The 121896-nt window shown below is 44.0% G+C and overlaps 1 protein-coding gene and 1 non-coding gene across 3 annotated transcripts; one reads left to right on the plus strand and one right to left on the minus strand.

Annotated features, from left to right (window-relative positions):
- The first annotated feature begins 67195 nt into the window (after nt 1-67195).
- LOC121276608 (retinol dehydrogenase 12-like) lies at nt 67196-115898 on the plus strand. 2 transcript variants are annotated; one of them, XM_041185225.1, is made up of 8 exons: nt 74622-74754; nt 79546-79652; nt 81777-81966; nt 92334-92489; nt 94391-94495; nt 96197-96406; nt 111810-112002; nt 114601-115898. In XM_041185225.1, the coding sequence occupies exons 3-8, from the start codon at nt 81903-81905 to the stop codon at nt 114701-114703; spliced, it is 831 nt and encodes a 276-aa protein (XP_041041159.1). In that variant the 5' UTR covers nt 74622-74754; nt 79546-79652; nt 81777-81902; the 3' UTR covers nt 114704-115898. The 2 variants fall into 2 exon arrangements, with proteins under 2 accessions (XP_041041158.1, XP_041041159.1); XM_041185224.1 differs by lacking the exons at nt 74622-74754; nt 81777-81966 and adding an exon at nt 67196-67374.
- Nucleotides 102843-102915, minus strand: trnaf-gaa. The gene has a single exon. It is a non-coding gene; the product is annotated as a tRNA-Phe (tRNA).
- Nucleotides 115899-121896: the final 5998 nt, after the last annotated feature.

A 121896-nucleotide genomic window follows, 5' to 3' on the forward strand; every position in this document is an offset into this window, starting at 1 on the left:
GAAGTTCTGGAGAAGTGCACTATTTTGGTGCAGAGCATGACTGTGGATCTCAGGCTTGTTGGTAGCTGCTGTCAGATGAGAATTGGAGCTAAATCCTTGAAGGAAAGGAACTGAAGTTCTACCTGAGGAAGTTCAGAGCTTTGAAAGGCATTGTGGCTATAACTGATGTCATATATGCTGAGTGGACTGCCCAATGCATGCATAAGATTTAACTTTGTTGCATCTGCTAGTTAACTTGTAATTTGTAATGACCATGATTTGTCAGTTAGTTTATGTTTAGTTTATGTTGATTTTGGTTTTGACTGTTAAAAGTAAAAATTATAAAAAAAAGAAATTTTGTCTATTAGTTTATCGCAGGAGCCATTCAATAAAATTGTTTTATTTTTGGTTTGTTGGCCCCCAACAGGGATCAGATTACTATGTTAGCTGTCGTAATCAACCCCTGTTGGCTGCATGGTGCAAAGCTGCTGGTCGTCACAGTGAATGGCTCCTTTGAAGATCATTTACACTGGACATCTTTTTCGGTCTGGATACAGAATGATGACAGTTGAACCAAGAACTCAATACCACTGTCTTAACTTCTAGGGATGTGTTTGCACTGCAAATAAGTGTCACTACTAAGTGGTTTCCCATGAAATTCTAGTATATGGTGAATGACGAGCTGGGACTGAAGCTAATATTTTTTAAAGCTATCTAGAATTCACTAGTGTTCAGAAATTGCAGCTGATACTGCTTTCACTCTAAAAGTTCCTTTTTTAACAGTTGAGAGAAGAGCTCAGATCATGGGCAGAATTTTGCCCTTGGCTAGGGTGCTTGGCGGGGCAGACGGGGGTGAATGGGAAACCTACCGCTACCCACAATTGGCACCACACCACAATTTCACACTGGTGGGCCAATTAAGGCCCGCCCAGCGTAAAATGTGAGCGACAGCGCTGAGCACTGCCAATGCCGGGCGTGTGGGGATGGAGGAGGGGGTGGTGCGGGGAAGTGCGAGCTGGCCGAGTGTGAACTTCGCGCATGCTTGTGAGTGAGTGCTGTATAATCTCCCTGAGGCAGCTCCGTGCCTCAGGGAGATGAAGAGATATTTTAAAAATGTTTAAATAAAAATGAAATGCAACATGTCCCCTCATGTGACTCCATCACATGAGCAGGGACATGTAAATAATGAAAGATTAAAGTTTTCATTTTATTTCTATTTGCTTTTGGAAACCTCATCCTTCCCGTGGATGAAGCTTCCAATAAAAAGGCAGGCTTTTCGCTTGCCCGCCAGCCATTTGGTTGGATGGGCAGCCAAAGTTTGATTTAATTAGTTGCTTAATGGCCTTAACAGGGCTTTTAATTGCTGGCAGGCACCCTGCCGACTCCAGCACAGGCCTGCTGATCGAACTATCGCACAACTGCGCATTGACGTCTGCATGCTTGGCTGACGTCAACACACGTCATTTCACGCTCGAGCGGGTCGAGCACGTGCCCGCCTGCTGAGCAACAATCTCTGCCCCATGAGCACAACCACACACATGTAGAGTTCTCCCTTGGAGAATTAGACCTCCAGTCAGGCAGTATAGACAGGGTATTGCTAAATGCATACTGCCATAGTGCAGCTTTTGGTTTCAGTCTTGCATCATTCACCCAAACATGTTTATATGTCCATGTGAAGTTAACCAAAATAACAGTATTTCTACAAAGAACTCAAAAAAGATTTCAGTTTAATTCTTTGGTGATACCTTTATTCTTGGTATCTCTCGGCAGGACAATGTCACCAACTCAAAGGTCCTGAAGCATGCTAGTTCCATCAGCAAACACTCATTGCTAAGTCAATGACATCTGTGCTGGCTTGGCCACATTCATTGGATGGATGGTGGCTATAAACCCAAAGAATTTCTATATGCTGAATTGGCCACTGGGTCACAACATCTTGGGCATCCATACCTCTGCTTCAAGGACAAATGAAGATGGAGAACACTGGGAGACAGTCGCTGATGGTCATGACCTCTGGAGGCTGTTTGGAAGGGCATTGAAAGAGTCTAGCAAAAATGAAAAGCTGCTGGCTGAGAAGAGAGGCCAGAGGAAACAGATGCCAGTGAATTGTGCACCTTCTCAGCCCACTGCCTCCCTCTACAGCAAATGCAGTAGAGACTGCCATGCCCAGAGTGAGGTCCCTGAGCCACACCAGGTGATAATTAACACAGAGATAAAAACAAAAAAACTGCGGATGCTGGAAATCCAAAACAAATCAGAATTACCTGGAAAAACTCAGCAGGTCTGGCAGCATCAACGGAGAAGAAAAGAGTTGACGTTTCGAGTCCTCATGGCCCTTCGACAGAACTTGAGTTCGAGTCCAAGAAAGAGTTGAAATATAAGCTGATTTAAGGTGTGTGGGGGGGGGGTGCGGAGAGAGAGAGAGAGAAGTAGAGGGGGTTGGTGTGGTTGTAGGGACAAACAAGCAGTGATAGAAGCAAAAACAAAAACAGAAGGGTCATGAGGACTCGAAACGTCAACTCTTTTCTTCTCCGCTGATGCTGCCAGACCTGCTGAGTTTTTCCAGGTAATTCTGTTTTTGTTTTTGTTTTGGATTTCCAGCATCCGCAGTTTTTTTGTTTTTATCTCAGTGATAGAAGCAGATCATCAAAAGATGTCAACAACAATAGAACAAAAGAACACATAGGTGTTAAAGTTGGTGATATTATCTAAACGAATGTGCTAATTAAGAATGGATGGTAGGGCACTCAAGGTATAGCTCTAGTGGGGGTGGGGAGAGCATAAAAGATTTTAAAATATTTAAAAATAATGGAAATAGGTGGGAAAAGAAAAATCTATATAATTTAATGGAAAAAAAAAGGAAGGGGGAAACAGAAAGGGGGTGGGGATGGGGGAGGGAGCTCAAGACCTAAAGTTGTTGAATTCAATATTCAGTCCGGAAGGCTGTAAAGTGCCTAGTTGGAAGATGAGGTGTTGTTCCTCCAGTTTGCGTTGGGCTTCACTGGAACAATGCAGCAAGCCAAGGACAGACATGTGGGCAAGAGACCAGGGTGGAGTGTTAAAATGGCAAGCGACAGGGAGATTTGGGTCATTCTTGCGGACAGACTGCAGGTGTTCTGCAAAACGGTCGACCAGTTTACGTTTGGTCTCTCCAATGTAGAGGAGACCACATTGGGAGCAACGAATGCAGTAGACTAAGTTGGGGGAAATGCAAGTGAAATGCTGCTTCACTTGAAAGGAGTGTTTGGGCCCTTGGACGGTGAAGAGAGAGGAAGTGAAGGGGCAGGTATTGCATCTTTTGCGTGGGCATGGGGTGGTGCCATAGGAGGGGGTTGAGGATTAGGGGGTGATGGAGGAGTGGACCAGGGTGTCCCGGAGGGAGCGATCCCTACGGAATGCCGATAGGGGGGGTGAAGGGAAGATGTGTTTGGTGGTGGCATCGTGCTGGAGTTGGCGGAAATGGCGGAGGATGATCCTTTGAATGCGGAGGCTGGTGGGGTGATAAGTGAGGACAAGGGGGACCCTATCATGTTTCTGGGAGGGAGGAGAAGGCGTGAGGGCGGATGCGTGGGAGATGGGCCGGACATGGTTGAGGGCCCTGTCAACGACCATGGGTGGAAAACCTCGGTTAAGGGAGGACATGTTAGAGGAACTGTTTTTGAAGGTAGCATCATCGGAACAGATGCGACGGAGGCGAAGGAACTGAGAGAATGGGATGGAGTCCTTACAGGTGTTGACATCTTTTGATGATCTGCTTCTCTCACTGCTTGTTTGTCCCTACAACCACACCAACCCCATCCACTTCTCTCTCTCTCTCTCTCTCCGCCCCCCACACACACCTTAAACCAGCTTATATTTCAACTCTTTCTTGGACTCGAACTCAAGTTCTGTCGAAGGGTCATGAGGACTCAAAACGTCAACTCTTTTCTTCTCCGCCGATGCTGCCAGACCTGCTGAGTTTTTCCAGGTAATTCTGTTTTTGATAATTAACACAGAGTTGAGCACTGTGGCCCAAGCCATTGTCTTATGAGAAGAAAAGCTGGCAGTGTGTGTGATGCCTTTATTGATGCCACTTGAATGGTTTTACAAATATATTAAGTAAATTATAACACATTATGGAAAGACAGCCTAGATTACTGACACAAAATAAAGGTTACACAAAATCTTCTTGAAAAGAGTCTTCATGATAAGTCATCAATTATTAAAAGTTAACTTAATTACTATACATCAATCCTCAGATCTTTTTTCTGAACATCAGTGTGGGAATGAGAAAGAATGTAAAGTCAGTTTTCCCTTTTAACATGGAAGATATGATTGTAAAGACATCTAATTATCACTTGCATTGCTCCAGTTGCCTTTATGTTATGAATATTCATTTGGTTGCATTTGAAAGTCAGCATTTTGGGCTGAAGGGAATAGCTTCAGAGACCAAGAACTAAGCAGTTTTTATTGCTGAATAAATGAGGAAGGTCACAAGCAAAGTGTCTTAGTTTGATGTTCATTTGGATTAATAAGTGTTAGTAGTGGTGAGTTAGATGACCCTTGTCCGGACATAACTAATGGGCCTGCAATGTATCACAGAGCTGTTTGGTAAAGATGAGATTATGTATTTTTTATTAAATATTGACAGACAGTTAATAGTTCTCATATTTCAAGTCTCTTCCATAGTTTCCTATCTTCTGTCCTGTAAACATCTGTGATTCTAGAACTCTATTGTAAAACAATTGCTGTTTGCAGCAGTTCAAGAAAGGCCTACCACCTCCTCAGGGCAGCTAGGCTTGGCAAAAATTGTGGCCTTTCCAATGTCGTCCACATCCTGAGGACAAATAAACAAATATAAAGTTACAATCTGGTTAATCTTAGAACATCTATTAATCTCACAATCGATAAATTTACAATTTTAAAAATGCAGGAAGAATAAATGGAGGTAGATTCTGACTTAATGCAATAGTATAAAATGGATGACAATGAATCAACATCTCTCCTGATTTGATTCCCAGTGACTTGTTTTATGCTTTTGCACAAAGTCAAAATTACCCCCCTGTGTCTTTTGGGTTTAATCCATGTTGTTGGCCTGTCTATCCCTGGCCCAAAAATTACCTTAATTGTTACTTTCGTCCCCTTCACCAAAGGATAGCCATTGTCCTCAAAAATACTTACAAGGATGTCACCAGAAATGTGACATTATACACATCAGCAGAAGATAAACAGGTTAGGTCCCTTTTCTCATGAAAGGAGAGCTGAGCTACATAGGTCCTTAAATAGGTTTTGACGGAGTAGACACAGAGATTGTTTCCATTTGTGGGGAAGGGCAAAACTAGAGGCCATCAAAATGAGAGTCACCAAAAAATCAAATAGGGAATTCAAAAGAAATTTCTTTACTCAGGGAATGGCAAGAATGTGGAATCCCTACCATAGGGAGTGGTTGGAGTGAATAGTATAGATATATTTCTCTGCAGGTGAGGCTAGAAGGGCTGTAAAGGAGAAGTAAATTAAGGGTTAAGCTGATAGAATTAGATGAGGAAGGATGTGCAGAGGCTCGAGTGGAAAATAAACCCTGGCCTCGCCTGGTTGGGCCAAATGGCCTGTCTCTGTGCTGTATATTCTATACATTTCTATGATACTATTATTTTCTGGAATGGAATCAGCCATGTGCTGTAGACAGAAGTTTCCAAGGTCTAACAACAACCCACAAACTCAAATTCCTGACCGTAGCAAATGGCATGAGGTCTGCTCACGCAGAAAAAGTAATAGTCTCATCATAAGTTATTCAACCATGGCCTTTAACCCACTTCCACCCGAGACTCCATACTGACGGTGGCTGAAATAATGACAACAAAAACGCAATGTGTACTTTTACCACAAAAAGCTGCTCCAAGGTGCTTCCCATATGTCCTATCAGTACAGTTGAACACTGAGCCAATAAGGAGATGAGGAAGGGTGATGGAAAGTTTGGTCAAAGAGGTGGGTTTTGAGGAAGATCCAGAAGGATGAGAGGGAGGTGAGGAGATATAAGGAGGAAATTTAGGCATGGCACTGAAACTGCTGAAGGCTAATAGTGCAGTGAAGATAAGAGAGTGCTCCAGCATCATAAATACCAGTCAACAGTCAATTCGATTCACTCCACATGATATCAAGAAACAACTGAAAGCACTGCACACTGCAAAAGCCATAATCCCTGACAACATTCAACAATAATACTGAAGACTTGTGCTCTAGAATTTGCTGTGCTCCTAGCCAAGCTGTTCCAGTACAATTACAATACTGGCATCTACCTGGCTATCTGGAAAAATTGCCCAGGTATGCCCTGTCCACAAAGAGCATGGCAAATCCAACCCAGCCGATTATCGCTCAATCAGTCATCAGTGAAATGATGGAAGGGATCATCGACAGTGCTATCAAACGGCACTTACACAGCAATAACCTGCTCATTGATGCTCAGTTTGGGTTCCACTAGGATCACTTGGTGCCTAACTTCATTACAGCCTTGGTCCAAACATGGACAAAAGAGCTGAACCCAAGTAACCTATTCTTCCTATCACATTTATCTGTGTTGAACTTCATTTGCCAAATATTTGCCCATTCTGCAAGGTTATTAATGTTCTCTTGTATTGACAATCCCCACAATTTGGTGTCATCTGTGAATTTTGCAATTGTGTTTTTGATTCCAAGGTCCAAATCATTAATGTAAATTGTGAACTGCAGTGTTCTCAACACTGATCCTTGTGGAGCATCACTTCCCACCTTCTGCCATTCTGAACAACTACTCTTTACTCCCACTCTCTGCTCCCTGTCTTGAAATCAGTGAGCTATCCATTCTGTCACTTGTTCCTGGCCTCAATATTCTCTCACCTTATTCATTGGTCAGTTATGGGTCAACTTATTGAAGGCCTTTTGAAAATCCAGATAAATTACATCTACTGAAATACCATAGTCTACTCTCTCTGTTATGTCCTCAAAAAAATCAATAAGGATGGTCAAGCAAGATTTTCCCTTTTGAAATCCATATTAACTGTTCATTATTATATTTCTCATTTCCAGATGTTCTTACACTCTCTTTTAGTTAGGAATCAATTTTATTCCCTACTACTGATGCCAAGCTGGTTGGCTTTAAATCCCTGGGCATCTTCTGTCCCCCTTCATAAGTATAGGAATTGCATTAGCTACCTATCAGGCCTCTAGCGCTACACCTTTTTCTAACTATTTACTAAATATGAGTAGTAATGCCTCTGCTATCTCTGCTCTACTTTTTTTTAAATACATGGATGCAATCCATCTGGACTAAGGGGTTTTATCATCTGAGTTTGTTTTGTTTATTCAATACATATCCTTTTTTTATTTTAAATGCATTTATCTAATTTCTCATCTTACCCTTCAATGTCATGTTTGCATTTTCTATCTCCCTTGTAAATAGCAAAGCCAAGTAATTATTTAATACTTCTCTCATCTCTCTATCATTGCCTGTGGTATTATCCTGTCTATCCAAGAATTTTTTAATTCTCATCGCAGCCTTTTTTTTGATGTACCTGTAAAATGTTTTACTATTTTGTTTTATGCTCTCTGATAATTTAATTTCATAGTTCCGCTTTGCCTTCCTAATATTTTTTTAACTTCACTCCTAGTATTGCCTTTTATCCTGTACTCCTCTGATACCTATGTACTTGATTCTCTTTCCTAACCTTCAATTGTTCCCTCATGTCTTTATTCATCCATGGCATCTCACTAGTGTTTAGTTTGTTCTTTCCTTTTACTGGAATATATTTTTCCTGCACTCTGTTGAATACCATTTTAAATGCTTACCATTGTTGTTCCACATTGTTGTTTATCAATATAGTGTTATGATCCCAGCTAAGGTTACTACTGGACAAGTCTGATCCCAAGGTGGAACCTGGTTTCATCGACCCTAACTTTTACTTTTTCGTTTAGATACATGGAGAGTGGTTCCTTAACAGAGTCACAGGAGTCAACTGATGAACTTCTAACAAAATAATAAAACATTTATTAAACAAAAAAAGATGAACTATGTTACAATACTCCTTCACCCACAACCATACCTTTACAGATATATACCGATTTGTAAGGGTAACACAAGCTACAAAAGCTATCTTATACTCTAATGTTCACAGTAAGTACATAGCTCATGCAAACCAATAGGCAACCTGTGGTCAGACACACCACACTCTGAAACAAAGTGACAGATGCCACCCCAAGCAGATACTAGGGTCTCTCATCAACTCCCTAGATGCTTGTCACACCATGAACCAACTGGTCTCACTGAACTCCATTTTCACATGAGGATTTCCAAGCTCCACTCTCAAAAAACTCACTTTGGAATCTTCTCCTAAACAATGCTTTCTCTTAGATGCCTTCCACAAGGGTCCATCTCCAGGGCTTTGAACTCTCCTTCTGATGTTTCTCTGTCCTGGATCTGCTGGAGTGCATTCAAACTTCCACACACTCTCTTCACTGACTCAGCTGTGCGAACAGAACACCATGCTTTACTTGCCCATAGTAAAGAGTTATGAACCTTCAGTTGTCTCCTTGGACCTTCTAGCTTCTCCCAACTTTTAATTCCACAGAACAGAGCCTTTTTCAGATTCATGTCCTTTGATTAGACTGTCCTGTTGGGACCTTTCCTGTTCCAGTCTCCTGGATTTGGGATTTTTTTCTTTAGTTTCTTTTGGGAAACCTGCTTCCTCTGCAGTTCCCTCTCCTGCCCAGATTCCCCTGGCAACTGGCTTCAGCTTCAGTTTGGGACTTGCTATCTGTCCCTCTGCTAGACTGCTTCTGCTGGCAACTGCTTCTAACTGAACTCAACCTGCTTTTCTTTTTGTTTTCTCTGTGTGTGTGTTGGGCCTCCATTTCTGGACCCCTGTTGCTGGGCAACAGCACAGTTTTTTCTCTTCTTTGTTGGCTTTAACTCTCTTTCAAGAGTCGTAAAAATCTCATTAGAAATGCAGGTACACAAACAGAGCTTTAACCCTGCTGTCTCCACTCAAAAATGAAACTCGGTCCCAGGTGTCACCTCTTAACCCACAAATAGAAAAAATATATACATTGAACTTAAACTTAAAGGTATATCTTAGTCCTAACACATACAAACGCAAATATAACTTACTTGGGCGGTAGCATAATGGCATCATCACTAGACTAGTAATATAGAGACCCAGGGTAATATTCTAGGGACCAGGGCTCAAATCCCACCACAGCAGATGGTGGAATTTGAATTCAATTTTAAAAAATCTGGCATTAAAAGTCTGATGATGACCATGAAACCATTGTTAATTATCATAAAAACCCATCTGGTTCACTAATGCCGTTTAGAGAAGGAAATCTGGTCTGGCTACATGTGCCTCCAGACCCACAGCAATGTGGTGACTCTCATAATGCCCTCTGAATTAGGGATGGGCAATAAATGCTGGCCTGGCCAGTGATGCCCATGACCCATGAACAAATAAAAAAATAACAATAGTTGCACATTCCCAAGTTCTATTCTCAGCCTCTCAAAATCAGTTTTTCTCCAATCTATCAACTTGGTTTTCATCTTTCTTTATTATCATCTTAAAGCATGTTATATTATGGTCACTATTTTTAAAAATCCATTCATGGGATGTGAGTATCATTGGCCAGGCCAGCATCTATTACCCATCCCTAGTTTAGAGGGCATTGCTGTGGGTCTAGTGTCACATGTAGGCCAGACCAGGTAAGGATGGCAAATTTCCTTTCTTAAAGGGCATTAGTGAGCCAGATGGGTTTTTACAACAATCAACAATGGTTTCATGGTCATCATTAGACTTTTAATTCCAGATTGTTATTGAATTCAAATTCCACCATCTGCCATCGCAGGATTTGATCTCTGGGTTACTAGCCCAGTGACAATACCACTACGCCATCACCTCCCCCTGGATATTCCCCCAGCTTTACTTCTCTTATCTAGTCTGCTTCATTCCCCATTACTAGGCCCAATGGTGAATCTTCCACTGTTGGGCTTTTTACAAATTGGATTAGAAAGGAGTCCTGTACACATTGTAGAAACTCTATTCCCTTATCCCTTTACCTCTTCTGTCCAATTAATATCAGGATAATTGAAATCTCCCATGATTATTATTCTATGTTTTTTACTCAATTCCCTAATTTGTCTGAATATTTCCTCCTCCACCTACTTACCAATATTAGTTGATCTGTAGATTGCACCTATCAGTATGATGGATCCCGTTGACTCGCACTGTAAACTTCTGCCCAGGCATGCTGCATAGTATTTTTCTGGCGAGGAAAGCCAAAAGATTGAAATCATTCTCACATTCAACTCCATTCATGTATCAGATGTGAGATTTGCATCCTCTGCATCTCTATCATTTTCCCCTTGTTGCATCATTTCTTTGGACCTCTACATTTTTGCTGCCGGTCATTTCTTTTTGCCCTCCATGTTCAGCCTTTAAATGGTCACTTCCATTAAACAACTATTGTAGCAATGCTCAAAGCCTGATAAAATTCCCCTCCATATTTCCCCATCACACTAACAAGTGTCAGTTCTAGTCAGATTCCATGCTAGGAACTCACTATACAGAAAAAATTAAACAGTCCTGACAAGTTTCAGTATGGGTTGGCTCAGCCAACCATCAACTATTCCAGCTACTCGGGAATTGTTCACAGAAATATTACCCACTTAAAGAGAAAGAATAGATATTAAGAGCAGTTCATTATTATTTTTAATCATTGCTTGTCATGACAACTTTATAGGTAAGTGACAGGATGATCATTCTAAAACATTGATATTTCTATGGGCAAATTGCATTTGTGTGCTTCAGATGACTTAATTGCATTACCTATTTATAAATGAATTATAAAAACTTCTAAAGCAGCTTCATCAACTTGCAATCTGTTTTAAAATGTTGACTGTATAATATACAAATCTATACATTCAAATGGCATTGGATTCTACGGGGAGAACAGGTTATCTGCCCCCTTCAATCTAAAAGTCAACTGGCACCTCGCCGACGTGAAATCCAGCTACTCCGCAGCAATATTATGCTGGGGGCAGCCTTAATTAGTGCAGAGTGGGACTTCCACCCCTCAGCGACAGGAAGCCCTGCCCTAGAGAGCTGCTGGCCAATCAGATTGAGGGCCAGATCTTTAATCCCAGCAGTGCCAGAAGAGAGGAGTGGCCACTGCTGAGACCAGTCCCCAAGAAGAAGTGAAGTTGTCTCCTGGACTTCAGGTAAATCTGGGGATTTTGGGCAGGCACAGCTAAGGGACCCCAGTGAGGGGTGAGGGGAGTAGGGGTTCGGTTTAGGGAGGCTGGAGGGGTAGGGACAAAGGCAGGTACCAGCTTGGGGGATTGCACTCCCCATGTGGGCACGGGGGTGTGGGGCCTCCCAAAGGAGGTGTGTCCTGTCCTGCCTGACAGTAGCCCATGGTGTCAAAGCTGCCAGGCTGCCCACCTTGCTTTTCTTTTTGCCCACAGACTAAAAAAATTGCAGCAGAGTGGAATGAGACCCCTAAGTTGCAGTTAATTGTCCACTTAAGAATTTCAATAGACCTTTGGACAGACGGGCTACCTGATCCATACCCACCCAATGGGGGACAGGTCAGGGGTGGGTGGGAAGGCAGTGGGCCAGCCACCTGTTTTATTTTGTGTGCCCCCCTTGCTTTCAAATATAGTGGTGGAGGAGCTGTGAAATTCTTCCCATGGTTTCTCTACTTCAATCATCTGGGGTCAGTTGTGAAAGAACGCACATTATATGGTGCTACCTAATTTTATCAAATTTCCCTGCTCTCGCTCTAAATGTTTACATAGCATATCAATGGATTTCCTCAAAACAAGATCTTTAAAAATTTTAGGATGCAGGATACATGATTTATTAAAACTTGACATATTCCATTATACTTTGACATGCGACATTAAAACTTGATCTATTTCATTATAACTTTGATTTTACTTCATTAAAATCTTGACATGCTCCATTAGAATTTTGATTTTCTTTATTATACTCACAGAATTGCTTTGAATGTACAAACCTGAACAGGCCACTCAACCAAACCAATCCCACACCTCTCTTCATTTAGCTATATCAACATACCTGTTCCTTCCGCCCTCCTATGTTTATCTAGCTGCACCTTAAACGCATCCATGCTGTTTGTCTCAACCTGTCCTGGTGTTAATATTTTTTTCTTCATTCATGGCATGTAGACTTCGCTGGCTGGGCCAGAATTTACTGCCCATCCATAATTGCCTTTGAGAAGGGGGTGGTGAGCTGCCTTCTTGAACCATTCAAGTCCACATGTTGTAGGAAAACCCACAGTGCTATTAGGGAGGGAGTTCCAGGATTTTGACCCAGTGACAATAAAGGATCGGCGATATACTTCCAAGTCAGGATAGTGGGTGGCTTGGAAAGGAATTTCCAGGTGGTGGTGTTCCAATGCAGCTGTTGCCCTCACCCTTCTAGATCGTAGAGGACATGGGTTTGGAAGGTGCTGTCAAAGGAGCCTTGGTGAATGGCCGCAGTGCATCTTGTAGAAGGTACACACTGCTGTCAGTGTGCATCAGTGGTGGAGGGAATGGATGTCAGAGGTGGTGGATGGGGTGTGAATCAAGTAGGCTGCTTTGTGCTGAATGGTCTAAACCTGTTGAATGCTGTTGAAGCTGCAGAATTGGAGAGTATTCTATCACACTCCTGACTTGTGCCTTTTAGATGGTGGACAGGCTTTGGGAGTCAGGAGGTGGGTTAGTCACCACAGAATTCCCAGCCTCAGATCTACTCTAGTAGCCACAGTATTTATATGGCTGGTCCTGTTCAGTTCCTGGTCAATGGTAACCTCCAGGATCACGGAATCACAGAATTTTAACAGCACAAAAGAAGGCTATTCAGCCCATCATGCCTGCACCGGCTCTCCAAACGAGCATTATGACTTAAGCCATTGCCCTGCCTTTTCCCTGTACCCCTACATATTGTCCCGGATTTTCATGGGTGAGGTGGCGCCCCAGCCAGAAGTCCATTGACTTGAGGCGGGACCAGAAGATCATGTTGGCGTTGGAGTTGGTGGGGGGGGGGGGGGGGGGTGGGATTGTGGAAAATCCTGCCCATTGTTTCTATTCAAAGAATCATCTAATGCCCTCTTGAATGCCTCAATTGAAGCTGCCTCCACCACACTTCCATGCAGTGCATTCCAGACCCAAACCACTCGTTGTGTGAAAAAGTTTTTTCTCACGTCACATTTACTTCTTTTGCAAATGACTTTAAATCTGTGCCCTTTCGTTCTTGATCCTTTTACGAGCAGGAACAGCTTCTCCTATTCTACTCTGTCCAGCCCCCTCATAATTTTGAACATCTCTATCAAATCTCCTCTTAGCCTTCTTTTCCCTAAAGGGAACAGTCCCAACCTCTCTAATCTATCTTCATAACTGAAGTTTCTCATCCTTGGAACCATTCTGGTAAGCCTCTTCTGCACTCTCTCCAATGGTGTTCACATCCTTCCTATAATGTGACACCCAGAACTATACACAATACACCAGCTGACGTCTAACGAGTGTCTTATATAAATTCAGGATAACCTACTTGCTCTTGTACTCTATGCCCCTATTAATAAACCCCAGGATATTATATATTTTATTAACTGCTCTGTCCACCTGTTCTGCCACCTTCAATGATTTATGCACATATACACTCAGGTCTTTCTGCTCTTCACGCCCTTCAAAATTTCACCCCTTATTTTATATTGCCTGTCCAAGTTCTTCCTACCAAAATGCATCACCTCACACTTCTGTGCAGTGAACCTGCCACCTATCTGCCCAATCCACCAACTTGTCTATATCCTTTTGAAGTTCTACACTGTCTTCCTCGCAGTTCACAACACTCCCAAGCTTTCTTTCATGCACAAACTTTGAAATTGTCCCCTGCACACTACAATCTAGGTCATTAGTATATATCAGGAAAAGCAATGGTCCCATTACCGACCCCTGGGGAACTCCACTACAAACCTTCCTCCAGCCTGAAAAATATTGACCATTACTCTCTGCTTCCTATTTTTCAGCTGATTTTGTATCCACATTGCTATTGCCCCTTTTATTCCGTGAGCATGAGGATGTTGATTGTGGAAATTCAGCGATGGTTATACCATTGAATGTCAAGGGGCAATGGTTAGATTTTCTCTTGTTGGAGATGGTCATTGCCTGGCACTTGTGTGGCACAAATGTTACTCGCCATTTATCAGCCCAAGCCTGAATAATATCCAGGTCTTGCTGCATATGGACACAACTGCTTCCATGTCTGAGGAGTAATAATAAATGGTGCTGAACATTTTGCAATCATCCGCGAGCATCCCTACTTCTGACCTTATGATGGAGAGAAGATCATTGATGAAGCATCTGTAGGTGCTTTGGCCTAGGACACTACCCTGAGGTGCTCCTGCAGCAATGCCCCAGGACTGAGATGGTTGACCTACAACAACCACAACCATCTTCCTTCCTGCTAGGTATGTCTCCAACCAGTGGAGAGCTTTCCCTCTGATTCCCATTGACTCCAGTTGTGCTAGGGCTCCTTGATGCCACACTCTGTCAAATGTTGCCTTGATATCAAGGGCAGTCACTCCTATCTCATCCCTTAAGTCCAGCTCTTTTGTCCATGTTTGGACCAAGGCTGTAATGAGGCCAGGAGCTGAGTGGCCCTGGCTGAACCCAAACTGGACATTGCTGAGTGAAAGCCACTTGATAGCACTGTTGATGACACCTTCTATCACTTATGCTGATGATCAAGAGTAGACTGATGGGGTGGTAATTGGCCTGGTTGGATTTGCCCTGGCATATCTGAGCAATTTTCCACATTGCCAGGTAAATGCCAATGTTTTAGCCATACTGGAACAGCTACGGAATGATTTTCACGTTCCATCCAGACATCTCATTTCCCGATTGGATTTACTGGTGACTATCTTATATTAATGGCCTCTAGTTTTGTTAGTCCATGATAAGCAACATCTTCACTATGTCTACTCTATAAAAACCTTTCATAATCTTAAAGACCTCCATATATCTTTTTTTCTAGAGAAAGCAGCCCATCTCCCCGCATAACTTCTCAGATCTGTATTAATAGCTGTTCAAAACAGAGGACCCATGGGGCACTGTGAGCCATCAGTGGCAGCAGAATTGTGTCCCACCATAATTGACCTGCATATCCTTCACTCTGCTAGTACCATTAATTCAGGGATTCCAATCTGGTTCAATGAGGAGCGTAAGACAGCATCCACATGCAGCACCAGGCACACTTAAAAATGAGATGCCAACCCAGTGAAGCTCAGCCCAGGACTATATGCATGCTACAAACAGAAGCAACATGCTATATACAGAATTAAACAATTGCACAACCAATAGATCAGGTCAAAGCCCTGTTGTCTACCTGAAATAGTCATGAATTGTGGTGGACAATTAAACAGCAAATAGGAAGAGGAAGTTTTGTGAACATCTCCACCTTTAATGATAACAGAAATACCTGGAAAAATCAGCAGGTCTGGCAGCATCGGCGGAGAAGAGCAAAGTTGACATTTCGAGTCCTCATGATCCTTCAACAGAACAAAGCAGAAATAGGAAAGGGGTAAAATATAAGCTGGTTTAAGTGGAGGGAAAGAAGGGGGTGGGGTTGTTGGGACAAGCAAGCAGTGAAAGGATCAGATAACCAAAAGATGTCACAGACAAAAGAACAAAGAGGTGTTGAAGGTGGTGATATTATCTAAAAGAATGTGCTAATTAAGAATGGAGAGCAGGACAAGCAAGGTAGCTCTAGCTGGAGGAGTGGACCAGGGTGTCACGGAGGGAACGATCCCTATGGAATGCCTTTTTTTACCACTCCTCCATCACCCCCTACTCCTCAACCCCCACCTACGGCACCTCCCCATGCAAACACAAAATATGCAACACCTGCCCCTTCACTTCCTCTCGCCTCACCGTCCAAGAGCCCAAACACTCCTTTCAAGTGAAGCAGCATTTCACTTGCACTTCCCTCAATTTAGTCTAATGCATTGGTTGCTCCCAATGCAGTTTCCTCTACATTGGAGAGACCAAACGCAGACTGGGTGACTGCTTTGCAGAACACCTTTGGTCTGTCTGCAAGCATGACTCAGACCTCCCTGTCGCTTCAATTTCAACACTCCACCCTGCTCTCATGCCCACATGTCCATCCTTGGCCTGCTGCATTGTTCCAGTGAAGCTCAACGCAAACTGGAGGAACAGCACCTTATCTTCCGACTAGGCACTTTACAGACTTCCGGACTGAATACTGAGTTCAATAATTTTAGATCATGAACTCACTCCTCCATCCCCACCCCCTTTCCTATCCCCCTTTTTTCCCCAATAATTTATATTGATTTTTCTTTTCCCACCTATTTCCATTATTTTTAAATATATTTCCATCCATTGTTTTATCTCTACATTTTAGCCTATTTCGATCCCTTCCCTTCACCCCACCCCACTCCACCCCACCCCACTAGTGCTAGCTGTACCTTGCTTGTCCTGCTTTCTACCCTTAATTAGCACATTCCTTAGATAATATCACCACCTTCAACGCCTCTTTGTCCTTTTTTCTGTGACATCTTTTGGCTATCTCCACCTATCACTGGCCCTCTATCCAGCTCTACCTGTCCAACCCCCCACTCCCCCACCACTAACCCCCCCCACCCGCCCCTTTAAACCAGCTTATATTTCACCTCTTTTCTATTTTTCCTTAGTTCTGTTGAAGAATCATATGGACTCGAAACATTAACTGTGTTCCTCTCCGCAGATGCTGCCAGACCTGCTGAGTTTTTCCAGTTATTTTTATTTTTATTTTTATCCTTAACCCCTACTCTCTGACTTCAATTTCATAGGCATCTTGTTAATTGTCTCTTCTACTTGTCCCTTGGTTCAGCATACTCTGACCTTAATCATGAGTCTACTATGTGGTGTCTTATTGAAGGCCTTTTGAAAATCCAAATATATTATATGTGCTTCATTACCTTTATCTACTCTTTCTCTTTCGTCTTCAAATAATTCAATATGGTTGCTTATAAATGACCTTCTCTTTTGAAATCAGTGCTGACCACGATTTATTACATTGTCTGGTTTCTAGATGTTTTCCTATTACATCCGTAATTAAGATTGCCAATATTTTGCAGCCAGTAATGTTAATGGTCTATAGTTCCTTGGAATTTTTCTATCTCCCTTTTTAAATAGAGGAATCATATTCACTGTCCACCAGTCCTCTGGTGCTATTCCCTTTTCTAATGACATTTCATATATATGCAATTGTGGTTGTGCTATCTCGTCCCAATTTTGATTTATTTCATTAGAACTTTGACTTGCTCCATTCAAATTTTAATGTATTCTATTACAAATTATAAATGATAATCTTCACACTCCATTGTAATTTCAACACTTCCAATATAACTTTTGATATATTCCACTGCAATTTCATTATAGCTAACACAGGGCTCTAATTATACAGAATCTGACCTCTGGTGAGGTGTGCGAGTTTAAGAAGGCATATCAAAAACTTGTCACTGAGTAAATCATAGTGAGCTTAGTGTTGGAAGTGGTCAGTGAGCTTTGTACACTTTTCCTTAAGAAGTAATAGATTTGTATAGGAAGTAAGGAATCATTATTTTACTGGGAGGTTGGTTAAGTTTTGGAACAGCTTACTAAGAGAGGATTAGTGACAAGTGGTCTTCAATGTGAAACTGAACAAGTATCTTGAACAGAAATATTTTATTCAATGATTCATTGCTACTGCTACCAAATTAAGGCAAACTAGCTGGTCCTATGGGCTCCAAAATTGTTTGGTTTCTGATCTGACGACTTACCCCAGGATTGTGCCTGCCAGGGACCTACAGTATTGATTGATGCCACTGGAGTATGCAGGAACAGAGGGAGGGTTGTATTATTTGAAAACCCATGTTACGCATCTCAGATGCCTGCAGACCTGCAGAATCGAGAAGGTTTCATGACTGTTGCTGTCTGAGGGAGGAAGAGGGGTGAGGGGGGCTTACAAAACCACAGGTTTCACTGCTCCTCCCACAATTGCAAAGGAAGAATGAGTACTGGCTACACTGTCTTCCTCCAGCAGCACTCCTCTAGATGTCAGCCACAACTCAGTGTTAGCACTATCACAGAAGGTTGTGAGCAGAAGTCATATTCCAGATACATGATCATGCAATCTAGGCTTATATTTCAATGCAGTATTCAAAGAGTACTGTCAGTGATGCCATCTTTTGGATGCAATGTTAAACTGAGCCTGATCTCTTAAGTGATCATAATAAAACCACGGTGTATTTTACCCTGGCGTTCTCATCAACATTTATCCCTTAACCATCACAAAATCACAGAATCACAGTGCAGAAGAGGCCCTTCGGCCCATTGAGTCTGCACCGACACATGAGAAACACCTGACCTACCTACCTAATCCCATTTACCAGCACTTGGCCCATAGCCTTGAATGTTATGACGTGCCATCAGCACTAAACAAAACAGAGCCTGTTGTGTGAAAGTTGGCCACCTCATATTTTTTTCCAGCCCAGATTTGTACTGCACTCCATAGATTTTGCTGATGTCTTTTGCAACAAAGTCACTAAGTTGCCTGAAATAGCTCCTCATAATATGTCATTAGACCACTCGTGTATTCCAGGCCTTCATTCTCATTCACATTGACCTCATCATTTGTTTCATAATATCATTCAGAACCAGATTCAGCTTCTACATTTAGTAACAACACACAACTGTTTCTCTCTGCCTCCTCTAACGTCCAAAAGCTGCCTCTATGCTCTCCAACTGATATTAACATTAAAATATCAATAATCCAAAATTTATATTCTTTTTGGCTCCTGTCAGAGCATGTACAGATCTGGCCTTGACTTCATCAACCTCCTGAGGTGCTTTCTTACTAAAAGTCAGAAGTTTTAGACCTAAATCTGTGACTGATTTTTGAACTAAAGTTTTGCCTTGCTGGGCTTGGAGTTTTGAGAGAGTCGATAAAGGCCCTCAGTGTGGAGAAAGTGGGCAAGTTGATGGATCAGATTGAACAGTTTTGTGAAACGCAGAATGACACTTGCTGTTGAAATACATGATGCATTGGGAGGTGTGGACACAGACAAATTGGAAACTGAGCTAAATGCTCTCCTGGAAAACACAGAGGAGGAAACCCTTTCTGCTCCTGAGCTTGCCAACAGGACCGCTCCCTGGATTTCCCAGTTTGAAGCTGCCTGCAGCTGAGGTCACCAACTTTGAAAATCTCAGCCTCACTAGAACTTGAACAGTAATGACTGAGATGCGGTATGCACTGAGCAAATTGTGCAGATCTTGAATTTTCTCTCATCTTTTGGGAAGTTGAGGAGAAAGTAGCACAGTCACTGTTGCGGCCAATTGCACTTAAATATATTTTTGTCAAAATCACTTTCCTCCATTTCTGCAACATTGCACCAATCTGGCTCAATCTCCTTCTTTCTGCCATTCATTTTATTGAGTTCCTCATTCATACCATTATCACTTCAAATCTTGATTTCCATAACAGTTTCTTAGCTGGCTGCTCATCTTAATCCCTTCACAGCCTCACCCATAACACAATCTCAAACTCCCATCATTCCATCCCTTCCTCATGCCACTGACATCCTGTGCCCCTTGCCAGCTGTCTCCCTGCTTCAGAAACCTTCTCAAAGCCCTTCCCTTACTGTAATTGCTGATCATAGCCCCTTTCTTGCAAGTATCTTGAAGCAGGTAAAAATAGTTCCTAATTTTCATACTTAAGAAGTTACAGACCAAGATGCTTCTTTTGGAATATGACAATGTTTAGCCTGCTGAAACATTGTACATTAATAACGACTGGGAATGAAAACATTTTTTTAAACCAATATGTTCCATACTAGGATGAACAGTAACATAAAAATTACTGGCTACTACTCACAAGACCCAGTGCCTAATGGCACATTTGTTAAACTGATTTTATGCAATTGATATCTATTTGTTATGATATTCTGGCTGAGTGACACAGATGGGAGTTAAAGCTGCAAGATGTGTGAGAAAAACATTACCATGACAGACTGGAGCATATCGGAAAATCCCTTAATGGCAACAGATGTGTCAGCATTGTTTTTACCCATAGTGTGATTATCGTTTAAATTAGATCAATAATTAAGCTGGAATTTCACATAATCTATCTGACATATTTCCATTTTTAAATCCTGTAAAAAGTTCCAGTGATCTTTTCAATGTTAATTGTGCCCAAACCCATGATACATCTTATAATGTTTGCCCTGTCACATACTTATCAGGAATTTTCCAGTAAAGTGACGCTGGAAAACTTTGAGAACTGCTTACAGTTGCAGGGTCTGGCCAATAGGTGACACTATGGAACAATTTTCTAATCTGTCTATTCCATAGAATCAAGAATCATGGATGATACAATAGAAAAGGATGCCATTCAGCCCATTGTATCTGTGGCATCTCTTTAGTAGACCTACCCAATTAGTCTGACATTACTCCTCTTTATGCATAGCCCTGTAAATGTTTTCCCATCAAGTATTTATCTGCTGTATAATGCTGTGTGTGCCTGCATGCCATCGCCGTGTAAAGGTGCTCAGCAGAGCAAAAGTTAACATGGGACTGGAGAATAGCACCACCCACAGTATGATGCATAGAGTCACATGATAATATCTAGGCAAAACACTCTGGAACCAGCCTGCAACACCATGCATTACAGTAATCTGGGACAGAATTTTACGCCTCGTAAAATTGAGCGAGATGACTTCGGGCGAGCGTCTTGGGGTCATCCCACATGCGTGCAATCTTCAGGCTGGCGGGCCTGTGCGGGTGTTGGAGCCACACCCACCAATAATTAAAGGGCCACATAAGGCCATTAAAACGCCAATTGACCCTGATTTTATGTTGCCCGTTCGATTTCACGCTCATCGCACGGGCATAACAGGCAGCCCACTTTTTGCAAAACCTCATCCAAGGGCGGGATAAAAAGGTCAGTAGCATTGCCAGTGTGAGTAGTGAGGAGTTTTGGAGATAGTTTGCAGCTGGTTGCTTATTTGAACATGACAGCTTCATCTCTGTTCTGAGTTTCATTCTTAGCATTTCCAGTCTTTATTTCAGGACTCATTGGTGTCTCCAAGGCCCCCGGAGGATTTGGGCCATGTGGACCCTTCCAGGTATCAGACAGTTTTCCTTACCCTGGTAATGGGGATTGTGGTCTCTGCTGGAGACACTTCCTCTGAGGAGAAAGGGAGGGGCAGAAGGGAGAGGAGGCCAGCTTTCTCAATGCAGCTTTCAGGGGAGCGACCTGTGGGAGGAGAGGCAGAGGTTTACAGGCAGCGATGCAGCTATCTGAATATGTCCAAGGTGCAATGCCGAAGGAGGCTTCGCCTCTGCAGGGAGACAGTGACCTCCATCTGTCATATGTTTGGGACTGAGATCACCTCCAACTGTATGGGTGGACACCCTATGCCAGTGGCTCTGAAGGTCACAGTGGCCCTCAACTTCTATGCCTCCAACTCTTTCCAGAGCTCAGTGAAGGATCTTTGTGGAGTCTCCCAATCAGATGTCCATAGTTGCGTCAAGCTGGTGACAGAAGCGGTAATGGCATTTATTCATTTCCATTCGGACGAGGCCAACCAGGCTCAGCGAGCATGAGGCTTCATGGCCATTTCTGGCTTCTCCCGTGTGCAGGGTGCAATAAAGTGCACACATGTGGGCATCAAGATGCCAGTAGGTCAGCCGGGTGCCTTTGTCAACAGGAAGGGCTTCCACTCCATGAACTTGCAGATAGTGTGTGATCACAGGATGCAGATTCTGCAAGTCTGTGCAAGGTACCTTGGCCATTCCCATGCCACTTATGTCCTTAGACACTGCCAAGTGTGAAAGCTCTTCAGTGCTCCAGTCCAATTGGATGGATGGCTGCTGGGTGACAAGGGCCATCTGTTGAAAAAGCGGCTTATTACACCTCTCTGCCACCCAAGAACAGAGGTCGAACAGCATTATAATAGGAGCCATGCCACCACAAGGGCGGTGATAGAGATGACCATAGGTCTTCTGAAGATGTGCTTCCGATGCGTGGACCATTCAGGAGGAGCACCACAATAGCCCCCATAGCGGATTTCGCTGATAGTGGTTGCATGCTGAGCTCTCCACAACTGGCACTGGCGGGGAGGACCCACTGGAGGAAGAAGATCTTGAGGCAGCTCCACAGAGGATAAATCCAGTAGTGAATCAGAAGAGGAGCACAGTGTGGAGAACGCTGAGGGCATGGAGGCAGACCTCTGTATCCTCTGTATCCTTCAGGCAGGCAGGGACACCAGGGATGCCTTGATCCAACGCTCCTTCACCTAGGCTGCCAAAGATCTGCTTCCACCTCATGCCAGGGCTGCCGCCTCCATCCCGGGTATCTGAAATGACCCTTTCATTTGAACCCAAAGTCCACTCAGCTCCTGTGCAATAAAGTTTAGAGCCACTCAACGTCCAGCATTACATACTGGCGTATCGTGTACTAAACAAAAAGTTGAAGAACATTCCTGTCGTTATGATAAAAGCAAAATTTATATAATTATCACACTCAAAACAAATGAACATTACCAGCTCTGGTATTAATGCCCACAGCAGTAAACAAATAAACAAAATATTACAGAACAGATGATCACCTGTGACCAGTCCCTTTTGTGTTCATGGAAACTTAAACTTATGTTTATGAATGCTGCGCCTTGGTGCCCCCTACCCTACCTTGCTGGCAGCAGTATTGGAGGTAGCCTGCTGACCCTGCTGTCTTGTTGGCCTTGATGGCCTTGGCAGTCGTCCTCTGACCAGTGCAGCCTGTGTTGATACCACCTAATGGGCGACTCCAGAGGCTCATCATCTGCCTTTGACTCAGCATCGTCCTGGTCTCCAGCAGTCCTCCAACAGCTGGTGCCCTGGACACTTGGCCTCCGGTTGCTTCTCAAGCGAGTGTGAAGTACCTTCACCGCTGTGTTCCGACATTCTAGCCACTGATTTAACTTCCACTAAGGCGCTGGTATATGCGCTGGTTCCTGGTTCAGAGAGCGGATGCGTTGCAGGTGCATCTGAAGCCCAGCAGTCCTCTGGCATCAGGTGTGGCTCTTCAAGGTCTTGCAAACAAGTGCCTACTGGTGAATCTAAGGGAGAACAATAACATGTCATTAGTTTAAGTCATCACACTGTCACTGTGTATGCCTGGTACCCTGGTGAGACAATGGGAATCTGCATCATGCTGCTATCTTCTTTCAATGTTCAATGGGGACTCCAGTTTTGAGGCTCCCATCAATGAAGAGACTACACAAGAATGTTTGTACAGTCCGAAACTCTCACGTCTGAGCACTGCACTCTTACCTTCATCAGAGACCCCTGCCTCTCCATGGCCAACTGAACGATGCGGGTGGTGCTTTCCAGCTTCAGGGTGTCCAGTTCAAATCTCATCAATATTAGGAGGTTGGGTGGGTCTCCACCTCTCCTTGACCTCTCTATGTTGTTATGGCTCCTCTTCTCCTGAAAGGACAGAGGAGCATTGATTAGTCCACTCTCTACCTGCAGCGCCATTACAGCCTGGTTAACCTCACCTGAGGAACACCTCGCAGGGTACATTCAAGTCATGGCCCTCAAGCTGCAAGGCACTCAGTCCGAGCAGCCAGGACTCATTCCCTTGGCCAGCTCCAGCGTCACTGATAGTTCACGCTCAGACTCTAACACCCCTGAGCTCCATGGGGGGGAGGGGTTTGGGGGCAGCCAGCCCTTAACACTTCTCCAAACTGATCCATGCCAACACGGTACTCACCCTTGCCAAGTGCAGCAGGTTGTTGAAAGTTTTGAGGCACTGCACCCTTGTGCACTGCACATAATTGTGCCTTCTGCCCAGGGCTGCCACCTCCTCCAAAGCTTTTTCTGTCTGCTGCGGCTGCCTCCTCCTGCCATCCCTGGGAACAAGGGTGTCCTGCCTGACACCCACCTCCTCCAGGAGGACTGTCAGGCACTCGTCCAAAAAATGGGGTGCCAAGTGCTCACCTGACCTGCCCTCCCACCTGATGTCTCCGGTCACTGTTGAGCCATAGCTCCAGTCTCCAGACCACTGAATATGATTGTTCACTGGCAGCCTTCAGGGAGCTGCCTCTGGCATTTTTCAACCGCCTGCCGGGTTGCCACTGTATCCAGTGGCTGACAGATCCCAAACCCCGCCCGGCCCTTCCTGACCATTGGAAAGACGTGTTTCACGCTGGGCAGGCCTTATTGGCCAGCCAGTATGAAATCATGGTCGTGGGCCGATTGCGGTCGGGGGCCTGTTTCCCAACTGCTCCCAGGCCTGCTGCTTGCGCATGCCCAACAAGGGTAAAATTCAGGCCCTGGGATCTGTGCATAGTTAAAGATTAAAATTAAATGGTTCATATTTAAACATACAAGTCTCAAGACATCACAATTGAGACACCACAGTGATGGCACCATAACACATCATGTTCTCAGTGGTGATAATACATTACCCAATTCTCTTCTGAATGTTACTTTTGAACCTGCTTCCACCACCATTTCAAGCAGTGCATTCCAGTTCCCAACAACTCACTGCGCAAAACATTTTTCCCTCATGTTGCCTTCAGTTCTTTTGGCAATCACCTTAAATCCATTTCCTCTGGCTACCCACCCATTTTCGTTAGAAACAATCCCTGCTTATATATTCTATCAAAGCTGTTCATGATTTTGACCACCTCTATCAAATTCCTTCTTAACATTCTCTACTCGAAGGAGAACGATCTCATCTTCTCTAAGGTCTCCACATAATTGCACCTCTCGTGTCATTTACTTCCTTTAGAAGCTGATCTATCTTTTAACATTAGGTAATTTTAACTTTAATTTTGTACTATTTAATTTTATTTCTTTCCTGCAGACAATGGTTCACCCCCTATTGTAGCAGAGTATAAGACTCCTGATCAGTGTTTCTCCACCTCTCCTTCCTGCCTTGTTAGCCAACTACCAACTTACCTGCTCAGGACTTATCAGTTCCCTCAATTGCATCCTTTTAAAAAGGTCAAACCACAGTGGTTAGCTGATGGTTCCATTCAGCTGCTCTTTACTCCCTGCCACCTTTGTCCTGCCAACCTTGTCTCAGTTGGTAGCACTATCACCTCTGAGTCAGCAGGTTGTGGATTCAAGTCCACTCCAAACAGCACAAAAATATAGGCTGACATATCAGTGCAGAGCTTGGAGAAGATTGTGACTTCCAATGTGGACTCTGCACTGCTGCCCCGCCAAAATAATCAGCTCTTGCTTTCATGTAAACTGTAAGTCACCAGGTGAAAACCCAACTATAGGTCTAACTGCATCCACTGAAGCGTATGTATCTGAACTTGTCCATGCTAAGTATAATAAACTTGATGTGCCGGACAGGTTTCTCACTTGAAACAGATAATTTTATTACAGAGTTAATCTTTAGCTATTTACAGATCCCAGGTTACTGTAATGCATAGTATTGCTACCTTCATGCAGAAGCTACATGCTTGAACCAGGTCCACGACTAGAAAACTCTGCTCCTAGGATTACCCGCACTTAGGGCTGATTTGTCAATACAATCACGTGGCCCCTAAAAGCTGCAGGAAAGTTTACCTACAATCACTACTTTCCAATCCCTTTTTTTTTACATTTCTTATTTACAAGAATATCTTAATCCACAACATTTACATATATACACAGGTCATGCAATTAAAGATTAAGTCTCTGAGGTAGTTTTCTAATTCGGTCAGAAAGGCGTTGTTCTATGGCTTGAGGTTCTCCCACTGGATCAACATGATCACGAATTGCAGCATCAGGGATGACCTTAGACAATGGCAGTTCAGAATTAGTTAATTCAACAGAGACATCAGGTATATCTATTCTAGGTCAATCTGGCACCTGAGGGATTAAAGGTTTGGCATCAGTTACAGATGGAATAACTGGTTGTTGGAATTTCCCTCTACTCCTTAGATAATCCACATGTTTTCAAACAATCCCATCTTCCACTTGGTATGACAAAGATCCAGTTTCAGAGACAATTATACCAAGAACCCAACCAGGTCCATTTCCAAAATTTCGCACGAAAACGGTCTCTCCCACAGTAAATCTTTGAGCTTTGCTATGAACATCATGATTCATTTTCTGACTACTCTGGTTTTTCTCTACATTCCCTTCTAAATTTAGAAACACCAGACTTAACCTTGTACAAACGTGGTGTTTCATCAGTAATTCAGATGGTGTTGAACCCGTATTTGCATGAGAAGCCATACGATAATTGAGAAGAAAACATGAAATTCGGGTTTCTAACAATCCTTCGGATAACTTCTTCATTCCTAATTTGAAAGTTTGCATTGCTCTTTCTGCTAACGCATTGGATGAGGGATGATATGGTGCTGTTTTAATATGTTTAATTCCATTTAAATTCATGAATCTCTGGAATTCTGTACTTATCCGAAACAATGACTTCTGGTATGCCATGTATACTAAAACATTGACACAGCTTTTTAATAGTTGCACACTATGTCAGTGATCTAACTTCATATGCAGCCATCCACTTGGAATGCGCATCGATGATCAATAAAAACACAATAACTAAAAATGGACCTACGGAGTCTATATGTAGTCTAACCCAGGGTCGACCAGGCCACTCCCACGGACGCAGTGGAGCTGAAACAGGCAAATTCTCTTATTGCTGACACTGGAGACAGTGTTTAACCATTTTTTCTATGTCACTTTCTATACCTGGCCACCAGACATAGCTTCACCTTTGAAATGCCTGGATGCGGACTGTGAAACTCTGTCAAGAGTGGTTCTCTTCCTTGTGAAAAGATGATGACTCTTGATCCCCACAACGAGATTCCATCTTGACAACTTAACTCAGTTTTACAGGCATTGAATGGTTTTAGCTCTTCAGAGACTGGTGAATTTGACCATCCTTGCAATACCTGGTCTCAGACTTCTGACAAAATTAGATCCCAGTTTGTCCAATTCTTTATTTACTTCACACAGACCAGTGCGGACTCCAAGAAACACAAGTCCAACTTCTTGTGGTGCTGGAGCATGTACAATGCTCTGGTAACGGAAGACGACTGAGTGCATCTGCATTTGCAATATGCACACCCAGGCAATGCATTAAGGTGTACTTATGCGCTGATAAAATCAAAGCCCAATGTTGAAATCTGGCTGAGGCTATCGACAGAATTGCTTTATCTTCACTAAAAAACCGCAGTAGTGGCTTATGATCTGACACTATGGTGAAATGTCGACCATGCAGATGCTGATGGAATTTCTTCACTCCAAATATTACTGATAAACCTCCCTTTTCAAGTTGTGAATAATCTCGGCTGCAGTGAGAGTTCTGGAGACACAGCCAATTGGCCTTTCGGATTTGATTTCTGTCTTTTCTTCTTCTGTTCGCCACAGAGTTTTGTCTCATCCTTTATTTTGATTTCACTGTCGGCCAAATTTCTCTCTTGTGAAACCTTAACTTGGTTCAGTTTGGTAGTTAAGCTACCCATGGTTTTGTTATCCACTCGCATCTGGGAAGGTTCCACGACTTTTCCTTCTAATCCCTCTTTTGTTTCAATTAGCTGATCCTTCAGCTCTTCTGTCTCCTTTTTGTATCTTTTGGCTTCCTCCTGGAACATTGAGCATTGTTGAGGTTTTTTCTGCCAACTATTTCTTCTGTTTGTTCAGGGTGGCACTCTATTTGTTTTGTTTCTTTTCATGATTTTCCAGTAGAACCAACTCTGACCTGAAGGATCCTTGCATTGTGTGAAGGCCTTTCGATTCTCCTAATGTATTCCAAAATACACTGTCATATTCCCTTATCGGCTCAGGATCCCTTCCTGTTCTCACATGAAGTATTTCTGACTAGTTGAGCTTAATTTCTTTTAACCAGTTAAGGCCCAGAAGATTAGGTCCTTCACCTGTTACAGTGATTACTGGAAGCTGGACTGTCTGTTGTTTGTAGGATACAGGTATTATGGCGATGACCTTTACCTGTATTGACTCTCCAGTGCATGCCTTCAGTTGAGCCATGGCTTGCTCCAGAATCAGTGGCTGGGTACCTTCATTTAAATATTTAAATGTGTGCCCTCCCACCACTGTGGTCAATGCTCCTGTTTCTACCTTCATGACTAGAGGCTTCCCATTCACTTGAAGGATGATGGTGATTGGTTCAGTTTTTACTGCTTTCACATTGTATAGGGAATAGATATCAATATCAGCAGCTTCTGGTTCAGTTATATTGTGAACTTAAACCATCTGGTCTGCTGTCTGATTGGCTGTCTCGATTTCACCCTGCATTGCTTTATTACATGTCCTTTTTTGTGGCAGTAGAGGCATTCCATCTACTTAAATCTGCAGGTTTCTGGTACATGGTTACCCCTCACATTGATACCAGATTAACTTCCGAATTGCTGGTGAGATGCTTCCACTAGGCCTTTTAATTTTTCGAGCAGTAGAGACTGTCTCGTGCTTTGCAGCTGTTTCTCTGGTTTTTCCACCATGCCCAGTGAAAGATTCCCACCCCAACTGAAGAATGGCACCATGTTGCACACTCTGCAAAGTCTGCAAGACCCTCTCAGCACTCTCCATTGCTAGTGCTATTTCCATGGCTTGCTCCAAATCAGTAATAAGTTGTGCAAGTAAATGGCGCTGAATGGCGTCGTCGTGTACGCCACAAACCAAACGACCCTGCAACATGTTATTGAGTGTTTCTCTGAAGTTGTAGTTCTCAGTCAACTGTTTCAACTTCGTGATATAAGCTGCACTTGACTCACCTGCAGCCCTTACTCTGGAGTTGAACTTAAATCTCTGCACAATTACCAATGGCTTCAGCTGAAAATGTGTCTTCACAAAATCTACCAGCTCGTTAAAAGATTTAGAATTGGGCATGTTCGGGCCATCAGACTACAGATGAGGTTATATGTCTTGCTCCAGCAGACACTTAAAAGAATTGTTTTCTGCTTCTCCTCTGCTGTTATTCCAATTGCCACAAAATAAAAATCTAGGCACTCTATGTACAGACCAGTCTTCCATGGACGAGTCATAAGGGTCGATTCTGCCAAAGAGTGGCATGACTGGTGAGTAAACTTTTCTATCTTTTTCTTTCTTTTCTTTAAGAATTAGCGTACTGACATTCACGAAGCAGAGCTATTTATCCTTGTCGCCAATTGTAATAAACTTGATGTAACAGACAGGTTTCTTACTTGAAACAGGTATCTTTATTTACAGGGCCCTTGTAGAAACTACATGCTTGAACCAGGTCTATGATTAGTAAATTCCACCCCTATCATTACCCATGCTTAGAGTTGATTTGTCAGGCCAACCATATGACCCCTAAAAGCAGCAAGAAAGATTTTACCTACAGTAAGCATGAGTCCTGTAATGGTACACCCTCAGAAGGACTCAATCCTCTGAGGATTCAACATCCACAAGTTGAATTGACTGCTGCAGCACATGTGAAGGACCTGGTGAAGAGAGAAAAAATATGAATTAGTACTAGCAAGCTATCAATGTTATAACTTATAATTATCAAATTGATCATATCTCATTTGCTGCTGAAACCAAATCAACTAATTGATTGTTGTATGACATATGGGCCACTGATGTTTAATTGTGCCACCGGGTAGCTGAGGTCCCCGAATCTCCATCTCCAAGGGCAGACAGCGTGCCATGCAGCACCTCCTCCTCTGCAGTTATGAGCTGCGAGATCTCTGGAGGAACCTCTCCAGTTCTTTCCATCTCCCTACTATGAGAGAGAACAGGCCCATGTGTGACCGTAATTGCATGCATTCAACCGATGGATGGAGTGCATTTGGTGAGGTTGATTCTGGAGGATAGGCATGAAATTGCATAAAATTGTGGGTGGGTGTTGTCGATGGATGGATGGATGGTGGTGTGAGGAACTCCATTAGAAAGACAAGGATGGGTTTATGTGCAAGGTAAGTGGATGTGAGGAGTGATGTCTGTTAATAAGTTTAACAAGGCCGGCTGAGGGGGTGGGATATTGCACATGGTAGGAAGTAGGTGAATGCAACTGTACTCAATTTTCCTGAGCTGGTTAGATCATTAAAACACTGTGGCGCTGAATACAGCAGAGAGACACAATGTTCCTGCTGCTGACTTTCTGGCCATCAACAGCCACACCTTTTTTGGATCACTAGCAGATATCATCCTCTCATTCCTGGGGAAGTATATCTCTCTCTGGTTCCTTACAGCCCTAGCAACACATCAAGTGAGGCATCATTAAAACAGGACACAGACTTTGATCATCCTGAATGCATATTGAGAGTTCTTCCTCTATTGCTTCCTTGTCCAACCTCCTGCAAATTACGCCTTTGATTGGCCCTTTAAATATTGCATCCTGTGGGTCCTCACCATGCCCGCCATTTCCTTCTTTTCCATACGCTCCACTGGGTGGATTCTATCCAATCCTCCCAAATGGGTTTTTGAGATTCCATTCTAAGCATTTCTTCCATCCAACCCTCTCTGCTCCTCTCCTCTCCCTCTCCTATTAATGTAGGTTCCTTTTCTCCTCTAGCTCCTTTCCTGTCCTCATACCCCTGCTTTTCATCCTCCTGTCTCCCTTCTTCACCCATTTCCCCTTCCCCTTTTTTATCTTTTTCCCACCCTCCTTCCTTTCCCCCTTTGTCTCTGGGGGCCTTCTTCATTCCTTCCCCTTTTCCACTTGATTCATTGACCACACCCCCTCCCTAAAAACAACTTCATCTGAAGAATGCATTTGGTGTTAACTTGTGCAATGCCACTGGAAAACAACTAGTTCCCTGAAAACCTGGCAGCAAAACAAACCCCCGTCTTGTTCCCATGATAACTAACCTTGAAGTGCAAATGTTCAAAGGCAGCTTGTTAAAAGATCAGGTTTTTGCAATGAAACAGAAAGTCAAAAGGGAAGTCATTTTGCTGGCACTCATTTGTATTCCATAAGAGGTGAAAGTTATTGTCTGTTCAAAACATTCATATTGACATGCATCTGGATTCCACTGTTCATGCGAGGGGATTCATTATTATTTTGCTTCAGGATGATAAGCATAAAAGAGGTTAAAAACATTTTTTCCATTACGTCCCTCATGAAAATGAATGGCAAGATAACTTACAATAACTACCTTATCTTAATGAGCCAACTGCAGAGAAAATTATACTTCTTTATAAGAATCTCAGTAGCTATCCCCCACACACATTCTCTAATAAAAGATGCTAGAATAATGTTACATGCTGCACCAGAAGACTGACCACTAGGGAAGCACTTTGGGAGAATTTTAATACCAAAGAACAAGTGTGTTGTGGACATCTGGGTATTTTAACTACCCGGTTCTAATGCGCTCACTTCTGAGTATAACAGAGGTGTATTTGGATGCCTGTGAATAAATTACTCACAGCATTTGGGACCTTAATTAGTGCAGGCTGGCAGTTGGATATATTTATGAGACATTAATGAGGTCTTTTTGCATTGAATTTTACTTACTTTAATTTAAAATCTCCAGGATGGGATTCCCACTGCTTAAGAATCCTAGCAGGTGAACAGAAGTGAGCAAGGCCGATCCAGCAAGTATCTCTCCAGCACTGCTTGTGAACCAGAAGGAACTTCCTGGTCTCTCAAACAAACCAGCCTCCTTCCCTGAAATTAGCCTCTCTATCCCATCCCTCACAACCTGATCTCCAACCCCTCACCCCATCTCCACAATCTCCCCCGACTTTCCAGTCACAATCTCTCCCAACCTTCCATCCGCAATCGCTGACGACCTCTCTCAGTTCCCCCTCTTCAGGTTTTCCTGCCTTACAGCTAGCCAGTCCTCATTCTGGCTAACAATCCGCTGGGAAACAGAGAAAAAACTAAATGAAATCCTGCCATTAAATTCATCAGGATCTTCACATTACCCACATTTCCAGGTTTCCAAGCCAGTCTTCACAAACATCAAGGCCTTTGTATTTCTGAGCCTTCCCACATTTAACACCTTACTATTTTTAGGTAAGCAACATTTTGTACTCCTATCAAATGAAGTTGATGTGTGCACTCACAGCACTAAACTGCCCCTACTTTCACACTATCTACTCAGAGAACATAATATTGGAAAAGGTGTGAAGTAAGAATGTAATGTAAATATCTACTAGAGGTGCTTTTGTGAGCTTGGGTGTAAAGGAACATCACCAGAGCTCAGTAGGGAGAGCTTGCTGTTCAGCTGATTCTCAACAGTTGTTCTAGGAGTGCTTCATGCTAACAGTGGATGCTAAAAATGAGATACTGTTCTGTTCCCCAGCACTGATGTCTGCCACCTTGTATGGCACAAAAAAAACACCAAAATAAAACATTTATTTTAAAAGAAAGGGATTACCTGGAGGGGTAGATTTAAACTGCCCAATGAAACCTTGGATGCAATGGTTATACGTGAGTGTATGTGAGATAGGTAAAATAAACGGAAAAGGGTGGCAACTTATATTCAGTGCTGTTGAAGTCAGTCACAGAAGATAGTGGTAATGATAGTGATGCTGGAGCAGCTGCCACAATTAACATACAGAATGATTTTCCTAATTGAAAAAAATCATGACTAATTATAAGCCACTTATTGAGTGAGTTCAAATGTGCATTCTGCTGTTGGGAGTCTGATGACAATGTTCCTAGCTTTTGGTCCCATGTGAATAGGATACTCAACTGTCCTCCCACTAGTGAACATCAAGAGTGTTCAATACGGTAGATGATCATTAGCCTGGATTGAACACAAAAAACACTGTGCTGCTTATGGTAACAAAATACAACTTGCTGCAGACTATTTTTATACTTACATCGGTGAATTACTTTGTTTATTGACGTGAGGAAGATCTATGGCAAATTGATTATTTTTAATTCTTTGCCTCCATTGTCAGCATCAGCCTCAAATGTTCTCAGGTCAGATCACATCTCAATCATGTGTTGAAACAATGTCTTCTGAGCTCCAACATTGTAGGTTCATTCCAAACTCAGACAAGCAGTAGAATTACATTTCCAATTGTGGCTGCCAATGTAGTAACAATTAGTGTCAAAATAATGAGTAATTTTATGCTGCAGATTTGCATACATTAGGAATTGAGTTGGTACTGCCAGAGTTATTTCATATGGCACTTCCATCTGTCAGAGAGGAGACTTTTCCCTAATTATTCTGGTATTCTGGAGTCAAATGAAAATCCCAAGTGTGGATGGTAGTGTGTTAACTCATGAAGATGTCCAGGGCGAGAAGCTCAGTAGCGTGGTGCAGCTTCGAGCAGCATTATGGTTGCTGACCTCCATTTCCCAGAGGCAAGAATGGTTGCTTTCTACGTCAAGGGTGCAGTGTTACTGGAGATTATGGGCACAAGCAGGTGCACCGCCTCCATGTTGATTTGGGACTAGCCTGATGTCACACAGCCCAACTGGCTGATCTGACACCAAGGTCTCAAATTTGCACACCACATGTGCGGAGGATGCTTGCGTTATTTAGTAATGAGATAAGAAAGTGTGATGATGCAGGGTGAGACCAGCTACAGAATTACTTAAAGGGCCAGGCACCCAAATTGCATATAATTTTTTGGAACATTTTAGATTGCAAAGTGCCTGAAAGTATCCTGGAGTGTTTCTGGAGGTGCTTTAGTGATTCCTGCATTTTTCCAAGAGTGTAGCCCCATCCTCACAAGGATAACAGAATAGGCAACCTGTTCACACAAACGCAGCAACAGGTATGGGAAATGCAGTTGCAGTGTCTCTGGGTCTGGGAATACGGCACATGCTGTGGAAAGTCAAGCTCTGCATGATCCATTCTGACAAGTTGGAGTTGAAATTCTGCATGCTTCTTCATGATGACAGGAGGCTGACTTTCAGCCCAGCCAATGCACTAGCATTTCTGTGTGCATGCCCATTCAGCACTCTCCTGTAATAAAAAACGGAAAGTGCTGGAGAAACTCAGCAAGTCTGGCAGCATCAGTGGAGCGAGAAATGGGGTTAATGTTTCGAGTCCAAAATGACTTCTTCTGTGCTGTATCTGAGCTGGCAGCTGTGAGTGTCAGATCAAATGATGGAGCCTCTTCATTAGTGCTGTGTTACAGCTCTCTTCTCTCCTCCTGTGGATGGTCGGCTGGCAGTTCTTGAGTATCCAAAAGCAGGATCTTGGAAAAGAAAGGTTGGCCTCAGGAAAGCAAAGTGGGGTGGGAAGCAGCAGGCCCCAGGTCACACCACCAGTGGCTTGCTCATATTACCGGATAACAAAATGGAGGTGTGCTAGCAGTTGAGAAGGGAAATGGACCATCATCCTCAAAGTTCTCTGAGACATCAGATGCTAAAAACCTAGCCATAGCTGACCATGATGCAGCAAACCACCTCCTCCATACAGCTCAGGAAATGCAGGTTCCTTGTCCCTTCTGGTTCTGCTCAGCTTCTTTCCACTCTGTGCAACCTCATCCTGCAAGAGAGGGGGTAGAATGTCAATGGTTGTGTAGCGCTGTGTTTGGGTAATGTGTCTTCCACAGTTGAATAGCTGGAGGTATGTCGAGGCAGTGAGAGGTGGGTGTGAGACTGTTAGCGTTGATAAGTTTGTCAGGGTGAGGGAGAGTAGCTGTAAATTGGGAATGAGCTCTAGGTGCCATGGAGTGCTGCTGGGTGATTGATAGGGAGGTGGTGCACTGAGCAGCATGAGAAGCTTATGGGAAAATAGACACGTAGGGTGGAATTCTCCCAGATTTGCACCAAGTGCTGTAGCAGGCAGGCAAAATGGCATCCTACATGCCAACGATGATAACGGGTTTTCACGTCGTATTGTCCCAAACCCACCTCATTATTTATGCATTCCTGGGAAGCACGCTGCTTCCATGGTGAGCAGGCTCTCATTTGCCCTCCTGCCATCACCCCGCCATTGCATCACAATGGCCACCATGTTTAAAAGACAGCCGCCGGTACGTCACTCATCACTACCAGCTCACTACCGCTGCCTGGGGGACATGGCAAGCAAAGGAAAAAACACCCCAGGCCCCCAGTTTAATGACAGGTCCCTTGAGCAGCTCTGGATGCTGTGGAGGCCCGCCAGGATGTCATGTACCCCTGCTCTGGCTGCAAGATGGGCAGCAACATGACCAGCTGGGCTTGGGAGGTGGTGGCAGCGGTGGTCAGCACCAACACACTTCAGAAGAGAACAGCCATCCAGTGCCGCAAGAGGATGAATGACCCCCTCTGTTCCACCAGGGTTAGTCACTCTTTTCATCACTCTCAACTCACAAACCCATCACACATCCATAGGGCCCTCACTCATTGCCAGTTCAAGGGACATCACCATTCACTCTCACACACACACACCTTTATTGCCTTCATCCTGCCCATGGGACCACTCACCACCCACACAGACTAGACACATATATCATCTGGCCAGGCAGGCATCCTGCTTAAACTCTTCCCATCTCTATCCATGCAGGACAAACTGGCTCACAACAGGAGGGAAAGGTCGCAGATAGGTGGAAGAATGCCGGAGTTCAAGGTCCTTACAGAATTTGAGAAAATAGTCATCCAGCTGGACGGCAATGATCAGGACCAGTCCTGTGCTGATGTTGAGGTCAGCGCTGCTCTACCAAGTGAGGATCCAGCAGTGCAATATCCATCAGACAACCATGCTGTGAGTAATGTGTTCTGTGCCACAAGCCACTGGCTTGCACTAATTATTTCCCCTTGCTTCCGCAGGCACATCACTCCAAGAGCCAATGGAATCCATGACCCAGGGCCTCCAAACCAGTCCGGAAGGGACATCTGAAGGGGAACCAGAATGCACCCCTCTACAAATTCCATCACATCACTCACCCAAATCCTCCACAAGCGCAGAGACATACACCTCAGTGGGACCTAGTTCTAGGCACAGGATCACATACTGGTGAGCACAGTGCACAGTCTGATCCAGGGCAGACGGCAGCAGGGACTTACCAGGTCCCCGGCATTCGGAGGACTGCTTGAGACCAAGAACTTGAGTCTGAGTCAGATGATGAGCCTCTGGAGATGCAAAGGCAAGTCAGGGAACATCAGGAAAGGATGTCCGCTGTATTCCCCAGATTGCAAGGCATGATGGAGGTCTACAGGCTGAAGTGATAGTGCTGGAATTGCAATGCACCAAGGTCAACACTGGCAGGATGGCAGCCACCATGGAGACCTTGGTCCAGGGCGTCACACCTGCACTGTTGAATGGGCTTAACACCATCGCTGATGGCAAAAATGGCCTCCAATAGCATGTACGCAAGAGAGGTGCCGGGCAGCTCAATCTCACTTCAGCTATCCCCTCCCCTCATGGAGTCAACCAAAGGCCCTCAGGCACCCATTGGGAGGAGGATTAGTAAGTGCACACCCCAGGGCCATCCACCCTGGTGACTCTGGGAGTGTCCAGCCCATCCGAATCCCCTCTTCCTGTTACTTCCATATCTCTAGATTCACAGACCAAGGAGGGTACCGTTACCACACAGCAGGACCCCGAAAGCAGGCTGGGGCCCTCCTGTGTCTTGGCGCTCCAGAGGACGCCCGCCAACATCATCACACACAGGATGTCACAGTCAGCGAGCTGCCTCCACCTTCGCTGTCAATGTCCAGGGGGCACCAAGACGTATCGGCAGCGTTAGGAAAGTTAGGTAAAAGTAATTGCACAGCCTGGGCACGGATATTGATCACTTGTACATACTGTTCACTATTGTCAATAAACTCCTAAGAATGTCTCCCTGCCTGTGGCTCCTTGTTCTGATGAGCAGTGTTCTTGTCACTCAGATGTGAAACCTTTCTGCACAAGATAAAAGGCAGGTGTGTCAGTCCAGGGGCTCTTCCCTTTGCTCAGAGCGGCCTTCAGACCACAGTGAAGGTCCAGCCTCATGCTCCCTGGACACATTACTGATGCCTGCTCCTTGGCGGTGCTGGCCATTGCTGCCAGAATGTAGAGGGCAGGTGCCACATAGTTCTTGCAATCTCTCTGTATGCTCTCAGGACATTTAAGCTGAGGCTGGCTCCCATTGCACCAGCGTCTGTGACCATTGATGCTATGCACCAGTTCCTGAAAGGCCCAACCAGCTCGTCTCCCTGTTGCAGTGCCTGGTTGTAAAGGGCGCAGCAGGCGACAATGATGCGTGACACCCTTTGTGGAATTTATTGCAGGGCTCCACCAGACCAGTCCAGGCATCAGAACCTTATCTTCAGCATCCCAATGGTCTGCTCCACCAAGTTGCGAGCTGCAGCATGAGCCTCATTATACCGTCACTCTGCTGCAGTCTGAGGCCGCCGCACGCATGTCATCAGACACGACGTCTGAGGGTAGCCCTTGTCCCCAAAGAGTCAACCCTGCAGCCTCTGTGAACACTGCAAAACTGAAGTGGCCTGAGGGATACTGAGGATGTAGATGTTGTGCACACTCCCTGGAAATTGTGTGCACACCTGCAGGATGTGTTTCTGGTGGTCTAGGCGAATCCAATGGCCCTTGCATCCTGGCCCTCTCGGTCTTGGGCGAAATGCACAGAGTTGGGTGCCATGGAGGAGCTGGCATCCGTGACCTCATGGATGCATTTGTGGGTGGCAGATTGTGAAATCCCACAGAGGTCATTTGTGGAGCTCTGAAAGGAGCCACTGGCATAGAAATTGAGTGCCGCAGTTACTTTCACTGGCAGTGGATGCCCTCCATGTCCCCTTGGCACCAAGTCCTGCTGTAAGAGGCAGGTGTGAGCTACCAGGTCCCTAGACATGTGCAGTCTTTGGTGACACTGGTTCTCAGTCATCTGCAGGAATGGCAAGCGGTATCTGTAGACTCTGGGTGTTGCTTGATGACGACCAGCCATGGCTCACTGTCACTCCTGGGCAGCATATGAGGGAGCCCCTGCTGCCCCTTCTTCCTGAGGTTGCTGCTCCTGCCTTTGCACGACCAGGAGCCTCAGTTACTCTCTCCTCCATTGCCTATGGTCTCTGTAGGCCATCAGGCATTCAGCTAGGTCACCAGGATTCATGATCCTGACGTGGTCCTCCTGCAGTATGAAAGAATGAGAGACATGGTTAGCATGGGTGTACGTAGCACCTTTCCTGGCCCTGTGTGACCGCTCCTTAATGCCTCCCGGGAACTGCTGGCCACCCCTTGAATGGCCAGACATGAGTGCGCTGCATGGCTGCCCTGTCAACTTGTAACATGGGGGAAACTGGTCCAAACCAGGATGCTAAGGTTGCAAGGGGCTGTGAGCACCTCCAGCAGTGACTGCTACATGGTCAGTGCCGGCGAGTCCAACTGCTGCGCGGTCCAGTAAAGTGGTCGCAGACTCGCAGTCTGTGCCAGGTGGTGGGGGTAAGGTCTGGAGGGCTTGGTAGCACATTGGTGCCTCCGCATTCCTTGCATGGGTGGGCAGGCTAGGACCCTGACCCCAATTATATCACCGTGGCTGTGCCTGAACTCTCTCAATTGCAGAGAGTTGGTCAGTTTATACAGATATACTGCTTGGCCACTTCCCTCTCCTACCCTGCCCCCCACCTCGATTGCTTGTGCACAGGATCCAACGGCAGGGCAGCAGTTGCCCCCAGGCACCACCCGTTCCCCCATCCAGAGTACAGTCACCTCTGTGGCAGGGAAGCAATTGCCCCTGGACACCACCCCCCCAAAAACAGATGCCTCTAAGGCAGGGTGGCACTTCATCCAGGCCTCCCGGCACCCCTGAAGCCTGCAAAGCAACAGGCGACCTAGACAAGCCGTGGAAAACGCTGCTGTTCACTCACCTCAGTTCCCCCAAAGTGAAGGCCGCCAAGTGCATGTTGCCTGTGTGCTGTTGTGAAGCATGTCGACATGCTTTTCCGTCGACGTAGATGGATGATCTGGCAGGAGTCCAGAGCATGGTGGGCTGGCCCTGTAATGAGATGCTGATGCATTAGAATGAGCTCCCTGCTGACCGTTGGTGGGAAACGCGCCCCGCCATTGGCAGCTGATCAGATGATCACAACTTGCCTTCCCGCCGTCGTGAACCAGATCGCACCATATTGTCCTCGTCCACCACCTATCACGCCCACTGCCAGCAGGCACAGAAAATTCCACCCATAGAAACAAATTAAAACTATGGCACAATGGAGGCCATTGAGCCTAATGTGTCAGTGCCAACTGAAAAAGGTTTCCAGCCTAATCCCAATTTCCAATGCATAGTCCATAGCCTTCTAGGTTACAGCACTTCAAGTACATTTCCAAGGAGATGATATGTGAAGATGTGTTCATTGATCTTGAGCACTCACATGAGGCCGTTAGATCTCTGTGGTGCTGCCGCCATGTCCTAAGGTATAAGCTCTAGGACTTGACCTTCATGGTCACCTGCTCCCATTTCCATCTGAAGAAGGTCTTTCAGGGCCTTCTGCACCATGGCATTTCTCCTCTTGTCCACTTGCTCCACTAATGCCATCCAGCACCATTCCATCACTATGGATCTCTCTGTCAGTCCTGGTGTTCACTTATGCAAGAATTTACATTGCAGTAATTTTTTTTGTCCAGCTTGCCTTTAAGAGAGAGCTCTCTTTAGGGAGATGAGATTGCCTGTACCAATTTGGCTAAAAACAATGCTCCTGGGGCCTCCTGCTGTGTGCAACATTCAGCAGCGAAAGCAGCACTGGAGGCGTACCAGCTCACATCACAGTCATTTGAATGATGTGAGGGTATAGCCCTTCCTGCTGTCTATCATGGTCACATGATGTTCTGCGGTGGCTCTGAACAGTGACTCCTTTGTGTGGGCAATCCGTGGGGTGGGGCTTCCTGATGAGGGTCCTGGCTGAACATGTAGGACCTGAAAAGCTCTCTGTATTAAAGTTTAGCTGTTTCTTGTGGAAACCCGTCTGCTCCGTCAAGTCATTACATTTGGTGAAGAAGGTAAAATTAGCTCCAACTCTGTGCCTCGCCCTGTTACTGCAAGTACATCAAATTTTAAGAAAAAAAAGACTACTCACCAGTCATGCCACTCTTCGGCAGAATCGATCCTTATCGAAGACTGAAGCCAGCATTTAGAGCACCTCAGATTTTACTTCATAGTGAATGAGATTACCGCGGAGGAAAAGCAGAAAGCCATCCTTTTGAGTGAATGTGGCAGTAAGACATACAATCTCACCCGAGCACATCCAATTCTAAGTCCTATAATGATTTACTGGGCCTCATAAAAACACACTTCTAGCCAGAGTTATCCATAATGCAGCATTTTAAATTTAATTCCAGAGTTAGGGCCCCAGGAGAGTCCGTTGCAACCTATGTCGTGAACCTCAAGCAATTAACAGAACACTGCGACTTTGGGGACGCACTAAATGATATGCTGTAGGACCGATGAGTTTGTGGAGTTCAGGATGCCATACAGCACCATTTACTTGCCAAGGTCGACATCGACTTTAAGCGTGCCCTAGACATCTCCCTCACCATAGAAAGTCCCGTGAGAGACTCGCAGGCTTTGCAACAAATAGAACATGGCATCATTTGTCATGTTGAGTGGGAAGCTACCGCTGACTGTGGAGCCAAAAGCAAACCCGCAGCATCGAAATGAGATGCAACGTCCACTGTGAGAAACATGAAAAGCCTAGTAGGAGCACTTCAGCAGCGACTTCAAGATTAAATTGTTTTAGATGTGGAGGTGACCACTGAGCAGATACCTGTAAATTCAAGGAGGCAGAAAGTCATTACTGAAGCAGCCTGCAAAACAGCAAACCAACATGGTCAAGTAAAAGAATACAGCAGAGATTGAAGCTGTTGATACCGATAAAATGTAACTGCTGTGAACCTGTCATTGTCACAATCCGAATTAATGAGAAGCCATTAATAATGGAAGTGGATATGGGTGCCTCAATTATAGTGGTTGGATAGCACACTTTTAGATACCTTATTGAGGGTGGACAGCCAATAAACCTGGAGTGGACAACTGCTAAACTAAGGACATACATGGGAGAATCCATTCAGGTAAAGTACATCACCAAAGTACCAGTTTCTTATAAGCAACAGACAGCTGCCTGTAATAATTGTGAAAGAAGGACCCAGTCTTTTAGGGCGAGACTGGCTACAGAACATCTCAACTGAACTGAGATATTTCACCTAAAATCTGATGGAGTTCCATAAGTTCTAAAGAAATACAACATGGTTTCTCAGGATAGAAACATAGAAACATAGAAAATAGGAGCAGGAGTAGGCCATTCGGCCCTTCGAGTCTACTCCGCCATTCATCATGGTTGATCATCCAACTCAATAGCCTGCTCCTGCTTTCTCCCCATATCCTTTGATCCCTTTCGTCCCAAGAACTCTATCTAACTCCTTCTTGAAAACATGCAATGTTTTGGCCTCAACTACTTTCTATGGTAGCAAATTCTACAGGCTCACCACTCTCTGGGCAAATAAATTTCTCCTCACCTCAGTCCTAAATGGTCTACTCCGTATCCTCAGCCTCTGACCCTGGTTCTGGACTCCCCCAACATCAGGAACATCCTTCCTGCATCTACCCTCTCTAGTCTTGTTAGAATTTTATAGGTTTCTTTGAGATCTCCCCCTCATTCTTCTGAACTCCAGCAAATATAATCCTAACCGACTCAATCTCTCCTCAAATGTCAGCCCCACCATCCCAGGAATCAGTCAGGTATGTACTGATTCTGCTTCTGATACTGATGGGGGATGTACTAAGGAAGTTAAAGGGCATGCAGGCCAAGATATATGTGTAGGCACAGGTGACACCTTGCTTCTTTAAGGAAAGACTTGTGCCTTAGACATTGAGAGAAAAGTTTGACAAGGAACTGTGCCAGTTAGAAAAGCTGGGAATTATCCAACCTGTTCAATTCTCAGAATGGGCTGCGCCCATAGTTCCAGCAGTTAAGCCCAACTATACCATACGTATCTGTAGAATTTGACCATAAATAAGGCAACCAAACTAAACAAATACCCAATCCTAAGGATAGATGACTTACATGCCAAACTGGCTGGAGTCAAGTCCTATACGAAACTGGATATGAGACACGCTTATCAGCAACTGGAGCTGGATAGCACATCAAGGGAGTACACATACACAAGGGTCTCTATCAGTACACCCGTCTATGCTTCAGGGTCTTGTCTTCCAGAAAACAATGAAGAGTCTTTTGCAAGGACTCCCATCAGTAATTTTATTTCTAAATGAGGTCCTCATCATGGGGTTAACCGAGACAGAACACTTGACCGACCTGGAGGAGATGCTAAGACGGTTCATGGAAACTGGCGTATGGTTAAATAAGGAAAAGTGCACCTTTCAGGTACCAGACATGGTTTATCCAGGCCACAGGGTGGATGCCATGGGACTGCACCCGGTAGAAGACAAAGTTCAGGCAATAAAAGATGTGCCATCACCATCCAATATTCCATGGCAGATGGTGGAATTTGAATTCAATGAAAATCTGGAATTAAAAGTCTAATGATGACCATGAAATTGTTGTCGACTGTTGTAAAAACCCATCTGGTTCACTAATGTTCTTTAGGGAAGGAGATCTGTCAAATTTACCTGGTCTGGCCTACACGTGACTCCGAACTGACAGCAATGTGGTTGACTCTTAAAATCCCCCTGAAATGGCCTCACGAGCCATTCAGTTGTAACAAACCAACCTAGGCACCCAAAGTGACAATGGCAATCTCAGCCCTGTCGACCTCCTTATTAACATTTGGGAACCAAAATTGGGAGAGATGTCTCACAGACTTGTCAAGCAACAGCCTGACATAGTCATCCTCACAGAATTGTCCGGAGGTCCCCAGCATCATAGATGCCACTCTTCGGCCAATTCAATTCGCTCCAAGTGATATCAAGAAATGGCTAAAGGCATTTGATACTGCATAGCCTATGGGCCTGACAATATTCCGGCAATAGTACTGAAGACTTGTGCTCCAGAATTTGCCGCGCCCTTAGCCAAGCTGTTCCATTACAGCTACAACACTGGTATCTACCTGGCTATGTGGAAGCCCAGGAACAGTTAAGTTTCCTATTGCTTTAAATAGAGTTTGGGGTTTGGGGGAAATGGGGTGGTTCGGGGGGTGTTGGTGAGTGGTGGGTACAGCATTATTTGGAGGGCCAGGGAGAGATCGGGGAAAAGAGATGGGGGGCCCAGTGATCATAGTGGGGGATAAATCGGTGTGGCTTTTCAAAAGCTGCAGGGCTAGGGCTAGACTGGGGAAGGGGGAGAAGTGGCTGTACTGGCTGTACTGGGGAAGGGGGTATCCCAGGGTGTGTGTGTGGGCACATGTTGATCTGGGCAACTAGCCTCAAGATGGTGAGGAGGCAGCCTCCAGAGGAGATGAGGCCTGATGGTGATGTGAGGCTGTGTGTGAGAGAGTGAGTGGTGATGTCCCTTGACCTGGCAGTGAATGAGATGCCAGTGAATGTCTGATGGCCTTGTAGTGTGTGAGTTTAGAGTGATAAGATGGTGGCCTTACCCTGGTGGCACGGTTGAGATCATTCATCTGTTTTAATCACTGGATGACCGATCTTTTGTGTGCAGCATTGGCACTGACCACTCTTCCACCACCTCCCAAACCAGAGTGGTGAGACTGATGGGCCTCCTGCAGCCAGAGCAGGGGTAGAGGACTTTGCAGCGGGCCTCCATGGCAACTGGGCGAGGGTGGGGGTCTGCACTCCTCTTGGCTTTTTGGGCCATGTCTTCACCGGATCAGTCCTGGGTTGCAAACATTGAGAAGTGTGCACACCGCTACAGTTTAAATATGGCATCTTGTATGAGGAAGTAGCGTGGTAATGGGGTGGTGGGCAAATAGGAGGCCACCCACCAGCAAGATGGTGTGTTTCCTTTCGCTGAATAATTAATGAGGTGGGCATGGGCTTTAAAACCTGCCATTGTGGGTAGAATGACTTTTCTCCCCATCTGCTACCAAATTTTATGCAAATCTGGGATGATTCCGCCCAGTAAATCTAATTTGGATGTCAGCCTGGCTCATTTAGAAACACAGTTGTCTTTGAGTCAGAAGGCTGTGTTCTACTATTATCTTGACCATGTATTTTGGTTGATACCTGAGTGTGGTACTGATGAAGTGCTTCACTATCAGAGAGCAATTTTTAGATGGAATGGTAGATTGAGGTCTTTTCTGCTCAAGTGAACCTAAAAGATCTTGGGACCTTTCCCAAACATTCCTTTCCCAACCATCACCAACAAAACATTCATTAATTTCCTTCATTTGCAGGACCGAGCTGTGTGTAAATTAGCTCCTAGGCTTCCTTGTGTAATAACAGTGATTGCACTTCAGAAAATGTATTAAGTACTTTGGGATGATCTAAGGATGTGAAGACAATGAGATAGGTTTTCCCTGGAGAGACAGCAGATGGGCCATGCAGTCATTTTGGCAGCCTAATCACATGGCCGGAATGCTGTCCAGTTATGGTGGCCGAATCTTATTTGCATCTCATTCGCAGGCTGCCCAGATTTTGCGACAAATGATGGACATCCTTTACAAGTTGGGGCTTGCTTTCCAAAGGCCATCCTCGACATATAATCAGTGTATTCACCCCTTAAAGAAAGAGGGGTTAATCTACTCTGAAATCGATGCTGAATTTTTATATCCTGAATTCTAAGCTATCACTATATCACTGAAGTCATTTTGTGAGCTGTACAGCTGCTATTTTATTTGTGCACTGATGGAATAGCTGCAGTCACTCTGCGAACAAACTGGCCTTTTGCTTCCCCATTTATTTCCAGCTTTTGCAGAATGTCCAAACAACAAGCTGCAAAATTTAGTGGACAGGTTGTAAAAGTGCCACTGTGGCAGGTGCAGGAGAAAAATGCAAGTCCTCTCATTGAAGAATGTTACCAAGATACTTAAACAGATCCAGTAGCAAAGTTCAGAATATAAACTAAGTAGCATTAAGAACAATTCACTTGCTAATATTACCTTTCTAGGTTGTTTCTTTATAATTCTGTTCATCACACTTTAGGAAAAATGTCAAGGCGTTTGAGATGCTACAGTCATGATGATATGCTTTATGCCAAATAATAATTTTTAATCCACTGGCTGGAAAGCCAAATTGAACTTTTAAAAACAGACCCTTTAAAAACACAGAGACTAAAATGACTTGAACTCACAACCCAAAATGGCTAACCCCAATTTACATTACTGTACATTCTACATTCCAATTCATTGGAATGGAGTCAGTCTATCTACAAAATCCATCAAAGACAATGACTTCAGTGGAGTGTGAATGATTCACATCTCCTGTCTCATTAGCAAGGCATCTATGGCAATCACCTGAGGTATTCAATGGTGGGGGGTGCGCCATTAGGAATAATCGCTTAGACAATGGGACCCTAGCTAAGTTTACTTCCGGACATGAGCCAATCAAGTCACCTTTGGAATACTTGGACAATGTCTTTTTTTTTAAATCTCCTGGCAGTTGGAGAAAGTTAAATGACAAGCCAAACCTTTGTGTATTTAAGCACGTTTTCTCAGCATAATTGAGGAAAAGCAGCTTATGGAGAAGACCTAAGTGGAGTGCCTCCTACCTCCTTTTTTTAATCCAACCTACCTAGTAAGCTTCAAGCCCTATTTGCTGACTGCGACCATCCAGGGACGCCTACTGCAGACAAAGATTTCTTAAAAGAATCATAAACCAGCACGACCATCTCCCAAAAGACAACCAACATATACATCTTTGAATGGGATGAATCACAACCATCAAATTCAGCCTGAAGCCAGTGGAGTCACCAAACTGCAGACTCTATACTCATTTTTTAATAGATTCTAATTTGGCCAACCTATCCTTCCCCACTCTGTAATCTGTATTTATGAATGCGTGAACTTCGAGCGTGTGTTTGTGTGCGAAAGTCTGTGCATATTTTATTATTTTACTTACATCGATTTAAGTATAATAAAGTGAACATCTTTCTTTGTTAAACTCAAGAAAACCTGTCCGATTGGTTCATGATCACAGCATGTAAACAGTTACATGCTTCTGAATTATCAAGTATATTCTTTTAAACAAAGGCAAAAATTGTCATGGTGGGCGGTGGGGTCTTGGGGGCGGGGGGTGGGGGGGGGGTGAAGGACACCATGGCAAGACAGCCAAAAACTGTTTCACACCTACAGGAACCTAATTTCAATACTTTAGTGTCTCAATTATAAGCTCTGCTCGCTGGAATCATTCTCCCTTGCTGGATCATCTGGGCACATCGGTGTGTGACTTGCACCTGGCGAGCTGCATTTCACTTGGGACTTCAAGGTTTGTTTGCCTACCTTGCTTTGGGCAGCACTCACAGTTATCAGTGACTGGCTTTGCAGGCAGCACCACATTTTAGGGAGGCGAACGGGAAGGTATGTACCAGCCATAAGGCAGGGGTGGCTTTTCAATGGCTGCAGGGCTAGGGCTTGCTTGGGGAAGGGGGAGAAGTAGCCTCAGGCAAGGGAAGGGGCTGCAGGATGAGGGCTGTACTGGGGAAGGGGGGTATCCCAGGTTGTGTGTGTGAGGGAACATGTTGATCTGTGCAAGTGGCCTCAAGATGGTGAGGTCTGAGGAGTCAGTCTCCAGAGGAGATGAAGCCAGGTGGAGATGTGAGGGTATGTGTGAGAGAGTGAGCAGTAATGTCTATTGAGCTGGCAGTGAGTGAGATGCTTCCTGCAGCCAGAGCGGGGATAGACAAAATTGCAGCGGGCCTCCACAGCATCCAGAAGGCATCCCAGGGATGTGCTACTGAATCGGGAGGGCTGCACTCTTCTTGACTTTTGGAGCCATATCTTCACCGTAGCAATCCCAGGCTGCAAGCATTGAGAAGTGCGTACACAGCTATGGTTTAAATATGGTGCCCTATGTGAGGAACCGACAAGGTAATGGCATGATGGGCAAATTACAGGCCATCCGCCAGCAAGACAGCATGTTTCCAGTGGTTATATAATTAATGAGGCAGGAATGGGAGGATTTAGCACAAAAACCCACCATTGCAGCCAACGGGTAAAACAACTTTCTTTCTGCCCATTACCGTATTTTGTACAAATCTGGGATGATAAAACCTGTTGCAGTCAAATGAGGAGAGGGCAGAGAGGGGAATCTTCCAACTCCTCACTTGGTCATAATGCTACAGACAAGGGTTTACCAGGATGATAGCAGAGATAAGGGAGTTCAATTACGTAGAGCGATTGGAAAAGGTGGGATAGTTCCCCTTAGAGCAAAGAAGGTTAAGGGGAGACTAATTGAGACATTCAGAGTTATGAAGGATTTTGATGGAACAAGTAGGGCGAAACTATTTTCAACAGCAAGTGAGTTGGTTGCCAGAGATCATCATATATTTAAAGTAATTGCCAAAAGAACTAAAAGGGAAATGAGGAGAAATGTCTTCACACAAAGAATTGTTAAGACCTGAAATGCAGTGCCTGAAAGGGCAGTGAAAGTAAAAGTTTCAAACAGCAATTGGACATGTGTGTGAATATGACTAAGTTTACAGGGTTATGGGGAAAAGCTGGAGTGTGGAATGAAATGGAACAGCCCTTTCAAAGAGCTCTAGGACCAAGTTTGTTTTATTCTTTCATGGGATGTGAGTGTCACTGGCAAGACCTGCATTTGTTGCCCATCCCTAATTGCCCTTGAGAAGGTGGTGGTGAGCCGCTTTGTTAAACTGCTGTAATCTATCTGGTGGTTGGAACACTCACAGTATTGCCAGGAGGGGACTTCCAGAATTTTGACTCAGTGACAGTGAAGGAACAGCGATATAATTTCTTCGTCAGGAGGATGTGTAGCTTTGGAGGAAAATTGCAGGTGGTGGTGTTCCCATGCACCTGTAAGTGCTGCGGGCCACAGGTTTGGGAGGTGCTGTCGAAGGAGCCTTTTCTCCTGTGCTGTGAGATTCTACAACTCTATGATAAGCACTCCTAACTGTGACAAAAATTAGTAGCCACTTTGAATTAAAAGGCAATTCTTCCTGCGTACTTTGTTCCTGAAACAACCAGAATTGAGGCTCTTTCTCAAAGTACACATCCTAGTCACAGGATAAACTTTGCTGATATTAAATTCATTCAAAGTTAATGAGGCAACTTTCTTGTTGAGGAAGTGTTTGGCAAATCTTTATCATTAACACAGTGCAATGCTGCAAATCTCGTTAAATTGCATTACTATTTCATATTGTCCTCATATCAAAAATAATGCCTTCCTCTTCTGGCTCTTCTCCCCTCCCACAGGATCATGTCGATCCACAGAAATGAATTTACCTCTTTGAGTGCTACTCAGCAAATGCATCATGGAAGACATTTGCTAAATTGCCAATGTGTTTATAAAGAAAGGGTTTTGGATTTTTCCTTCATTTCATACATGGAAGAAATTGTCAAACTGGGTCTAAAATCATTTTGATTGATCAGGACATATGACTAAAATTTCACAGTTAAGGCAAATGTGCTTAAAGGAAGTGATGTCATTAACAGGAAGGAGAGAAATTTTAACTAATGTTCCTGGCAGGAATTTGAGGGGGCTGGTTGCAATGCTGTTTTAACACCCTACCCGTCAATGGGAAGAAATATCGATGGGGATGTCAACCCAGCATTGTACCTAATTCTATTGCTTTCCTGCTATGTGAGTTGGGTTAAATTGCCTCCAAAATATGGTTATTTAAGAATCTATCAGTTTAAACCCTCTGAAAAGAACAATGTGAGCATCAATAATAATGTTTAAGATCCTGCTCAAAAAGAATCAGACGCACGCTACCTTTGGGCTTTTCTGGTATCCAGTGCCTGACTGCAGCTGAACAGGTACCACAATGTAAATTTCATGCAAATAAATGTCACAGACATCTGGAATCAAACTTCCTCCAATAGAACTGGCTGATGATCAAGGGAAACCTTTTTTGTAGGGTGTTGGATACCGTTTGGTAGGTGTTAATGAAATCTTTATCATCTTAAGTAAGTTAATCGTATGTATTTATTAACAACAAGTACATATATACAGTAAAGTGTTCAAGCTAGGAGCTGTCTCCGTGCTTGCTTGTGCACACAGTCCAACAGTAGACAGACCCCTAGGTGTGGGTCATGTGTTCTCTTACATTACTATGTGGGCAGGACTGTATTCAGTCCCACGTTAACCCTATATGTGCCAGATCCTTATGCTACACCTCCCCCAAGTCTTTATCCAATGTATTTCAAGCTATTCTAGTTTACCCCATGTATTTTCATTGTTAATACTACCCCATCTCCCAACTTCAAGTCTCTGAGTTCAAAGGTTCAGGTGATCTGGATTCCTTATAACCCTTCCATATTTTGTCCGCACCACTGTGAGAGGGGTGGTAAGCTTTGGTGCTGCGGCTAAACTCTGTTGATTTGGAGGTTGTTCTGGCACCTGAGCATCTTCCTCGATGTCACTCACCGTAATGTGGGAACTGGTGGTCTCGGGATGAGGAGGAGACTCCTCCTGTTTCTCCTGACTGTACCCTTTGGGGTTCCAACTAGGTAGGACTGAGTTTAGTCCTCATCCTTTCTGATGATAGCACTCTCTCTCTTGAGGTCTTTAATCCAGACCTTGTCATCCTTTCATAGTTGTGGCAAGTAACTGGTGCGGTATCTTTTGTTGTAGATGGAAGCCTGCTTCTCTCTGTAGGACTGCTCTCTTATTTGGATGTCCTGGTAATCTTGGTTACCAACCCTGGTATTACTTTCCTTGGCAGGATTAGAAGTTGTGTGCGGAGTTTCCTGCTCATCAGGAGTTCAGATGTGGCCAGGCCACATTGGAATGGAGTGGACCTGTAGGTTAGCAGTGTTGTGGGAAAGTCTTCATTCTTTTTTAGGAGGGCTTTTACAGTGCGGACTCCTCACTCAGCCTCCCCATTTGACTGTGGGTATCTCAGATAGCTGGTACAGTGATGGAAGCCAGATGCGGTGACGAAGTGCGCAAAGTACTTAATTGAAAATTATGGGCCATTATAGGACTCATCCGGCATAGTGTCCGATAATGGCCCAATCCATGACTCACGAATATTTCTTTCAGTGCCTTAATAATGGCTTCTGTGGCAGTCATATATAGTTGCTTCACGTCAACCCATCCAGAAAAGTAATTCACCACTATAAGGAAAAATCTGCTGTTGAAGACAAATAGGTCAATGCCCAGCCTCTCCAATGGCATGGTTGGAAAATGTATGGGGGTGAAGTGCTCTCTTTGTTCCTGCCTGTGCAGCGCACATACCTGACAGTTTGCTATGGTGTCCTCAATTGTCCTGGAAATACCTGTCCACCAGTGAGCAGATTGCACGCATGCCCCACACTTGGTGATGCCCAGATGGTCCTGGTGTATTTTTTGAAGGATCTCCAGCCGAAGGGAAACTGGGATGACCAACTGCTCTTTGAAGACCGGGAGATCATCTCTGACTGTGAAGTATTTTTGTTGTTTGAACTAAGCTTACATGGTACGACCACTTAGTCTCTGTTGTGGCCACCCTTCTTGGCAGTAACAGGTGATGTGGGCTCACTCCACATCACACATTTGTTCCTAGCAAATCTATTGGAGTTTACCTGTGGTCATTGGCAGGTGACTCCTTGACAATTGGGAGTACTCTTCCAGCTCTTCAATGAGATTGACATATTGTTTTCTCGGGAGGCCCACAATGAACCTGGAAAGTATGTTTGCTGTTGTTTGGTTTTTACCTTGGCATATAACTCTCATAGGTGAACCTCATGAGGTGTAGGTGGAAGCTCTGGATTCTGGGAGGCATCTTTACTAACTCCTTCTCATTCTGTAATGAGACTATTGGCTTATAGTCTGTTTCGATTGTGACTTTGAGGCCAATGATATAGAATGGAAACTTCTTGCATGCCCATGTGACTGCGAGGGCTTCCTTTTCTATATCGGCGTATCTTATCTGAATGCCCGGCAGCCTTCTGGAAGTGTAGTACACCAATCTGTGACTTCCATCTAGTTGTTCCTGGAATAGGACTGCTCCAAAGCCTGTGGGTGAAGCGTCCACTGCTATGGTTGTGGCAAGGGATGGGTTGTAGTGGACCAGGATGTCTGTGGTGAGTAGCATCGTCTTGATGTGAGTGAATGCTTGCACTTGATGTGAGACCCAGCACCATGCCTGGTCTTTCTTAAGTAGATGCCTCAAAGGTTCTGTGACCTGTGCCAAATTCGGTAAAACTTTTGCCAGCTGGTTCACCATCTCCAAGAATTTCTGGAGGTCTAGAATCAAGAACAGGATTGGGGACTCGCTAATGCCTTTAGTTTTATGTGGGTACACTGTGATGCCTTCGTTGTTAATGATGTGGCTGAGAAACTGAAATGATGTTTTGGAGAACTCACATTTCTCATCCAGCATCAGTCCTGCTTCCTGCAGGCTCTCTAAGACTGCTGGGGGTCTCTTGTCATGTTCCTCCACCTCAGCACCATGAACCAATACATTGTCCATGTGGCAAATGACCCTCTGAAGGCCCTGCAAAATGGCCGACACTGCATGCTGAAATATTTCTGGCACCGAAGTGATTCCAAACAGCAAGCAGTGAAAGCAGAATCTGCTGAAGGGGGTAATGACTGTGGTCATCAGCCTGGACTCTTCGTCAAAGGGAAGCGGCCAAAAGCCATTGTTGGCATCCAGCTTTGAAAATACCATGCTCTTCGAGAGTTTAGTCAGGCGTTCAACCACAGAGGATATGGGATGTATTTCTCTGGCTACGGCCTTATTGAGCCATGTCAGGTCGACAAAGATGGACCCAGTTGGTTTTGGGACTGGGACAATCCTGGCACACCATGTATTTGGTTGTGTGATAGTGGGAGTGACTCCCATGTTTGTCATCTCGTCCAGCTGCTGCTGCACTTGTTTCATGAGTGGTTGGGGAATCTTTTGTGATGTGACTAGGCAGAGATTTAGCATCCTCCCTCAGGGTATCTTGTATGTATTTCACAGTCACCCCAGTCCTGCAAAAAGCTTCAGAAACTCACTTTTATACTTGGAGTCAGGCCCCTGTTGGTTGACCTTGTCAATTTTTTGTAGAAGGTTAAGTTTGACACAGGTTTTGCAGCTTAGTAGTGAACAGCCCCGGTTATAGACGACAAGGTGGATCTCTCAGATTTCTTTTTCCTGTACCTTAGTGTCACCTGCAAGATGCCTTTCAACGGGAGCTTTATGCCTCCTACTCTGTATGGGTGTGTTGTGGGTGGCATCAGCTGTTGGTCACCAGCCATGGTTCTTTCTCTGATCAGAACTAATACTGGTCCCCGTGTCCAATTTAAAGTTTGTGAGATGGCCATTAACCAAACTGTCCACATTCCAAAATGAAAATCCAGGATCTTTGGCCTCACCCAGCAACGTGGCTGTGTGTCCTTTTGGTGTGAGGTCTCGACCTCATGGATCATCTTTGGGTCTTTTGTACGAGATGTTTTGGCCTTGTGCAGTTTGCTGAAGTGTCCTTTTTTGTTACATTGAAAGCATTGGGCTGAAATTGCAGGACATTGATCTCGCCTGTAGGGGCACTTTGCTCCACAGCACTAACATGGTCGCTGTACTGGTTAGGGTGTTGCTTCCTTTGACCTGGAGTATTCATGTTTCTATGATGTTTTACTAATTGGACTGTGGGGTTTCCTTTGTACCACAGTTTACTTTCTCCTCATAAAATGGACCTGTGTTGTACATTGCCTAGCAATCTGAATCACTTTCTCAAGGGTTACACCCTCCTTTGCCTGCAGCATCTCGGAGGATGCACTGTCCACTACTCTGACCACTATTCTATACCTGATAAGTTCAGATTTTAGGTCCCTGCATTCGCAGCCTTCAGCCTTCCTTTACAGACATTAATGAATGAGTCGAGAGGTTCTCCTGGCTGCTGGACATGCTTATTAAATTTAGTTTAAATTTAGAGAGGTCTTGGTTGCTTCTTAGGTTAAAATAAGCATCGAATGATTTTAGTACTTATTCAAATTTAGCAGATGATTCGTAGATTCCTTGTCTAGCAATAATGCAGTAAAGCAGTGTGTTAACTTGTTGATCTTCTGTCTTTTTATCCAGACCTGAGGCAATCATGTAACTAGGCAATCTTTTTTCACCAAAATCCCCAATTATGTGATTAATCTGCACCTCCGATTGGTCCAAAATGATCTGGAAGTGTGGGTAGCTGATCCATGGTTAAAAAAATTTAAGGAGTATGTTCAGCTGAAATTCAAAATGGTGCCAGTGCTCATTTGAAGACAAAGGGTTTACCCGCACTTGCTGGTTTTGGTAGGCTCCTGCTGCCATGGCACTCATACTCAGCCTTGAGAAACATTTTAAACAATGGCTGCTTGGATCGGCTGGATGCACACTTCTCTATTTCAGCACTATGCTTTAGGGTCGCGGATCCCAGCCTTTGATGGTCTTTAAAGCCTATTCTTTAGTTAAATTTTTTTTTCCATTTTAGAGCAAGCTCAGATGTCACATGGTCAGGCGCCAACTCTGGAATCCGATTTTAAATGGCAATTTCTGACCACTGAACTATTTAAAAGATTCTCAGGACTTGACTTCCTTTACCCTGGAATTTAAAAGTTTTAGCTCACCCCTGCTAGATCTGCTAACTGCAATTTTGGAATTGAAACTGGACTTCCAAGACATCCTTTGGAGTCTTCTGCTGCAGTGAGGAATTAAATTTCTGCCTTCAGCTTCCAAGCCTTTCTTTGGAGTTTTTCCCCGGCAATTTTCCTCCATGCGCCTGCTTCTCGAGTTTTACTTCAGTTCAGAATGCTTCTTCAAGTTTTTTATTAGCCTTGCAGGATTTTAGTTTTTCTCTGCCTTTTTTGTGAGGTATTAGATTACTTCATTTGCTGTCACCATGTTGTGCGGTGTTGGATACCATTCCCTAGGTCTTAATGAAGTCTTCATGGTCTTAAGTAGGCTAAATGTATGTATTTATTAGCTACAAAAACTATATATACAGTAAAGGGCTCAAGCTAGGAGCTGTCTCCATACTTGCTTGTGCACACGGCTCTGTACAACACTAGGCTACACCCTTAGGTGCAGGTCATGTGTTCCTTTACATCACTGCATGGGTGGTTCAGTACTCATTCCTACATTAGGCCCATATGTGTCCGACCCTTGTACTACAAAACTGTTTCCTATTTCTACTTATTCCAGTGCTACTGTTTAAGCACTCATTTATTTATGATGTCAGGCTGTTACTGACAAGGAATATTTTTAGGTTTTTGAATCCAGATTGGTTTTGCTGTTTCTGTGCTTAATGTAGAAAGCTGTTAGTCCTTTGGACCTAATGATAAGAGGTGTGTAGAGGACTATGTCATCCCTCCTAGCCTGTCTTCATCATAACCACCCAACCAACAACTTGAAGGCAGTCAGTGAGAAACAATGTCCAAGCCCCTTGACAGTAGCTGAAAAAAATGACCCTCATCTGAACCAGCACCTGTTTCCAATAATCTTTTCGCTACCAATCATTACACCATTCTATTTAAATGAGAAACTTCACAGTCAAACCAACCCTTCTTTTTATTCCCACACCATCATCCTTCATACCCATACTTATTATCCTTGTCCCCCACCTATTGCTTGGCAAAGCAGTAGTGCCGTCTCACTGCTGTTTGTTAGGTAGAGTTGATTATGCGATTCTTGTCCCAAATCAATGTACTTAATTAACTGCCCTCTGAAGTAGCCTGGAAAGCTACTCATTTGCACCAACCCTGGGTTACTTCAATTATTACTTAAAATATGCAAAGAAACTGACTCAGGAAATTCTGATGTAAATATCTCTGCATGCCATTGGTGATAACAACTCATTTTGCATTAATGTACAAGTGTTGCAAGACAGCACATGAAATGACTAGTCACATATTTATAAGGATATTTTGTGGTTACCCACCCTGATGCCTTGTTTGGTGCCTTTTTAAAAGGTGATGTATAATTTTAAGAAATCTATTGCCTTTACATTACCATTTCACCACCTACGGCTGATCTTGAAAATAACTGGAATTTTTGATAGACAGAGAAACTCTTACTTCCAAGATTGATTTGCACTTATGGCATCAAAAGAAAGCTACAGAAGGATTTACTGGTGAAGAAACATTTATCTTAATGTACATTCTGTTTCTGATGAGATTCAGATTGCTGTGTACCTGATAGAGCTCATTAACACTGTCATCTTCTAGTATCACATTTCACTGACTTGCCTGAAAATTAATTTTACTAATCATGATGCTGTGTAATTTAAATTCTACAAAGTATTCTGTAATGGTACATGGTTAATTTGTTGTGCATAGTTTACACTTGTGATTAATGCTGAGATTGCTATCAGTATTTACAGAGATAAATATCTAAATATCCCTCTTCTCTCTTTGATTTTAATATGTTTCAGATGTCAATTAGCTTGAAGTGTAAGCTATTCCCTGTCCAATTTGTATTTGCTTTGATTATCAAACCATCACAAAAACAAACATTGAAGTGAATTGGATACCATCTTCCATCTGCTAATGTCCTAACAATCTGAATGTAGCTATGTTCCTTGTTTATTCCCAACAATCCATATCCATCATAAGTTTGGGACAGATGGACATTACAGAAAAATATTGTGCGTTATTGAAATGCATGAACGATTCTATGGATTGTTTGATTCACAACTGTGTGACTTTCATGCTGATAGGAAACACATTCTGATTTGGATTGCTTTTGATGATACATAGTATCAGATGGTAGCAGCCTTGTTCCTGAGTCAGAAAGGTTGTGGGTTCAAATCCCACTCCAGGACTTAAGTGTAAAAATAAATGCTAATATTTCAGCAGAATGCTGGAGGTGCAGTCTTTCATGAGACATGAAACTGAGGCCCCAGCTGCATTCTTAGCTGGACGAGAAGGATCCCACTGTATTGTTTTGAAGAACAGCAGGGGTGTTATCCCTGATATCCTGACCAATATTTATCCCTCAATGAACATCACAGAAAGAGATTATCTGGCCATTATCACATTGCTTTTTGTGGGAAGTTGTGGTGAACAAATGAGCTGCTGTGTTGCTTATGTGCAACAGTGTCTACACATCATTGGTTGTAATGCTGAGACATCTGGTAATCATGAAATGCACAAATAAATTAATATCTTCTTTTATCATTTATTCTTTTATGCAATTTGAATATCTTTATCTTCTGCCATTAAAAAAAAGTTCTTGTGACAAAATATAGAAACATAGGGCAGAGTTTTAACAGCCAACAGGAGGCAGAGTCTGGTGGGGATGTGGACATAAGTTCCCCAAAAATGGTTTTGGGTGGGAAACCCAACATGATCCTGCTCAGTTCCAGGCTGTCCTGGGCGTTTGTAGGCAAGCAAGGCACCCCAAGCAGCTGTCAAGAAAATCATTCTAATATGCAGTCAGGTAATATTCTTGGCTGCATTGATTGCCAATGACATACATGCGCATTTCGTGTTTTACTCCGTTGCATTATTGCAAGCGACAGAGTAGGCAGTGGCCAGGACCAAAGATGGTGCTGCTCAAATCATCACAGCTGTGTTTTAGGTGGCAGCGTCCTTTTATAAAAACAGAATTACCTGGAAAAACTCAGCAGGTCTGGCAGCATCGGCAGAGAAGAAAAGACTTGACGTTTCGAGTCCTCATGACCCTTCAACAGAACTGATTTTTCTTTACAATGAGAGCAGTGAAATATAAGCTGGTTTAAGGTGGGTGGAAAGGCGGGGGTTGGGGGGAGAAGTGGAGGGGGATGTTGTTGTTGGGACAAGCAAGCAGTGATAGGAGCAGTCATCAAAAGATGTCACAAAGGAACAAAAGAACACATAGGTGTTGAAGTTGGTGATATTATCTAAACGAATGTGCTAATTAAGAATGGATGGTAGGGCACTCAAGGTATAGCTCTAGTGGGGGTGGGGGGGCATAAAAGATTTAAAAATAATGGAAATAGATGGGAAAAGAAAAATCCATATAAATTATTGGAAAAAAAACAAAAGGAAGGGGGAAGAAACAGAAAGGGGTTGGAGATGGAGGAGGGAGCTCAAGACCTAAAGTTGTTGAATTCAGTATTCAGTCCTGAAGGCTGTAAAGCCGGAAGGCCTAGTCGAAAGTTAGGTCTTGAGCTTCCTCCTCCATCCCCACCCCCTTTCTGTTTCTTCCCCCTTCCTTTTGTTTTTTTTCCAATAATTTATATAGATTTTTCTCTTCCCACCTATTTCCATTATTTTTAAATCTCTTATGCTCCCCCCACCCCCACTAGAGCTGTACCTTGAGTGCCCTACCATCCATTCTTAATTAGCACATTCGTTTAGATAATATCACCAACTTCAACACCTCTGTATTCTTTTGTTCCTTTGTCTGTGACATCTCTTGATGATCTGCTTCCATCACTGCTTGCCTGTCCCTACAACCACACCACCCCTCTCCACTTCCCTTCCCCCTCCCCCACCTTAAACCAGCTTATATTTCACCCCTCTCATTGTAAAGAAAGATCAGTTCTGTTGAAGAGTCATGAGGACTCGAAACGTCAACCCTTTTCTTCTCCGCTGATGCTGCCAGACCTGCTGAGTTTTTCCAGGTAATTCTGTTTTTGTTTTGGATTTCCAGCGTTCGCAGTTTTTTTGTTTTTATCTCAGCGTCCTTTTATCCTTTGTAACGTTTAGTAATCAACGTGCACCAGGAACAGAATTGTCCCAACAGTGAAAGTTAACACAACTTTTCCAAATCCACCAGAAGGAAAAAATACATAAACTTAACTGTATGAATATGTATTCAACCAAAACTCATTTATAGAGGAAGCATTAATGTGGATGGAAGTTATCTGAGGCTGAGATCTGTGAGATTGATCTGTGATTGTCTTCAAGCAGGAGGACTGCTCTAAACAAAATGTCCATTAGAATCTGCATTTGGCTGCTGACTTTGCTGATGGGACCCATTCAAGTGCCATATATTATCTGATGAATTACACTTTTTTCTCTTCCCTTTAAACCTTTCTTAATGTGTGTGTGAGGCAGGTATCATTAGCTCATGCAGATGAAGCAGCTGCAGTATAGTAGGCTTTCAATTAACCCCAGCAACCAGTAAAAAATAATTTAGAAATCTCATTATACACTCAGCTCCTCGATGCAGCCATTAAGGCTGCACAGTTTCACTATGTCTCTGAGGAAGACTGCGCAAGGGCATACTGATGTCACTGTGAATATGTGTGGTGATGTCATTGACGAATGCGCAGATGGGCACTGGAAGACTGGGCACATTTGTGTGATGTCATTGGTTTTCTGCGCATGCGTGGATCAGTGTGCATGAACAGATGGGTATTGGCAGCCACTTTGCGTTGGCAGGAGACACGGTGAATTAGTTTTGAATTTAGCCCTGTATTCTGTCTTTAAGCCAACACAGAAGAGCCAATAGCCAAGGTTTCTGAAACTTGCCAGAGTCACATCTGTATCCTCCTGGGGTAAGACCTCCTTCACAGTGGACCAGGTGGGCACACATTGCCAGTGAAACTGACAAGTTGGGAAGCCTTCAAACGTGAAGCAAGAGAGGTTGGTGTTCACAGAACTTCTTCTGAAGTGTGTTTTTATTGCTCGACAGGAGATTTCCAAATTCTTGCTCTGAAGAAGAGCCATATGGACTCGAAACGTTAACTCTGTCTTTCTCTCCACAGATGCTGTCAGACCTGCTCAGTTTTTCCAGCGTTTTTTGTTTTTGTTTCAGATTTCCAGCATCCACAGTATTTTGCCTTTATCCAGCTTTTTGGAAGTCAGTTCATCTATCTTGCACTTCAATCAACTGAGCCGTACTTCTCCACAGTTGCCTTCACCAATGACATGAGAGCAGCTTATGCAGGTCCACCTCGCACCTCCGATGAGGAACAAGAGGAGCAGCAACACAAACAAAAGAGGGAGCAACAAGAGCAACACTTGCAGCAGCACTAGCTTGGTTCTCCTCAGCCATAAGTGGCTCCAGTCTACTGAGAGGATGGACACTGAGATTGAGCTCCCGGGCAGCGAGACCCCCAACACAGGGTCTCCAGGAGAAGATCAACTGTCTTGACACGTGAGAGTTCAGGAGGTTCAGGCTTTCACAGCAGGTCATTGCTGACATCAGCAGCCTCCTGGAACAAGATCTCCATTGCAGTGGGCAAGATGATGTTCACTGAAGGGCGACCCCAACAAGCTGGTCCTCTGCCTCTCCCTCAAGTTCTGCAAGGAGAGAAATTAGAGAGATTTATGAGTATGAGAAATGAATTTTGCGAAGGGGAGGGACGGATAACCTTGCGAAGGGTAACTGTGAGGCCTGGGTATGAGAAGGCAAAAGCTTTTTTAAAATTCTTTTTTATGGGATGTGACCATCCCTAACCCTAACTGTCCTTGAGAAGGTGGTGGTGAGCTACCTTCTTGAACCCACTGCAGTCCATGTGGTGTAGGTACACCCACAATGCTGTTAGGGAGGGAGTTCCAGGATTTCAGCCCAGTGACAGTGAAGGAACAACGATATATTTCCAAGTCAGGATGGTGAGTGTCTTGGAAGGGAACTTCCAAGTGGTTGTGTTCCCATGTGCCTGCTGCCCTTTTCCTTCTAGGTGGTAGTGGTCATGGGTGAATGAGAGTATGGAGATGTGAGGAATTTCCTGGAAAGAAATGAGTGGGATTGCAAGGTTTGTTGTCCAGAGCAGTGCTGTGCTGTAGAAAGCTGGGAAAATGAAAAAGTGTTATGCACTGAGGTCTTTGACTCTCTTGGGGCACTAGCTCAGGTTCGAGAGACCAAACGCCTACCACTTACTTCCTTGGCCATTTCCATGCACTTGGTTTAAGAGGGTACCCTCATCTTCCTCCCTACCTTGGAAACTCACTTCAGTCCCTCAGATCCCACAGCAGTGCCTCCATGCAGGAGTCCAAAATCCTGGGGGCAGCCTTCTCAGGTCTCCTTTCCTTTCCTACTTATGGTGAAGCCACTGCAATCAATGTACAGTTCAGTCATCCTGACCACTCTCAAAAAACCCTTACTTTGAGAAATTAACACCTCTTTCCACCCACTTATTAAGATTGGCTGAGAAAACTGGAAACTACTATTGTGGCTGAGTTAAAAAGCAAGGGTAAAGCCTGTTTCAACTGTAGTTGAGTTCCTGACTCGATACATTGCTTGCAGGTCTATTTTGTTGCAATTCTGCCCATTGAGACAATAAGAAATATAATGACATACAGTTGAACGATTATGACAACATTTGTGTTTTTATTGCAAGAAAAAAATGTGGAATGACTGAGCCAGTTGCATAGGAGCATAGGAACAGAAACAGGCCATTCAGATCCTCAAGAATATTCGCAGAATCACAGTGCAGAAGAGGCCCTTCGGCCCATTGAGTCTGCACCGACACGTGAGAAACATCTGACCTACCTACCTAAACCCATTTACCAGCACTTGGCCCATAGCCTTGAACGTTATGACGTGCCAAGTGCTCATTCAGGTACTTTTTAAAGGATGTGAAGCAAACTGCCTCCACCACCCTCCCAGGCACCACATTCCAGACCGTCACCACCCTCTGGGTAAAAAGGTCTTTCCTCACATTCCCCCTAAATCTCCTGCCCCTCACCTTGAACTTATGTCCCCTTGTGACTGACCCTTCAACTAAGGGGAACAGCTGCTCCCTGTCCACCCTGTCCATGCCCCTCATAATCTTGTACACCTCGATCAGGTCGCCCCTCAGCCTTCTCTGCTCCACCAAAAACAACCCAAGTCTATTCAACCTCTCTTCATAACTTAAATGTTTCATCCCAGGCAACATCCTGGTGAATCTCCTCTGCACCCCCTCCAGTGCAATCACATCCTTTCTATAATGTGGCGACCAGAACTGCACACAGTACCAAAGTTCTATACAGCTCCAACATGACCTCCCTACTTTTGTAATCTATGCCTCGACTGATAAAAGCAAGTGTCCCGTATGCCTTTTTCACCACCCCAATAATGTGCCCCTCTGCCTTCAGAGATCTATGGACACACACGCCAAGGTCCCTTTGTTCCTCAGAACTTCCTAGTGCCATGCCGTTCATTGAATACTTCCTTGTCAAATTACACCTTCCAAAGTGTATCACCTCACACTATTCAGGGTTAAATTCCATCTGCCACTTATCTGCCCACTTGACCATCCCATCTATATCTTCCTGTAGCCCAAGACACTCAACCTCACTGTTAACCAACCAGCCAATCTTTGTGTCTTCCGCAAACTTACTAATCCTACCCCCCACATAGCCATCTATGTCGTTTATATAAATGACAAAAAATAGGGGAGCCAGCACAGATCCCTGTGGTACGCCACTGGACACTGGCTTCTGTCATCACCCTCTGTCTCCTACAACTAAGCCAATTTTGAATCCACCTTACCAAATTACCCCGTATCCCATGTGCATTTGCCTTCTTTATAAGTCTCCCATGTGGGATCTTGTCAAAGGCTTTGCTGAAATCCATATAAACTACATCAACTGCACTGCCCTCATCTACACACCTGGTCACCTCCTCAAAAAATTCAATCAAATTTGTTAGGCATGACCTCCCTCTGACAAAGCCATGCTGACTATCCCTGATCAAACCTTGCCTCTCCAAGTGGAGATAGATACTTTCCTTCAGAACTTTCTCCAATAGTTTCCCTACCACTGACGTGAGACTCACTGGCCTGTAGTTCCCTGGCTTTTCTCTACAACCCTTCTTAAATAGAGGAACCACATTAGCTATTCTACCATTAAATTAGATCATGGTTGATCTCTATCTATCCACCTTGGTTCCATAAGCGAAACCTAAACAAAAGCTGAACAAAAATCTATCCAGCTCAGTTTGAAACTCGCAATTGACTATTCTCAACAGCATTTTTGGGGGAAAGAGCATTCCAGATTCCCATTAGCTGTTGCATGAAGAAATGCTTTCTAGAAATTACACCTAAATGACCTGGCCCTAATCTGGACTCATCTACCAGCATAAATAGTTTCTCTCTATCTAAGCTATATAATCCTTTAATCACTTTAAACATAGACACATTGAGAGATATAAATGTGAATAATAACATTGAATCAGTAATACAGAGATAAGCAGTTTAACAAAAAGATAAAATGGGTTGTTGTAGAATCTATGCTGATTATTAATTCCAATGTTCTTCCAAAATACAGTGGTGAAAAGAAGGACAAAAGCAACTTGGAAAATGTTTCCACAAGCTTTGCTATAAGGAAACAAAAGAACTAAATCTGAGCTTGAACATGTGCCATGTATGCTGTTCTTCCACTGGGAGGAAAATATTGGTCAAAGCCAATGGTTGCCTCCAGAAGGACAAATGTTCGCAATCATACACAAGAATGAATATTTGTGTTGTCAGTACAGGGAATGTAAAGGTCATTGCTGTGGTTGTGGGTCACCTATACCTCACCTTTACATGGCCACAGCATGCAAATAGATGTAGATATATATGATTACTCATGTGAAGCAGATGCCTGCATTTGAATCATATTAACAAAAGAAATTGCCTATTGGCCTGAATCTTCTGGTCTTCAGCAATGCTTTGCCTGCTGCTGCTGCCTATGATGATTTTCCTGACCCGGTGCTACTGCCTATTTCTTCCAGAATCTTCCAAAAGCTGAAGGAGAAATGGGCAGTGTAGGCTTTCCCAAGGAACTCTAGCAGACAGCAGTAGTGCAGGGGGAAGAGAGGACACATCCCATTTTTATGGTGTTAGCTGCTGTTTTCAGGTAAGTATTTAAAGGCCCAGTCTTTTAATGAATGAAGACGGATTAGTGAATGGGTGTGGGAATAATGAGTGAGTGAGTGAATGAGTGAATGGATAGGTGGGTGAGTGGGTAGGTAGGTAGGATGGGCAGGTGAGTGAGATGAATAGGTGGGTAGGCGGGTAGTCAGGTTGGGTCAGGATGTTGGGTGGTTGGGGGGGTAATCGGGTTGATCAGGAAGGTAGTCGAGTGGTCGTCCTGTAGTCGGGCGTATAGGAGGTAGTCGGGTGATCAGGGGTAGTCAGGTGGTTGTGGTGGGGGGAGGTGGGGGGGAGGTGTGGTGGTATGTTGTGGAGTTACCCAGGTCTTTGCTCAAGTTTTAAACTGTCTGACATTTCCTTGGTAACTATCAAGGTAAGTTGCGCAGGTCTGTCTCAAGTCTCTGCCTCCAGCTCAGAGTCAGAGACACTCGCATGAGCAGCAATGAATTACCTATCGGATGTTTAAACTTCCTGGGAAATCCACAGCATCCTGACGCACATCTTCCATCGTATGTACGATCTCCAACTACTCGGAGACCGGAAGATTTGGGCCAGCATTTCATTATTAATGCGATTTTGTTCAGGCACTCATTATAGTCCAAAAGCAATCACGGGCAAGAAGTGGTAATCTATATAAAAAAAGTGGCATTCCAGTATGAAGGGTCCCCACACTCTTTACATGTCACACATGTAATTTTTCCACTGGCATTTGCACTGATGCTAGTAACAACTGCCTGAAACAATAATATTTGAGCGTACAGGACTTCAGGGCATATTGCACCAGAGTAAAATGGGCTTCCAGGGTTGCCAGGTATTGATCTAAAAGGTATAGGAAGAAGATTCGGTTAGCATTTCATGACCACTTATGGATCTGTTTTCTTAATTTTGCAGGAGTTTAGTTTCAACAGTGCTTTTCTTGGAATATGTGCAATGCTGGAAAGGCTATAATTAATGGTTATCCATCCTCTCTAAATTCTTCTTCTTCGGTTCCCAGCATAAACTCTATTCCTGCTCCCACCTCGGCCACTGTCTCAAGCTGAACCAGAATGTTTAGATCTTCAGCATCAAGTCCTGCTCACCCAGCACCTCTCTAACCAAAACAGAAAATGCTGGAAAAACTCACCAGGTCTAACAGCATCTGTGAAGAGAAAGACAGAATTAATGTTTCAAGTCCGTATGACTTTTCTTCATACGGAATCGAAATGTTAACTCTGTCTTTCTCTCCACAGATGCTGTTAGACCTGGTGAGTTTTTCCAGCATTTTCTGTTTTTGTTTCAGATTTCCAGCATCTGCAGTATTTTGCTTTTACCTCACTAACCAACATTGGCTCCAAATCTCCCAAATTCTGAAATTCAAAGGTCTCATTCTTATGTTTAAATCCCTTCATACCTTGCCACATCCTGTCTTGTAACTTTCTCCTGGTCTAAGATTCCATCTCTGAGCTCTCTGTTCTTCACTTTCTTAAAACCTATTACATCTCTTACAGAATCACAGAATGGCTACAATACAGAAGGAGGCTATTTGGCCCAACTCAGTTAGTCACACTCCCCTGCCTTTTCCCCATAGTCCTCTTAAGTTTTTTCTCTTCAAATAATTATCCTTTATCCTTGTTGAAAGCTACTCCATCACATTCTGAGACAATGCATTCCAGATTCTAACCAACTACTGTGTAAAACAGCTTTGCATGTTACCTCTGGTTCACATTAAAACTTTGTCCTCTGGTTCTCCATGCTTCCAACAGTGGGAACAATTTCTCCCCAGCTGCCCTGGCAGACTCCTCATAATTTTGAACGCCTTTATCAAATCTCCTCTCAAACTTCTCCAAGAAAATCAATCTCAGCTACTCCAATCTATCCTCGTACAGGTCCCTCCTTCTTGGGACCATTCTTGCAAATCTTTTCTGCGTCCTCTCCAGTGCCTTCACATCCTTTCTAAAGCGTGATGCCCCAAACTGGGCACAATACGCCAGTTGATGCTGAACCGGTGTTTTAAAAACATAACTTCCTTACATTGTATTTTATGCTTCTGGCTATAAAGCCCAGGATGCTGTATGCCTTATTAACTACTTTCTCAACCTGCCCTACCCCCTTCAATGATCTCTGCACAGATACTCCTAGGTCACTCAGCTCCTGCAGAATTGTATCCTTTATTTTATGATGCCTTTCCTCATTTTTCCTACCAAAATGTATCACTTCACACTTCTCTACATTAAATTTCATCTGCAATGTGGTTCACCTTTTTCACCAGCCTATGTTCACTTGAAGTCTATCAATATCTGTGGTAAATTGATGTGAAATGTACATTTAAGAAGTATGTTATAATGGAAGATCACATGATCTTAGTATCCAAAAGCAGAGTAGCACAGGCTACCTCTGTAGTTAGTAATCTATCGTCAGTAGTTAGTCGAGTATAGACATAGAGTTTGAAGTGTAAGCACCTGTTTAGTTGCTGCTGAGTACCTTTGTAAATAAACTTAGAGTTTCTACCTATGAAGTGTCTGCTACTCAACTCTATCATTAGTACCAAATCAGAAACTCCTTACAAGCGTGCGAACAGGATCCAACAAACTAGCGACTAGGATCCAACAGTATCCTCTCCGTAATTCACATTACTTTCAAGTTTTGTGTCATCTTCAAATTTTGAAACTGTACCCTGTATACCAAAGTCTTATAGACCAAGAAAAGCAGCAGTCCTGATACAGACCTCTGGGGAACCCCACTATATACTGTTCTCCAGTCTGAAAACAAACATTCACCAGTACTTTCTGTTTCCTGTTACTTAGCCACTCCTACCCCTGTAGCTGAGGAGGATTGAAAGATAATGGCCAGTACCCTCTGCAGTTTCCACTCTTACTTCCCTCAGTATCCTTGGATGCATCTGATCCTGGTGACTTATTAAATTTAAGTACAGCCAGCCTTTTTAATACCTCCTATTAATCAATTTCTAGCCCATCCTGTATCACAACTACCTTCTCTTACACTATGACTTTGGCAGCATCTATTTCCTTGGTAAGGACAGATACAAAGTACTTACTCAGTACTTCAGTCATGTCCTCTGGTTCCATTGGTAAACCCCCTTTTTGGTCCCTAATCAGCCCCTCTCTTCCTTTTACCAGCCTTTTACTCTAGATATGCCGATAGAAGATTTTTGGATTCCCTTTTATGTTTGCAGCTAGTCTCTTCTCATGCTTTTGTGTTGCTTCTCTTATTTACTTTTTCTCATCCCCTCTGAACCTTCTATATTCAGCCTGGTTCTCACTTGTATTATCAACCTGACATCTGTCACAAACACTCCTTTTCTACTTAATCTTACTCTCTATTTCTTTCATCATCCAGGGAGATCTGGCTCTTTTTTTATTCATTCATGGGATGGGTGCATTGCTTGCTAGGCCAGCATTTATTGTCCATCCCTTACTGCCCTTGAGAAGGTGATGGTGAGCTGCCTTCTTGAACCGCTGCACCCACAGCGCTGTTCCGGAGGGAGTTCCAGGATTTTGACCCAGTGACAGTGAAGGAACAGAGATAGATTTCCGAGTCAGAATGGTGACTGGCTTGGCGGGGAACTTCCAGGGGGTATCGTAGAAATTTACCTATCTCAGCTTTAAATGCAGCCCAATGTTCAATTACTGTATCGCTTGACAATCTTTGATTCCAATTTACCTAGCCAGATCCATTCTCATCCCATTGGAGTGAGCTGAGAATGACTGCCCTTGACACCAACGCCGCATTTGACTGAGTGTGGCATCAAAGAGCCCTAGCAAAACTGGAGTTAAGGGGAATCAAGATTTCCAGCAAGCTTTCCTTCAAACCACACACCATGGTGACTTGGAAATATATCACCGTTCCTTCACTGTCACTGGGTCAAAATCCTTGGAACTCCCTCCCGAACAGCACTGTGGGCGCAGCAGTTCAAGAAGGCAGCTCACCACCAAGGGCAATCAGGGATGGGCAATAAATGCTGGCCCAGCCAGCAAAGCTCACACCTCCTGAATGAATAAAGAAAAGTATCACTCTTCCAGGGTTGGGCTGAGAAAGTGGTGGCAGTGGACCTCACCCTTAAAATCTTTAGAATCTTGTGTAATGGTCCTCACACAATTGTGTTCAGTCGGCAGTTCTGGGATGTTGACCCTGCGAACATGAACTCACGTGATGTAATCTGTCTCTGGTCGCAGGAATGTAATCTGTCCAGTCGAAGCAGTTTGGTAGGATGCGGAATGTTTGCGGTCCAATCTGAAGCAGCGAGAAGGAGCTACAGTATCTGCAGGATGTGCTTACATACATTCTCCAGCAAGTTGGCCCAACCTCAACCCCCACAAAACACTGTTACAACGCTCATTGTTATCCCGTAATTCGTTTTGTAATAAAGGTCAGTAATGTGGCAAATGGGTCAGTACAACAAGGGGGCTTTGTTTCTGTAATGACTCGGGTGTCCCAGCAACTGAACACAGGCGCTGAATGATTTTGAATACTTCAAATTTAAAACCAGAAACGCACAAAATGTAACATAAATTCGTTTAATTAAAATTTACAAACCAAATGAACCCCGCCCACCCCGACTTTCCTTATTCGGAGGAGGAGCCGCCTTAATGTGGGGATTTGATTGGCCAATTGAGGATCATGAGGGTGACAATCTTCTGAGTTTCCGTGACAGAGGGAGAAGGAGTGAGTGGAGGGAGTGAGGGACGCGTCAGGATATGTACCGGAGGGGATCGAACCCAACACAGTCCACCAGCCGAGCGCTCCCATTCTACAGTGCTCACAGCCTCTTCATTCTGCCAATATGTCTGACAAGAGGTAAAAGCCTTTGTACATTTCATTCCTCTAACCTGAGGGCGGCAATGGAGCTTTGAAAATCCTTTTAAGAGTAGCAAAATCATTTTTTAAAAAAAAAGCCGGCAGTCATGATTCCCTTGAGGTTGGAGTATGGTGGAGTATCACAAGTTAAGGGGAATTTGAAGGATGACTTTTAATGTTGGATTTTTTTTTGGATTTGTAACGTCTTGTTACTTTTGCAGCAGTTCTCTTCGCATTTTTCCCATGCTGACCACTTCGTGCAAACGGATGCTGTATTCGCCACTTTTTAATTGCAGTTTTGACAAGATTCCAGTGTTTTGTATTTATTTTACTGCAATTTCATTTTTATGTCCGTTTGGCCCCTGGCAGCACAGCAAGTTGTGGGATCAAGCTCACGCCAGAATTTAAGCACTTAAATTTAGATTGATACATCAGTGCAGTATTAAAAGATTTTTGGATGAGTCTTGAACTCGGGCCCTTTTTGCCTCTTCAAGTGTATAGTGTCATGCTGGAAACCACCCCCCCCCCACCCTTTCTGTGTCCCTGAAGCCTCTAAATTGTGCCATGGGATGTCTTGTATTCATCTGAGATGGCAGCCAGAACCTCAATGCATTGTCTGCAACAGTACTGCACTGAAATGTCAGTTTAGGTAGAAGGCTTAAATTCTGCAGTGGGACTTCAACCAACCCCTTAACTGGGGTGAGAATGCCACTATCAAACCAAAGCTGACTCCTAAGGATGGAATATCTTCTCCTCCTTAAGTAGTCCCATTGGATCGAGGATGACTTGCTTCTGCTCCCGTTTGATAGGATCTGGGGTGGCTCGTAAGTCCAGTGTGTGATCTGCAGACCTTGCCATACGGGGCAGCTGATGCTTGAGGGGTTGGGTCAATGGCTTGTTTGGAGGTCTGTGCACTCCCTCCAACACCTCATCTTTGCCTCTACACACTCCTGACGAAGTCTCAATGAGTTTGGTGTGTTCCAGAATGAGCCTTCTCAATTTTGGTTGATCACAAGCCAGGGTCTCCCATGAACTGGAGGGTGTGTTTGACCCCCTCCAGTATTTGCTGTGAGGACGCCCATAAAGCGTTCCCGCTGGCTCCCGGGAGTCTGCTGCCGTGACCGAGTTCCAAGTAGAGCAGTTGGCTCAGGATAAAAGCAAAACGCAGTGGATGCTGGAATTCTGAAACAAAAACAGAAAATGTTGGAAAAACTCAGCAGGTCTGACAGCACCCGTGGGGAGAGAAACAGAGTTAAAGTTTCGAGTCCGTACGACCCTTCTTCAGAACTGGGTCATACGCACTCAAAACGTTAACTGTTTCTCTCCCCACAGATGCTGTCAGACCTGCTGAGTTTTTCCAACATTTTCTGTTTTTGTTTCAGTTCCCTCAGGAGCCTGGTGTCAGGCATATGCAAAACATGTCCCATCCAGCGGAGCCAATTTTGAGTGATTAGCGCCTCAATGCTGGGCAAGTTGATTTGGGAGAGGATGCTGCTGTCAAACTGCTTGTCTTGCCATCGGATCTTGTGCAGGCATCGCTGGTGGTACTTCTCCAGTGCTTTGAGGTGCCAGCTGTTGGTCGTCCAAGTGTCCGAAGCATATAGGAGTACGGGGATCACTGCTGCCCGGTAAACCATGACCTTAGTCTCAGTTTTGAGATCCTGGTCCTCAAATATTCTTTTCCAAGATCGCCAAAGGCTGAGCTGGCACATTGAAGGCAATGATGAATTTTGTTGTCTGTCTACCTTTGCGAGAGGAGGGGCCCAAGGTACAGAAAATAGTCCACATTTTCCAGGGTCCAAGTGTTGATCTGAATGATTGAGAGGCTGGGGGAGGTGTTTTGCTGTAGGAGGAGCTGATTTGAAGAGGACCTTAGTTTTCCAGGTGTTTAGTGAAGGCGCATTTTCTCGTATGGTTCAGAAAGAGCTGACAATGACCCGAAGCTCAATTTCTGAGTGAGCGTACACACCGGCATCATAGATGTCTACAGCACAGAAGAAGGCCATTCAGCCCATTGTGTCTGTGCCAGTCAACAAAGATCTGACTACACTAATCCCATTTTCCAGGCCTTGGCCCATAGCCCTGGAGGCTAGGGCAACGCAAGTGAATATCTAAATACTTCTTAAATATTATGAGAGTTTCTGACTCAACCACCCTTTCAGGCTGTGAATTCCAGACTCCCACCCTCTGGGTGAAAAATTTTCTCCTCCAGCCCTCACAGCATCCTGGTAAATTTACTCTGTACCCTCTCCAGTGCAATCACATCCTTCCTATAACGTGGAGACCAGAACTGCACACAGTACTCCAGTTGTGGCCTAACCAGTGTTTTATACAGTTCCAGCATAACCTCCCTGCTCTTGTACTCTATGCAAGTTTCCTATATGCTGTCTTAACCAACTTATCTACCTGCCCTGCTACCTTCAGGGATCTGTGGGTATGCACACCAAGGTCCCTCTGATCTTCATTATGTTCCAGGGTCCTGCCATTCATAGTGTCACCCCTTGCCTTGTTAGCCCTCCCCAAGTGCATAACCTCACACTTTTCCGGGTTTAATTCTATTTGCCACTGCTCTGCCCAGCTGACCAGTCCATTAATATCCTCCTGCAGTTTATGGCTATCCTCCTCACTATTTACCACCTTACCAATTTTCGTGTAATCCGTGAACTTCTTGATCATACCCCCTACATTTAAGTCCAAATCATTTATGTACACCACAAACAGTAAGGACCCCAACACTGAGCCCTGTGAAACCTCACTGAAAACAGACTTCCAGTCACAGCCACATCCCTCTACCATCACCCTCTGCTTCCTGCCTCTTAGCCAATTTTGGATCCAACGTGCCACTTTGCCTTGGATCCCATGGGTTCTTACTTTCCACCAGTCTGCCATAAGGGACCTTATCAAAAGCCTTGCTAAGGTCCATGAAAATGCATCAAATGCATTACCCTCATCAACACTCCTGGTTACCTCCTCAAAATATTCGATCAAATTTGTCAAATATAACCTTCCCTTAACAAATCCATGCTGACTATCCCTGATGAATCCATGTCTCTCTAAGTGCAGATATATTCTGTTCCTCAGAATTAAACTTTCCCACCACCGAGGTTAGGCTGATTGGCCTGTAATTTCCTGGTCTACCCCTTCCTCCCTTTTTTAAATAATGGGACAACGTTAGCAGACCTGCAGTCCTCTGGCACCTCACCTGTGGCCAGAGAGGATTTGAAAATTACTGCAAGGGGTCCCGATATTTCTTCCCTTGCCTCCTTCAACAGCCTGGGATACATCTCATCCAGGCCTGTGGATTTATCCACTTTTAAGGCCGCTAAACCTGCTATGACCTCCTATCTCACTGTTATTTTCCTGTAATATTTCACAATCCTCCACTCTGATATCTGTGTCGTTCTTTTCCATTGTGAAGACCGACGCAAAGTATTCATTGAGGACTGCATCTACGTCTTCCGGGTCCACCCACCTCTATGGTACCTAATTGACCCTACCCTTTCCCTAATTATTCTCTTGCCCTTTATATATTTTTTAAGTACCCTTTTGGATTTTCCATTATTCTTCCCACCAATGCTTCCTCATGCACTCTTTTAAGTTCTCCTCTGCACTTTTTATTCTCCTCTAAGGACTCTGCCATACTGAGCCCTCAGCATCTGCCATATGCTTCTCTTTACTTAATCCTAACCTTTATGTCCTTTGACATCCAGGGTTCTCCAGATTTTGTCTTTACAGGAACATATTTGCCCTGTACTCTCGCTATTTGCTCTTTGAATGCCTCCCACTGCTCTGACACCATCTTATCTGCAAGTAGTTGGACCACTTGGGCCAAATCGTATCTCATTTTAGAAAAATTAGCCTTTCTCCAGTTTAGAACTTTTCTTCCCAGCCCAACCTTATCCTTTTCCATAACAATCCTAAATCTAACTGAGTTATGAACACTATCTCCAAAATGCTCCCCTATTGATATGCCTTCCACCTTTCTGAATATTGGGTCCAGAACTGCCCCCTCCCTTGTTGGGCTTTCTACGTACTGGCTAAAAAAGTTCTCCTAGATGCAACTTAAGAATTTTGCTCCCTCCCTACCTTGCACACTAAACCTATCCCAGTTAATATTTGGGTAATTAAAATCCTGTACTACTACTGCTCTATTATTCTTACACTTCTCTGAAATTTAATTACATATTTGATCCTCTATCTCCCCCTGACTGTTTGGGGGCCTAAAGTACACATCCAACAGCGTGTTTGCCCCTTTTGTGTTTTTTACTTCTACCCGTATGGCTTCATTTGATGATCCTTCCAGGATATCATCCCTCCTCACTGTTATAATTGATCCATTCATCAATATTGAGACCCCACCCTGCATCCCCCTCTCTATCTCGTCTGAATACCCTATAACCAGGAATGTTGAGCTGCCAATCCTGCCCTCCTTTTAGCCAAGTCTCGGTCATAGTTATGATATCATACTCCCACGTGCCTATCTGTGCTCTCAGCTCATCAGTTTTATTCCTCAGGCTCCTTGCATTAAAATATATTCCATTTAGCCTTGCTAAACTCATTTCTTTCTTATCTATGTTTCCTCTGCCTTCCAGACTCACTTGCTAGTGTTTTAACTGCTAATTCCATCTCAGCTTCTCTCCCCGCTGAACTACGTTTCAGGATCCCATCCCCCTACTAATTTAATTTAAATCCACCCCAACAGCATTGGCAAACCTCCCCGTGAGGATTTTGGTCCCGTTCCTGTTCAAAAGTAACCTGTCCAATTTGTACAGGTCCCACCTCCTCCAGAAATGGTCTCAATACCCCAGGAACCTAAAGCCCTCCCTCCTGCAGCATCTCTCCAGCCACGCATTCATCTGTTCTATCCTTCTGTTCCTATACTCACTACATTGTGGCAGAGGGAGTAATCCGGAGATTACTATCTTTGAAGTCCTGCTTTTCATTTTCCTACCCAATTCCCTAAAGCCTGCTTGCAGGACCTCATTTCTCTTTCTTCCTATGTCATTGGTCCCAACATGGACCATGACCCCTGGCTGTTCACCCTTTCTTTTCAGAATGTCCTGCAGCTGTTCCGTGACCCCCTTGACCTTGGCACCCGGGAGGCATGTCTACGACCGCAGAAGCGCCTGTCTACTCCCCTCACTAAAGAATACCCTAATGAATCCCCTACCACTGTTGCCCTTCCACACTACTTCCTTCCGCCCTGAGCAGTGGGACCACCCACAGTCCAATGGTCTTTGCTCTGGTTGGCCTCCACAGAGGAACCATCACTCTCACCATTTTCCAAGGCTGAAAAACGGTTTGCGAGCAAGATGCATTCGAGGATTCCCTCACTATCTGCCTGGTCCCCTTCTTCTGTCTGGCGGTCACCCATTCCCTTTCTGCTTCCAATTCCTTAAGCTGCGGGGTGACCACGTCCTGAAAAATGCTATCCACAAACTTCTCAGCCTCATTTATGCACCGTAGTGCCCCCAGCTGCCGCTCAAGCTCCAAAGCCTGGAGGTCAAGTTGCTCCAGTTAGAGGCACCTCCTGCACTCTTGGTCATCCAGACCATCAGGAGGGTCTAGGATTTCCCACATAGCACAGGATGTGCAAATCACGGGACGGAGCTCCCCAAACATATCTTAACTAAATAGAATATGAACCCTTGCTTTTATTTTACCCCTACTCCTACTTGAGCATAGACTAGATGCTAGATCCTCTCGATAGACTAGATCCTCTAGGTGCTGCTCACTGCCTGTCCAAGGGTCGTCCTCTCACACTTTCCTCGTCATCTGGATACTGAAGCTGTATGACTGAGGTTGGAGTGGTTTTAGTTTTATATTTAGGACAGTGTAGATTGAACAGTTTCCCCATTGTTCTGTAGATTATCTCCACGCCTGTGGGTAATTTGCTGGATTTGAGGTGCAGTGTTGCAATGAGGAAAATGGTGAAGAGAATTGGTGCAATGACACAGCCTTGTTTGACCCCATTTTTCACTCCAATAGGGCTTGTGGTGGTTCCATTGGTGAGGTTCATGGCTTGCAGGTCATTGTGTAGTAGGCAAAGGATGATGACAAATTTCTGAGGGCAGCTAAATTTGGGGAGGATGCTCCATAAGCCTTTGATTCTATTTGTGATGTTGAAAAGGGCCATGTACAGCAGTTGCTTCCCTTCCTTGCACGTTTCTTGAATTTGCTGCACAGAATAGTCTGTGGTGTTTCTTGATGGACAAAAACTGTGCCCTAACTCTGTCTGCCACTCGGGGGAGACAGTTGAGGAGCATCCTTGCAATGATCTTCTCTGTGGCAGGCAGCAGGGAGACTCCTGGCTGGAATATATGTAATGTAAGGTGAAGGTTGGCATTGCAGTTTTTACTTTTAATAAGGAAAGTAAATGTTCTTATCTCTCCATGTTGTATTCTGATCTGAGATCATAAATTAATTAAACTTTTGAACTAAACAAGCAAGTTAGATTCAGCTTAATTTTATAACCAGTGTGCAGAAATAAAATTTTGATTTTTTTTCCTTACCTGTATTTGCATTTTGACTGCAAAATCACTTAGTTTTTCAAGCTAAAGAAAACTATTCCTTCTAACCAGCGAGGGGTCTAATTTTTGATGAGTATGCTGAAGGAACTCTAGATGCTTGCTGCTGCCTATCCTGTATACAATGCTGAAGATTGGATTTTTAAAAATTCTTTCACGGGATGTGGGCCTTGCTGGCTAGGCCAGCATCTGTTGCCCATCCCTAGTTGCCCTTGAGAAGGTGTTGGTGAGCCGCTTTCTTAAACTGCTGCAGTCCAGGTGATGTAGGTACATTCAGTAATGTTAGGGAGGGAGTTCCAGTGAGTGGCTTGGAGGGGAAATTGCAGGTGGTAGTGCAATTGGCTTTGATGATTCTTAAGTTCACCATTGAGCCTCCAGTATTAAGCTGTTTTTTGCTGAAGTGAATATAAAATCATATCACTTGGAGCAGAGCTTTTGGTGTTGGGCAAAGTCTTTTGCATCAATAACTCTGGGGGATAGCCTCTGGGGTGTGTCTGTAGCAAGATGCCACCCTCCTTATTCCATTGTTTAATGTAACCTACACTTGCGCATACTTCAAATTCAGGTGTTGCTTACTGGTACCTTTCTAGATGGTTAAATGTGTGACATTAACACCTTTTTCTATTTTCAGGTAGACAGCTTGGGTGAACAAATACTGATCTTAGTACCACAATGCAACAGAATCTCATTTAAGCACTTTAGTTACATAGAATCCATTTTCTATGACGTCATTCATTACACATTTTAAAAAGTTGTAGCCGTATGGGAGCCTTTAGCTTGCCAAAATAAGGATGCAAGAAGCTCCATAATACAATATCCTCAGTCAGGAGACTCTGGTTAATAGGCTTCATCGGTAAGCTCTTGACCCGAAGAAGAAACTTTATTTGCTCAATGTCATCTGCTTCTGTATATAAGTGAACTGCCATCTAGATACTAAAAGCACCTAAGGGAGTAAATTAGCCTGTTTTTTCAGACTATTAATAATTAACTTCTTTGCTTGGACTACAATTATGTTAATATTGTGATATCACTTTGAGAGAATATCTTAATGAGTAAGTAAGGAGTAAGTAGCCAGGAGGTGAACCATGTGACCTTCAGACATTGTTTAGTGGAACTTTCAGTTTAGCTAGAAGCATGTGATTGTAGGAATTGCAGCCATACTTTCCTGTTAACAATAGCTGTTGAATCTTTATAGTAAGTCTGTCTGCTGAGCAATCCTGTATCAGTCTGTGTGAGGTTGGTAAGTTTGTATTAAGCAAATATAGAAATACAACAGTTATATGATATTACTCTATGTTCTTATCTGGTTTTATCTGTAGTCCCTTCCAGCCCTCCAATCCTCCAACATCTCTGCATTCCTAAGAGCCTGGCCTCGTAAACATCCGTGTTTTTAATCACTCTATCATTTGTGGCCATGCCTTCAGCTGCCCAGTCCCTAAACTCTGGAATTCTCTCCCTGAACCCCTCTACCTTGTTTGCTTCCTTTAATACACTCTAAAACTTACCTCTTTGATCTTTTGCTTATCTGCCCTATATCTTATTCACAATTTATGTCATTTTGTTTTAAAATGTCCCTATGAAACGCCTTGGGACATTTTATTATAATAAAGGTGCTTTATAAATACAGGTTGTTATTGTTGATCAGTGTATAAATACAGTTGCAAAAAAAGCATCTTTTAGATGCATTGGTGGTGAGATTGAACCAGTACAATATGCTTCTTCCTTTGAAAGGTTGTTTGTTTTCTGCTTTGTTGAATTAAAAATTGGCTTCTTCCAAAGGTAAAACAAGTGATCCACTGTCTTAGTAATTGATTCCAATGTGAGCAAAACCTCAGCTAAACAAGTATAAATCAATGAACTTGGTCGCAAACTGCATCTCCTTGCTAAATAAGAACCAGTGGTAATAGTTAAAGGATTTTCTGCTGTGTAGTGAACACTCCTTCACAGGGTAATATGCTAAAGATTTCTCTTGACCCTATTTGCAAAGGAGCTAATTAAATTAATTGGGTGTTTCTTTTTAACTCTGAGTTCTGTTGTCTCGGGTGACAGTCTCTTTGGTATGAATATTTTCTTTGTAAGAGTTTATTTTGTCCCTGCCTCCTTTAGCTTTGCACAGTATGAGGAAGGATGTTAGGTTACTTGATAATAAAATGTGGATTTCCTCATTCATTAAACGCAGCTTAAAGTTCATATACCAAGTTCCTTCCTTCCTTAGTCTTCAGTTTTTTCTTAAATGCAATGCACCATTTTTACTATTTTAAAATTGTGACCATGTATGCTTCAAGACTCAAAAGTTCCATCTTGTATTAAATCAAAGAATGAATCTGTGGGTCAGGATATGCACTTTATGTAACATGGATGAGAACAATATCTGACCAAGTGCTAGTGTTCGGCACAAAACTTTTAGTTGCACAACAATTTTTTTTCTCTCTCTCAATATTTTCCCTTTGCCTGTGTGAAATCAGCTGATTCCAGCCAATGATTTACTAGAGCTAAAGCAAAATGCTGGAAATCTGAAATAAAAACCGTATATGCTGGTAATACTCAGCATGTCTGACAGTATCTGTGAATAGAGAACAGTTAACTTTTCAGGTCTGTGACCATTTGTCAGATTTATCCGGTTTGTATGGCTCTGAATCACATGAGGTATTTGCTTTATCAACAGGATCATGGGGGAGAATTTTCTCCCTGTTGGGCAGGTCGGTTGGGAGTGGGCGTGGAGCCAGTTGCTGCCCGTGATTGGCTGCGTGCCGGCATTTTTCGTGGGTGCGCCAATTAAGGCCCGCCCAACGTGACGCATGCCCGGAAGCGCTCAACGCCACCTGTGCGGGCAGGTGGGGGGGAGGAGGGAGAGTTGGGACCTGCGATCTTTCATGTTTGTGAGCAAGAAATCTCTGAGGCATGGAGCTGCCTCAGGGAGATTAATTTCATAATGTGAATTTCACATAAAGAAGCTGAAAAATCATTTACACATGTCCCCTCATGTAACAGCGTCACATGAGCTGGGATATGGTTTTCAAATATTCCAAAAATGTTTATGAATGTTATAAGCCCTTCATGAAGCCTCGTTCTGCCTGTGGGTGAGGTTTCATGAAAAAGTGGTATTTGAGAGGCAGTTTAACAAATACATGAATAGGATGAGAATAGAGGGTTATGGACCTCGGAAGTGCAAAATGTTTTAGTTGATGGGCAATATGATTGGCGCTGGCTTGGAGGGCCGAAGGGCCTGTTCCTGTGCTGTACTTTTCTTTGTTCTTTGTTCTTGTTCAATGGCTTCTCTTCCTTCTCCCACACTGTTATCTCTGGTGTCCTCCAAAGATCATTTTTTCGCCCCCCTTCCTATTTGTCATCTACATGCTGCCCCTTGGCAACATTGTCTAAAAGCACAGCATTAGTTTTCACAAGGGCCCTGAAGCACTGAAGGCACCCAGTTTTACCTCACCACCTTGTTTCCCAACCTCTCCACTGCTGCTAAATTATCAGACTGATGTTTGATATTCAGCACTGGGTAAACGGAAATTTCATCCCATTAAATGTTGCAGATATCCACACTATTATCTTCAGTCGCTGCTCCAAATTCCAAACTCCATTCCCTAGCTACCAATTCCATCCCTCTCCCTAGTAGCTGTCTGAAATTTTACCTGGTGATACACAACCTTGCTATCATATTTGACACCGAGATGAGTTCCTGACCATATATTCGCATCATCATTAAAACCAACATGTCCACTCTATAGTATGCCTCTGCCTCAGCTCATTTGTTGAAACCCTCATTTATGCCTTTGTTACCTCCTGACTATTCCAAAGCATTCCCGATTGGCCTCCCACATTTCTGCGCTCCATACTTGAGGTCATCCAAAACTCTACTGCTCGTATCTTTACTCCACCAGGTCCCCTTTCCCCTATCCCCACTGTTCTCACTGACCTGTGTTGGTTCCTGTCAATCAGCATCTTGATTTTAAAACACATATCCTTGTTTTCAAATCACTCCCATGTTCTTGCTCCTCCCTGTCTCTGTAATCTCTTCCCGCTCCACAAATATCTGAGACATCTGCTCTCATCTAATCTCATCTGCCTTTTGAGCATCTCCAATTTTAATTGCTTTACCATTGGTGGCTGTGTTTTCAGTTGCTTAGGCCCTAAGCTCTGGAATTCCCTCCCTAACCATCTTCAACTCTCTACCACACTTTTCTCCTTTAAGATGCTCCTTTAAAAGCTTGGTCATAGAAGTAGGTTTTAATCCTCTGACCTAATATCTCCTTTATATGTGGCTCAGTGTCATATTTTGCTCCTGTGAAAAAGCACCTTGGGACATTTTATTATATTATAGGTGTTCTTAGCGGTTAGCAATTTGGGTGGATGTCTACATCAGCCTGAATCCAATTTGGCCTTTGAGACCCATGTTTAGAAGAGGTAAATACCATTTTGTGGATGCTTGTTCATTTTTTCATTGACCAAAGAATTCAGATGCAGGTTAAGCTTATGACATTCAGGGCATGTGTCCAAACAGTTTACCTTCTTGATTCAGACAATTCTTAAAGATTACTGAGGGGTGAAAACACATTGCCAAGACAGGAAGGAGGCTCACACTTTACCACGTTGTGTCTGGGTTTGAAAATTGCAATTCTTAAAATTTGAATATGGACTGAATCTCTTGCCTGGCATGAAAATTCACTAGCATTTAAAATCCCCTCCCACCCTTCCCCTCCTCTTCGCTAGTAGAGTAAGGTAGGGTTGAATGTAAAACTTAATACCAAATCTGAACAGATTAAAAAGAGAAAGTACTGGAAATCACACCTGGTCTTTATGGCTCGAAATGATGGATGAACAGTTCTGGTGGCAACTCGTCATGAAAACAGTTATTTTAGAATTTTAGCATTGTTTTTCCTGTTTAATGAAGCGAATGAATCACTTCCATTCTCCAGCTCAAAGGTTTTCAACCAGCCTAAGCTCATTTTTGGTACTAGAAATCGTTATTATAATTGTTATCATCATGAGGATTTCAGGAAACAAAATTTGCATTTGGATAGTGCCTTTTTAATTTTTTGGAACTGTCTACTCTGAAGAACTGGCTGCTTAGTTGATGAATATACTCAAAACTTGAGACCATTAGATGTTTGAGCCCCGAGAGAATCAAGGGATATGGAGATAGTGTGGGAAAATGGAGTGATGCAAAAGATCAGCTATGATCTTCTTAAATGGAGGAATAGGCTTAAGGGATTTTCCATTTGTCGTGTCCTATCAATATTGAAAATATCTTGAGGCATTTCACAAGAACTTAAAATGAAAATTGACACTGAGCCAGAGGAGGAGAAAATAGAACAGGTAATTAAATGTTTGGTCTTAAAAGAGGGAAGTGAGGTGGAAAGAATAAGAGGTCTAGGAAGGGAATTTCCAGAACTTGGGACAAAGACACTGGAAGCATTGATGCCAATGGGAATGGTGGGAAAAGGGAACTGGGATGAAGATTTACAGAATTGGAGGAACATGGTGTTCTTGGAAGGTTGTAGGGGTGTAGGAGGTTGCAGAAGTGTGAAGGCATAATAAAGCATTCTGAAATCTCAGATCTGTGTTAATATATGAGTCTTCAGCTAAAATCAGAATTACAATTAACATTTTGCTGTGAACTTTCGTTTCTCAACAGCACAAGGAAGAAGTGGTCAGAATCTAGACTGGATGGTAAAACTGTATTAATAACTGGTGCTAACACTGGAATTGGCAAAGAAACTGCAAGAGACCTGGCAAGAAGAGGTACAAGTAGTTTAATGACTTGTTTATATGTTACTGCCTTGAAATTCACTGATGGTGGTGGTTTTGTGAATTGAATTTTCTTGGATTAAATGGAGCATTTATCAGCTGTTATTTTTTATTATCGTTAGTAAAGATTTTGTCACTCATTTCAATGTGATATAAATAAAGTGATCTCAAGACAATACTAAATTTAGTGATGTTGAGATGCGCTCTGCATTTGCTGAAAAAATGGGGAATCAATACAACTTCCCACTATATTGATGTTTCAATTTGTCTCAAGATGGAAAAGATACAATAAGCTTATCTTACGAGATTGGGCGGGACTGGAATATCCCACCCCAAATCAATAGACCTTTGGCTGCTCTCCAAATTTTGGGTCCTACCCACACCGATTCCTGCCACGGGCAAGACCGGAAAATCCTGGCACATGTTTCTAACCTGCCTTCTGACCTAGGAGTGCTTAATACTAATATACAAAATGTTCATTCCCCTGTACTGATACTTCGAGCACAGCTTGTTTGAAATGGTAAGCTATTGAAATGACATGTTTACACAGCAGATCATGTAATATGCATTTCTTATGATACCTATTTTAAACTGTCAGGCTATATCCATAACCACAAAAACACACTTGTTCATATTTTTTGTGATAATGCATCTTAAAGCTCCTCTAAGATAAAGTAGTATAACGTTATGTTGGTCTATCAGACCCACGATATAACAATGTCCTTTATATAGTGTGACGGCCTTTGACCTAGAAACAGTAACAGTGAAGAAAATTTGTAATTACTTTAAAATGTTTGGGGAATCTGTAATTGTTTGAAAAGAGTTTTGAGTATGAATTACTTGCAAAGGGATCAATTCTAATTCTTAAATAATATGGAAGATTGATCCATGTGACCTGGAAGCAGTACCAACAGAAAGGAAGTTAAAATATGGAGGCCGTTTGGCAGTCAGAATCAAAGAGGAAAGAGAAGAGCTAGATTCCCGAGCAGTCAGAAAACATGTTTAGGATTAGTGCTGCTATTTCTTTCATTTCCAAGTGATTGAATATCCAGAATCAGCTGTACCATGTGAAGGTAAAGGTGGTTCTGGTAGATCCATACTACCCAACTGACAGGAACTGAGAAATGAGAAGTTTCCAGAAGTTAAGTGTGCCATTTTGTAGAAGATTGCACAAAAAGAGTGAACCCTGTTTATGCAAGAGCTGCTGACTGCATAGAATCACTAAGTCCTTGAAGGAAAGGGGCTGGAATTTGGCTTGACGAAGGTCTGAGCTTAGAAGAACGGTGTGGCTGAAATTGGGGCCATACAGGTGGAGTGAACTGCCTAGTAACTCCATGAGGTACCTTTTGTATCTTGTTAATCCATCTGTAGTTTATAGTTTGTAATGACCATGTTAATTTCTGTTAAAATTAACTTTTACATGTTGAAGTAAATGTTACAAAAAGTGAAATCTTGTCTGGCAATTTCTTCATTTGGGGATCATTCAGTAAGTTTGGTTCTTTTGGTTTGGGGATCCCCACGGAAATTGTAACAATAACATGCTTAGTGTAAAATAAATTCTAATGGTCTTCTCAGAAGTGTATTGAGACAAAAATCAATCCTATGTTGAAGATATTTGGAGGGGAATCACTGGAAGATTGGTGAGAGAAGTGGGTATTAAGACTGGCCTCTTTAAAGGGGAAAAGAAAGACTTGAATTTACCGAGCATCTTCATGGCCACAGTTCATCTCTGTGCTTTTACAGCCAGTTTGTGTTCTCATCCCATACACGGCTCCACTCAGCATCCACACGAGGCAGGCATCCTTATCATCTGCCTTGGCATGCTTCCTGTTTGCACTCTTCCCATCTGTTGTCATGTAGGTCAAGCTCAGCCGCAATAAAAAGGGAGGTCCCAGACCTGTGGTGGGGTGCCAGAGATCAGTGCCCTCACCCAGTGTGAGGAATATGCAGAAAACCTGGCCGTAGAGGACTGGGACCGTGTCTTCTGCGACGGTGAAGTTGGCGGCACACACCCAAGTGCAGTTGATCCTTCAGACAGCAAGAACGGTCTCTTGTGGGTGCAATGTTATGTGTTGGAGTCTATTACCATGGACTAATTACCTCTACTCAATATCACAGGCAACACAGACAAACGGCCTAGGGACACCAGGAACCAGCCCTGAAAACACCTCAGATGAGGATCTTGAAGACTCAATTGTGGAAGACCCATCACACTCAAACCCTCCACCAGCACAGACACACACCATGGTGGGATCTAGATCTACAGCAGGCTCAGTGAAGCAGTCTGGTGAGCACAGGACAGATTCTGGTGAGCAGCATGCGGTGGCAGTGATATCCAAGGTTACCAATACTTGGACAGCTTTAGGCCAGGATTTTACTAAGTCCCAGTCAGATGATGAGCCTGTAGACTCAATCTTAACACAGATGGAGGAGCATAATGTTCAGTTTCCCTCCCGCCTATTGCTCTCAGTCCTCCCCCTATAATCCTTGATTCCATTGTAATTGTGGTTCATATCCCTATGTTACCCCCTGAGTCATTTGAGGTGGATGTGCCTATGCCCCATGTAGATCTTACTCCTCCCCATCCCAAAGCCTTACCTCCCTCCCAAATGAAACTCTGAAGGCCCAACCCTACACTACCTGTTCCCCATTTATAGAGTGGCGGGCATGGACAATATGGTGCAGTCTGGTTAACGATGGCAGGAAGGCAAGGCGCGATCATCCGCTCAGCCCAACAGTAGCCTGCACTTCCCGCCAATTGTCGGCGGGGAGCTTATTGTAATACATCAGCACCTCATTAAAAGGCCATCCCTCCAGGCTCCAAATCCCCACCTTATTGTTCATCCACGTCGGCAGGAAAGCACGTCGATGTGCTTCACAACAGCACACAGGTGATGTGCACTTGGCAGCCTTCACTTTAGGGGAACTGAGGTGAGTGAGCAGCAGCGTTCTCGGGGGTGTGACGGGGGGGGGGTGGGGGGGGGGTGGTGTGCGCGCCTGGGTGAAGTGCCGCCCTGACTCTGAGGCAACTGTTTTCGATGGGGGTGGTGTTGGGGGGACAACTGCTGCCCTGGCATTGGATCCCACGCACAAGAAATTGAGGTGGAGGGGCAGGGCAGGCGAGGGAACTGGCCACTCATTAGGGGCTACTGTATAAATTGACCATCTCTCTGCAACTGAGACAGATCAGGCGCAGCCACTGTGATATGATTGGGATCAGGCTCCCAGCCTGCCCGCCCATGCAAGCAATGTGGATGCATCAATGTGCCACCAAGCGCTCCATACCTTACACCCCACCACCCAGCACTTTATTGGACCGCGCAGCCAACGCTGGCCATGTAGCACTCACTGCTGGAGGTGCTCACAGCCCCTTGCAATCTCAGCATCCCGGTTTGGACCAGTGTCCCCCATGTCACAGATTGACAGGGCAGTCATGCAGCGCGCTCATCTCTGACCATCTGAGGGGTAGCCAGCACTTCCCAGGAAGCATTGAGGGGCCATCACACAGGGCCAGGAAAGGATTCTGAGTACACCCAAGCTAACCACATCTTTCTCTTTCATCCTGCAGGAAGACCACGTCAGGATCATGGATCCTGGTGACCTAACTATATGCCTGATGGCCTACAGAGATTGAAGAAGACTGAGGAGAATGTGACTGCGGCTTCTGGCCACGCAAAGGCAGGAGAAGAGGCTGCTGGTGCTACTGCATATGCTGCCCAGGAGCGACAGCAACTTGTGGTGCTTAGCGACACCCAGGATCTATAGAGGCTGCCTGTTATTCCTGCAGATGACCGAAAACCAGTGTCGCCGAAGACTGCGCATGTCTAGGGAACTGATCGCTCATATCTGTCACTTATTGCAGGACTTGACGCCTAGGGGGCATGAAGGGCATACACTGCCAGTGGCTGTGAAAGTGGCCATGGCACTCAATTTCAATGCTACTGGCTCCTTTCGAGGCTCCACACGTGCCACGCACAAATGCATCCATGAGGTCACAGATGCCATCTTCCCCAAGACATACAACTATGTGCATTCCACCCGGGACCAGGACAGCCAGGATGCAAGGGCCATTGGATTTGCCCAGATCTCTGGATTCCCACAGGTGCAGGGTGCGATCAACTGCACCCATGTGGCGCTCAGGTCTCCATCGCTATACACGATATACTACATCAACCGCAAGGGCTTCCACTCACTGAACATGCAGCTGGTATGTGACCACCAGAAGCACATCCTGGAGGTATGTGCATGGTTTCCAGGGAGTGTGCACGACGCTTACATTCTGAGTCGCTCGCAGATCCTTATAGTCTTCCAGGGTCCACAGTCTGCAGGAACGGTCCCTTGAGGACAAGGGCTACCCACAGAGGCCGTGGCTGATGACACCCATGCAGCAGCCTCAGACTGCAGCAGAGCGACACCATAATGAAACACCTGCCGCAGCTCGCAACTTGGTGGAGCAGACCAGTGTGATGCTGAAGATGCTGTTCCAGTGCCTGGACCAGTCTGGCGGTGTCCTACAATATAGTCCACAGAGGGTGTCATGCATCGTCGTCATCTGCTGCGCCCTTTACAACCAGGTGCTCCAATGGGGAGACGAGCTGTCTGAGCCCTTCAGGAGCTAGTGCACATCATCAATTGCCACAGACGCTGATGCGATGGGGGCCAGCCCCGTCTTTAAATATCCTGAGAACACACAGAGGTAATGTGAAAACTATGTACACCTGCCCACTACATTCTAGCAGCAATGACCAGCACCGCCGTGGTTCAGGCTTCAGTAATGTGTCCAAGGAACGTGTGGCCGGACCATCTCTGTAGTCTGAAGGCTGCACAGAGCACAGGGAAGAGGCCCTGGACTGACACACCTGCCTTTACCTTGTGCAAAAAGGTTTCACATCCGAGCGACAAGAACACTGGTCATCAGAATAAGGAGCCCCAGGCAGGGTGACATTCTTTGGAGTTTATTAACAATAGTGAGCAGTATGTACAAGTGATTAACACCCGTGCCCAGGCTATGCAAGTACTTTTATCTAACTCCACCCGGTGCGGAAGGGGGTCGGGAAGGAGGAGGACCTCCTCGTGAACCTGCTCCTGGGCCTGGCTAAGTTGGCCATTAACAGGTCCAGGCAGCGGGCGATCGAGGGGGGAGTCCCGCCCGATTGTTTGTCCCTCTTCCGCGGCTACGTTCGCGGCCGGGTGTCTTTGGAGAGGGAGCACGCGGTGTCTGCCGGCGCCCTTGAGACTTTCCGTGCTCGGTGGGCACCGTGGGGACTGGGGTGTTTTATTGACCTCTTTAATCACGTTTTGGTTTAATGTTTGTAATTTTCCTTTAAACTTTGTCCTTGGTTTTACAGCTGATCTGACTTAGGGGCTGTGCTTGATTTATCCCTTATTTTGTTAATTTAGTTTAATTGTTTTAACTCCAAAAGAGTTACTTTTACCTAACTTTCCTAACGCTGCCGCTATGTCTTGGTGCTCCCCGGACAACGACAGCAGAGGTGGAGGCAGCCTGCTGACTGTGACACCCTGTCTGTGATGACTTTGGTGGGTGTCCTCTGGAGGGCCGAGACTTGGAGGGCCTTTGCCTGCTTTCAGCATCCTGCCATGTGACAGTGGCACCCTTCTCGGCCTGTGAAGCTGGATCTGCAGAGGTCACAGGAAGAGGGGATTCAGATGGGCGGACAGACCTGGAGTCACCTGGGTAGATGACCCTGGGGTGTGCACCTGTGATCCTCCCTATGGGTGCCTGAGGGCCCCTGGCTGACTCCATGAGGGCAGTAGCTGGAGTGAGATCGAGCTGCCCAGCACCCCTCTTGCGTAAACACTGTTGGCCAATTGGCATCAGCAATGGAGTTGAGCTCACGCATCAGCGCAGGAGCGATGTCCTGGACCAAGGTCTCCATGGCGGCTGCCATCCTACTAGTGTTTACCTTGATGTGTTGCAATGCTGGTGCTTTCACCTCAGCCTGAAGGCAGTCGGACTCCTCCATCCTGCCTTGCAATCTGAGGAGTGCAGCGGACATCCCTTCCTGATATTCCCGAGCTTGCCTTTGCAGCTCCAGCAACTGTGACATGACTGAGTCCAGAGGCTCATCATCTGACTCGGACTCAACAGGTTCCTGGCCTCCAGCAGTCCTCCGAATGCCGGGAACTTGGTAAGTCCCTGCCACTGTCTGCTGTGGATCAGACTGTGCACTGTGCTCACCATTATGTGATCCCGTGCCTGTACTAGAGTTAGGTCCCACCGAGGTGTGCATCTCTGTGCTGGTGGAGGGTGTGGGTGAGCACTGTGACGGAAGTTCGAGGAGGGTGCCTTCAGATTTCCTTTCGGAGGTTTGCTCGTGGCTTGATTGGAGGCCCTGGGTCATGGACTCTGTCGGCTGTTTGGCAGATGTGCCTGCGAAAGCAAGCAGAGATAATTAGTGTATGGTAGTGACCTGTGAAAGAGGACGTATCGCTCACGGCATGGTTGCCTGATGGATGTTGCACTGCTGGATTCTCACTTGATAGAGTAGCGCCAACCTCACCGTCAGCACAGGAACAGCCTAGATGGTAGCCGGCCAGCTGGATGGCTCTGAAATCCATGAGGACCTTGAATTTATTCTGCCACCGGTCTGTGACCGCTCCCTCTCTTGTTGTGTGCCAGCTAGTCCTACATGGATAGAGATGGAGAAAGTGTAAGCAGGACACCTGCTGGGCCAGATGATAGATGTGCCTGGCCTATGTGGTTGGTGAGTGGTCTCATGGACGGGGTAAGGACAATGAAGGTGAGTTTGTGAGAGTGAATGGTGATGCCCCTTGAGCTGGCAGTGAATGAGGGCCCTGTGGATGTGTGATGGGTTTGTAAGTTGGGAGTGACGAGAAGAGTGACTTACCCTGGTGGAACAGAGGAGATCATTCATCCTCTTGTGGCACTGAATGACTGTCCTCTTCTGAAGGACGTTGGTGCTGACCACTGCTGCCACCACCCCCCCAAGCCAGATTGGTCACATTGCTGCCCATCCTGCGGCTAGAGTGGAGGTACAGGACATCCCAATGGGTCACCGCAGCATCCAGAGCCACTCAGGGGACCCATCTTTAAACCGGGGGGCTGTGGTCTTTTTTCCTTTGCTGGCCATGGCTCCCGGGCAGTGGTGGTGAGCTGGTAGCGGTGAGTTGGAGGCTGCCTTTTAAACATGACAGCTGGTATGATGCAATGGCGGGGTGATGATGGGAGGGCGAATGAGAGTCCGCTCACCCTGGAAACGGCATGGTTCCTGGGAATACATAAATAATGAGGTGGGCTTTGGACAATACGGTGTGAAAACTCACAATCGCGCCTGCTACCGCACTTAGTGCAAATCTGAGAAAATTCCGCCCATAGGCTGCAGGTGCCTCACCTGACTGACAGTACTTGGCTACAGATGGTACAATGCCAGAAGCCTCCTGGACCGCTGTGCGTCAGGGGATGACCTTGTTCTGTGCACACATTATGCTGGGCATGACTGATTGGCATGCCCTTCCTCCCCCCTGGCTGGAGCAAGGATTGTCTTTGGAAGCTCAGCAATTTAAGTCGAAGCACTTCTTCACTCTGCAGACCCCCCAGTCTGGCTCCGATTTGCTTATGTCCTTTCCTAAGAGAGACTCTCCCAATTCTGGCCCAAAGGATGCTTCTATTCCCTCTGTAACCCGCACCCCCCCCCCGCCACCCCCCCCCCCCCCCCCCCCCCCCCCCCCCCCCCCCCACCCCCGCCCTTGAAAGTGAAGTGGTGCTGTCTGTGAAGCCAGCGGGGAGTCCAAGGTGCTGCGAGCGCTGCCGATGTACACTAGGTGAACAAACCTCAACGTCACGATTGAAATGCAGGTTGCCGGGTGCATGTCACCTATGTGCGGTTGTGAATTGTGCTGGTTTAATTAGACACCGGCGTGGCCTTTTGATCCAGGGTGAGTAGGGGCGTGATTCTGGCGAGCTGCTTTGCTAATGAGCATTCATGACATTCTAATGTATTCAAATGGCATTCCCGACATGGCACAGTGGGAAAAGCGCGCTGCCATTGAGGGAGGCAACGGACAATCACAACCTGCTTTTATGCCAGTGGTAAACTGACTATTTCTCTCCTGCAATATCCGCCCCCCACCCCCCATCCACCATTAAACCTGCTGCAGGCAGGAAAAGAAAATCCCGGCCGTAGATACTGCATTTTGAACTTGAGGTGTTGGGAAACCAGGCACCAAGGTAGGTTAGTGAGTACAATGGAGAGAGAAGAGGGTGTTTTAATGAAAGATAGAATATGGACACCAGAATTTAGATGAGTTGAAGTTTATACTGTACGAACATGGATGTCAGCCAAGACCCCATTGGAATAGTCAAATCCAGAAGTCACAAAGACATGGATGATTGTTTCAGCAGTAGATGGGCAGTAACATGGGTGATGTTACAGCGGTAGAAGTAGATGGTGTGAGATGTCGAAAACGTGGGGTTGGAAATTCAGATCTGTGTCAAATCGGATGCTGAGGCTGTAAAGAGCTTGGTTCAACCTGAGACCGTGTCGAGGAGGGGTTGGAATCACTGGGAATATATGGGGTTATTGGTGGGAGTCACAAAATTTCAGTTTTCCAAGTGTTCCTCTGGAGGAAATGTTGGTTCACCCCCTACTGTCGGACAAGGAAAGGCAATAATTAAGACAGCTGGTGGAGTGATAGAGCTAGGTGATCTCGGTCTTTGTGGGACACGAGTATTCGGATTATGCTGCCATAGGACAGCATATAGATGAGGGGGCCAAAGGGATATAAATGTGCTTTAAGCATAAAAGAAGGTAACTAAGACAAAATTGATTGATATAGATTGCTTCAGCTGAAGAGTGATGGAGAGGTGTTCTGACAAGCATTTGAATATTAATGACTCAGACATACAATTATCATTTGCACTAATGCAGTTTTTCATGCTCAGAGAGAGTGGATGAATGTATTGTTTTAATACAAAATTTAGCCATTTTTAGTCCGCTATACAAGTGACAGGTGCCAGTACATCTTTGTGGTAAAGTGAGATACCCTGTCCCTTTAAGAGAATGCAAGTGTACTGATCATGTGACAGCACTGATGACTCACTATACAGCATGGGCAACTGGGAACTGTAAGCCTCGTTCTGGAGGTTTCTGAGTGAGCACATATGACCTGGTGCTCTGCCCTATGTCTCAATAAGCCATCACTGTTTATTCTTACATTAGTCTCTCCCCGTTATTGATTGCAAGCAGCAATTGATGAGAACATAGGAAGAGCTAGAGCTCGGTTGGCCAACAAACTCACTTACCCAAGACATAAAAATCTATAATTTATGTTCCTAAGAAACGTACACCACTTAGCAGCCACCACAGTGATAGAAGATGTGAGATAAACTGTTGAGTGCACTTTTAACTTTGGACAGCACAGTTTGCCTTGCCTAGTTGTTGTGTTGGCTTCTCAATTCCTAATATATTATTTTATATATAAAGATATATATTATATAGACACAATATATAATATAAATTATGCATATGTATTACTTATACATAGAGCTATTATACATAATGTATACTATATATAATATATAAGATGTATACATACACAGTTGATTATTGGATGTACAAATGCTACTGAACAGAATAGGAAGTGTATGTAAGTTTTTGTTTTAGCCTGAATATTGCTTGTAAACAGTGAAACATTTGCTATGTGGCTAAACCACCAAATTCCACATATATTTTATTGGGAACTGTGAGTAGGGATGACATCATTCTGATAATATATTTGAAAAATACAAAGAGCAGGCCTTCTGTGGCTCAGGTCTTTAAAGTTTATAGAATGTGAGAAAAAAGAACTAACTTGCAATTTATTTACAGCTTCCACAACCACGGGTGGAATCTTCTTCCACTAGTGGCAAGCTTGGAGGCTGGAAGGGCATTTACTTAGGCAGGATGTTGATGTACCTGAGCCCCGCCACATTTCCGCCTCCGCCAGAATTAAGTACTGGGCGGGAAGGCCCATGATCGAGCTACCTGACCTGCCGCCAGTTGAGGTAATTAAGTGGCCAACTGATGACCATTCAAGGGCCTCATCTTGCTGATGCTAAGATTAGCAGCTGCAAGCCAGCCTATGCAGCATGCATGGCAGGTGAACCCGTGCGAGCTGCTTGTCACCTTGTGGCAAGGGGTTGGTAGGGGTCCCATGATCAAAGGCGCAGTGGTCTGCTGAGAGCCAGCACCTTTGCTTCTGACCCCCATCCCCAACCCCCCTCCGCTCCCCGCTCCCATCCAACTGTGACCCACACCCTGTGAATTTCTCTCCCCATTGGGTCTTTCACGATCCTGGGACTCCACAGAATGTCCTTCCAGCAACTGTTACAGCCTCCCCAGTGGCACTGCTGAGCACAAGACCGGCTGGCCTCTGACCTTTCGATAGGTGGGACTTCCACCCTCAGCGACTTGATTCCAGGGGAAGGCCCACCGGTGATCTCTTCACTGTCAGATTGACATGTGGTTTGCCCACCCTTCCCAAAAAGAGACACTGCAAGTCTCTCATCAGCTCTCCGCCATGAGATGCCTGACACCAAAACAAGATTCCTCCCCTCAGGATGCCCCAGAGTACTTTTGAAATATAGTTACTGTTGTAATTTAGGGAAATACAAGAGCCAAACTGTACTACAGCACGATTGCATCAACTGCAATGGGATGGAGACCATACATTCAGTTTTAGTAATGTTAGTTAAGGGACAAATATTGCTCAGAACATTGGGAGAATTCCCCCATACTTCTTTGAAAACTGCCATGGGAGTTTTTTTCCGATTAATCTGAGAGTACAAATGGGGCCTCTGTTTACTGTTCCTTACTGAAGGCAGTACCTGCAACAATGCACCACTTCCTCAGAATTGCAGTGAAGTGTCAACTTGGATGATGTACTCGAGTCTCTTGAATGGAGCTTGAACTCGAGACCTTTTGACTCGGAGATGTGAGTGCTATCACTGAGCCAAAGTTGACATCTCCTGAAATGGTGTGCTGCCATGAAATTCTGTGTTTGATTTAAGTGTGTTTTATTTTTAAAATGCTGCTGATTGAATTTTCTACAGCCTGTTTAATTTTGCCTTCTTTATGACAGGTGAGTTTTCTCCATTGGTAATCATGTGATTTCTGAATTTGTTTTGAGTTAATGGCCTTGAATTTCTGGTCAGCAGCAGAGCAAAAGTGCACTAACCCTGTTTAAAACTGCAGCCTTCCTTCCTTATACTCAAGCCTCAGGACGTTCCTGTCCCAGCTCCAGCATGAATCCATTAGCAAGGTGAGGCAGGAGACCTGGAGCGTTGTGACACTGCACCTGATTAATGTAAAGCCTGCTCAGGAGCACAGCTGTATGCCAGCTGCAAACAGCTCTGAGTAAATTAGCGCAAGTAACAGCGCATGTATAGGGCTAACTGCCCCAGGTTTACGTCCTGAGGGGAGCCATCAGCAAGGTCTCCCATGGAGCCACTTCTGGCATATGGGAAGAACCAGGTTCAGGCGTAAATTGGCTCCCTGTCTTAAGTGAGGTATTAGTTTGGTCATTTTTTTCTGCACTAGCTGTCCCTAATGTCTGGACTCCTCACCTCCTGGAATTTGTGTTCTATCCCCTGTGTCGATTCATCCCAAAATCCTTACTACTGCCATATTACAGTTCATTTTAATACACTGCCCACTAACGTTACCACAACCCCAGCCCCAGCTCCTCGCTGTGTTGTTCTATAGCCCGTTTGCCTAGTATTCCCAGTGTTTATTTCCTGGAGCTCTTCTGTCCCTGGCTGCTGGTGGAGCAGGTTTTGTGTGACCATTGCTGCTTCTGCACTCATGTCTCCAGTTAAATTGCCGTATCAGGATTAAGGCAGGAAAAGAGTGAGCAGTTTCCAATCTGAATTTAACTCCCCCGCCAATGCCAACCAAGTTTCCTCCAGGCATGGAGGGTTAAAATTGAACCCATTAGTATATTTTCTTTCATGGGATGTGAGCATTGCTGGCAATGCCAACATTTCTTGCCCATCCCTAATTGTCCATGAACTGAGTGACTTGCTCGGTCATTTCAAAGAACAGTTAAGAGTCAGCCACATTGCTGTGGGTCTGGAGCACATGTGGGCCAGGCCAGGTAAGAATGACTGACAGACTTCTTTCCCTAAAGGACATTAATGAACCGGATGAATTTTTATGATAATCTGTGACAGTTTCAGGGTCACCATTACTGAGACTAGCTTTCAATTCCAGTTTCTCTTGTTAATTGAATTTAAATTCCACCAGCTGCCATGCTGAGATTTGAACCCATGTCCCCAGAGTATTAGCCTGGGCCTATGGGTTACTAGTCCAGTGACATTGCCAGTGCGCTAATGTTTCCCTAATTTAATTTAGAATTTTTTTGTACTTTTTTTTTTTACTGCTTTAACAAAATATTGGACAGGGTTTTCCAGCCTCAATACTGGTGGACGTTGTCACGGGCAGGATTTGGTTCTCCAAATTTTCCTGTCCCGCCCCTTACAGTGCTCAGCGGTGTTGGGGTCAGAAAATCCCGCCCATTGAATCAAACAAGAATACATTTTCACTGCAGCATGATAATTAATATCTGTAGGAGTCCTGAGCAGAAGTTCAGCAGCTATGTTATTTGTTTCTTTTCCATTCTTACCCTCGCTTTTTTAATATGTTCTTTTACATGTAGGAGCCCTGGTTATCATGTCATGCAGAGACGTAGAGAAAGGTGAGGCTGCAGCTAAAGAAATAATCGAGGAAACAGGAAATAGTCAATTAGTGGTGAAGAAGTTGGATTTAGCTGACACCAAATCTATTCGGGAGTTTGCTCAACAAGTCAACGAAGGTATGTTATTCTTTTATTCAAATTGTAATACGTTCTCACTTTACTCTGGTGTGCCATTTTGTGAATATTCCCCAAAAAGTGCAGGCCACAAATCTGTGCACTTAGAAGAATGAACAGAATTGTTTATGGTGTTACGAACAGGTCCCCATCCTCATACATCTTGATACTTGTGGGAAGGGTATGGGCGAGGCCGCAAATTGGATGTCAAGGCCCTGCGAATCTCAATGGTAAGGGCACATTTAAATAAATTGCTGCATTCTCCCACCGGACTACTGGCGAGATCAATAACCTGGGCAACGGGCAGTAGCACAGTCAACTCTATTCCCAAAAGTTAGTAGAATTCGGGGCTTGAACAACAACAGTTAGGTGGATGGGGGAGTGGTGGGCAAAGTGAGTGTCAACAATGGAGGGACCACAAGCTGATATTGACATAGGGAGCAGCCAGTCAGTGAATCCTATTCGAGATGATGAACTGTGACTCATTCAAACATCAGTGAAGCAGTTTTGTGTGTTGAACTGGTGCAAAACACGCTCTAGTAATGTATGAATATAATGTCTATCAATAACAGTAGGAATCTGATTTGGCTGAGGACATTGTCTTTTTAATACACATATTCAAGACAATGGGTCTCATTGAATTTTAAAAAATGGCGGAGATTGTTATATTTTGTGAAATACATGTCAAAATATGTCATATCTGGAACTTGTGTTGAATGCACATGAGGATTAATTTTTAATTAGTGGAAATTACTCAAAAGATCAGCAAGCTTCTGTGGAGAGAAACAGTAAATGCTTCAAATCAATGACCTATCATCAAAATTCTGTATTGTTAACTCTGTTTCACAGATGCTGAGTATTTCAAGTAATTTCCTTTTTATATCCAGTGTGGTAAGATCTTGACATATTTCATTAGCATTATCCATTATTAGCAACCCCAATGAAGCAATTCTGGTTTGACTGTACTCCTTTGCAAGCAAATGCTGTAAAAGTAACATTGTGTCCCTCTAAACCGGAGTTAGAATAACTCTGACCAATTAGAATCATCTCCTACAAAAGCAAAATGCTGTGGATTTGGGATGGGAAGAGGGCGGCCGTTGACATTTCCCTGGGAGAGGGCTGCAAGATAGCTCCCAGAAGACAGACAGCTGCCTCAGGAGGCATCAAAATACTAAAGTAAAGGTTTTAAAAGCTGAAATAAAGTGCCCATGTAACGTAATCAATATAGCTGATAAAAATGCTGTCCACAGAAATTTATTTTTATTTTCATCACAGAAATTTTGTCCTGCCCTTGGATGAGGTTTGATGAAAAATGCAAAAGCTGTTTGACCAATTTGCCCATCCGCCAACCGTAAGATTGGACAGGGACAAAAAATTGGAGTCAATTGTGCCATTAATTGGCTTAATTGCCCTCTTAATTGTCAGCGGGCATTCTTCCGACTTTTGCGCGTGCCCGCTGAGTGTGCGATGATGTCAGCACGCTAGCCCAACATCTTCTCGCGCAGTTTTATGCCTGGTCGGATGCGGGCCTGCCTGTGAGACGTAAAATTCGGCCCACAGTGCTGGAAACTCTCAGCACATATGGCAGGATCTGTGGAAGGAGAAACAGATCTTTCATCAGAATCATCTCTTCTGTATTTAATTGTGTATGGGTGTAAAATGCATCACTGACTTTATTTGGGACAATATTTAGAAAGTATAATTCCACAATGCATTTTTCCATGCCTTGGAGTATTGTATCAGAAATGTTTCTACTTTGTGTGCAATTTTTGAAAAAGAGGTAACAAGATTTATAAATATGTAATATTGGGAAAAATGTTCCATTCCAATAATTGCTGGATTAACACTAAATTCTGCAAGATATCATAGTGCCTTTCTAACTAGATTTTCGCTCTTTCGCTCAGAATACCAGCAGCTTAACATTTTGATCAACAATGCTGGAGTAATGATGTGTCCTTATTACAAAACAGTAGGTGGGTTTGAGCTGCAATTTGGGGTCAATCATTTAGGTAAGTTTAAGTACAGAAAATCATACTGGTTTTCTAAAGTACTCTCTTTAATAAATCAGCTAAATGGTATTTTGTTGTCTTTACTGTAAAAGCAAAAGGCCATGAACACTTATCTATTTTTACCCCTTTTTAAACTTTTTAAAAAATTTATTTTTTTTATCCGCTTATTTTCATTTTTATTCATTTATTCACTTTTTCCAATGTTTTTCCATCCTTTTTCAATTACCAACCCACCAACCCCCCCACCCCACCCCCAAAAGGGCTATCTGTTACTTGTTCCATAATTGTCCTTTCATAGAGTGCTTACCCTTGTTCTGCTATTAACACATTCTGTCCTCTTAACTTTATGCCACTATTAGCACCTCCTTTAGCCCGTACCACTACCATTAACACCCCCTTTGTCTTTTTACCCATGACATCTTTGTCAATCTCTCCTTAGCCCCCAACTATCACTGGCCTTCTAGCCAGCTTCACCTGCTCCACCCCTCTTAAACAGTATAAATTTCATCACATTTCTACTTTTTCGCTCTGAAGAAGAGTCATATGGACTCGAAACATCAACTCTGTCTCTCTCTCCACAGGTGCTGTTAGACCCGCTGAGTTTTTCCAGCATGTTCTATCTTTATTGTAATTATCTTCATTATTAAATCTCCTGTCAGAGTGCAAATTGGAATTTGCAGTGTTATGGGTGCCATTTTAGTGTTATTAACTCTGCCTGTCAAGGAGTGCTAGATGTTGCTTTTTGTTAAGGGAAATTGTTTAAGGATGACCTTTATGTTTTTCTTATTCAAAGGATCAGATTTTTATTCTTGTTTCAACTTGTGGTAAAACCTGAATAGTATACAAAGAAAAATGCTTTAACTCTGATACATACACCAAAAGCTAAACAATCATCGCCCCCTGAACAGAAAATTAGGAGTGGAAGGGAAAGAAATGTATTTTTTTTTAATGTATTGTGGACTCAGAAAGTGCAAAGAGCTTGTGTCTATGTCAAAAGGAGAGAACCTCAGAGCTCCAAATGGCAACATGAATTTGTAACATCACTCAACTCTGCTTCAGCTCATCTGCTGCTGAAACCTTCATCCATGCCTTTATGACCTCTTGATTTGAGTATGCCAATGCACTCCCGGCTGGTCTCCCACATGTTACATTCATAAGCTTGTCATCCAAGTCTTTTCTGCCTGTGTCCTTGCTTGCATCAAGTCCCATTCAGTCATCACCTCTGGGCTCACTGACCTACATGACTCCCAGTTGAACAATGCCTTAATTTTAAAATTCTCATCCTTGTTTTCAGACCGCTCTATGGCTTCACCCCTCTCTATCTCCTCCAGCCCCATAACCCTCCAAGGTATCTCCATTCATCTAGCTTTGGCCTCTTAAGCGTCCCCTAATTTTAACTCGTCCGCCATTGGCAGTCGAAGGCAGAGCCTCTAGGGACCTAAGCTCTGGAATTCTCCCTTTAAACCTCAGTCTCACTACTCTCTTCCTTTAAAGATGCACTTTAAAACATACCTTTTGGTCATCTGCACTAATATCTACTAAAGTGGCCTGGTTTTGTTTTGTTTTTTATTATATTCCTGTGTAATACCTTGGGACTTCATTTCATTAAATATGCTGTATAAGTACAAGTTGATATGAAGAGTTTGCCTATTAACTTCACAAGTTCTTTCAAAATAACGGAGTGAAATTTTTTTTTTGCAGGTCACTTTTTATTAACCTATTTACTGATTGATTTGATAAAAAAATCCGCTCCCTCTCGTATCATCAATGTCTCCTCTAAAGCACACAAAATGGGAAGCATTCAATTTGATGACTTAAACAGTGAGAAGAGCTACAATTCAGTGAAAGCCTATGCACAAAGCAAACTGGCCAACATTATGTTTACAATGGAACTAGCTCGAAAACTTGAAGGTAAAGCCAAGTTGAAAGTAGTTTGTAAGAAATCACTGAATTACATGAATGAAAACAAATTTTGTAACCATTCTGTTTAGTTACCAAAAAAAAGTCCCTTAAAATTGCATTGATCCTCTTTTTTTTTTGACTTATTGATTCACGGAATGTGGGTGTCATTGGCTAGGCCTGTATTTATTGCCCATCCCTAATTTTTAAAGATACTTATCAAACTTTACCAGTTCTCTGAAAGTCTGCTTTTGAGAAACAGCATTTCACAGTTTTTTAGCAGTTAAATTATATTTTTCTGATACTGTTTTGAACATATAAAAATCCTGTTTCTTATTGTTTCAATATACTGCCCTATCATATTGTTTGGTTTTAGTATTTAAAGAATACTGCGGTACAAAAGAACAAAACCCATCTGAAAGCTAAAAATTGTATTTGTTTGTGGTGCCAAGTCATGGATTTATGGTTTGAGGCAGTCACTAATTCACTATGGTATACATATGATTACAAGAATAGTACTCTAATGTAAAATGATTTATGAAGTCTTACCACTTTTTGCCATTCTCAACTTAGCCCAGTTTATCCACTCCAATATTAAATATGTTTTTTTCCTTTTTCCCACCTACTGGCCCAAGAGAGTTCTTTCCATTTAAGTAATGCATTTACAGGAAGTTCTGGTGAGTTCACAAGAAATCAGTGTTGTAATATGTTAGAATGCTGCCTGTCGATCACTGGCACTAGTGTTTAACTGTAACGAGGGACAGTAGCATGAATGTCTTCACTGTGTGTACAAGGTTACTAAGCATGAAGTTTCAACTGTCTAGATTCTGTCCCTCTTTGGGCACATTTTGCTTGATATAAATGTGCGGTAATAATCACTATTAAAATTAGTAATCTCCCTCTGTGGGATCATAAGGAACTTGGAATTTAGTTAAAACTCTGAACTAATAGTTGTGAGGGGAATTCCCCAAAGTAGGCTGGAGTCAAGACTGGAGGGTGCCTGTTTGGCAATTGAGGGATTCACTGAGTGGGGGGGCGTGGGGGTGGGCGGTGGGGGGTGGGGGTGGAGGAATGAGGTGGTTGATAAACTTGAAGGGGAGACAAAAATTTAAAGGCAAAGGGCAGATATTAAAAATTGAATGGGTCACAGCTTGGTAGAAAATGAGATAGGGGAGCTCTAAAAAGAAGTTGTTGGTGGTTTGAAGTTAAATAAAGGAAACTGTATATGCTGTTCTCCAATCCTCCACTTCACCCTTTTACTAACAAAATCTCCAAACCTTTGGGATTGTTGGAGAACTGAAGTGTGATGATCCTCACAGAGACAGCAGGCAGCAGGACCTGGTGTGGCAGTTAAAAGTTGAGGTTAGCTTCTTAAGGACGCAAATGTTGGCAACGAGTTTTGAAGAGGATAGCAAAGGTAAAAAATGTTAACAGACATTTATGCTGAGGGAAGATAGCTGTGTCAGGAGGGGATCAAGGGAGCAGACTGTGGGTCTTGAGTTAAGCCTGTGAAATTGGAGTGAGAGTGTAATTTTGCAGAGTGGTAAGAGTTGGGGAATACTGGGGTGGCTGGATCCTGTCCAGCTATCCAAGCAAATCATTTCTAAAATTTGAGGTTGTTTTTAAGAGCTTTTTTGTATTTGACATCAGAACTTAAGATGAGCATATTGGAGCTGCAGAAGTCAGCTTTTGGTGCAGAGAAGTTCAGGGTCATCCTTGGCCTCCTGTAGTAGAAGACATGGCCACAAGGAAAGCAGAATATGTCTGTGATGATTGTTAGATTTTGCATTTTTCACAAGTCAAGGGTGAGCTTTTTGTACAGAAACTCGGACCATTTTGTTTGAATTTGTGAAGATGGATTTTGCACCTCGGATCAGTATGGATAAGACTTTGCAGGATCTGGTGGGGTTGAAGACACTGAAGATGGGGGGGATAGAAGTAGTAATGACCAATAATGACATTGTGGGAAAGCAGCTGCAGGTGTGTGAGGGAGTGGGGATAATAAACATAGGATTCTGGGTGAGAAATGGAAAAGGGTAATAGGATCTTAGACCTTAAAAAACTTAGGTGGATTTTGTTACAATCCTGTTGGAGACCATTTTGATGTTTAAAAAGAAATTCAAATGCCCTGCTAAAGAACTGTGCCACAGGACTTCATTTTTTTAAACAGAAAAAAACTCTACTGCATATAAAGAAAAATCAAGCTAAGCAAGCACCCCTACCTTAACACTATAGCTTATAAAGACTTATGCTAGAAATTCAATTCTACCTTTTACTTTCTTCCTCCAACCCACCCCACCCTGAAGAGTTCCCTTATACATTACAAGAATCTTGAATATTCAGTCACTTGTCCTGGGACCAACCCAAAGGCATGCCACAGCCTTCGAGAAGTACTTTGATTCTCCTCAGTATTCCAGCTGACTACTTTCTGCCAGAAATGAGGACCACTATGGATTTCTTCTGCCAGCTTTAAGCTAGGCAAATCTTTCAGCTGCTATTACCCCTCTCAAATTCCAAATTGAGCTCGAGCCCCCATCCGCATTCCACACGGTGAATGATAAAGTTAGCATTTCTCTGCTTAAGTGCAGACCTGACTAATATTCATCTCTTTTGGCTCTCCCAAATCAGGGAGCTGTAGCCTTCACCAAACCAAAGCTGCAACTGCCTGCTTTCTGTGAGAAAGAGCCAATTAAATTAAACAAAGGAACCTTCACGGGCCATCTCCATGACAATATGGCATACTTTGCGATGTTCTCAAACAGGAATGTAAACAAATTATTTTACCTTCAACATAACTTTGACTCCGTAAGCCATATGAAAAATTTATGAGCTGAATTTTACTTCCCGTAGGCGGGCATGTGCCCGACCCTATTGGTCATAAAATCGCCTGAGAAGATGTCAGATGAGCGGCCCAATGCATTCACGCATTTACGCGATATTTCGCTCAGCGGGCATGTAGAAAAGTCAGAAGCACCCCTGCCAACTAAGAGGGTAATTAAGCCCGTTAATGGCGCAATTGTCTCTGATTTTTTTTGTGGCCCGCCCAACCTTGCAGTTGGCGGACAGGCGCATCGGCCATGCGCAGCCTTTACATTTTTCATCAAACCTCACCCTAATGTGAGATGAAATTTCTGTGATGAAATAAGATAAAAAATCTGTGGACAGCATTTTTATTGGCTTTATTTTCAGGTGATTGATTATGAAGCATGGACTTTGTTTTTGCAGTTTTTTTAAACCTTTATCTTAGCATTTTCAGGTCTGCAGCTCCCTGAGACAGCTGCCTGCCTTCAGGGAGCTTCCTCTCAGTGCTCACTCATGCCCACGGAAATGTCAATGCACGCTGCCTTCCTGCCCCCAACCTGGCAACGCTGAGCTTTTCAGCCCGTGTTTCACACAGTAATTGGACAGCAAGCATGAAATTGCAGTCAGAGGCCCATTTCCTGACCACTCCTGGGCACGCCGATTGCGTGCACCCATCAAAGGTGAAATTCAGGTCTATATTGCTAATTAAGTTTTATGACTGCCTCTCCTAGAATTACTTGCCCTGTTATGGAAATCTCTTGTTTACAACCGGCTTTCAACTTCTTTTCATTTGGAAACTACATAAACAATTTAAATCTTTTTATTGAAGCAAGGTTGGACTTTCTGGCTCCATTAAAAGCTTAAAGTTGGGTCATCCATTGTTCAATGCCTTCACCTCCATCTCCGACTTTGTAAGATAAACACAGGTTAATTAAACCTAGGCTTTTTGATTTGCCTTTACATAAAGGTTATTTGAGTTTCTTAACCAGGCTTTTCTATTTATCTTACAATTAAAAGTTGTATTCTAAAATGTATGAATTATGAACTAGATGTTCACAATGGATGAGGAGAATGAGACAGAGCCAAAAATGTGGTGTAATGGTACGTTAATGTGTAAATCAGAGCTCCATTAGAGTTGAGGGCGCTGAGTTGGGATCAGCACCAGAAGCAATGACCAAGATAGAAATGTTTTAACAGTTTTGCTGGAGATAAGGGAATCTGAAAAGTGTTGTTGAGCAAATCAACAACTGCAGAGCTATTGTAGTGAATGAAAGGCCTGGTACTTGGGACTGAGGCTAATCCTAAGTGACTTGTAGAGAAATATTTGGTTGGAGTAGCTACAGATGAAAGTGTGATTGGTGAGAGATGCTGTGGAGTATGTTATGATCCAAGCTGATGTTACTACTAGACAAGTCAGATCCCAGGGTGGAACCTAGCTTGAAAGATCCTAACGTATATTTTTTGTTTAGTTACGTGAAGATGGCTGCTGAACAGAATCACAGGAGTCAGCTGATGACCTTTTAACAAAATAATAAAACATTTATTATACAACAAGAAAAGATGAACTATATTACAATACTCCTTCATCCACCAATACCTTTAAATATATATACGGATTTGTAAGGATAACACAAGTTACAAAAGCTATATTATACTCATGTTCACAGTTAAGTACACAGTCCATGTCAACCAATAGATGACTTGTGGTCAGGCACCACACTCTGAAACCAAGTGACAGATGCCACCCCAAACAGATGCCACATCAACTCCCCCAGATGCTTGCCACACCATGAGCCAACCGGTCTCACTAAACTCTGTCTTTCACACAAGGGCTTTCAATCTCCAGCCTCTAAAAGCCCGCTTTGGAATCTTTTCCTCCCAAACAACACTTTCTTTCAGATGTCTTCCACAAAGGTGCACCTCTCGAGTTTTGAACTCCCCTTCCGATGTTCCTCTCCCCTGGATCGCCATGTGCATTCAAGCTTTCTTCCATGCACTCTGTCTCATATGCTCAGTTGTGCCAATGGAACACCACTGCTTCACATGCCCATAGCAGAGTTATAGACCTTTAGCTGTGTCCTTGGACCTTCTGGCTTCTTGCAAGCCTATATTTCTTTAAGTCGGCGTCCTGCAACTTTCTCCCTTTTAAGTTGGAGCCTTTCTCTGGTCTTCACTCTTAACTTCACTTAACAGGACCATTTCCAGGTAAATGTCCTGTCCTTTGGCTTAACTATCCTTTTGGGACCTTTCATGTTCCATCCCCTGGTTTTGGGGACTTTCTTCTTTGGTTTTTGGAACTTGCTTCTTCCAATTCCCTCTATCCTGTTTCTGCTGGCCACTGCTTCCAACTTAACTTTGGGACTTGCTAATTGTCCCTCTCTTATGCTGCTTCTGCTGGCAACCCCTTTCAACCTTGGAGTCACTGACCAACTGCACTCGAACTGAACTGAAACTACTTTTCTGTCTCTGTGGAGTCTTCTCTTGCTAGGCAACAGCAGTTTTTTTCTAGCTTATGTTAGTTTTACCCTCCCTTCAAGAGTCGTTAAACCTTCATTTAAATGCAGGCATCTTTTAAAGTGAAACTAAAACTCAACTTTCCCTTTTCTTAACAAGCAAGTACAGAAACACAAATCAAACTAAAATGCATTCCTAACACCCACAATTACAAATATAACTTACTTAAACCATCCCGATTTCCAAACGAGCATTGTGTATAGCTCTGCGCCATTCAATAAAGCTGATTAGAAAATATTTAGATAAGGGCACATAGAATCAATAGATGACTAAGAAATTAAATATATGTGGAAAGAGTAATAGAGCTGAAACACTTCTAGTTACAGACAAATAGACAGGGAAGATACAATGAAGGTATTCAAATTAATGAGGCTAAGTTTGTGGAGGATTATCCAAGGAAATTTGATTTTGGTACAAAATAAGTTTTGAAGCTTTTTTTTCTGATTTTTATTCATTCACGGGACATGGTGTCGCTGGCTTAGCTAGGCCATCATTTTTATTGCCCATCCTTAATTGCGCTTTGAGAAGGTGGTGGTGAGCCGTCACCTTGAACTGTTGCAGTCCATATGGCGTAGTTACACCCATACTGCTGTTAGGAAGGGGATTCCAGGATTTTGACCCAATGACAGTGAAGGAACAGTGATATATTTCCAAATCAGGATGGTGTGTGGCATGTAGGGGAACTTGCAGGTGGTGGCGTTGCTATGCATCTGTTGCCCTTGTCCTCCTAGGTGGTAGAGATTGCTGGTTTGGAAGGTGCTGTTGAAGGAGCCTTGGTGGTTTGCTGCAGTGCATCTTGTAGATGGTACACACTGTTGCCAATGAGCATCGGTAGAGGATAGATTGGATGTCTTTTTCAACCTTGAAAATGTTTATTTTGCCACATTTAGAACACCAAAAACCTCTCTACACTTGAATATATGAGAAGCCAAAGTAGCATGCTGTCAGATTTTTCATGCTAAAGAGATTGGAAAAAATTCTACCAAACCCCCCACATTACTGTAGGGGATGTTAACAAAATTACAGAATAGCCATTGCTTGCGGGCTTAATCCTTGGAAGTCTGTTCAGCCTTTCCCAAGATAAACATAGTGAGAAGCAGGGGACACTCAAGCAAGTGGACTTGCAGTTTTCTGCCAAAACACAGGATTGAACCAGTGACCTTTAGATCTTCAGTCTAATGCTCTCCCAACTGAGCTATTTCGGCTAATTGTGGATGGGGTGCCAATCAAGCGGGCTGCTTTATCCTGGATGGTGTCAAGCTTCTTGAGTGTTGATGGAGCTGCACTCATTCAGGCAAATGTAGAGTATTCCATCGCACTCCTGACTTATATAGGAACTTATGAATGAGGAGTAGGTCACTCGGCCTTTTGAGCCTGCTCCAGCATTCAATAAGGTCATGGCTGATCTGATTGTAACCTCAACTCCATATTCCTGCCAACCCCCGATAACCTTACACCCCCTTACTTATCAAGAATCTATCTAGCTCTGCCTGAAAGATATTCAAAGACTGCTTTCACCACTTTTTGAGGAAGAGCGTTCCAAAGACTCACTGCCCTCAGAGAAAAGAAATTCTCCTCATCCCTGTCTTAAATGGGATACCCCTTATTTTCAAACAGTGACCCCTCTAGTTCTAGATTCTCCCACAAGAGGAAACATCCTTTCCACATCCACACTGTCAAGACCTCTCAAGATCTTATATATTTCAATCAAATCAGCTCCTACTCTTCTAAATTCCAGCAGATATGAGCCTAGCCTTTCCTCATAAGACAACCGTCCCATTCCAGGTGTTAGTCAAGTAAACCTCCTTTGAACTGCTTTCAATGCATTTACATCCTTAAATAAGGAGACCAAAACTGTACATAATACTCCAGATGTGGTTTCACCAATGCCCTGTATACAGAAGCATAACCTCTACTTTTGTATTCATTTCCCCTTGCAAGAAACAACAACATTCTATTAGCTTTCCTAATTCCTTGCTGTACCTACACATTAATCTTTTGCGATTCATGCACTCAGATACCCAGATCCCTGTGCATCTCAGAACTCTGCAGTTTCCCACCAATTAGATAATATGCTTTTTTATTGTTCCTGCCAAAATGGACAGTTTCACAGTTTCCCACATTATACTCCATTTGCCAGATCTTTGCCCACTTGTTTAACCTATCTATATCCCTCCGTAGCCTCCTTTTGTCCTCTTCACAACTTACTTTCCTATCAAATTTAACAACCATACCTTCGGTCCCTCATCCAAGTCACGTATATAAATTGTAAAAAATTGAGGCCCCAGCACTGATCCCTGTAGCACTTCCCTTGTTTCATTTTACTGGAAAAAGACCCAGATATGCCTACTCTCTGTTTTTCTGTCGGCTAGCCAATCTTCCATCCATACCAATATGTTACTCCCTACACCATGAGATTTTATTTTCCACAATAACCTTTGATGTGGCACCTTATGAAATGCATACTGAAAATCTAAGTGCAGTACACCCACTGGTTCCCCTTTATCCACAGCTCATGTTACAATTTAAGGAACACCAATAAGTTGGTTAAATATGATTTCCCCCTCACAAAACCATGTTGACCCTGCCTGATTACCTTGAATTTTCTATGTTCCCTGTTATAATGTCTTTAATAATAGCTTCCATCACTTTCTCTATGACAGATGTTAAGCTAACTGGCCTGTAGTTTCCTGGGGCAGAACTTAAGGTCAGTGTGCAGGTGCACGCCTGACCCGATCAGACGCAAAATCGTGCGATATTTTGGCTGGCTGGGGTGCACAAGTGTCGGAAGCACACCTGCCGACAATTAAGACGACAAGTAAAGTTGTTAAGATTCCAATTGTCCCTGATTTTTCGTGGTCCGTCCAACCTTACGGATGGGCAAATCTGCCAGGTGGACTTTGCATTTTTGATGAAACCTCATCCAAGAGCAGGATGCAGTTTCCGTTATCAAATTAAAAAAAATAAGTAAAAATGTATGGATAGAATTTTCATCACGTATATGTTTCAGTGACTGATTCTGTGGCATGGACATTTTTTTCCAGATTTTAAAAATCTTCATTTATTGGTTTTAAATTCTTCAGCTCCCTCAGGCAGTTATCTGCCTTCAGGGAGCTTTCGTTCAGCGCTCTCCCACACCTGCATTTATATCAGCGCCTGCCCTCACCGTACCCCCACCCCAGCAGCTCTGAGCTTCTCGGCGCACACTTCATGCTGACTGGCCATTAATAACCAGCATGAAATTGCGGTTGGGGGCCGATTTCAGGCAATGGTCCATTCCCTGGCTGCTCCCTGGCCCATCAATCGTGCCCGCCTTCCAACATAAGAATCCTGCCCCTGCATTCTGTCTCGCTCCTTTTTTGAATAAATTAACAATTTTCCAGTCAAATGGAACCTTCCCTGAATCTACAGAATCTTGGAATATTAAAACCAATGCATAAACCATCTCACCAGCCACTTCTTTTAAGACCTTAGGAAGAAGCCCATCAGGACCCAGGGACTTGTCAACCCCCAGCTCAACAGCTTGCTCAGTACCACTTCCCTGGTGATTGTAATTTTCTGAGTTTCTCCCTCCTGTTTCCTGATTTACAGCTATTTCAGGGATGTTATTTGTATCCTCTATAGTGAAGACCAATGTAAAATTACTGTTCAATTCACCTGCCATCTCCTTATTTTCCCTTAATTAATTCCCTAGACATACTTTCTATAGGACCAGTGCTCACTTTGTTAACTTTTCTTTTTTTAAATATCTGTAGAAACTCATACTATCTTTCTCTTCAACTCTAATTCTTCCTTCTAAACTTAAGAGTTAGCCCCAGGTACAGAAAAAACACAGTTTAAGCTAGTTTCTTTAATTAACTAACTTCAACTGCTCCCCAGAGGAGAGCTTGTATATCCCTGCCTAAGCCTGGATGAAATTTAGAATTTAAACAGTAAATTTCAGTTAGATGTTAAATACAAACAAAATTAGATTTTTAGAAAGAGATTAAGATTCCTTCACCCACCCAACTCCCAGCACTCTTTTCAGTCATAGACTTTGCAGATGGTGGACAGGCTTTGTAGACCAGCCTTGTGGATTGTGGACAGGCTTTGGGGAGCCCGGAGATGCGTTACTCGCCACACATTGTGCAGTCTCTAACATGCTCTTGCAGCTGCAGTATTTATATGGCTAGCCCGGTTCAGGTTATAGTTAATGGTAACCCCCCCAAGATGTATATAGTGGTGGGGGTGGGATGGGGCATTCAGCGATGGAATGCTATTGAATGCCAATGGGAGATGGTTGGATTCTCTCTTGTTGGAGATGGTCATTGTCTGGCACTTAAGTGGCACGAATGTTACTTGCCACTTATCACTCAAAGCCTGAATGTTGTTCAGGTCTTGCTGCATATGGACGTGAACTGCTTCTGTATTTGAGGAGTCGTGAATGGTGCTGAACATTGTGCAATCATCAGCAAACATCCCGTTTCTGACCTTATGATGAAAGGAAGGTCATTGATGAAGCAGCTGAAGATGGTTGGGCCTAGGATAGTACCCTGTGGAATTCCTGCAGTGATGTCCTGGGACTGAGATGATTGACCTCCAACAATCACAACCATCTTACTTTGTGCTAGGTATGACTCTAACCAGTGGAGAGTTTCCCCCTCCGATTCCCTTTAACTCCAGTTTTGCTCGGGCTCCTTGATGCCACACTCGGTCTTCATTTTAAGGGTAGTCACCTTGCCTTTTGAATTCTGCTCTCTTGTCCATGTTCAAACTAAGGTGGTAGTGGGGTCAGGAACTGAGTGGCCCTGACAGAAACCAGACTGAGCACCAGTGAGCATGTTGTCCTGAGTAACAGCCACTTGACAGCACTGTCAATGACCCCTTCCCACTTTGCTGATGATCGAGAGCAGACCGATGACGTGGTGTTTGGCCTTGTTGGATTTGTCCTACTTTCTGAGGACAGGACATGTCGGGGCAATTTTCCACATTGCTGGGTAGATGCCAGTGTTGTAGCTGTACTGGAACAGCTTGGCTGAGGGCACAGCTAGTTCTGGAGCACGAGCCTGCAGTACTATTGCTGAAATGTTGTCAGGGCCCATAGCCTTTGCTGTATCCAGTACCTTCAACCATTTCTTGATATCACATGGAATGAATCGAATTGGCTGAAGATGGGTATTTGTAATGTGCGGGACCGCTGGAGGAGGCCGAGGTGGATCATCCACCCGGTATTTTTGACTGAAGGTTGTTGCAAATGTTTCAGCCTTATCTTTTGCACTGATGTGCTGGGCTCCCCCATCATTGGGGATATTTGTGGAGCTGCCTCCTGCATATAATTGTTTAATTGCCCACCACCATTCACAATTTGATGTGGCAGGACTGTAGAGCTTAGATCTGATCTGTTGGTTGTGGGATCACTTATCTCACTCTATCACTTGCTGGTTAAGCTGGTTGGCATGCAAGTAGTCCTGTGTTGTAGCTTCACCAGGATAACACCTCATTTTTACATTTGCCTGATGCTGCTCCTGACATGCCCTCCTGCACTCTTGAGCTAGTGTTGATCCCCCGGCTTGATGATAATGGTAGAGTGGAGGATATGTCGGGTCATGAGGCTGCAGATTGTGGTTATATTCAATTTTGCTGCTGCTGAGAGCCCACATCGCCTCATGGATGCCCAGTTTTGAGTTGCTAGGTCTGTTCGAAATCTGTTGTGGAGTGGCTGAGTTGGACTATTAATGATAGGATTGACCAGCAGACTCTTCTTGGGTGGAAACTTTAGGTTTATTTACAATACACTCAGCAGCAACTACTCATGTGCTTTCAAATCCAACTCTATCTCTACACTGACTCCTGAGGTAGCCCGCGCTACCCTCCTCCTATTGGTTACTACAGATCATGCGATCTTACCTAACAAGTATTATTCTTAAAGGTAGGTATTTAAACCATAATTACTACGAAATCTGTCCCATTTAGCATGATGGCAGTGCTCACAACACAATGGAGGGTATCCTCAACGTGATGATGGGACTTTGTCTCCATAAGGACTGTGCAGTGGTCACTCCTGTCATGGGCAGGTGCATCTGCAACAGGTAGATTGGTGAGGATCAGGCCAGGTAGGTTTTACCCTCTTGTTGGTTCCTTCACCATCACCCAGGGATGGTGATGGTAGTGTCTGGGACATTTTCCGTAAGTATGACTATGTTGCTTGACTGGTCTGTGGGACAGTTATCCCAATTTTGGCATGAGACCCCAGATGTCAGTAAGGAGGACTTTGCAGGGCCGGCAGGGCTGAGTTTGCTGTCATTGTTTCTGGCATCTAGGCTGATGCCGGGTGGTCGGCCCGGTTTCATTCCTTGTTGTAGGCTTTGTAGCGATTTGATACAACTGAGTGGCTTGCTAGGCCATTTCCAAGCGTTGTTAAGAGTTAACCACATTGCGGTGGGCCTGGAGTCACATGTAGCCCAGACCAGGTAAGGATTACAGATTTCCTTCCCTACAGGGCGAATGGGTTTTTACAACAATCGACTGTTACTGAGACCATCTTTCTCATTCCAGATTTATTAACTGAATTCAAATTAATTGAACCCAGATCCACAGAGCATTAGCCTGGGCCAATGCATTACTAGTCCAATGACATTACCCCTAAGCCAACACCTCCTTCTAAAGTAGGCACAAGTGCAAGTAAAAAGAGGTTTTTCAGAAAGGACATAAAGCATTACTTAGAGAGTTGTCTTTTTTGAATATTTTTCTTTAAAATTTATTCATGAGATGTGCCCTTCCCTAATTGCCCTTAAGAAGGTGATGCCTTCGTGAACCACTGCATCCATGTGGTGTAGGTACATCTACTGTGCTGTTAGGAAAGTAGTTCCAGGATTTTGATCCAGCGACAGTGAAGGAACAACGATATATTGCCAAGTCTGGATGGTGAGTGGCTCGGAGGGGAACTTCTAGGTGGTGGTGTTCCCATCTATCTGCTGTCCTTGTGCTTCTAGATAGTAGCGATTGTGGATTTGGAAGATGCTGTATAAGGAGCCTTGGTGAGTTCCTGCAGCAGATCTTGTAGATGGTACACACTGCTGCCACTGTGCATCACTAGTGGAGGGAATGAAAGTTGTGGATGGGGTGCCAATCAAGCAGGCTGCTTTGTCCTGGATGATGTCAAATTTCCTGAGTGTTGTTGGAGCTGCACTCATCCAGGCAGGTGGAGAGCATTCCATCACACTCTTGACCTGTGGCTTGTAGATGATGGACAGGCTTTGGGGAATCGGGAGGTGAATTACTCGTCACAGAATTCCTAGCCTCTGACCTGCTGTTGCAGCCATAATATTTATATGGCTAGTCCATTTCAGTTTCTGGTGAATGGTAACCCCCAGGATATTGATATTGGGGAAATTCAATGATGGTAATGGCGTTGAATGTCAAGGGGTGATGATTAAATTCTCTCTTGTTGGAGGTGTTCATTGCCTGGCACTTGTTTGATGTGAATGTTACTTTCCAATTGTCAGCCCAACCTGAATATTGTCCAGGTCATTTTGCATTTAGACATGGACTGCTTCTTTCCTACCTTGGGAGGTTGTAAGGTGAGTAACTTCGATATCTTCAAGGCAGATAAAGTTAATCAAAAATAAGCATTTTGCTAAGATGTAGGAAAATGTATAACATGACCCTATGGTTTTTTTCATAGTTTTGACATTTTTTGTTTCTAAACTGGGCCTTGAGACCTAAAGGAGTGAACCAGAATAGAGAAAGTTGGAATGGATTAGTTGAGGAAAGTAAAAGCTGTTCTCACCCATATACTGAGACTATAAAGAGTAGTCAGCACAGATTTCCAAAAGGAATGCCACTGTTGAGCAGCCTTATTGAATTCTTTGAAGATCCTGTAGATGTTAAAGCAACATTGTGGAGCTGCTGAGATTCCAAAATTAAAATAGAAGATGCTGGAAATATTCAGCAGCTCATGGAGCATCTATGAGAGAAAGAGTTGCATGTTTCATGTGATGCAGTATGTTTGGATTTTGAAAGACCTTTGATAAAGTACTCCATGGTAGACTCAAGACTAGGGTCAAAGCATGTGGAGCCTGGGCACAGGTAAAAGAATGGATAGAAAGCTGGCTACAAAGCAGAAAACCGAGATTAGTGGTTAAGGACAACTACTTAAACTGGCAAAGGTGGGAAGGGTGTTTAATTGGGAAATTACTGAGAACCCAAAAGTTCCTGTTGCGATAAGTATAGATTTGAAACTCAGCCAAGCATGCATTATGGCATAATAATAGCCTTTGGGAAATGTCAACAAAGGACTCTGTTGAAACTACGAGAACAGAGAGTAATGTTTTTTCTAACCTGCACTAGATGGCCTGTCAAATGCATTCAGTAGGTAGAATAAGGAGGCCACCTACTGTTTGGATAATAAGGGCTGGACTCTGCTACCGATGCAGGTAGTTAGAGCTGGGAAATTTCCTGACTTTGTTGACCTACTTCAGCTTAAAGGGTCCTGTTAGACCCAATTTTCACTCTGGGACGGTGGGGATAGACTTGGGCCAGCCTACCCCAGAAGGTGGTCCGAGGCAATTGCTGGGCCAGGCGAGTGCTGATGTAGACTGACTAGAAGACCTGTCTAGATTCTCTGCAACTTCATCCCAGTTGTTTTAGGAGCCATTAGGCCCTCTTTAGCCCCCCCACCCTGTCAGTGGTTCCCCCCCCCCCCACTCCCAAGCGACTCTACAGCAAAGATAGCTAAACATTTAATACCCTACTTAAACTGTCATCCAAACTGTGAACTCAAAGGCTCCTGTTGCGATAATTGTAGATTTGAAACTCAGCCAAGCATGCTTTATGGCATAATAATAGCCTTTGGGAAATGTCAACAAAGGACTCTATTGAAACTACGAGAACAGAGGGTAATGTTTTTTCTAACCTGCACTAGATGGCCTGTCAAAGCATTTCAGCAGACTTTTTAAAAATTCTCACTTGCAGCTTAAGCCTATTTTTTTTTCCAAGTTTAAAAAGCAAGGGATTTAAAGAACTTCAGATCATGACATTTAAACAGATCTTATTCACCGTTTAAGGCCATTTGCATCTAACCCATCAATTCATGACTCCCAAACTGTGGGTTAAGGCCCTTGGAGCAGTCAAAATCGGGTCTGTTTGAACTCAACACAGTTCAAATAGCTCTGCTGGGTGCAGATATCCCTCATATGAATCACACCACTAATCCTGCCAGCAAAAATTGGATGTCAGAATTAGGGGCAGGACTTCTGCGTCCACGCCCGCCCACCATTTTTAAAGTTGTGCAGAGTCAGGAAGACTTGGAAAAATCCAACCTTAAGAGTCTAAATTGTGTGGAGGGGGAAAGGGATCTAGGGGTATAGATACATAAATGAGGAAAAGTATTGATATATGTTAATAATTGCATTTAAAAAAAAAACAATCATTGAGGTTTATTTCTAAATGGATAGAATTGAAAAGCAGTGACATCATGCTAAAGTTGTATAGAAGCTTGGTTAAACCACACTTGGAGTGCTGTGCACAGTTTTGGTCTCTATAGAATAAAAAGGATATAGAACTATTGGAGAAGGTGCAAAAAAGATTTACAAGGATAATACCAGAACTGAGAGGTTATAGTTATCAGGAAAGATTGAACAGGTCGAGAGTTTCTTTTTAAATGACGAAGCTGTTCACTAGAGTGGACACAGAGATGTTTGTAGGGGATTCAGAAACTAGGGGTCAGAAATATAAGGTACTAATAAATCCTATAGGGATTTCAGGAGAGAGATTGTTATCCAAGGAGCATCAGGAATATGTAATGCACTGTCAGAAGGAGTAATGTTGTTGAGGCCAATAGAATAGATGTTTTTAAGTAGAAGCTAGACAAGCAGAAAACTAGAAAGGAGTAGGATATGCTGAGAGGTTTAGAAGAAGGAGGGTGGGAGGATGCTTGTATGGAGCTAGCACAGAGCAGTGGGCTGAATGCCCTCTTTTTTCTATGCTGTAGACTTGATGCAACTCCTTGCCTGTTTATAATTTTAAAAAGAACTCCTTAGAAACAAACATATAAGTGCACTCAGGCGTGTATAACGGTCATTTGCTACTTTAAGTGTTCTTATTTCATCTTCTCTAATAGGGACAGATGTGCTTGTCTTTACTTTGCATCCTGGTGTAGTCCGGACGCAACTAGCCAGATATTTGAATCCTGCAGTTCGGTTTGGGCTGGCAATGCTGCGACCTTTTACCAAATCTCCAACGAGTGGTGCAGAAACTACAGTTTATTGTGCTGTGGCTCAAGGACTGGAGAAGGAAACTGGGCAATATTTCAGGTAAAGGTAGAAAGAAGCTAGTGTTATATTTAAAGGTGGAAACTATTATTTTTAAATGCAATGTGATCAATAGGTATTACATTCTTTCTGTGATGCTAAGAAAATGCCTTTAAGTAGTATACTCTGCAATTCATTTATATATAACCTTCATGAGTATGTCTCACATTGATGCCAAATACAAACAGAAACATTTTCCAGCACTATAATTTTCTAAATTTAAATGCACTGGGGAGCCAATCCTAGTAAGTAAGGGTTGGAGTGATGCATGAATGGGACTTGAGACTAGATTTTCACAGTATCATAGAGACTCTGGGGAGCTGTAAAAATAGTGTGCGGGACCTAGATCTGGAAGCCCTGCCCCATTTCTGATAGTCAGTAAGGGACTCTCATATGAGGGAAACCCAAACTCAGTAGGACCATTTGAGGAAACTGCCAAGTGCTGAGTTCAAACAGAGCCCATTTTCGCTGGAGCAAGAGCGTTATTCCTCAGGGTATGACTAATGATTTTTTCTCAAATAGAGATTTGTGCTCATGAAGGGCAGATAACATCTGTAGAACTGTCAAGCTATGAAGTTACTTAAGTAGCTTGTGCTTTAAAAATTGAAAAAAAACCTGCCAGCCTTGTGTCTGAGTTGAAAAAACATCAGGTACCTTCAATAGGTATTTGCTGACATAACTGTAAGTGTTATCATTAATAGCGTTATTACTGCTTGCCTGCTTTCCACAACCTATCATCATCACAGCAGTAGGTTCACAGTTTGATTGGCAGTTCAAAGAGGCTATTAAAGGATTTGTTGCATTCGATGTGGGGTTATGAATATAGATGTTTTTAGAAGTACTTGAGGAGATTAAGGCCCAGTTTTTGCCCCCAGGTCAGGGTTACAGAGTCGGGAGATGTACCTGCTTGGCAAATCCGACTTTTTAAATGGCCACCCATAGATCAGATTTTCAGTCAGGCAACAGTAGGAGTCAGAGCAGGCAGCCGGAATGAGTGCGCAAGGCCTGCCTCCGTGCTCCGGCACTATGTTTAAGTTAATAAAATAATAAAACAAAAAACATAGCTCCAACCCTCAACCCTCAATATCCCTCACACATACCTTAAGAACCATCCATGCTGACCTATGCCAACCGGTACCCCACACCCACCCCCATGGCCCCCAGACCCCCATGCCAACTTAGTGCCAACTCATGCCAAACCACAACCCCCAGCCAGCACCCTTTTCCCTCACCCACTTCATGTCAATTTATCTAATATCCTTTGACACTTCCTGGGCAGCTTGATAGCTCAAGTGAGTTTGTGTGTAGAAAGTGCTTAATGATGTTTAATTCTGACAATCCCAAAGGGTGCCTCACGTCTCCCAAAGGTGTCCCAGGACCCTCTCCAAAGGGGTACCGTAGCTATCAAAAGAATCCACCAAGTTCAGACATCCTCTTACTAGGTCTGCTGTATACAACCTGGGATTCATACAGCTAGGGTTCAAAAATCTGAATTTAGTGGAGACAATTAACTGTGCATGCACAAATCCCAGCCCTGCATGGATGGGAAATGCCAGGTTGAGCGGTGGTACTTGGACAGTTTGACCAATTCTGGGATTTTTGCCACGGGTCTAAATGTCTTGAATAGGCTTTCATGAATAAGTGTGTTTTTTAAATAGTCAAATCTGTAATAGATATTTACAACTTTACTTCATCTCAGCATGACTCCTGAGGCCTGTCCATGGTGGATTTGGCATGGAGAGTGTAAGGTCAAAGGGTGGTGGGTATGAGGCACTAAGTTTGCATAAGGGCTATAAGGCACAATGGGGTGAATGGAAGGCATGGTTTGGCACTGAGTTGGCATATGGGCTGTAAGGAATTATTGTGATAGGTGGCATCATGGATTGGAATGAGTTGGCATGTATGGGCATGGGAAGAGGATGGGGGTGTGAGGGGTGACACCTAAAGGGCCTAATTAACAAACCAACTGGGAGAAAGTCCCAGAGAACGGAGGCGAGACTTTTAACCAGCCCTCCACGCCACTCTGCAGCCCCTGTGGCTGCATTGCAACTGAATTAAAATTTACACTCTCAACGAATTGGTATTCAACTTCATTGGTTGATTTGATGATGTTCTTCCACATTTCATAAAAGAGAAAACAATATGTACTGTTAGAACTAGGCAAATAGGTCACTATTGAGTGCAGGGCTATAGTATTTCAAGTTAAGTGAATATGACTAACTGCAAATGGGGTGTATCTATAGGACAAACGTGGAAGGTTAATGGAGTTATTTGCACTACATGTTGATACCTCACTGCACTGCTATGGAGCGGCAAGGTGAATGAATGTGAAGTTCCACATGTAAAACGGCCAAGTTGAATAGTGTGATCTCCTTTTAAGAAAATAAGAGGATAAAAAGCAGGAACTTTCTCTCCCAGATCAGACTTTGTGCTCCCTTGCCACCAATTAAGAGAGGGCTGGGAGCAAGTGTCCCATTGCTATTTTGTTTCAGGAATCAGGATTGATGGAATGATAAAAGGAGAAGAGGAATTGTAAATTGTTTCACAGTTACGAGTAAACAGGAAATTTCAGCAACTTCTTTTCCAATTTTTCCAAACCAGCAATTGTGAACGTGCAACCTGTTCATCGTCTGCCCATGATGATGAGAAAGCAAAGAAATTATGGCAAGTAAGCTGCCAAATGTTGGAAATCGATTGGCAGTGAAAACATCTCTGACCCTTGACCTCAACAGCATGTTATATAAATGTTGATGTTTTTAGGTTCAGTTTCTTTGTTCTGTTCGTACTCAACAAAATTGAGGTTGAATTTTAATAATACAATTACAGTAACATTATTGCAATTGAAATGCAAATGATTTAACATTCTCAAGATGTACATAATGCATTTTTACATATTATACATAATACATGTGTGTGTGTGTGTATATATATATATATATATACACACACTTTTTATATATGTGTGTATATATAATATGTGTGTATATATAATTTGTGCTGTTAATTCATCTGTTCTGCTACAAATGCTACGTGCATTCAGAGTCTTTACTCCTGTCTTTTTACTTTTCTTGTAACGTCCAGTCTTATCTGCTGGTGCACTCTTTGGTTTGTACACTCTGTCCTTTCCTGCCAAGCTCTGATCATCATTTCCCTTATTCCTATTTTGCCCTCTTGCCTTCTCTTCTCTTTTTAATTTAACACATCTTCCAAAACTTGACCCCTTGCCCCCACCATTTAGTTTAAAGCCCTCTCCACCACCCTAGTTATATGACTCTCCAGAAAACTTGCCCCAGTATGGTTCAGTTGAAAATCATCCCATTGGTACAGATCCCACTCTCCCCAGTACTGATGCCAGTGCCTCATGAATTGAAAATGGACTGGCAAGGTGCTGCTGTGAAATTCCATCGTCACCATGTAAAAAGTAAAACCAATGGTTTATTCAAATAGTCTCATCCCCAGGATTTGGGTTAAAGTTAAGGTAAGCACAAGCGAGTAGATCGAAGTCCTAATCACAATGCATCTGGCAGCAGAGCGGGGCTTAGTGTAAACACACTGAACACTGGCTGAGTACTGGGCAGAGTTAGCATGATTTCTGGTTTAAGCTTGGCATCCTATCAAGTCTGCCTTCAAAAATGACACCACTATGAAGAAAGTTAGGCAGAAGGACCCATTCAGCACCACTTCCCTCCCCTCAGTGGGGTCAGGTAGCCACAGAAACTGTGCTGAATGCACCATATTCCTCTCCAACCTAGACTATTTTAATTCCATGCCCAAAAAGAGGGGAAAATTTTGTCTGCTCCTGTATTTATATGTTACCTAAACCTTGGCCTCCTCTGTGACTAGTCCCTGCTGGGTTGTTACTTCGGTAGTTTCCTTATTAAAGAGGAACTAAAAGGGAAGCAGAAAGTGGTTGGCTACTTCCTGGGACAGTGGGTAATTACAATGCTCTCGAGTTTAGGTTTTCTTTTATTATATCTTGTAAGCTTCACAATGATTCAGAACAAAACCTTAGGCTATGAATATGTGACACTGGACTCAGAAGCAAAAGAAAACACTTCCATTAGAATGTTGTTGAGACATTACCACAAAATCCCTGGTGACAGCAGAGAAATAAGGAGCATGTTGAAGCTTCTAGGGGCCATTAATTGGTCAAAAATAGAACAACCTCCTCAGAGTGTCCATGAACAAGCACAAATCGTTGTTAAGCTTGTGTCATGACAAAGTTATTGGGGGAAAACCAATTCAAAGCTGCCTGATTTGTGCTCTTCATATGGACATTCAACCTCAAAATTTTGTGTGAGGTGATCATTTGCACCTGGCATCCAACAGGAATACACCAACATCATATTGAGTTAGTCACATTTTAGTCATTCAGGAAGCCCACATGAAATTAGCAGGGACCAAACGAATATACACCGATGACCTTTCTGACAAACGCAACTTCTGAGGTGCTGAATTTGCCCGTTCAAAAAGCCTGCATAACTCCTGGGCAGGAACAGCAGGGAAGATGATGTTATTTAAAGAAACTCTTAGCTGCATTTAGACAATAATGTAGTCAGTGACTTTAGATTGCTAACGGACCTTTATGCTTATTTCTGGCTTATTAGCTGCTGCAGTAGAGTTCAAAAATGGCTTCAGCTTACTTTTTGGAGCTGGAGGACAATCTCCGCCCAGGAGCATCTGCCCAAACTTCTCCTGGTAACATAGATGTGCTGTTCAGTCTGCCCTTGTGGCTGAGGAACAGCAACACGTAATAGTACAGAGACCTGTAGCTGCTGGGAGGAGAGGACAAAGGAGATCATTGAGGAATGATTTGGCTCAATCATCCCTGCCCTCTTCTTTCATCAGCAGTTCCTCATATCCCCAGGTGAATGCCTTCAGCATGGGTATTTCTAGTCCATCATTAGACATAATCAAATAAACACTAATCTAGAGAAACTTTGCACAAAAGGAAACTTGTTAATTTCAAATTGCAATCAAACAAATAAGAACGCCAAAAGTACAAAGCAAACCTCTAATTGTAGTCTCAAGTATTTTCTTTTTGACTGCTCTTGTAGTCCTATGTGATGCTTTCCCAAAGTCTATAACATAAAGGTGGAAACTGCTGATCATCCACTGAAGGCACTTGGAATTGACATGGTGGGTGTTCTCAAGGAGCTGCAGCATCTCAATACCTTTTAGCAGCAGTCTAACTCAGCTGGTTGTATGGCACCAACATAATTTTCCAAAATTCCCTAGATTCCAGAAAGATCCCATCATATTGTAAAATAGCGAATGTGACTCCTCTACTCAAGAAAGGAGGGAGAAAGCAGGAAACCACAGGCCATTTATTTAGCTTAACATCTGTCATAGGGAAATTGCTGAAATCTATTATTAAGAAGGTTATAGCGGGCCATTTAGCAAATCTCAATGCAATCAGGCAGGGTTAACACAGTTCTGTGAAAGGGAAATCATGTTTGACTAATTTATTGGAGTTCTTTGAGGAGGTAACAAGCAACGTGGATAAAGGGGAACCTGTGGATATGCTGAAATTAGATTTCCAGAAAGCATTTGACAAGGTGCCACATCAAAGATCACTACGCAAAATAAGATTTCGTGGTGTAGTGGGTAACATAATATGAATGGAGGATTGGTTAGCTCACAGGAAACAGAATAGGCATAAATGGGTCACTTTCATGTTGGCAATCTGTGACAAATGGAGTGTCACGGGATAGGTGCTGGGGCCTCAACTATTTACAATTTATATCAATGACACAAAGAGTATGTTCAAAACTGAGATCGATAGATTTCTACATTTAAAAACATCAAGGGATAAGGGCATAGTGCAGGAAAATGGTGTTGAGGTAAAAAATCACCGTGATCTCATTGAATGACGAAGAGAGCTCAAAGGGCTGAATGGCCTACTCCTCGTATTTCTTACATTCTTGTGTAGATAGGTAGGAGAGTGAGTTGTGAAGAAGACATAAGGAGCCTATAAAGGGATATAGATAGGTTAAGTGAGTGGACAAAAATTTGGCAAATGGAGTATAAAGTGGGAAAATGTGAAATTGTCCACTTTGGCAGAGAGAATCGAGAAGCAGTATATTATTTAAATGGAGAGAGATTGCAGACTGCTGAGGTACAGAGGGATCTGGGTGTCCTAGTACATGAATCTCAGAAAGTTAGTATGCAGGTACGGCAAGTGACTAGGAAGGCAAATGGAATGTTGTCATTTATTGCAAGGGGAATAGATCATAAAAGTAAGGATGTTTGATACAGTTGGTGAGATCACATCTGGAGTAGTGTGTATAGTTCTTTGTCTCCTTTTTTAAGAATTGATATATGTGTGTTAGAAATAGCTCACAGCTCACTCAACTGATATCTAGGATGGGGCGTAGGGTGGGGCTATCTTATGAGGAAAGGTTGAACAGGCTCAGCCTGTACCCTTTAGAGTTTAGAAGAATGAGAGGTGATCTTATTGAAACATATTAGATCCTGAGGGGACTTGGCAGGTTGGATATTGAAAGGATGGGTAGAATTTTTTGGTCCCGCCAGCAGTGGTATTTGTGGCGGGTGGGGTGTGAGCAGAAAATTAGGCAAGAGGCCAGATTTCCGCCAGTGGGAAAACAAGTCAGAATTTTCCCCTCTGCACATTCATGGCAGCCTAATTGCGGGTCGACTTTCCCACTGATCCACGTCGGGAACTCCATTTGTCATGAATGTTCATTAACAACGAAACTCACCAGGGTCGCGTTGTCCCTCCTAATTACATGCCATGGCAGGGGGAAATTAGACCAGTCCGATTCACGACCAGATATAAGTGGCATGCACCTACCGATTTTCACTTCACCCATGAGTCTGAGGCGTGTACAACATTCAAAGCTTACCAGCAACAGCGCTGCTCCAACTTGTCACAGCTGCCGAAGCTGCTCTCTCAGGTGAGATGTGGGGTTCATAGGCAGGGCTGTTCACACTGGGTGCTGCGGGGCGCAGACAGGGCTGTTCACACTGGGTGCTGCAGGGCGCAGACAGGGCTGCTCACACGGTGCTGTGGGCGCAGACAGGGCTGCTCACACTGGGTGCTGTGGGGCGCAGACAGGGCTGCTCACACTGGGTGCTGTGGGGCGCAGACAGGGCTGCTCACACTGGGTGCTGCGGGGCTCAGACAGGGCTGCTCACACTGGGTGCTGTGGGGCGCAGGCAGGGCTGCTCACACTGGGTGCTGCGGGGCTCAGGCAGGGCTGTTCTCTACTAGCAGAGACTAGCATGGGGACAATTGGCTTATGGGGGAGATAGGCAGAGACATGAGGGTGAAAGGAACTGCGGCAGGGGAGGGGGATGGCAGGCAGAGGGAAGACTGGGGGTGCTGGAGCCCGACATGAAGGGTTGCATGCAGACTCGGGAGGGGAGTGAGTGGGGTCAGTATGACACAAGAGAAAGGGGGTACATGCAGACTCATGCACAGCATGGTGTGCAGGGTGTGGTCAGTGCCTCACACATGGCTGGGTTCTGGGCTGCAGATGGAATAATCATGGTTAGGGGAGGCATCTGTAGCCTGTAAATGGGGAAAATGTAATAAAGGGGGTGGTACTCAAAGCTGTCATGGCACAGGGGGATTTACCTCTGTGAATGTGCACAAAACCCAAAGATGGGGAGGGATGAGATTCATATGGAGCATGGGGACATCCAAAGTGATGGGTTCAGAAAAGAGGGCAGGAATGCCCACAACAATCACTATTGGCTCCAGGGTTACTGGGGGAGGCTGAATAGTGACCAGAGGGAAGTCTACTGAGGGAGGTCCACCTGCACATCGTGGGGTTCCAGGGTAATTGGAAAGATGTGAACAGTGACAGGTGGAGAGTCGAAGCTGGTCTGGAAGCAGAAGTGCAGCTCCACCATGTTGAGACCCTGAATCAATGACACAGTTTAAAAATGAAATTGGAAAAAAAATCGGCAAAGGAAGGAACTGAAGCAGTGTGGGAGGAGTCCATGGCTGGACTCTGGGGCTCTTTCAGGGGAAAATCTCATACTTATTAGAATTTTAACATGGAGATGAAGGCTCAGCTGAGGGAATTCATGGAGACTTTATTGAAAAGTTAGAGCTGGAACCAATAACTTATGGTGAGCTTTTGCGCAAGACTACAGTAGGCATTGGGGTCACATTAGAGGTGGTCTCTGAGAACGTAACCATCAAAGGAATGTGAGAAGGGAAGAGGCAGCCAGCTGATAGGGAGCTGAGCTCGATCAAACCCTGCAAACTGCATTGTCCAATTGACATGGGTCACAGGGCAGGAGGCATCCATTCTTTCCAAATGTGCAAGTCAGTGGTAATCTCAAACCAAATTCGGCAGTGTTTGAGTGCCTTTAGTGAGGCTCAGAATTACGTGGCTGTGCTCAGCTGTGTTCCATCCTACATAGAATTTGTTGGGGTGGCTTCTTAGACACCTATGGTCTGTGAGGGAGCGCCTCAGCTACAAGGATGGAACAGTGAAAGGCAGGCCATGTAAGCACAGGCCAAGGACATGACAGCGGCTTTCCGGCTTGGAGTTGGAGGTCTGTAATTGTAGGGTGAAATATGTTCATCTCTTGGATCTATCTGTCCACAGGAAGAAGGTTTGCAGAATGCAGGCTGCAGTCAATGCTGCCGTCTCAATGGCAGCGCTCAGGTTGAGGAGGAGAAGAAAGGTCTGGTGCCATCTAGCACAGTTTAGAGCAGAGTCACAGCCTGAGGTCCATGGTCCAGGGATGCTCCAGGAAGATCCTGGCTGAGGAGGTCAGACCTATCCCACAGAGGCAACTGGCACGACCAAGGGTATACCAAAGATGCCCCTCCTATTTGGAGATGAGTAAGAGACAGCGCCGCACATGTATATGTTTGTCAAGAGATGTGGTGGCTCAAATCTGACACATCCTGCAGGAAGATCTGACACCACATGGACTGGAAGGCCATCCCCAGGCAGTGCCACTGAAGGTCACCGCTGCACTCAATTTCTTTGCAAGTGGCTCATTCCAGGGATCCATATGTGGCACCTCTCAGTCCTCAACACAAATGCATCAAGGAGGCGATGAATGCCGTCTACACTAAGGCTCATCATTATATAAAGTTCACAATGGATGAAGCTAACCAGGTTGCTAGATTTCTGGGATTTGTGGCAATCTTCGGCTTCCCTAGAGTACAGGGCGTGATCGATTGCACACACATGGCTTTAAGAGCTCCCTGGCAGCAGCCCCTGATCTTCATTAACAGGAAAGGTTCCACTCTATGAACATTCAGCTAGTCTGCGATCATCAGGAGCAGATCATACACAAGTGTGCCAGGTATCCTGGGAGCTCTCACGACTCTGCCATCGCTGTCAGGTGCCACAGATGTTCAAAGGGCCGTAGCGCTTACATGGTTGGCTGCTGGGTGATTAGGGTTACCCACTGAAAAGATGGCTCATGACACCTGTGCATTGTCCCCAAAGTGCCTCAGAGGAGAGATACAATGTGATGCACTCTGTGACAAGGTCCACCATTGAACAAATCATTGGCATCCTGAAGATGTATTTCTGTTGTTTGGACAGTTCAGGTGGGGCTCCCCAGAGAGGGTATCCTGCATCATTGTGGCCTGTTGCGCTCTGCACAACCTGGCGCTTCAAAGGGGAGATCACATGCCACAGGGACACAGGAAGGAGGCAGAAATTTTCTTGGATGAAGAGGATTTGGAGGGGCATAAACCTGAGGAGGGTGATAATGATCAGCTTCCATGTGAGGGTGCCCTCACAGTTGCATGATGTGGAAGACTGTCTATGACACACTGATAGCCACACGGTTCCAGCAGGAATAAGATCAGAAGGGAGGGGACCTGAGCAGATTTCTCCTGTCCCTTAGCACCAGGCCAGTAGTTGAAAGGGCTTTGCAAGCAGTGACATTGCAGAC

The sequence above is a fragment of the Carcharodon carcharias genome, chromosome 3 (genome assembly GCF_017639515.1).
Source record: "Carcharodon carcharias isolate sCarCar2 chromosome 3, sCarCar2.pri, whole genome shotgun sequence".
Classification (NCBI taxonomy): domain Eukaryota; kingdom Metazoa; phylum Chordata; class Chondrichthyes; order Lamniformes; family Lamnidae; genus Carcharodon; species Carcharodon carcharias.

Bases quoted from the DNA above. Each gene is read 5' to 3' on its own strand.
- LOC121276608 (XM_041185224.1), top strand. The intron at 94,496-96,196 runs GTAAGTTTAAGT...TTTTTTTTGCAG, and splicing joins ATTTGGGGTCAATCATTTAG to GTCACTTTTTATTAACCTAT. The intron at 112,003-114,600 runs GTAAAGGTAGAA...TTTCCAAACCAG, and splicing joins GAAACTGGGCAATATTTCAG to CAATTGTGAACGTGCAACCT.